The sequence below is a fragment of the Perissodus microlepis genome, chromosome 13 (assembly GCF_051167445.1).
Source record: "Perissodus microlepis isolate ML-2025 ecotype Zambia chromosome 13, ASM5116744v1, whole genome shotgun sequence".
NCBI lineage: Eukaryota > Metazoa > Chordata > Actinopteri > Cichliformes > Cichlidae > Perissodus > Perissodus microlepis.
This window is the reverse complement of record NC_140473.1, coordinates 26,400,870-26,545,048: the sequence shown is the minus strand read 5'-3', so window position 1 is coordinate 26,545,048 and position 144,179 is coordinate 26,400,870. Positions and strand designations below refer to the sequence as shown.

At 38.8% G+C, this 144,179-nt stretch overlaps 1 protein-coding gene across 1 annotated transcript; it reads left to right on the top strand.

Moving 5' to 3' along the window:
- Window positions 1–44,699: 44,699 nt before the first annotated feature.
- On the top strand, window positions 44,700–133,645 carry cdh11 (cadherin 11, type 2, OB-cadherin (osteoblast)). The gene is made up of 16 exons (XM_084947822.1): window positions 44,700–45,203; window positions 83,329–83,386; window positions 101,001–101,415; window positions 103,330–103,469; window positions 104,132–104,426; window positions 107,913–108,032; window positions 109,516–109,683; window positions 115,315–115,502; window positions 122,719–122,832; window positions 122,952–123,091; window positions 123,511–123,647; window positions 125,469–125,590; window positions 125,732–125,849; window positions 128,890–129,141; window positions 130,603–130,754; window positions 131,061–133,645. Exons 3-16 carry the CDS (start codon window positions 101,265–101,267, stop codon window positions 131,424–131,426), a joined length of 2,463 nt encoding a protein of 820 aa, XP_084803948.1. The 5' UTR covers window positions 44,700–45,203; window positions 83,329–83,386; window positions 101,001–101,264; the 3' UTR covers window positions 131,427–133,645.
- Window positions 133,646–144,179: the final 10,534 nt, after the last annotated feature.

Sequence of the window (144,179 nt, the reverse complement as noted above, 5' to 3'; positions counted from 1 at the left end):
GAGGATCTCTCAGAAAATGTGCAAGAGTAGCAGAAGATCTCAACACAGAAGACAGAAATCTTCTTTCTTCTATGTTACTTTTAAAATTGGCTTATAAAGAAATGGTATTTCATACAAAGTGAGTTATTTCAAAAATCGACAACAATAATCCCATCAGTGGTAAAAAATACAGCAATCCCCTGACTTACCTTGTTTTCACTGATCAACACTGAAAGAGCACATTTTAAGTTGGTGATTTGGGGCAGCGACTCATTCCAAGCCTAGAGAAGGCAATCCACAGTTTCAGTAAGAGTACATTGGCCTTAGAAAGAGATGCTCTGATTCTCATCCTGGTCACAGATCAGCTGCACATAGGACTGAATCTGGCTGGACTGGATCAGAGTTTCTCTGTTTGTTTCTTTTGTTTTACCTTTTTTTCTTTTCACATAATGAAATCATGGAGCAGCCATGCTCACCAATACTTGTATTGCCTTACATTCTGCTGTTGTTGCTTTACTGTGTATGTAAGCAGATTATATTCCAAAAATGCCAACGGTATACAGATGAGGCAGATTTTGTCAAAGTGAAGTAATGGGAGTGAAAGAGAGATACCTACTGGCTTGGTTGATAGATGCAAAGCTGAAATATTTTTTACAACCAAGAAATAGAGAGGCGGAGAGACAGAGACGAATGGGAAACCTAAGTTAAGTTGCTGTTGGAGAGCAAATGCAGCAGGCAGCTGATCAATGGGAGATGACTAATAAAGACTCTGATCGCACATACTAGATCAGTGTGTGTTTGAGTGCTTCTGTCTGTTTGTGTTAACACTGAACATGATGCTGTCCAGCCTGCCAGGGAGCATACAGCAGTGAATTTTCACAGAGTACATTTATGCCAGCTTGTATGTGTGTTTGGGTGTGTGTGTGTGTGTGTGTGTGTGTGTGTGTGTGTGTGTGTGTGTGTGTGTGTGTGTGTGTGTGTGTGTAATGTAACCTTTTGCTTGCAGTTCTAAAAGAATGACTAGTTCCAAATAAGTGGAGAGGATAAAATGAGTGAGGAAAAACATCCACGCCTACATACAATGACAAGCCAGCTGCCTGCATTTGTCAGTCCCCCCTTCGCTTGGGCATGTACAAAGGTCCTCAGGAGATCCCGTGGTGTGTAGCACTTTGATGTAAGTAGGAGATTCTTTGCTTCAGTCTTCTTGTTCTTGTAGCACATCCTGTGAGCGCTACATCAGATTGGGTTTCAGAGGCTGGGTTTCTCAAGCTGTTTCTTAGCAGCATTGACACTGCAGCAAAGGTGGCAGTGAGAGGGCGGGTGGGGGGTCATGCTGGTTTGCAACAATGTTCAGGTGGGTGGCACATTGTGGCTGATCAGCGAATCAGCTCCACATGCTCTCTATCTCTCCCCCACTCTGTCTCTCTCTCACACACACACACACACACACACACACACACACACACACACACACACACACTTGAGAAAGAAGTGCTCCAGTTGTCCTTCCACTTTAGAGTCACTTAAATAATTCAACACAATTAATGCTAAGGCTAAGGCCCCATCTCTCTCTTGCTCGTTCTCTTTTCAATTTTCTCTGTGTCTTTTCCCTTTTTTTTTTTTTTCAATCATTCTCCACTACAGCTACCCTTGTCTCCTCTTTGTTAAGGGCAAGGATTTCATGCATTGAAAAGCAAAAGCAACCACACTAATCCAGATTGTGTATTGATGTTAAACATGCTAATACTTGATTGTGTGATTCTAAAAACATACAATAATGAGTGACCTTTTTGTTGATAAAATTCAGGTGCCATACTTTACATTTCTAGTAGCAACAACTGCACTTTAACCTAAAAACAGAGTACACGAAGTTTTTCAGAGCTGTGAATCTCAGAAATATTCAAAATATCTTGATGCATGCTCAATCATCCAGGTAAGTAAATCTCCAAAAGTTGATTCTGTTCATCTGGACGTAGCGTTTTGTGGGAGAAACTCATCCAAGTGACTTCTTCAGTCGAGACTGCAGACTTTTTCATCTGTAATGATGATTATGTTGTTTTTGTCATTAGGCTTTGGTAAGAATTGCCTTGAGCTTCATCACCGTCAGTCTTCAGGAGAAACATCACACTCATAAATGACATCTTTTCGATGTCTGAGTGGTTTGATTGATGCCAAAGTGTATTTTTGGAAATATTCTTCAATGGCTTGTCTTGGTTCAGGGGTCATGAATTGCATTTTGTGCAGGTGAGAGTATAGAGGCCAGGTGTCAGACTAAAATCCCAAATTGAAGATACAACTGCACTGTGGCTATCACTGGCATTGGGTTTGTGTTTATTCGTTGTGACTCACCTTTGTCTCAGCCTCCTCTCCCGCTGTCTCTGTATCTACTGTAGCCCTGAAAGGTCGAACTTTGCCAGACTGTAGCGGCTGGCTTGCTGCTTGAAGCGTAATCAAGCATGCCAGACTATTTCCCCAAACTCACACAAACACACACTTACACAGGTCCAGCTAAGCTATTTCCTGGTGTTGACACTTTGTCATTTGTTACACAGACATCTCTTCTCGTTCACCTGCTCAGCAGGGCCATGGCCAAAGTTGATGTTGTTTTGTGTGTGTGTGTGTGTGTGTGTGTGTGTGTGTGTGTGTGTGTGTGTGTGTGTGTGTGTGTGTGTGTGTGTGTCTGCTAGCTAAATAGCAAAAGAGACGCAGAAAAGGAGAAAGAGCAAGAGGGAGCGAGAAGGGGGGAAAAAGATGTGGGGGTGGGAAAGGAAGCTGGAGACCACGTAATAAACAAAAATGTGTTTTTGTGTTTTAAATTCTCACTTTTATGATCACAAAGCCAAAAAGTGAAGAATGCAAAATTTTTTCATTTTTTTCATTTTATTTTTGGATAAACTGCAGTTATCTTTAAAAGTGGCTAAGACAACTCTAAAAAAAAACAAAAAACTTTACTATTCAGAGACCTTCATGTTAATCCTGACATGTAATGAGAAATGTCTAGCCTTTCACAGTTTGGAAATTAAATAAATGTATCCCACAAATATATTTATAGAAGCTTTGGTTGTATGACCCTGCATCCATTCTTGTGTGCTCTAGTATCAAAGTAAGCATGGATGTCATCTGGCAGCTTGTAATGTTTATACACGGGGTGATTTGCCCTAAAGCAGACAAAAACAAAAGGAAAAAGCTCAGTTTAGCTGAGATTCTGGGTGGAAAGGCAAGAGGAGCGTTGCATCTACAGTAGGATTTGGGTGAGTCAGCTTTGTAAAACAAAGTTAAATTGAGGTAAAGCTGTATGACTGTGATGTGATACCCGCTTGTCTAGAGTGTTTTGCTTTTCGACATCTATATTCCCAGAACCAAAGTGTTTTATTTAAAAAGATAAATTTGTGCTTTCGTTTTATTATACTTATTATCAACAAGATCCAAAATCCTTTGTAACTTGTCATAAGCGGTACTTAACAGCTCAGTCTTGCCCAGAGTGGTTACAGGAAACACTGTTTATGGGGAACAAAGCTTGATTTTTTTTTTTATTCTGATGACAGTTCTGAATTGCATGATTTTGTTGGCAAAATGTATTCTCCCAGCCAGTGTTTTGGATTTTAACGAATTCAAAATATTGCCAAATCTATGAAATTCCCACAGATACTGACTGTTTCAGTTCTTTTATTAAATTTGTTAATTTTTGAAAATTAAATGCATGAGTGGTGAGGCAGTTATGACAGCTTTTTGGTGGTTTTTTTAACTTTTGCAAACAAAGTTAAGAGTGACTATAATACTACTACTAATAATAACAATAACAACAATAATAATAATAGGGTTCAGAGTCACTCGAATCGCCTTCCTTCCCATATCTGACTTTTCAACAGGTCGCCTTGAACATGTCTGCTTGCCTAAATACATTGGATTGCTGCCATGTGATTGGCTGATACTCGAATTACTGAACAGTTGTGAGTGTATATGGTAAATAAAAGCAACGATTGGCTGATGGGCAGTGGCTTACCGTCATTCCAGCTCTGGCTATTTTCAACAAAAAGAGGAGACAAATTAAGCTAAGATGGGTGAAAAGGAGATAAAATGGATTTTAGGAAAGGAAGGAAGGAAAAAGAGAGAGATATGTGTGGGCAAGTGATGCATGGAGAGAGTACTGAACAGCCATGGATGAGGGACAGAAAAGAGGGATGGATGAAGTGAGGGGTGCATGAACTAAATGAGGGAGGGATAAGATAGAAGACTGTATGGCAGAGAGACACAGTCCATCATGCACCCTGTCTTCCAGTGAAAAGAGGAAGGACAAAGTTTAACCAGGATTTATCGCCTGTGTCTAGTCACAGGAATAAGGCTTGGGATATAGATCATTATGGAGGACACAAATAGACTTGCATGCACCTGAGCTGGGGTCAGTTCACTTTCTTTTCAGTCAGTATAGAGCATCCTCAATGTGTAACTGAGAGGGCAGTTAGTAGATATATTGCCACCTAATGTCAACCATGTCTTGCTTAAGAAAATTAAAAAACAGGTGCACTATCCTTTTGCATTTTCTGTTTTGAATAAATAAAACAATAGATTCATAAACTGCATGTATGTGGCCAGGAGGTGGGAAGGGTGGATGGTAGGTCCTGTAGTATGCTACAAATAGTTCTACTATAAGTACTGTATCTACAGTATAGCGGTACAGAGGAATTCCCATGCAAAGGACATCATATTAAGGTTAGCATGTGTCTCCATTTAAATTTGTGTTACAATTATGATTTACCAAACTTTCCATTATTTTAAAAAACAATTGAGTTCCAAACAGCAATGGAGAAAGCAGCAAACACATAGCGTTTCAGACTTTTCTGCTCATTTATTTCATCATCATCATCATCATCCTATTGATACAGTTTTTTTCTTACAGCCCTACCTTTGGGGTTTTTCTGTTGTGGTTTTTATTAATATTTGCCGTGTAGTCAATAACACAGTCTTGCCAGGTAACAACTAATTTGGGTGTGGCAACACAGCAATTTTTTTTTTTTAAGAAAAGACAGTATATCCTGTGTTTTAACTATATTCTTCTTAAAATAGGAGGGTTTTTTTCTGGTTTTAGTCTAAATAAGCTTCATCTGAAATCATGATGTTTTCAAGAAGTAGGGCTCTGAATTTCTATCAGATGTAGAGATCTCAATTGTCAATGGTTTCCTGTAATATTGCTTTTTATCCTCGACTTTTCTAAAATTAAAGAGGAATAAATCAGCAAGAGCACACACCAATTTAAAAAAAAGTATTTAAAGACAACGCAATGCTTCTCATTTTATTGTTTCTGTGTCTAAAGCCAACACAGGTGCACAGCAAGTGTTTTCCAAACTGACAAAATACATTTTTCAGAAATTTGGGCGACAGCCTCATCAGTTCCCCCAAGGTCAGCAAACTCAGAAAGATTTACAGGAGAAACTTGAATAACAACTCTGTATAGTATTCATGAAAACATGGGGGTGGTAAAATATTCTAAATGTGTTTGGCAGTGTAATTATATTGAATGGGCAGTAATTTATCAGAATTTTGGCTTCTGCTGTTTTAATCCTCCCCCAATAACACTGTTCATTTCAGACATAAAAGCAAACCAATCTCTTAAGATTCAAATTAGTCCATAGGTTGCAAAAATTAAAAAAAGAAGTGTTTTTACAGCATACCACGATGCACAAAATCAGACCAAGGGAGGATTTCAACTTTTACTTTAAAGACAAAATTTTATATACACTAACAAATACAGCTGGCATTTAGAAATGTGATAGCCACCTCACTCCTGGTTAAAAGAAAAAAAAAAAAACAGCTCAAAAATCTGTTATTACTACCTAAAAGCAATTTTAATATATTTACATGTGTCAGGACTCAGGAACAACAACTAAAGTACACACAGCAAAAATGAGAGGTGAAAGATGTTGGCCACCCTATACTTTTGGTGTGAAATTTCTTTTTCAGCAAAATAGAATCTGGGACCTGGTCGAGCAGGATCACAGCAGGTTTGCAGCTAGTTTGCAGAGACTGAACACGTTTTGAGTTGGATGAGGACCAGGGAATTAAGTAAGTGTAAGCCACTGTCAGTGAATTCAGTATGTTAATACATCAAACTCCATTTTGATTATGGTGATTCAAAACAGATGGCCCTAAAGAAAGAGGGGAAGGGAGACGGAAGTGAAATATGCACAGTAAACTACAAAGTATGGATGTTAAACAGAAAGGAAGACAGCTGGAAATGGAGGTAAGGGACAAGAGGATGTCGAGACTACAGAGTCTGCGTGTAGCTCTGTGGGAGGGTTACTTATTGTGTTGGCTGCAATAAGGTTACTGGTCTAATTAGTAGAAAACCTGCAAAGTCAGGCACCATTACTGTAAAAAAAAGGGAGAAAAAGACAGAAAAGAAAGAAAGAAAACACTTTAGATGAAGTCAACAAGGTTAAAAAGTCTGTGTCTGACTTTAACTGCACTAAGTCTGGTTCTCTTTATATTTCATATGTTTTTTTGTGTGGATATGACTGGATGTATATAGCAAGCCAGCAATTTGCCCTAAAGTGTAGGGCAAATTGCTTTATCTTACTTCAAGAATGTTTATATGAATCTTAGTTTTCATTTGAACGTCTATGTGAATACCTTAATAAAAGACTCTGCAAATAAAGTGACTAAGGTTAAGAAGTTCTGCGTCATACTTGTTATTATATCTCATTAGCTCACACTGTTTGACTCTCACTGACTGTCTCTACTCAATAATGTTAAAAAGACATATATGTATATGTATATACATATATGTATATACATAAGTATATGTATTTATATATATATGGTTATTGGATCTACATATGGAATCAAAACCGGATGCAGTGATCTCTCTCTTGTGAGACACCCAATTTGACTATGAAAGTTCAGTATTAAATCATTCCACTACCCTTAATGACTCTTCACAAATCAGTAAACAATTAAATAATAAATGTGCTGCTTAAAATGTGAGCACATATGAAGTTAAGACCAAACTTCAAGTTGGTTGAATGCATTTCAGTGATCTTCATGTTGAGTTCTTGATGTTTTATATGTTACACGTTTCTTTTCTGTCTTTGGATTCCTGTCTAAGACGGGAGTTATCAACAACTGAACCCCCCCCCAAACATTTACTGTTAGATTGCCTCTTGAATGGCAACACATTAGGCAAAACTGATTCTTTCTGGAAGTACCATAAGAAGGTTTTTTTTAAACTGTGATAATTAGTTAACTGATGATTGCTTTCTCTGATTAGTTACCCTGAAAAGAAAAAACAGTAAAAAAGAGTGCTATGTATGAATTTAAAATGAAGGAATTCTTCGTATAATGTTTCCCCCATATTTTTTAACAACTGGTTTTATATTTTACCATTTAAATTTTTTAATTTTACCACTTACAAAAATGTTTTCATTTAAGTTTCTTGAAGATATTTCACCTCTCATCTGAGAAGCTTCTTCAGCTCAGTTTTACAGTTTTAATTTTACAGTTTTTTCTACTTTTTTACAGTGTATTTTTCAAGCTGTTGTCATCTTTATTCTATCCATTTATTTTAATTTTGCTTGTACAGGTTTCTCTGGAAGCTTCTCCTGCCATCAAAAAACATGCCAGGAAAACACTGCTTTAGACTACAAGTTAGATTCACATTCTGACTTGTAGTCATAAGTAGGACTACAAAAGCTGCACATAAATGCAAGTACAATAGGGTACATTACATAATCTCAAGTGTTTCACTTCCTTTAGATAAGGTTTTAAAACAATAATAATAAACGTTGACAGTTGCAATCAGTGAAATCATTACAAAGACAAACTTTCACACATTTACATGACTAGAAAATATTCTGCCAGTTTTCTTCATTGCTTAGCATAGTTTTCACAGAGAGCTACAAGCACATGATTACGTATTCACTTTTGGCAACTCTCTTCATGGCAGGGGAGTCAAGGTAGGCTTTAAAAAATAAATAAGGCAAATGACTAAACCCAAAGAGACTGCTGCTAGGTTGGCAACGCCAACAGTCACCAACAGCAATGAACAAAAGCTGCAAAGTATCCATCACTGAGAGTCTGCTGTATAACACTGCAGCAATGATGATCCCTACAGGATCACGATGCCAAAAGACAGTTTATGAACGGAAATCTCCACTGAAAGCAAACCTAGTCTCCGAGCTTATATCTCATTCCTGTATTTTCTCTCCTCCACTTTCATTCTTCATTTCTGGCTCTGACCCAGTAACCTCACCAATCAATCTGAGATTTTTTCTGACATCCCTTTCAACAAAATCACAGACTTTCAGTGCAGACAGAGAGGAGGAAGCAATTCCTGCCAAATGAGACAGCCACAGCTGCACGCCTGTGGCCTGATTTCCCTTCTGTACAGGTGAACTAAATTTTGACCGAGGTTATGACCGGTGATGGTAATCATACATCAGTTGGTGGATATCGAGTGCTTTCAGGAAAGCTTGAACAGGGTCATGAGGCCACTGCAGAGAGCTTTAATGAATGCCAAATTATCCTCTCTGTCACTTCTGCCCTCAGGGAGGCTAACGGTGCCCAGAGTTAACAAAAAGGCACACACAACCTACTCTCATGCTAAGACACAAATGATAACTGTGTCTGCTCCTCATTGTCCTCTACGCTCTTTGCCCTATGGGTACAAACGCAGTACATATGGCAGTGTTCATGTTGTGTTTCCAGTTAGGAAGGCTTTGTTTGGATGTGCGTATGGTTCTAGTTAGAAATAATCCCTTGAGGGAAGAGACAGGGCAGATACAGGGGCTTATCTGCATCATGAGCTAATAAAAGAAGTGAAGAAAGTCAGAAAAAAACATAGAATATTTTGATGTAAAATATGACAGCGGAGGGATGAGTATGGCTCAGAATGCATGACAAAAATAAGTGTTTTTATTCTATACAGCCTTAGGAAAAAATTTTTATTTTAACATAGATTTATTGCTCCCATAAGCCACCATATAAAATCTAATCAGAACTACGTTTCTTTTAAACAAAGTTACTGTTTAATTGTCATTTAATTATGAATACAATCGATTAACTCCATTGTTCTTTGGACTTAACATGATCTGATCAAATGCAAAGATTTATTGATAATACAGTTGGAATATGATATGGATGAGGTGCCCATGCCTGTGCAATGGGAGCACATGTCATTATTCAATTCCATATTTACTGTTTTATGGTTTTGCAGATTTTAACATTAGAAGAACACTAAATCTTTCCTCTCTCAACAGAAGGCTATTTCACTATTGCCATTTCTCCTCTGTGCCAGGAGACGGAGGAGATAGAAGGATGCAATCCTTACATGTCATTCTGAGTATGCAGTTTTGGCTGGTATTTCCAATACCTTCTTAGAGTAGTTGTTTGATTATTTATTATCTCTATCTGTTGGATGGATGGATAGTGAAAATTCACACACTCCAAAGAACAAAATGGGACCTGGCTGGGTTCACACCCAGGATCCTGTTACTATGGCAACAGGCAAAACCCCAAACAAACAAACAAAAAAACAACTGCAAAGAAAAAAAAATCCGATAAATTATAATTTAAAATTACATTAAGTCATATTGTATTTTCTTCACAGAGAATATGATTAGTAAGCCACTTCCTTTAGTACAGAAAAACAAACAACACTACACGGCATAGCAAAATCCTTTATTACAAGTCACTACACTTTAAAGTTTCATCTTGTTAGTGAGGCATTATGGGCTATTTCCATTCAGAACACTTTATATTCAGGTTCAGCTGTAACAAATCCCTAAACTGTATTTTAAAGTTTCTACAGGCTATTAGCAAAGCCCTCACAGTAAGACAGGTAATTAGATAAGCAGGCTTTGCAAGAACAGTGTGAACAGATGCTGCTGTGTCCTGGACTCAGATGTAAGCATTTAAATATCATCTGTGAGATCATCTGTGTTCATGCTGTGTGCCTCTCATTTTAGGACATCGCAACAGTACAAATACATTCTAGTACCTGTGGGGGGTTAACTTAAGGGTTTCAGTACTACATTTCTAATTACAAAAAAGTTACATTTCCATGCTTGAGCTATCAAGAAATGCCACTGACTGCAAGAAAATCTGAAGTAAATGTAAACTGAGCATCTGTGAATATGTGATCATAAAATATCCATCCATACATCCTCTGCCACTTATCTGGAGCTTGTTTATGGAAGCAGCACCCTAAGCAGAGAATCCCAGAGATCGGAACCACCCCACTCTGTAGAGCACCACATTCCCCTCTGGAGTCACCTGACAGTTTGTCAAATTCACTTTGAGGCTGACCAAAAGTCTTGTTCCATGGAATCAACAAACTCCTCCCACATCCATGTTTTTGATTCAGCTGCTGTCAAAGTCACACTCTACTTGACCTTGCCACCAGGTGCTCTCACTCTAACCTTCCATGCCTGGCTCCAGGTTGGGGCCCAGGTAACTCCCTGGTAGAGTAAATCTGGCCTCTATCTGGACCTGTGTGCCTTGAAACCCTAAAAGCCCCCAATAGCAGAGCCCCTGGGATACACAAACTCCTTGGCCATGGTAAGGTAACCATTTACAGAGAGAAATGACTATAAATGATGATATATTAATTGTAAATCTGTATTTTTAATTAATTTATGTCTTATTATTTAGAACATTAATTCCTAAATTGCACTGTGAGATAAGCCTCATAGTACTTAAAGATTGGCTGTATCCAATTTTAATAATGTTACCCTTATTACTACCTCAGTCATTGCTGAGAGGCTGTTTGCCAGCTATTAATTTATGGATGTTAAAAATAGTCATTAAACTATTTTCTCAAACGAATTAATTTTGGAAAAACACCTTTTTAAAAAAAATGAAAAAAAAATAAATTATTCATCACAACATGACAATGTTTACGGTTTACAGGTACACAGCTCTCATAGTAAAAACGAATTACTAAAATATTTATTTCTAATTAGTGAAGTAAAAGCAGTCTAAACATTTCCACTTGCTTGTTTGTAAGTTTAAGCACTGTCATAAATTTTGCTGAACTGACCCAATAGGCATGGTGGCTTGAGCTTAACTCTGAATGAAACTGTCAGTCTCTTACCTCTTAGCCCTTCACCTGTTAAGTCGACTGAAATATTGAACAGCATTGCAGGACATCGTTAAAATACCTCTTACTCTATATTTGGTATCCAGCTTAATATTCCACACTGTGCTGAATATAATTTTAGTACTTTTAGTTGGATGCTGGATTTACATCAGTGGAAAGAGCTGAAGGCTATGGTTTAAATGTTCCAATATCCCCCGTCCTACATGTCACTGATATCAGCTGGGGTTGGTTGGGGGAACAGATACTGTATTTAAAATGAATGTCAAAATGTAATGGATTACAGTTGAACTTGGTTGTTAGAGAGACATCCAGCAATCTACCAACAGGCTGCAGCGAGGGATGATTTTTTCTGTTTTTTCACTCTAATGACCCTCAGTAGCTGCAGCTGCAAAATAGCTGTTTCATTTAACAAAGTTGTCATGCTGCCAGTTTAATCATCATGAAAGAAGAGAAGCATGTAATGTGTTCAAAAGCTAACAGCTGAAGCATGAAAGGTAATGATGTAACATGTTACATACACTAGAGTCTGTTTTGGGAGAGTTACAAGCCACTCAGCCTAAAGCTACAGCTCAGCTAAGAGACCAAAGGCACAAAGGCTGGACAACAGAGGCTGTGATAAAGTGAGACTCAACTTTCCAATATTAAATGCTTTGAAAGATTTTTATTTAGTGACACTTAAGTTGTTTGTCTACCAGTAGAATTGCAAAGTAATGTAGTCATATAAAAATAAAAAACTATACTGTAAGCCTGCAATCTGTTTAGTGTGTACACAAATTCTTATCCAGAGCCTGTAATGACACACCTACAAAATGAGTCCAAAATTACTGGGTTTGTATAAGAAAAATAAGAACCACAAAGAAGAAGTGGTGACAAAATAATAATGATAATAAACACTCCAAACTTTCCACATTTTTAGCCTGTAAACAAGTGAAAATTGTAGGTGGTCATATGTAGCAAAAGTGTTTAACAAATCCTTTGTTTTAATTTCACTTTTGCAAAGTAAATGAAAGAATGAAAAGCAGTGGAGCAGACCAAACCATACCATGTATTTAGTTAGCATTGGTGCTTTGAATGCATATTAATATACAGTTTAGAATTTTATAAGGTTAGTATATTTACAATGATGCACTGAGGAAGACAACCATGTGTTGTTCCCAGAAAAAATGGACCAGGACTTTCTGGTCAATCAAGCTGGCAGTCACAAGTCTGCCCCACAGCAGAACAGAACTAGAAAAATAGCTACCTTCTGGTAAAGGAGTGACTTGGCGATTTTGTGTTTTTCACTTGGAGTGTGGGATTCACATGGTACAGAGTGTGACCCACTTGTTGCACAAATTACACTGTGCCAACTATTTCTTGTTAATGGTTTTAGCCAAACAACAAAATCTTACTGAATACAGAATTGCTTGAAATGCCAGTTTTAGTGCATATAACTGTCAGTGGTTTCACTATCCCATACTGTTTTACAGTTATATTGTTAGATTGGATCATCTCCAAACATCTATGTTCTTTTTTATGTTTTATCTTTCCTTTTATAATTTGGATCCAAAAAAAAGGGAAATGAGCCCAGATTTTTAAAAAATCCCTAAGTTGTCAATTAAGATTAAGATATATGTTGCTATTTATAGACATGATCTTGACAGTGCTATTTGACAATCCAATTGATCTACAGGGACCACCACCCCCACCCAAAACATTCAAGGATACAAATCCATGCAGAAGGAATGGCTGTCTTTTTCAATCTCTTCTCCTCCCCAGCCACGATGTCACTTTGTGTCATATTTCTGTGCGTTTTCAATGAGAACAGGCAGCTTGGTAGCAAACAGTGGCTCGGCCTGAACATACCTGCTGTTGCTACTAGCTATTCAACATGACAGCAGGCCACAAATAAGTAAAGGTCTCTGTATGCATTTACTACACATGTGCCTGGAAAGCTAGGAATAGATGTTGCCGCCTTCAAAAAAGAAGCATGGGAGATAAAAGCATAAGACAAAATGACTCGTGTGTGAAAAGAATAAAATATTCATGTCTGTGAGATTATGGTGAGGTGTCTGGATGGGATTTTGGTTGCAACCATCTTGAAGCAATGTGCCGTACATTCAGCTAACTCTTTGTATTGCACATATCATTAAAGTCTCTGTGTGTGTTTGAGGTCTTCAAAGCAGCTTGATTTTCCAGTTAATGACTATTCACTTCAAAAAGATCACACAAACTGTCCCCATCTGTGTTGCATCTCTTTTTCTTTTAAAACACTGTGTGTGTTTGAGCATGCATGTGTGTCATGTTTGTGTGTGTGTGTTTATGTTTGCATGCGTATGGAAAAAAGTACATGTGTTTGTATGTGTTTGAGAGCAAGCATCAGAGGAAGACAGCTGCAGATGTTGCAGGACTGCTGAATACACACACACACACACTTAGGGTACAAGAACAATAAGTCATTCAAAGGGATAAAGCAGATGTATGGGTGTGAGTAGCTGGTGTGTGTTTGTGTTTCTGTGTGTTTGGGAGATTATTGTGAGCTCCTTTCCAAAGTTTAAACTGTCAACATACTGATGACCAAATTCTCACTGCTAAATATAGTAAATGTACACATGTTGACCGCAATTGTTGCCTAATGTGGAAAAAGGAGGGGAAGATTAAAGACAAGCAAACAAAACAGCATTGGCCACATCGTTTTCTCATCCTTTTTAGAATTTCAGCTTTCTAACTCATAGCCTGAGGGCCAGAGTGCTTTCTGTCTCTCACACACAAATGCTCACATACATACACAACACACTTACTCATTAAAACACACACACGTTCTGACAGACTGGCACTTCCCCTCATTGTCGTGCCATGAATTATTAACTAATTGTCCTGGTTATGAGTGGTAGATGATAGCATCTGTAGCAGCAGCATATGTTGGGCTTTTTGTCTAGCTAATGTTAATGCTTCGAAGCAGTCTTAAGATCCAATACTAAGCACAAGCTCACTTTGTAGCTACACAGTTTAGGAATATCAGTCTTCATTCAAAGGATGCTTTTGTGTGACACAGCTTTATGTTGCAAAACAATAAGTGCATATAACAGATAGTGCAAACTTACATTAGACAAGCTAGGTGCCATGTTTAGGACTATGTAAACTGCTTTGTGAGACTTGGGGAAAAAAGGCTTTGGTTTTGTTAAATCCTCCTAATTACAAGACATATCTACATGTTACTGAATATGATTACATAGTTCTCTACCAAAATGGTTATAGCAGTTATATTTCAGTTATGTATATATAACACAGCCTACTTACAACTAGAGTTTTATTTACTACCAAAATACAATCAAGGCATGCTGGTTTTACAGTCGGGTTCCACTTTCTACCTTAGTGGTTTGTATCACTGGAATGGTGGCTCTGGGACAGGAGACTGTCATCTTGCGGGCTTCAGTGTAGCATAAATTTTATAAGCTGCATCCATGACTGCTTAACTCAATAGACAACTTGCACTGCATAAGATGGCATACAAATCTTACTGGGTGAAGCAAAACTTGTACTGGATCTCGCAGATCATTCAAAACAACCTCTTCCATAGTTGATGCTTTTCATTCAGCTAATTATGCCACTTCTTGTCCTCGTTCCTGCAGCCCGAGACTTAATCACTGAGGATTTTACAGGCATGTAAATATGTTTCATAAGACAAGGGGTGAGGACTGGTCAAGTGGAGCTAGAATGTGTAGGCTGAAGTTTTTGTTTCAACTGACTGACAATTGGCCAGCTTAATCTGTAAAAAGAAGTATACTGCAGTTGCAGAAACTAGCAATACTGTTATAAAATAATTCAATGATTGGATTACTAGATATTGGGCCAACTACTTAGAAACTGGAATAACATTTAACATTCACTGGAATTTAATAATTTAACATAATAAGCATTTAAAATTATTTATGTTTATTTGTAATTTATCAACCTTCAGAAGTTTGTGAACCAGGAAGAATCAAAGGTTACAGATGCTGGTTTTTCTTTAATAGCCAAAAAGATTTTCTTGTCTTCTTCTCGTGGTATTTTCAGATCAAATTCAGGAAATGTCAGTCCAGATATATATCTATACATAGTCCCATTGGTGTCAAGGTGTCTGTTAGGCTTTACCTGAGCTAATTTAAGTCAGTGAACTGGACTTCTGATGTGGGTTAGTTTTGGAACATTTAACTTGCTCTTTGGTTACTGTACTAAGCATGTCTGAAAAGATTGGTTTGACTGACATATTTTACAAGGTTGTACTGCCTTCGGTCTTCAGAACTTCTTTAATTCTTCATGGCATAGATTCAAGAAGATGCTGGAAACATTCCTCAGAGATCTTTATCACTATTGACATGATAGCATTAAACAGTTGCGCTGCAGATCTGTTCATGCAGTCTTACACAATATCACCTCCATTTGGAGGAGTCAAAACAGTCATATTGGTAGTGAACATTGTTTCTTTTGCTGCTTTCATTAATAAAACTGCAAAGTGCTTTGTACAGTTAACAAAACAAGACGTGAGTGTGGGAACCATGTTCCCTCGCCTCTCCAAAATTACTGATTATTATTGGCTTCCATTTCTGTATCTGAGCGCCCATTTTTGTTAAAGCTTCATCTGTTGCATCTTCCGGTACCAGAGATAGTTTAGAAAGTAAACTGCCAAATACTTAACCAAATGCCAGGTCAGGTCTTAGAGTGCTACTAATGAGCTTCATATCACATGTCTACTCTATAATAATCCCTTTGGGCATCATGTGAATCTACGAAGCCAATTTGATACTTAATGTTTTGGGCTCTAAAATGATGTCAGTACAGAATACAGGGACAAACCAAAGATTTTATTAGACTTAATAAAATATCAGACATAATGTCTTCATCTATATGTGAATTTAAAACTATTAGTTTTACCAAGTTACATATTAATGTTGAATGAACTAAGTTAGAATTATTCTTCATTTTAATCATAACTTGATGAAATAAATTATATTAACAACCAAGAATATGGTCCGTTCATACGCACCTTAGCTCTGCTGCAGAAGCCCCGATCTCTTTAGGCTCTATTTGGACTCAGAAAGTGATTCAAAATGCCAATGACACTGAATCACTGGGATATTTGCAGGCCTGCCCAGCCAATCTGCATCCTGCTGGAGTACACCAGTGAAGAGCATGAGGACAAGTATTATGTTTGAGACCTTTCTCGGTCTACTCTACTTGCTGGATGGAGACAGGAAGACACGCAGAGCAATGCTATCATAAGATACATTACTCGTGTAGGCATAATAGACTAAGAAGTCACAAAGGATGAAAGGATTTGAGTGAACATCATGATGAAACAGGCATTGAACTTAAATATCGATTAAAATTGCTTGGTATTTTTTTTTTTTTTTTTTTGAGTACTGAAAGGGACTAAAAAGAGAGAGCATATTTCTTGCATATCAGCTTCTCTTCATTGGCAAAGGTTAAATCCAAAATTGAACTTAAACACAGACCCCATTTTATCTTTAAGACCTCATCACCCCAATAGAGCACTTTGGTCTAAGACTGCTGGTTCCCTGTAGTTATAGGGTATTACAAAGTAGAATGGGAGGCAGAGCATTCGGGTTTCAAGCCCCCCCTTGGACTGATCTGGTCAGTGGACTGATTCCTATATAACACTTTTCTACTCTCCTGGAGCACTCAAAGTACTTTATACAACATGCCTTATACACCCATTCACACTTAATCACACAGGCACTTTTTCTATGTTTAAGTGCTTCAAGAACATTCACATTCTGATGGATTCATTGCAGAGAAACTTGGGGTTAGTATCTGTAATGTCCCCAGTCCTCAAACCCGGCACCGCAGACACACACTACGATGTCTGCTAGTTGTGTTTGTTTTATTTACAGTGCAGTTTCTGTACAGAGCAGCTTTCCAGTCACTCCCTGTTGTCTCCGTGCCGGTCACTGCGGCACTGCTCCAGACTCCTCTCCCTCCCCCAGGTCCTGGTGTCCTACTGAAATAAGGGGAATTGTGATTAGATGACTGCTGTCAGCTGCGACAGCCAACCTTCCCCCAGCACCACACCCTGAACCCTTTGCTCCACCCCTCCACTTTTAATATTATACTTAAAACTTTCCTTTTTGATGAAGCAAATAGTGAGGGGTTGGATCAGGTGACCCTGAACCCTCCCTTAGTTATGCTGCAATAGGCCTTGGCTGCTAGTGGCTTTCTTCTTAACTCACCTTGTCTTTACTCATAATGCATGTCTATGCCACTTTATATTTAGTGATTAGTTATTATTAATCTCTGGCTTCCTTCCCCAGTGTTTTTTTATCCTGTCTCCCTCCTCTCAACCGGTCGTGGCAGATGGATGCACAACCTGAGTATGTTTTTTTTTAGTGGGTTGATTCTGTTTTCTTCTTGCCATCGCCAAGTGCTCATAAGTGTGCATTGAGTGTTGGGATTTTCTCTGTATTATTGTACGGTCTTTACTTCACAATACAAAGGAACTCTGATTTGGCATTATATAAATATGAAGAAATTGAGTTTAATTGAACCACTCTGTTTACACATTTGCTGGCTTTTAAACATTAATTAAATTAGACATGTTTAAACAATGTAAACAAAACAAAAACCATTACAGAATTTTATCCTGCATGAATCTTACTTTTCCTGCTCCATACTTTCCAGTCTCCCTTTTAAATGCTTTGGCCTGTAAATGTGTTAGCACAAAGTCTGCCTCCACATCTCCCGTGTCATAATTTCTGTCCATTTATCTCATGTGGTTTCTTCCCATCAGCACAACTAAACGATCCAGCCGGCTTCTGGATTACTTTATATTAATTCCATCAATTCATTCTGTTCTGCTTATCCAGTTCTTGGTTGCAGCGGGCTGAAGCCTGTCTCTCTGGAATAGGGCAAGAGGCAGGGTAACCCCTGGACAGGTCACCAGTCACAGGGCTAACACAGAGAGACAGACAACCATGTGCACTCAGCTTTACTCCTACAGCCAATTGGGAACCACCATTTAGTCTAACCCAACTAACTGTGGGAGGATGCTGCAGTAACTGGAGAAAACCCTCACAGACACTGAGAGAAAATTCAAACTCCCCATCTTTAAGTGGGGACCAGCAGGACCTTACTGCTGTGAGGCAACTGTGCTAACCACTTTGCCACTATGCTGCCCCACATTAAATTTCAACAGTATATAAAAGTAAAACATTTAGGTCTATCCAACCCTAATCAGGTTTTTGGCCTGCATCTGAGGAGACCTGAGATTAGCCTGATGAAAACTTTGCACACATGTGCATCTGCAGCCAACCAATAATATTCACAGGACACCAAATGAAATCTATAGATATGCATCAGTTAAAACATACCAAAAGAGAAGCAGTCTGTCTCCATAGAGCTCAAACAACATCCATAAATTAAATTATTACCATCTTTTCCCTGCAGTTGGAGAGTTGCAGTTACTACCATCTACTGATAGCTAGCTTTGCTACAAGCTATTGGAAAATACTAGTATAGTTCTAGCTTTTTTCACAAGCTTGTCTATGTCCCTTCAACTAATACTGTCACTGGAAAAGCCACTTTTTTTTTTTTTTTTTTGATGTGTGTATGCATGTGTATTAAATCAGTGGTCTTTCACTACAGAGACCAACATAGTAGACAAGCCACTCCTTAGCTTGCATGGCTCTGAAATCAGTTACAATAAACATGGCTTTCTCTACATGTGTGGAAACAGAGGAAGCACTAGCGAGTAAACAACAAATTATGCTGTGATTTAAAGCTAGGTCAATAACTGTTTGGACAGTAGAACGGTTTTAAATTATTACATTTTGTCTACTTACAAAACCAAAGTGGGTTTTTTAAATCAAACAATCAACACGTGACTGAAGTGGAATCTTCTAGCTGTAATTCAAGTGGTTTATCACATGTGTTGTATTTGTGTTTCGGGAATTCCAGCCATTTTTATACACAGTCCCCAAAAATCCCCACACAACAGTTACATGACAAACATATGACACATTTCCAGATTAATGTTGATTCAACTGTTTTCTCTGCTTGGCTTGCTTTTCTTTTGAACCGGCTACACAAATGGTTCATACTATAGTTCATTCAAGGAAAAGAAGAACCAAGTCTTTATGCATTGAAATATCAATCAATCAGATGGCATAAGTTAGAAAACTTATGTAAATGTAAATATTGAGTTTAAAGAGTGACACGTAACTGAAAACACAGAGCTTTCTCACCTTCACTTGCTCTATTTATTTCTATCCATTTAGAAACTCATTTTATCACATTTCTTTGTGCTGTGTCATAAACTGTCTAATGTCATCTTTACAAACACTTTTTAGCAGCCATTAATAGAAACTAGGTTTTTTTCGGGGGTGGGGGGGGTGTCCTTGAATGCAGTGTTCCTTTCTATCCAATTGATTATTTCTATGAACTAATAGCATAGAAAGCACTGCTACTGGTTCTCTCCTCTACACCCCTCTGTTCTTTCCACATTCCCTTCTCTGTCTGCCAGACTTTTCATGCATAACAATGAGAGGACCACGTTTCTGTTCCCACCACTAACCCCTTTCTAAAATGTATGCAGACTTTCTTCCCCCTTTTCTTTGCTTCTCATTCACCAAATCCCCACACTGTATGGGTATTAAAATATTCGTCGCAAGAAGGAAAGAAAGCAAGAGAGAGACGGTGAATGAGGGAAAGAGGAATGACACAAGAATGTGTGCATGCTTATGACTGTGTGCAAGAGACAGGGATGTTGAAGAGTGAAAAGAAAGAGGAAAGGGAGATGGAACGCGCTTGAGACGGCCTGTTGGAGACAGCATGTTCGAGTTGAGGAGGCAGAGGGGGAGACGTAGACAGCAGGCTCAAACCGAGCTCAGTCCTCCCTTGCTAGCTTGTTAATCTCCCTAGACTTGACATTTGAAAACCTCCACCCCTCTCTCCGCCCTCTTCTCCTCTTCATCGCCCCTTATGTCCCCACACCCCCCATACTCCCAGCGCACTGATGTGTGTAAATCCAGCTCTACCACTGAATAGACTAAACCTCTCCTTGGCTCTAAATCCCTTTTGAAACCTGGTAGGACATCTATTTCTCAGTGGTAAAATTCACCTTGAACAAATGACTCTGGCTTTACATAGAGACTGTGATATTGTAATTGGACAAATTATAGGCAATGGCATACAGGTCATTTATGGACATGAGTAGCGTTGCCTCCAGCCCAGTGTCCCTAGGACACATTCATACTGCAAATTCTGCATGATGCAGTGTGCTATTTATATAGCAAGACTGAAAATAAGGATGTAGAGGGTGGGATAGTTGTTGGGAACGCGTCACCCTTAGCGTTCATGCTAAAGATCAGAGTTTTCATCAACCAATAAACCAAACCAATGAACGACTTTGTTCATCTTTTTAATTATTTTTTGTGCATAGATTTGTATATTTTTCTAAAATCTAAAGCCTTTTCTAAAACAACATTTAACACATCCGAACGTGCCGGCTCCTTTACTGTACACTTTCAGGAAGGTCGTCAACATTAAAGTTTATTTTGATGGACAGTAATGGATGATGTTTACAATCTAATAGGAAAAATCAATTATTGAAAACTAGTTTTAATTGTGCTTTATATATTCTGTTGTCTAGTGCCAACAGAAGCACATCCACAGTATGTTAACTCTCTACGTAGTAGAATAGCAGCTGTTACAACCAGAAATTCTATATTAAAAATGGATGTAGACACTATAACATTGTTTGTTCATTTATTTACTACCTATCTAAAGCTCGCAGTACAGGATTTTGGCTCTTGACATATTGGGTGTGTTTGCTTTAGAAGGTGGAGCTTATGAGCTAGCACTGTCACAGTGAGCAAGATGCTTTATTAACTGTGATCTTAATTAGGATTTGGCAAGTATTGGACACTGAACAAAAGATGCATGTGCCTTGTTTTTTGGATGCTCCCTTTAGGGATCGCCACTGTAGACCATCTCACACTATCCCTAACACCCTCCCACCAATCCTCTCCTCCTTTACTACATCCATTAATGTTCTCTGTCATCTTTCTTTGCACTTCTCTAACTTTGTCTCTACTCCAATCAACCCTCTGACCACTCATTTCTTGTCCCACCTGGTCATTCCCAGAAAAAAATCTTAGCATCTTCAACTCTGCCATCTCCACCTCCTGTGTTTTCGTCACTACAACTGTCTACAAACCATACTTGTCCCACTACCATCCTGTTAACCTTCCTTTTCACTGCTGCTATCCTTCTGTCACAAATCACCCCTGACATTCACTCCACCCTGGCTGGACTCCTTTGTATACTGTTACTTTCTTTGGATACTTGACCTCAAGTGTTTAAATTCATCCATCTTCACAACGTCAACCCAAATATATTCTTTCTAAGCACGTATGTGTCTATTTGACTCTGAATGGGACCAAAACACAGTAAAGACACAATAAAACTCACTTTTTATTAAAACAAAAGTATTACGTTTCAAGACTATAAACTTACAGGTTTATAATGTTCAATTTGAATTAATGCAGGAATAAAAAACTTTTACTGTGGCTTTACTTTTCACATCTGAAGGCTACGTAACAATCCTATATATTGTCTATAACCAAAAACAAGTAAAAACAAATTTATGCTGAAAGCATTTAGACACATAGATTGTGAAAAGCTCAGTGATAGGCAGGAGGATTTGGCCAATTGAAAAGTATGATAAAGAAGATCCCTAATACAGTCGCATATAGCCAGTACATTCTTCCAAATGCCCAGTGCTGGTCCACAGAGACCTAAAGCACAGAAATACCATTTGTCTTTTTACTCAGCACCATCTCTATTGAAAATATCTTTCTATCATTTCACATCATTAACACTATGTGACCAGTGAATTCTGGTATTACTTTGCATTGATCAACTAAATCCAGACATTATATAGAACAGAGGGTGGATGCACACAGAAAGGAATATAATAGAAAAAAGTGAACCTCAGTACTTTAAATATGGATGTAGTCTATCATCAAAGATGATACTCCCTCTTCATGCACATTTCCTTTTAACTATGACAGAGATTCTGTAACAGACACGGTCTGATCCCTGCAGTCAAGGACAAATTACAGTCACCCTTTTAAAGTTTCACTTCATTACTGTTTGGTGTCACTGACATTTCACTTTTTTAAAATGCCGGCTGTCTAATTTGAAATTAAAAGCTGTCATGTGTTGTCAGAATATTTCTCATTACTCTTGAATTAATTTACAAAACCAATTGCTGTTAGTGTGTTGGCACAGCTAAATTACAGACTCTGAACAACAGAAGAATTTTAAAAATGCTTTGCACGGTGCATACAAGTTTGGGAAGTGTTTAAATGTAAAACAAATAAAACAAATAAAATTGATAAAGGATCTGCAGGAGGTTATCAATGTGCAACTTAAACAAAATAAATCGATTGTTTAGGATTTTCTAACAATATAACAAATATAATTAATTTAATAACATTTTCTGGCTTAGTTTGGCCTTGAGACATAACAATGTTGGATTTCTGTGCCAATACAAACCCAATATTCCTATCCCGAATTGAGAACGTGAACTTTGTGCACTACCCTGCTGACATGTAATACATTTTCTTTATGCCATAAGTCATCTGCGCAGGAAAAGCATGAATGGTTTGTGTGAGTAGAATTTAAAGAAGTCGTGATCAGAGTCCTGCTATAGATTCAATCAGCTCAGTGCTGTGGTGTGATATAAGAAGTGGCATTCAGATTGAAATGGTCCCATAGATTTTATCTGTGTGTGTGTGTGTGTGTGTGTGTGTGTGTGTGTGTGTGTGTGTGTGTGTGTGTGTGTGTGTGTGTGTGTGTGTGTGTTTCATCTTCAGCGTACAATGACCTGATTACATAATCATATGTAACTGAGCTAGCAGAGACTGATGCATGAATGTTCACTACAAAATGAATCCAATCATGTGACAACACATACACACATGCTTGCATACACAGCTGTAAGGCACAACTCCAGTTAGATCACTGAAAAATTCCAGATGGTATTTAGGAATCAAGTGTATAGTTTTACACTGTATCACAAGCAAAAATAGGTGAGAATAAAAATAATAGTAACATTAGCTATATTGGCACTACAGTTTCTGAAAAATGTTACAGATTGAATCACAAACTCAGTGTTCTGCTGTAAATTGAATCTCCCCAAACTGGCCTATGTTTTCTTTTTTTCTTTTTCTAAACATAAGCCAAGCCAGTAAAGTTAGCTTATATCCCTTCACTGTATATTCTGATAGGTACATATTGCTAGTACTGTCTTAAAGCCCCTTTTGCCTTCACAGCTGCTTTACTTCTCTGTGGCATAGATTCAACGAGGTGCTAAAAACATTTCTCTGAGATTATGCTCCATATTGACATGGTAGCATCACACAGTTGCTCTAGATTTTTTAGCTGTACATCCATGATGTGAATCTCCCATTCTGCCACAGTCATCCCAAAGGTATTCACGATCAAGAAACTAGTTTGAGTTGATTTGAGCTATGTGACATTGCTCGTTAGCCTGCTGAAAGCGACCTTCAGAAGATGTTATGAAAATGCTCAGCAGCAATATAGAGAAAGGCTTTGGCATTTAAACAAGCTCCACAGCATTATACAGCAGAAACTACTCTGAACTTTCAATAAGGGTGGATCCCAGTTTTCATGTTATTTCTGACCCTACAATCTGAATTTGGCGTCAGATATCAAGCCTCATCAGGACAGGCACCATCTTCCTGAAGTTCTTTTGTTGAATTTGGGGAGCCCATATTCCATTACTTAGTTAACAGAAGTGACATTCAGTATGGTCATTTGATGCTGCAGTAGATGCACCAGTATGCAGAAGATCAGAGATGCTGTTCTACCTACCACGTTTGTAACGAGTGGTTATTTGAGTTGCTGTTGCCTTCCTGTCAGATCAAAGCAGTCTGGACATTACCTTTGACATGAACAGGGCATGTTCACCCAGAGAACAGACATGGTACTGGATATTTTCTTTTTTTTTCTGTAAACCCTAAATACTCACACCAGCCTGCCTGGCACGAACACCATTGCCACACTCAAAGTAATTTCTTAAATGACCATTTTCCCATCTTCACAATAGGTAACATAGGTGAAGTTTATACAGTAAAGAAATGCAAGAATGTATGTTTAAATATATATGTTATAAACTACAAAGTTTCAGCATGATGACCCTGAAATACCTGATGTGTTTCACTCTAGGTGAACAGCAACAGTAAGTGCAAGAGAGCTGCACTGTTCAATAGTGTGGTGTACATCAAACACTCTACATGCCTGGCTGCAGCCACTGATTCCATTTTTTTTTTTTTTTTTGCTGTCAGAATAGACAGTAAATAAAAGGACTGAAAAATAATTTCTGCTGAACTTCCCTTAATTTTTCTGAAACCAGAGTATTATGTTTTCCCAACTTGCAAGTACTGATAGCATTAACACATACATTATTGGTTGCACCAGTAGGTGACGGTACACACGGTCCTCACCCTCCAGATTTAACACCATTACTGCTACATTGAGCACTAAGATTGCACTCAGTGCATCTTTCTGTCTCTTGCAGTCTATGTATGTTTTTTTATCTCAGGCAGTTGGATGCCAGCTGTCATTCACTTAGATAACTGGCCTGACCACAAGCACACAGACAAACACAGGACCACCCAGGGCCAATCTTTTAATGTGTGTGTCTGCATGTGTGTGTGCCGGTGTCAGTGTGAGTGAGAGAGAGACAAGCCAGTTGTTTTCCATCCAGCTGAAGTCACTGGCCCTCACCCTGAGCCATCCATCACTAGACAGATAAAGATAGAGATCTAGCCAAACATAGAAAGAGACATAAAGAGAGTCAAGGGCTACTAAATGCTTGGACAGAAGGAGACAGTAAAGGAGGCAGAGGAGTGAGCCAGAATATAAGACAGAAACACAAAACCACCGAGTGAGAGTGAAGTTACTCAACAGTTTAGCAAAGAAGACAATAAAAGGGGAGATAGCAAGACACATACCAAGAGAAAACTGTTTGTTTACACAACCCTTCTTCAATTTGGGGGCCATGCAACTGAGCATCAAAATGTTTGTTTTATAATTAAGAAGTCAAATGCCAAGAATTCTTTCGAGGCCAAGCTGTAAAATGTCTCTCATTTGTGTGTTATGTTCCAGCTGGGGACTGCAAAAACAAAATCCACTGTTGTAAGGAAAAAAGAAAGAAAGAAAGAACCGTCTACAGTATGTGACTGTATTACAGTTTATTTTCTTTATATTTGTTTGTATTGATTAGTTCTGAGCACTAACAGTGTTATTAGTTACATGAGAAATTAAATTCTAAGGAAAAGAGAGAAAAATCTTTCAATGTGTGAATATGAGAGTGGTGATGATGTCAATCATTTCAGGATTTGAAAAGGTGATCCAAAAAGACAAACATCAGATTCAGTGTGACTGCTGACATTCTTTTAAGCAGTCATTGTACCCAGAATACGTCCCCACCTCAGTCCAACCAAAAATATTCCTCTCCTGATAAGCCAAGGATAGTCTGGGAAAGTGCTTTTACTTTTATATATCTTGTTTCACTGCATATATTTTTGACCACAATCTACATTGATCTCACTCACTAAATTTGACTCGTTATCACATCCATCCATTCTACTTTTAAAGTAGACATAGGTCCTGGGCATAGAATAGGACTTCAAGGATGCAATCAAATATTACCAGCTACACTGAAAAGTTTCAGGTGTGCAGAAGAAGATAACCTTGTAAGGGACACTTGCCAAATCTAAATTAAGTGACCTTTGTGATTTTTACCATCCAAGTTCAGGAATTTTATAATCACCCTGTACTTTTACTGAAAACTACACTGGTCTGCACTTTGCTGTTTGTGCCCTCTCAGAGACCACTAATTGTAGCACCAAAGCCCCGGTGCAGATATGTTACTTACAAACAACTGTGATATAATTTACTACTACAGACGAGGAGCACTTACCAAAAAATATAATACTTTTCCCTGAAAAATAAGGTTAGAAAACGTGTGTGTGTGTGTGTGTGTGTGTGTGGGGGGGGGGGGGGGGGGGGGGGGGGGGGGGGGGATCTTTATATGAGGAATAGACAATTACATTCTTACAACCTACAGAGAGTGCTGAATTATGTATTGTAGCCTTTTTGTTGCTAGGCAAACGAGTGCTTTCAAGTCCATTTACAGTGAGCCTTTCATAGTTAGTCAGCAATAGAAACATTTCATTAGCCTAGTTGAACCTCCAGGAGTTTCTGAAGGTCTAAAACAGGGTTTTTTTTGTTTTGTTTTTTTTCCTGGAAATCAGTTCATGGTGAATGCAAATGTCTTCTGTCATCTTTCCTACAGAAAAGAAAAAGGGGTGAAATCAGTGAAACACACGAGAATTGCAGTTGTCACCTATGATGATCAGGAGGCAGTGCTGATACAAAAAAAATCTAATTTACAAAAAAATGTATTTCTCAAAAGTCATAAAATTGTCTTACAGACAGAAATCAAATGGTTCAATCTTTTTTCATTGTATATTATACAATGTTGTTTGTTTGTTTGTTTTTTGTGTGTTTTTTTTTTTTTTTTTATCTTGGACACTTAATAAAATAACTAAAATATCTGTTAATAGAATATGTTTGCCACAAGAAATTTTCTTGTTTTGTATCAAGTCCTAACATGTTTGATTAGGAAGCTTATCCAGAATAGGGGCATTTATCTCCTCGTTGCTATCAGCGGTGAACTGAAAAGATATATCACAGTGCACAGCTTTATTTTAATGACCGGGTATTTCGATGGTCTGCAATCAGCCCTACATTGGTTAGTAGTGAAAAACCCCTTTCTGTGCCCAAGATATTACATGCTAACAGCATGTTCTGAAATGTTTTTTTAATTATAGATTTTAATGAATAAAGAATAGCCTCAAAGGCCCTTTACTCCTGAAGTTATATTTTAAATGCATCACTAACTTTGGCAGAGTAAGTGATGCAACTTTTCTGGGGCATTTTCTTCACTCATCTGTTGCTGGCTATACTGTTCTTGAGAAGCAGACAGCTATGGTTAAAGAAACATGTTTGAAAGTGGTTGCTGAAGAGACACAAAGCTGTCTGACAGAAACACTTCAGGTAAATGGGAGACATGCACATTGCTGCTTCTATCACACCTCGTGGCACTTGAAAACAATATCAACTTCCGATTCGATTTTCCAATTGACACCCATGCAATTCTGGCATTTTTCCTTTAGCAGTGGCTGTCTGACATTTTCTCACAGTCACTGGGTGCAGCGAGAGGGATGAATGCTAATCATTTCAACACTGCACTGGGATAGTCTGCGTCTTACACAAAATGTCGACACAAAGATGAATTTTAATGGATAAAAATGAATAAAAATGGCTGATTTGCTCCTACAGCCCACGTTCTTTTTCCTTTTTTTACACTTAAAGCTTTCTTGAGGGTCTGAGCTTTTGCACAGAGGCGTGCTCTAATGATTTCACATTGTCCTGTCATCTGATCAGTGGCCTGTGGCAGGCTCATGTACCCAACATGCCACTTTTATTTATATACTTATTTGTGGATATGTGTGTGTCAGACAGGGAGAGAGAGAGAGGTTGTGACTTCTTATGAGGTTCTACACGGCAGCTTCATAACTCAACCAATTCCAGTGGGTGGCTGTGTTATGCTATTGTGTTACAAACATGACAAATCGCTAACGCACTGCTCACTAATTGTCCCTCGAGCCTGGAATACAAGCGCTTGTTGTGAGCTAATTGTCACCCAAAGGGAATGCACAAATCCGCTGAAGTGAGTTGAAACAATAAGCACATGGCTAAAACACTGTCATTAAAGGCAAATCTATAATAGATTTTTTAAAGCTCTTAATGTAATGCAGCTGGTTTGATTGTACTGACCCTCAAAAATTAATTGAAGTTAAGTTCAGCTGAACAGTTTCATCTAATTTGCACTCTCATTCTAGTCATCTAAAGTGGCAATTAAGTGCTGCCCATTGGGAGATGCCTCATTGGAAGTAGGAACGGTTGACTTCAATACTTTGTTCAAACAAAAGCATCTTATCTTTAACATAACCCCTAATACGCAGATAATAAATCTATCTGCGGCATCATTTGGGGGGTATTCAATATAAATGGCATGTTTCTGAGGAATACCAACCAGTTATAATTCTTCAAGATCAAGATGGGTTATTGTGCAACTAATCTTTTAAATGTGACCTTTCAGACTTATTCTTTGTTCCCTTGAAGATTTGTATATTCACTTATTACATTTTAATTGTATAATCTTTCCCCTGGGTGCATCAGTAAGCAGCTATTACATGTCCCTTCTTCTCTGGACAAATCCCACACAAGCACAAATGCATTAAAACACAGATAAAAAAAATGCTTACAGAGTATAACATAAGACAACTTAATATAAAAAAAAAATTTTCTGTTACTTCTTCATTCCTCACTGTTTTAAAGTCAGTCTTTCTCACACTAATGTGGTCCTCTCTTCTTCTTCTTTGTGTAAATGTTAGTTTTAACCCAGAGATGTCTACATCTTGCAGTTCTTAATAAGTGTGATTGTTTATGCATGTGTGAGTATTTGAGTGTGCTTGTACAGTTTGGTGGTGTCTTGCTGTTAGTTGCTCTAGATGTGAGCTTCAGAAGGTTCATGTTATACAACACTTCATTAATTATTCTTTGCTACAGCATCTCCCACAGATGTCTGCCGTGATAAAAGTGTAATTCTCAAATTAAAGAATAAAAGAAAACCACAGGATTAGATTCAGAAGATTTCTGTATGTTTATATGCCGAGGTTGCAGACAAAGCTTTCAGCGCATATTCATGTTGACATGTGAGTCATCACTCAATCACTTTATATAGGGAGAACATTTTTTTAGTATAAAATCAATGCCATTTTATATTTCAGACACAAGACCTGAAAAACTTTGTCACATGGTCCCACATAACCCTGACTACTGAGGCTCTGTTTCCACAGGTGGTGCCAGAATCATCAAATCTGCGTTTTAGCTCATACGGTTAGGTCCATAATTCGATCGATAAAGACAGAATATTTTAAATCAAACAAACAAATCAATGAATTAAATCAAAGTGCAGACTTCCAGTTTTAATTCAAGGACTTCTGCAAAAAAAAAAAAAAAATAGCATTAACTGTTTAGGAATTATAGAAATTGTGCCATATAGCCTCTCATTTTCAGAGCCTCAAATTTAATTGAATAAGTTAACATAATTTTAAATATAGGAACTGATATAAATATACTTGGATGACAATCCTTCATAGTCAGTGACTGCCTGAATTCAAATCCCATGGACACCACCAAATGCTACGTTTCTTCCCTAGAGATTTTGTTCTGCAGCCACCCCTAGCTGCTGCTTGTTTCTGGATCTTGCACTGGAAAGCATGCCCTACTGGGCTAAAATCAAATGACTTTATTGGCCACTGAAGAGTATTCATTTTTTTGCCTAAAGAAATTCTTAGGTTACTTTTGGAGTACGCTGTTTTTCCTTAACCATGTAAACAATTCTGTCATCACATACTTTTGGTGTAACTAAGCAGAAGTATATTGATTTGGACAAGTTAATTTTTTTCAGCCTGATGGCAACTGCTCAACAATCTAACTTCAAATATTGTGCCTGCTTAAATTATCATCTTACTTGGCCATGAAACTGCTTTCCAGTCAGTCAGTTATTTGGCAAAGTAGTTAAAAGTTCAAATTGTTCATTCTGAGCTTCTGAAAACAGAGGTTTAAAAGGTTTAAAGCAGAGGTTTAAAAATTACTGTAAATCCTTAACACGCAATTTTTTTAAAAAAAAACCCTGCATTAAAATCTGCAGTTCAATCACATCTTGACTGTTTGATTTAAAATCCACTGTGGTCCTGTACACAAGCAAAACTGCAACACTGTTTCTTTAGTCAATAAATCAACAGTATTATTTTCCACTGAGGCATGTTTAAGATATGAGTTTTCTAGAGCTCATGCATAAATTGTATGATTCAATGGGGCAGCATCTGTAGCTTCAAAGTGATATTTACCTACAGAGATGAAATAACAGTCAGATGTTTTAGTTGGAGCAGTGGTCTGTGGCCAACAACACAGACCTGAACTCTTTTTAGGAGTTTCTTTATTTGTCTTTTAGCGGTAGGAGCTGTTTAAAGAATTCTGCTTGACCACAGGTATTAGAAGTGTCTGTCTGGGAAAAATGTGGGTGGGGAAAGTGAACAATTAACATCTAAGTGCATCTGAGCAAGGCAACACACCAGTGCAGTTGCTTAGAGGCCAGTAGGAGTGGGCGGTAGTTACACTGAGCAGTCCAAGGGGCAGTGATTTGCAACTTTACTCTTTGCCAGGAAAATAAACTGTGTTGTTGAGAAGAAAGGGCATAAATGTGCTATAAACTAAGTGTTCATGAAGCGAACTAGCCAGACAAACAGAGAAGCAGACAGTTTAAAGGAGGAGGTGTAGCAGCTCTGATGGATATTAGGAAGAGGGATCAAGGTGCCTGTGTTTACTCATTCATTCCTTTTTTTATCAGCTTCTCTCGCACATATGCAGGCATGCTCCACTCAGCCATCAGTGAGGGATAAGATAATGACAGGAGATGGACGAAGAGAGGAGTCATGCTGTGAGAGGAGATGCAAGAAAAACACAGGAGTGTCTGTGTGAGTGTGTGTCCTGTTTGGCCTGTGCTCAGCAGGGGGCTACATCTAAAGAAAACAGAAGTGTTTTTCACACATTAGCCAGTAACATACAACACACACACACAAGGAAGCACAAGGCACTCTCACACATTAACTAGCCTAGTGGAAAATCAGATCTAAAGGAAGTTTTCTTTTTTTGCTAGTTTGATGGTTATATTTCCGATTAACCTCCAAGTTTAATCAAAGTTAGTACTCAAATTCACTTTGCTGCTTTTAAAATAATCTAAACTCACAACCTGGTGAAAATCCAAACACACCTTTCACATCATCAAACTGAGTGGCTGATCATGTGATAAAATGTGGGCATTGTGACAGCTTAAAGGTGGGCGTTCTGTTTTTCAAAGCTAGCTCAACAGTGTTGGCAAACACTGAAGAGTTTGATTTTAGCTGCTTGTTATTTATTGATGAAGGCAAAGAAAATCTCCCCTGAAGGGAAGAGTGTCCAGGTCTTAGCATGAACCTTTTTGTCTCCAGGCTATTTGTGATGGTGAGATTCATAAATACTGACTTGCACTTATGTGTAGTGATTTACAGTGTCAGCTGAATGCCTGAAAAGCAAATTTGCTTACCATCAGCTTAAGTGCAATGCAGTCTTTGTAAGCAAAGCCTTGACTTGAGCAGTAAACTGCACTTGTGCCCTAAAAGTGGTAGATTGCAACAGATCCAACAAAAGTTAATGTAGCTCTTAACAGCACTTTATTATTATTTCTAACCACATAAAATGTTTTAATTATTTTATCTAACTGTGAACCAAATACCCTGTGGTGTTTTTATCACCTCCAATTTTCTCAAAGACCTCATCACAACAGGCTTAGACAAGAGCAATGTCTGTTGTATGTCACATATGCAGCACACACACAAATCCCTCATTATTTATGCTAAAGTGAGAAATAAGTTGGTATTCATGTTGACATTAAGCCACTGGCAAAAGTTTGTTTTTCAAGGTTATGCAGAGTATCAGCAGGAATGAGCACTTCCACAGGAATTAGGAGTTGGCGACTGTGGCTCGATCAATTTTGGAAAACATTTACATCTAGTTTGTTTTTGGATCCCCATTGACTTCCACCAGAAAAATGCCAGCCACCTGCTGAAAGCTGGTATCTTTTAAATAAGTTAACCTTTGTTGAAGAAATGGAACAACTGAAGAGAAACCAAACAGTGTAAATGAAACAGCTTGCATGTGGCTTTGAGAGCGAAACACTTTGGTTTCCTATTGACAGTGACTACCAAATGCAAATTGACCACTGCTGCCAACTTCTCAAGCACAACAGCATGAAAATATTTTACATGTCTGGAAGAAAAGTGTGGTTTTAGTGAGGGGGGGGGGTCATCATAGTAGGAATCTTTTCCTACCATGATGATGGGGGTATGTGGACTTCTAAACATACCCCCAACCCGTTGCATAACTCCAGTGAGTATCAGCAGCAAGGCCCAGTCAATATTTTCTAATTGGGATGAATTGAGGTAGAAAATGGTAAAGGTCATGCTGTGTTTTGTAAATGTGAGAGGAGCGAAGGGGGAGAAAAAGTCAAAAGGGAGATAGATAGAGAGAATGATAGAGCAAGACAAGGAGAGAAGGGGGGAGAGGCTGGATTAAGGAGAAGGGAAAGAGAGTTGCTATGCAGAGAATGATACTTAAACTGTGAAATCCAATTGTCAATATTTTGTCAGAAGCCTAATCTCCCATGTCTGGTGAACATATGAGAATCTCTTTTTTTGTACGTTGTGGTGTGTTTCGTTTGGTTGTGTGTGTTTGAATGTGTGTTAAAGGAGTTTGTTTATTATGTCCCTGTTTCTTCTCTCCCTCTAGGATTTTAGTTTTATCTTGTAAGAAAGCCAGTTCTTGTTCTAACCCCTTGGATGGGTGAAACCTTGTAAGAAGTGTTGTTTTTATAAATATTATACTGTGTTGTTTTTTTAACGATTCACATTAAAAGTGTGAGGTGAAGACTCAACACCACATGTATTTGTGCAAATGTGTTAGAATATATAAGTACACCATAGTGTTGTTTGCCGCTTTCTGCTTTAGAAAGCGCTGGCCTAATTCTCACACCACTGTCTAACCAGCCATTACGATAAGAAGACAAGAACAGAAAGAAACAGACAGACGAAGAAACAAGTGCACCCACTGACCGTCCGGAGCACAGATTGTTGTGCAGAACCAAGCAAGTTTTACTAGAAGAAAGAATAATTTAGTCTAAAAGTTAGGCACAAAAACTAAAGCTGAAATAAAGCATATGTGAAAGCACCTGAAATGCATTGCTGGAAAAAGCTGACAACTTAATTGCACTGCTTAAAACAAACTATAAAACTTGCTGAGGTGCATGAGTTAAAGAATGCTCTCCAGAGGGTTGAATAAAAGCTGAAATGCATGGAAACTGTTCGAGTTTCTAAGCAGTTGGATTGTAAATAAATGGATCTGGCTAAATCACATTCTCAGCAATAAGGTCTGAGCGACCTTGACCTTTGACCTCCAATATCATGACAATTCATGCTCGAGTCCAAGTGAACATGTCTGCCTTTTTTGAAGAAAATTGTCCAAGGTGTTCAAGAGAGGGGTCTCCGTACCTCTATAAGGGCTTAAATATTTTACTGTTGTCACGAAAACAGGCTGGAATTTAGAGTGGGTGACTTAAGCTGCGTAATGTGTGTTAAAACAGCTTTAAAGATTAGCTAGACTTATTGTATAGCGCTTAGCAGTTGAAGAGACAGATATTTCTGTTAAAAGCTGGTGGAGACCAAAAACAGAGCTAAAAATAGTAACACTGAGCTGGCCAAAAATGGATTGCATTTTAAAATCATTCACTCTAAAATCTCACTCACTCAACTTTGTCTATTTTAAGTGTCCTCTTTTCTCCAAGGTGAAGATCTGCCTTCATTTCCAAAAGCTGCTCCTTCTTCTATGTGTTGTACTGAATGCTATCCTTTAAATGCATCATTTAACAGTTTTAATCTGTATTATGTATTAAATTTATTTGTTTCACACCATAAACCGTATTTAGAATTTGTGTTTAAGTCTACCCACTATTGTAACCATTTATTTATTCTTACTTCACATCAGGTTAACCCCTTATTCAACTGGTAGACATGTTTAGTAAAGAAGAGCAACACGTCAAAAGCCTCTTTCCTCTCTGTCTGTTCCTTTCACTCTCTTTTTTTAAAAATACATCTCTTTAAAGCCCACTTCTCCCCTGCCCTTTCCATGAGGAAAAAGAGAAGACTTACACATAGTTAAAGTTCTTATTAAATGAGCTGAGAGTGTAGGAGGAGAGCTAATGTTTAGCGTTGTCTGTCTGATTAAAGCATAGCGAACAAGTGATTGCTATGCAGCTCTGCTCCTCACTGCTAACTCACACACAAGGCTTCTCTCTGTTCTCTCTCTCTCCACATCTCTCCATCTCTTCGTCTCTGTCTTTAATTCTCTGTGTTTGCCCCTCTGCCTGACTGATTCCCTTTGTCACTCTGATTTGCTATCCCTAAAAAGAAAGCTTCATTTCCATCTCTCCATCCCTGTTTGCTTTTTCTGTTGTTGTTTTTTTTGGGTGGGTTGGGGGGTTGTAGTCTTTATATACTTCATTACAATTTTTTTTTTAAATACACATAATATGAAGATATGAATCTTTTCCCCCCCTCTCTATTACTACTTCCTGGCTTCATGATCAATTCTTATGTGTCTTCCTTCTTTGTCTAGCTCCAAATGAAACTCCATCTCTCTCCATTGCTCTGTCCACTGACAGTCCCAGCTCCCTCAATTTCCTAAGCTCAGTTACCGTGCCGGCAGCCCAAATTCAATTACTGCAAACTGTGTGATAATCCCAGGCTACTGATTGGTCACTGCAGGCCTCCATTAAGTTAACACAGAAGGGAGGACAGAGGGGGATAGAGGGTTAAGTGAAAGAAATTGTAAGTAAAATGTGAAATTTGACAAAGAGGGAAGTAAGAAAGGACAGAAGAAGGGAAGGGGTAAGTTAAGGCATAGGTTAAAGGAATAAAACAAGATTTATGTTCCACTCTTTTGTTTTTATCTCCTAATCCTGGTATCCTTCAGGCCCAAGCTTAAACAAACAAGCTTGCCCTTAAAAGCCTCGTTCATAATCCTTGTGTAATCATTTAGGCAGCCTCACCATATGTAACCAAAACATAAGACTAAAAACAGAGAAATACATATGTGTTTTTGTTTAGAATGAACTGGCTGGATTCAACATTAAAGGCAGAAAAGCTGAAACATTATATCATCTTGAACATTGGTTAATTTGAAAGATATAGTTTGTTTTGAATGCAGCATTTGAAAAATATCAAAAAAGGGGGTAAAAAAGGAGGAAAAGGCTATTAAAACTACAAGTTGTAGGGAAAAAATCTGAAAGCTTCCATCTTATAGACCAACTGGGAGCACACCATTACTTTCCCCCGCAATGCGGTCACCTGTATTAAGAGAAAGCTCAGTCTTTTTTTAGAAACATGTCTAAATGACGTCTGTTTAGGTATCTGGAGAATAGTAGGAGAACATATTTTTTCTTCTTATATGGAAATATAAGCAAAGAGGTGGTGAAAAGGGTTAAAGACCACAATGGCAACATAATGCAAAGATGTTAACTTAGCAACAGATTGGTACACTAGTGCATGTGGGTTTTTAAAATGAATTTTATATAGCTATGGTTTCATTCATCAGACCATTTTCTTTTTAAGAATCTGTCAAAAGCAAACCTTTTAGGTTTGAAAGGTCCGGTAATGCCTTTTGCAACAAATATTATTCTTTTGTAAGATTTATGTCCCATTTTAAGCACTTTGTGTCTAACAAACATATAAACTATAGTAAACTCAGATTGCATAAAAAATAGACCTTTTAGGAAACCACTCAGCACTATATTGACTGAGCTTTTATTCAAATAAACTAAAGCCACATAAATAGTTTCAAATGTAATTTCAGCCCAAGACAAAAACAAAACAATGGGAAACTCGAGCTAGTATCTGCAGTCTTTTGATCAACTATTCTGTTCCACAGGTTAAGGTGTTCAGGCACAAAAAGGTGAACATTTTAAAGTGCAACTTTAGACTTCACACAAAAATTTTGAGATTTGGAGCTAATTTTATTGCATAATATGTCTTCTTTTAGACCAGCCACATTTGGCTGCTCACTTGTCACAGGGGATCTCCACAGTGGGTCACTCCATGTGTTTGATTTGACAGAGTTTTCTGCCGGACGCCCTTCCCGACACAACTCATATTGTTTAAAAGTACTGAGCCATCCCCCATTCCCTCATACTTCCATCGTAGGGAGCATGTGATCAATTCAGTTTGTTTGTTTGCATGCTTGTTGGCAGTCTATCATCCAGAGTTTTCAACATGTCATTTTCAAATGTTTTACGATGGCACATACCAAAAACAGTTCAAGATGGTTTAATTTCGGAGGAAATCGGGTCAAGAACAAAGACAGCGAACAGTAAAACCTTTATATTACCCACATTTTTTATGGATCATATTCAAACTTCACAAGAATATACAAGGCCATGGAGGATACATGTACCTAGGTTGACCTTCACTGTTACCGTCCAAGGTCAAAGTTGATCATGAAAAAAAATTAAAGAAACCATATCAAGTAATACAAAACATGTTTTTATTTTTTCAGTACAACACTGTACAGTGTCACGATGACACCATAACAGGCTGATGTCATCATATTGTAAACAAAACAAAACAAAAAAATACAACAACAGGCTGACGTCACCATGCTGTAATAAAAACATCAAAGTTTTGGTATTGCCCCTGACCTCCAGAGAGAGATGCGCTCTTTGAGTGCTCTTGTTAATTTATATTTTTCTTTCAAGGAGTATACTTACTTAATGTTTTTTTGTTCTTGTTGATCTCCTTAACACTTATTTCTCAATAACTGAATTATGATTTCAAAGATGAAGTAGCAGGCAAAAGAAAAAAAAACAATAAGATATGTGGTCTTATGGAGTGATAAATCCAAATATTAGTCTAAGGAGCTTGGAAAGAAAGCTCCTTGGACTACGATGACCTGGATGACTGAGAACCTTCACAGACAAATCCAAATATTACTTTCTTTTTTTTTTTTTTAACTCATCAGTACAGAGGAGGTCAAAACAGAGCAATCTACGAAACACAGTGGAGGTTCTGTTATTGTTTAAGATTGCATTTCAGTCAGTAGTGTTGGGAATCTTGTACAAATTGGTGGAACTGTGATTGCAGAAAAGGACCATCAATTTGTTTCCCACCATGTAAGAGCATCTGGGAAATGTCTGATTGTCATGTAAAAAGTGGTAGCCAATCATTTCTAACACAATTCCAGCACAATGAAAGCATACTTGGACAGAAAAAAGGGGGAAAAAACACAGATTGGAACATCATTACTGAAGCAGTGTGGAATCAGAACAAAAGGAAGCCCACATTCAAAGAAGATCTTTTGAATGAAAAAAAAATCTGGAGATCTATTCCTGAAGATTACTTAAAGAAATTACAATAAGGGATGTTTAAGTGAGTTCAGGATGTGTTGAAGAATTAAGGTGGTCATACCAAATACTAGCTTTCAGGTTCGAATGCACCCATTCCCTATTTTCCCAGTAAAATACAAAGAAATAAAAGGTGACTCGTGACTTTTGCACAGTGTATGATTGTTTTCAGAGTTGGCAAATGTACAGACATTCTGTACTTAAGCAAAAGTATAATTACTACTGTTTAAAAATACTCCAGTAAAAGTTGAAGTACTGATTCAACTTGTTTACTCAAGTAAAAGTGAAAAGTAGCTCTTTGAGCAACAAAAACACCGGCCCACTTTAACCCCTGACTTTGGCACATGTAATCAGCATCCTCTGGTGACTAATACACGAACAGGACTGCCACTCTTATGTTACCATTTAGGATCAAATCGGTTTGATGTTTGAAGGCAGGTCAACGTGACAAAATAACTACCCTGAAATGTGTTAAAGCAAAAGTAATGAGCCTGTTCTGAAAATCTAAGGAGCAGAAAGTACAGATGTTTGTTTAAAAATGTAGACAGTAAAAGTAGACAGAAAAAAAACTATTCAAGTAAAGTACAGATACCTGTTCTTAAGTACAGTAACAAAGTATTTGCACTTTGTTGCTTCCCACCTCTGATTGTTTTCATTCCAGCTGTAAAGGGATTTCAGTAGTCATTCTCTGCAGCAGATCAATTAAAACTCACCTGTGCTTGCACCGTACAATGATCCATAAGTAAATGGCACATTTGTTTTAAACTTTGTCCAAAAGACTAGCAAGATGGTATTAGTGAATCTGAGGCTTAAATATACGAACATGACAGGATTAGTTTCACATAAACATACAAACATATCACTGTTTATTACTTAATACCCCCTTTTTAAAATATATAATGAGTAAAATAAAATAAAATCCACATAGCTGCAGCCAAACACCCAAGCATACAAGCATTTACTGGCTCTTTTGATTGATCCATGGGTAACAAATTTAAATAAAATTCAGCATAAAGTGATGGGCCAATATGTGCTGCAAGACTGCTTCAGTGCATCTTTTACTCATCTGTGAAAGTCTACTAGAAGAATGACGCCTTAGTTTTCTTTTTGTGGTCCCTCATTTGAAATGAGGGACCACAGCAGTTCACAGCAGTCCAAAATGTACTATAAGTGTTCAGCTGGTTGATATCAGGGGCCTGTATCGAGTTCAGCATAACCGGGGCATGCAGAACACATTTCCTTACTAGGCTTCACTTACCCAAACATCACCGAACAGGTGAAGCTGTCACATAATGAATGCTATCACCTTGTCAAGTCAATCAGGGTTTCATAATCTAGCTACGAGGGAATTCCCCTGAAAGGAAGATCTTTTTTTTTTCTTTTACTGATGACATCAAGAGAGAGGAAAAAAGCAACTTCAGACTCTATTACTATCACTGTCCATATCCCATCTTCCAGGAACAGTGACAATGTTTTTCCAGAGAAAAGATATTTTACCTGCTGATCTTTTATTTCAAACACAACCTGCTTTGGAGCAGGTTATGTTCTGGAGCAGGCTAGGTCTGTGGCATTAGTTACCATGATGATGAACCCCAGTAAGAAGTAGCCCACTGTCATAACACCTAAGGTTAAGCATGAAGTTAGTCACCTTCCTAAATCCTAAGCCTGATTCATCATACAGGGCTCTTGTGACTGCAAAGGCCATATGATATATTTTACTTCATTTTCATAGTCATTAAACCTCTCATGCCCTTTGAATTGGGGAATTTTCATCCTTGAAAAGGCCATTGCCATCAAGATAGAAATGGTCCATAATAGGATAAAGGTGATAACTCAAAACAACTTTGTATTGATTTGCAGTGACCCATTTGTAAGGAAACTAATGAACCCAAACCATGGCAGCAAAAGACCCCAAAAGCCCAAAGTATTGCCTTACTGTAGGGTCAAACACTCATGTTTTTCCATTTAACTTACCGGGCTGTAGCTTAGCGTGTCACCCTTTCACATCCTCTGTATTTATTTTGCCTGCTCTTGCACTATTTCCTTATGTCTATATTGATTTTTATCTTGTGTTTCTGTTATTTTCAGTAAGTCCTAGTGTCTGTTTATTTATATGCATCTTTGTATGCTTGTGTGTGTGTGTGTGTATCCTGTGGGTGGCCCAGCTCACGGTGAATAATCCCTTACTGTTTGGGGTTTGTGGGTCAGCATGTACAACAACACACATCTTTCGTCTCCAGACCTCTCAGAAGTGCTGCCTCAGCTGAATGCTTACAACACAAGACTGCAGGCTCTCATTGTGGCCACTGCATATAGCATTACTGTTCTTATGAGCAATATGCTCACAGTTTTTAATTATGTTCCTCTTCATCACATACATTTAGCATAAGCACCATGTCTCCTTAGAGTCAGTTATCACGTAAAGAATTAACAAAAAAAGCTTGGCGTCAATAGGTGGTATTGAATTTTCAGGGAGGATTGAAATACTATTTCATCTTTTAGCCATTAGTCTGTTTGTTTGTTTGTTTTTTATTGAAAAGATGCTGATTAGAAAATCAGTTCTATCAGCAGTTCTATTATTTTATAAAAATGCTTGCCATTGTCCATCACTCGATTATGAAAATCAGGTAAGCAGAGGCTCTAGAAAATCAAGCTCAAAGCCATTCATAGCAATTTGTTCCACACAATGACACTCTAATAAGTCAGGTTTCTATTTAATTTTGGTTTACCCCTGACACAGCAACCCTCACTATATATGGCATTATGTTACTCTGGGGTGCATGTTGATAGACACCAACAAGAAAACAAGTATGTCAGTGTCACACTGAATGTGGCATAAAACCTGAATGAAAAACAGTTTTACATGCATGTGTCATGATAGGGTGCAAGTGAGGGATGAAAATTGATGATGAGATTGTTTTTTATTAGAATCAGTAGTTTTGATGGATATGTTTCAGAAAAGGAAATACAGGCCTACCTTCTGAAAGAACTTTTCTAAAATATTATAGAAAACATATATCCATAGTCTACAATAGGATACGGGAGGGATGGCGATGGTACAAAAATGCATACATACATACTGACAGGAATTTGTGTCTCATTTGGAACCATATTTAACTTTTTTATGTCATTTGCTCTTTTGTGTTCCCTTTTCTTTCCTTTCATATCGATTAATTAAAATGTATTTATATAGCAGTTTTCAAAGATTAAAAATCACAAAGAGCTTCATGATAAAACGAGAAATATAAATAAAGTAATAATAGTTGAAAAGAAGTTGAAAGTTGAAAACATAAAACAACACATTACTTTAAGCTTGATCAACAGCAACCCACAAAACTATTTAGTAGAGGATAAGGAAAACATGTTCTATCCGTCAATTTTTTCCCCATTATTCCAGTTCAGGTTTGCAGCAGGGGCTGGAGACTTTCCCAACTGTCACTCACTTTGTCAAGACAAAATTCTGACTTCTTCTAACCCCACTACATCCATATTGCACACTTTAAAAAACAGAGCATCCAATATTGCTGCAGTCAGGGCATAAAAGCTCAGATTTCAAAAGAAAATGTGTTTTCATTATTGTAACGGTAACGGCTTCTGACAGAACGGCAATATTTGACACACCAGGATGAGAATGTGTTAGTTAAAATGTACCGTTTTACATAGTTAAGCGTATGTTACAAAGTTTGTTTTCTGTTTCCAGAGTGACAAGTGCCTCCTCATCACACATTCTACAGTGACTTTTTCATGTGGTCACTGGAGGTCACTTGCCTTACATCTTCTATCATTTTCTTCAGCAAAAAGCACCTCACTGTAAATTTCTAATATGATCTTATCTCAGGGCATAGGATGATGAAGTCTCAGCAGATGTCACCTGCATCTCTCTGCTATGAGCAAGTTGTCCATTGGCATTTGTGCCTGGACACACCAGCCACAGACATATTGGCTGCTGAGAGATAATTGCCCTGCTTTAGAAACCTACAAAGTTCACATAGCTAGACTGGAGGAGTGGTGCTGGCATAACTCACAGGTGGGAAAGGTCCCGGGTTTTTCGGCCAGGATAATGGCTTGCGCCCAGCTTGAGCCTATATATGTTGCACTTGGTTTCTCTTTATTCCACTGTGTGTTTAGTCTTATTTTCACTGTCTTTTTACTTACCGTCGTTGGTCTTTGGGCCTTCCCGATTGGGGCTTTAGCCATCCATTTTGATCACCAGCTGTTTCAGTAGCAGCAATTGTAGCAGCTGATGGTTGCCAGTGCATCACCAACCAGTCTTCTAGGTTAAGCCCGTTTTCCATTGTTACCTTCTCAGCTCGACTGCCCACGGCTCACCACAACTCGACTTGGATCAACTGGTTTTCCATTACGGTCAAGTACCACCTAATGTATGTGGTCGATCGTTATAGCAAAATGACAAAGTGTGCCATAACATCATTTGTATGCAACACAAACCCTACAACAAAGGTGGATGTTGAGGTGATGATACACCTGCTGCTCGGTCTGTGGCTTTTTGTCTGCCTCGGGGAACATGATGTTATCTTTTGTAGACACTTCCCTCGTTGCCGGAATTCAAAAATGGTGGTTTTGATTTTCTTGAATGAGATGCTCTCATGACGCCACTGACCAGCCAATCAGTGGCATGCAGTCTGACGATGTCACATTTTAGAACCTACTTGGATCACTTGTTCCCCATTTCATTTGGCATGGTTTTCAGGATTTTCCATTAGGTCATTATACCTGGTACCTGGTACTTTGGTTTCCAAGCGATCCGAGCAGGTACTAAAATGTGACGTTGCCAGACTGCATGAGACCAATTGGCTGATCAGTAGCATCACTCGATGAGTCATGAGAGCGTCTTGAAAATCAAAACCGCCATTTTTGAAACTCGGCAATGAGGGAAATGGCTACAAAAAACAACGCTGTGCTCCCCTGAGTCTGACAAAAAAAACACAGACCGAGCAGCAGGTATACATTTGCTTCGACATCCACCTTTGTTGTAGCAATTGTCTCCCATATTAATTACATCGCGGAACACGCAGACGACAAGCATGCAAACAAGGTACTACTGGGTTGTAATGGAAAACCAGTTGATCCGAGCTGAGCCCTGTCAGTCCCTGGAGAGTCGATCCGAGTAGGTACTAATAGAAACGGGGCTTTGGAACCTTGGCCAAGCAGGTACTATTTTACTACCTGGTAACAGGTACTATGACCCAATGGAAAACCCTGAAAACTGTGATGAACCATGGTGAGTCGATCCGAGTAGGTACTAATGGAAAAGGGGCTTAGCCTAGAAGACTGGTTGGCGACACATTTCCAACCATCAGCTGCTACAGTATCAGATATGCCACAAGAAAGAGAATAGCCTGATATTTCTGTCTTTAGCTCACTAACCTTCTCCCTCTACAGACTCATGAACTACCAAGCTTACATCAAACAAACTGCCTTTTTTTCAAAAATAAAGATTTGCCAGATTATAACATGAGATTTTCACAGCCGTGGGGAACCTTCAGAATAACCATACAGGAAAGCAGATAACCCTTGAGTTACGGTTGGTTTACAAATCCTTCTCTACATCGAGCTGCTAAGTTAAGAATAGAAAGAAAAATATATGGAAGGATTAAGATGAACTGTAAGGTTTGATTCCATGTTTTATGTTTAATGTTAAACAAACAAAGGGTTTGTATATTTTTTATTTTATTTGAAACAGTATCTTATATGAAGAAAAATTCAGCTACAAGCTTTACCTTGAAAAAAATATATATCAAAATTTAAAAATGTAAAACCAATGAATTATGGCCTCAATGTTTGCTGTGCTGAAAATTTCCAAAACCATTTTATCCTCACTCAGCAGCAGTGAGAAAGGCGAGTGTGCATATAACTCCCCAAAAAACATGAAACTTCTCTGTCTTTGAAGAAGAGAGAAAAGTCCATTTCTTTTGTAGCATCACCTCGCTGTCCCTTGCAGGCTGTTGGCATGGAAAAGACTGGGTTTTGAACCAGAAGTCAGTGTGCATTAAGAATTTCAAATACATTCAAAGGCTGACTTTTTTTATTGAAACGAACTGTAATATGTCAGAGCACCAGACTCTATGAAATGAAAAATTGTGTGCAAAAGGCTGCAGTTGTTTACATTTTCACTCATTATGGCCAGAAATACCCTGTAATTACATCTGACAACCTGCCCTTTATCTTAATCTAATTATGTCATTTTGCATCCAAAGTAATAAAGGCCTGCTGAATGCTATAATGAAAATATGCATTATCATCTACTGCTCCCCACTGAATGAGAACCCCTGCAAGTGACCCATGCTTGTGAGCCTTTTTTTACCCCTGCCATTAGCATCCAAAATACATACAGAAATTTACGGATGGGGTGAGCAACTGGCAGCTGATACAGGCATTTATGAATGGCTCGATGTGGCACTTATGTGTCATCCCTTCTGAAAGCTGTGGTTAAGATTTTGTTAGGACTGGCCAAATAAACAACTTGAGTAGGCTGAAAAGTCATGATGGGATTCAGGTAAAATGAATCTTCTGAGAAAGATAAAACTCTTGGAAATGTATTGGTTTAAAGGCTTTAAATTATTGTTTTATAGGTTCTTGTGTGTGTCTATCTTGTGTGAAATCGCTTCATTTAAGCAGACTTTGAATGTTTCAAAATATCAAAACATTAATATCAAAAGTAACAATCATTGGGTTAGTGTAATTGATACACACACTATCTATTTTTAGCTGAGACTAAGTGATCCATAATAGCAGATGTTTACAAGTCGAGCGTTGCTTTACGAAATACTCCTTCAAACCATTCATAATTTAGTTTTCCAGGTGTGGGTTTTTTCAGCTTTTTTTTTCATGGCCAATTATATCGTTTACACTGGACTTTTGTAGGCGACACTCTCTGTGTATAGCAGGCCTGCCGTCCTCTCCTTTCATTGGCTCTCTGTGCAATTCTAAATCTCTGCTGGTAGCGGTTGGAAGCTCCTCTTAGCCAATGAGGAAATAGCAACTGTTGCATTCAGTTACCCTCCTGCAGGGCTTCTTCTGCTGTAACCTCTCAGGGTGGATTTTGATGTGGGAAGGGTGTACAGTGTTACAATACAGATAAAGCTATAATGTGGCCTAAACCTCATTAAACAACGTATCCGTCTCAGCGCAAATGCTTTTTGCAACCACGGTCAAAAATAACTAAACAAATTATATTTCTACTGTAATAAAATCTGAAAATGTTAATGTGTATTGAGAGGTTTGCCCCACTTGAGTTTGTCATTTGAGGTGCCACTTATTTAATTCCGACGAATAACACAATTACTACCGATACAGGAGAAAGTAAGAGGAGAGAGAGGATTACCAGTTTCCTACGCCCTCCAACGGCAGCGACACCTCTCTCTCTCTCTCTCCCTCCCTCTCTCTCTCTCTTCTCTCGCTGCTGCTGCTGCGCGCCGTTCAGTTTCCCTCACATCGCTTCCGATGCTCCAGGAGGGAGGACGGATAAACGGCGCTGACGGTACCGGATTTGTTACCCGAAGGAGGGAGGGATGCTACGGTGATTTCCTCTCTTTTTCTCTTCCAACACCCACCTCCTCACCATCCCCTCCACTCCTCTCCATCACTTCAATCTCGGACCTCATCAAGACGCATGACTGCTCTTTCATTTTTGTCCTCTCTTTTCAGTTTATCTTTAAATTCGCTTGACTGGTTTGTTTTTTTTATCTTTTTTATTTTTTGCCACTGAGCTCCAGCGGGAAACCCACTTGGCTCTGCTTTAATTTCTACCCTCTCATCTCCAAGCGCACGTAAACATAGAAAAACTGGGCTTTTAATCAGTGGATGTGTTGGACATCTGGTAAAAGAAGCAATACTACTTAAGTCAAGTGGCCGATCTCTACTGGCTTGTATGTATTGAGGACACTTGGGTGAACGAGCTGCGCACGGAGTCTCACTTCCAAGGTAAGACCACTGGAGTTTAAGGACTGGGATTTTGCCGTAGTTACATCAACACAGTTCCATCGTATGTCTCTCTTCTCACTATCCGCGCATCTCTTCTGCAGAGGCTTTCCTGAGCGCAAAACACACGAGAGCCAGCGAAGTTAAAGGTTTAGGTTCCCGGGATGCTGGGGAGATTCTGGTTAGACTCTTGACTAAACCAAACTGTCGCACAAACACTTCTTATACATTATAGGAAGATTACTCGGAGATGATATCGGACTTGATTGTGTTTGATTAACTATGGAAAAGCTCACAAAACCCAAAGATCCTTTGCGGATTAAAGACAGCACTTGGTTTTATTTGTTGTGCTGCTGCCAGTAACAGTGCAGACTTTATTCGTTCCTCCGGGCCACTGGATGACGGTTGGATCTGTGTGGTTTTCGCATAACAGAGCGTGGATTCACTAAAGTTTCTCTTGCAGTGTTTCTGCATATTTTTACTTATTTGGTGCGAGTGCATCCAACTGCGTTTGCGTATTTGTGAGTCTGCCCACGTAGCCTATAGTAGCTAATCTAGGAGTAAGCTCCCTTTCGCTGTCTCCGTGTCTCCCGGCGGCTCCGCGTAACTGCGACGCAGAACTTTTCCTTGGATCACCATCAACAGAGTCTGGATGTGTGAGGGGGGGTTGCGGTCACATAATTCGGTAAACAGATGAATTCACTGCGTCCCTTTAGCCCACTCCAGGAAAGAAATATTTGTTAGTGTTACAGTTAATCTGCATTTATTTAACATATTTCTTCCTGTTTCTTCCAGAAAGCGTTTTCCCCAACTTATCCTCCTCCTGTAAAATCAAAACAGCATATTTAAAATTCTCAATCCCCAATATTTTCCCCTTTTTCGCCATTTCCCCTTCTTTCATTCTTTCTCGTTTTCTGGTTTTTGCGGGGTCATTACTGATTTGGGAGCTAATTGATTTTGTGATTTTGAAATGTGAATCCCTGAAGACTCCACGCAGCTTAGTATTCAGTCCGTTTGAATACTTGAAGCGGAGCGGCGTTCTTGCCCTTTTGGTGTGCGCCAGCGCTGGTGAAACTGCATAAAAAATGCATACAAATCACTTGCCCATAGGCTCATTCAGGCTCGTTCTGCACTCAGTTAGGTCCGTGCGTTTGGCTTAGCATCCCTGTAGGGCCACATTAGATCATTTTGTAAATTGTTGCATAGACATCCAGTGAAATCTGCTCAGTAGAGTAGATTTGTCCGTACTGGTTGGGTCTGTGCGCATGCTGGTCTGATATGAATAATTACAGATGGATTTGGAACTGGGCTGCTGCTCAGCCGCTTTCAGCAGAGAGTAAAAGAGATATCGGTGTGTAGTTTTGGGCATCTGCAATTCCGCTGCGTTTTCAATGGGGGAGCAAAGAGAGCGAGAGAGGTGTGTGTGTGTGTGTGTGTGTTGGGGGGGGGGGGCTTAACTCCAGGGCTGTATCTTTGGTATTCATGGCACAACTCAAGATTGCTGCTCTCAAGCAGGCAATAATCTCTCTCTCCCTCTCCCCCTTCTGTCTCCCACACTGTTGCTGTATAAAATGTCTCCCCTCTCTCCCGTACCTTTGCTCTCCCCTTTGCATTTCAACCCCCTCCAACTCACCATTCTCTCGCCCTCCTCTTCCTCTCTCCTCAGTTCTCTACACTGCAATCTCTCCGACTCTGTCTGTGCGCTTCAGTCTTGTGGGAGCCATTGAGAAAATCATTTGCTGCTGTTGTATTTATTCGACAGGGGGTTCCTAGCAGCCAGGCTTGGCTGGTTTGCAGAGATGTTTTCTTGTGTTGCCTTGAAAAAAGTCTGCAGTCTACAATGGAGCAGGAAAGATGCAGAGAAATGGATCCATTAGATGCTCTAACTGCAGTTTAGTAAATAAGGGGGGAAAGGGTTTGGAACTTATTGTGTTATATTTTCGACAGGCTTTTTTTTTTTCATTTTTTAATTCCCTTCTTACAAGTGTTGTAACTGTGCAGTTATGGTTCCCCCACACTTCCTTATTATGTGGTTACTTTTCAGAGAGTGTTTCCCTGTTTATTTAATGTTTGCCAATTAGCCTACAGACCAGTCACTGCAGCGAAGAACAGCAGAATTCCCCTTTTTTTATATTTAGTTCTGAGACACTGTGGCTCACTGGCCACTTAAAAGACACATTACACACAAAGAAGGTCCCTAATTTTGTAGTTTTGAATTGCTGCTTCTTATGTTCACTTAATGACAGAGCTCAACATCACAGCTGTCGCTCTCTGGCTCCACAAAGGGTTTTTGTAAGTAGCACAACAGTATCACTCAAGTTGTGCTTTTGGATGTTTTCTTAATTCACCAATTAATTCTTCAAGCTCCCAATATTTCACTCAAACAATAATACAGTGTGGGCAGAGTAAAAGAGAGGAAAAGATCAAGAGGCAAAAAAAGAGGTGCAGGAAAGGAAATGAGGGGATGTGGTCTGCAGAGGAGATGAGGTGCAGGGCAGAGAGAAACAACGGGGCAGACAGTCGGAGGAGCAGCAGCTGAGCAGAAAAGAGCATGACTCCTATCAGGATGTGAAGAAAAGGACGAGGTGGTGGACAAGAGAGGAGGGCAGCGTGACGTCTATCAGTAGAGTAGGCAGTCTCATTCCTTTTTGAGAGTCACTGCCGTATGAGCTGAAATGAGACCTGCGAGTAGAAACTGCCTGTCTGCAGTTAGCCATTGCAGGAATGAACAGTTCCTGCAAAAATGTGGTTTTATGTCTGCAGAAGTGATTGTATACCTTAAAAGCAGGGCAGACACACATAATTCCCTTGTACCAGTACATCTTTGTGCTATTTAGGGTGAGCAGCATACAGAAACCTGGCTTGGATGACAGATGAAAGCGGGGTGGGAGAGGTATCAGATTTTTTCCCTGATGTTCAGCCAAGAAATTGCACAGAAACTGACACAGAAATGTCGTCAGATTTGTTGGTTTTTACTGAAGTGGTTTCAGAACCTGGCACTGGAAATACTGTGCATCATAGCTGTGCTAGTTATAGTTAGTAAAGATAGAATTAAGCTTAACGAGCTTTAGCATTTCTTCTGGAATGTGTGATAGGACATGAGAAGGCCAGAAGATATTTAGGTTAAGTTCAAACTCTCTAACTCAGAATTCAATCTGTGGGAACTTTCTCATGACTTATCTTAGACACTATGTTTACCTATTATGTATCTATAGACTCAGTCCAAGTGTGTAGCAATAATTCCTGTTGATGTTATTTGAAGTTCTTCAGGGTTTCACAAAAGAAGGAAAAAGAAACAGCATTTGAAAATGTTCTTTAAATTAATGGAAAATGCAGAAAAATCAGACAATATAAAATTTGCTTAACTGGTGTTTTTTTACTTATAAGTATTAATTTTGATCAGCTTTGAGTGATTTTTAAAGATTTGATGGGACTAATTATGTTGATCTTTCCACATCCATGAAATGAGTAAGACAGAATCTTAAAAAGAGAATGAAAAGAAAACAACCTTGCTTTCTGGATTGAGTTTAAAGGCATCTGCCTGCAAGCAGTGCTGATGTAGCACCCTAGGGAGGAAACAAAATAGAGGGATTAATTTATTACACTGTAATCATTATATTTATTTTTAATTAGGCACCAACTGCTCATCCTCGTAAGTTATGTGATCGTAAAGTAGTTTTTTTTAAATAATGAAAGAGAGGCTTAAAAGATAGAATAAAGTTGTGATCCTGCAGATAAAGAAACAGGACTCAAAAAGAAGACAGTAAAGGGGAAAATGAATGGAAGAGCTACTGGACCATTTCTAGGTGACGACAGAGGGAGCTATTGGGCTTTGCTGCAGTATTGGCTCCACTGCTCCTTTTCCTTCTTTCTGCTCTTTATTTCTAATTCTTTTTCCAATCTCTCTCCTTTCTCCTGCTCTGTCTGTCTCTCTCAGGGGGCCAGTCAGAGAGATGGAGAGGTAGTTAGGCTCCCCAGGGATACAGGATTCAATATGAACGCCCCTAACAGACAGACTCGCACGCGCACGCACGCACAAATCTTGTCTGTCTGGATAAGCCTGTCCACTGTGACTGGTTTCTCTTACCTTCACATTCACGTTACCTCCCAGTGAGAACGGGGCGGGGGAACATTGGTGGAGAATTGAGTTCTGCCTTCTGCTTCTGGATTTTTTTTTTTAAATTTTGTTTTCTTCCAGCCTCTTGCTCCATGGGCTCAATAGAAAGCAGAGTCAGCACACACAACTGGTTAAACGTCAGCCTTTTTTCTCTCTTTCCCTTAGATCGATCTTCATCTATTTAAAACAGCAGAATGTGAGGCCAGATAGATGTTAGGCTGATATATAATTTCCTATGGCAGTGGAATGGGATTATAACTCTAATCTTTCATCTCAACCGGACTAAATGGCAGTCAGTAATTAGTGTCTTTGACCTCTAATCCCCATACTTGTTCTCTGGGGGGGGGGGAAGGAAAAAAAAAAAGCAAGTTCATTTGTCTGCGTTTGATGATTTCCTGGGTATTGGTGCACGTGGGGAAGAGTGAGACAACACAGGTGGCTTAGTAGTGTTGACATAGTTCCCATGCAGCATAACATACTGGGTTTAGTTTCTTTGGCCTTAAGCATGGCGTTTGTATGTTTTTTTTTCTTTCTTGAGCTCATGTGGTTTCAATTATTCCTCAATTGGTCTACATGCCAGCGACTTTAAATTACAGTGCACCCGTTCCAGTTCATGCACTTTAGTCTGACTACTCTCTACTTTTTGGCCCGTTTCCCTTCCTTCAACGTAGCGCATACTGTGTTTTGATTCCGTTCTCTGTATCCCTAAAAAGGAAAAGAAAACCAATAACTTAAATATCAAGTGAAAAATCACTAAATTGGAAAATGTTTTCAATTTTGTTGACCGAAACAAACTAACAAGCAGCGTGATTCATGAATGTGTCCCGTGCTCTCATTATTTGATAAGCAAAGTCACATTGAAGTAATTTAGGCAGCACAGACTAAAGCTGGATGGGATGCATGCAAGTACTCAGAGATGGGAAACTGCACCACAAGTAATACCACAAAGCAACAAGGACACCAGTTAGAGCAAATAAACAAAAACATGTGGCAGCACAGAGAGACTACAGCATCAATTAGGTGTTCACTTTTAATTGCCCTCGCATCCTGCGCACCTAAAACCACATGCTGCAGCTGCAGCTGTGTTGGTTTCCAGTATTAAAGCTTTGTTAGCTGAATAGTGATCCTCGGCATGGTCGACCTTCTCACTCCTGCATAAAAGAGCTGAGCACTGGCAGAAAATGCTGCGTGGATTTACTGCTAGGCGATGAGGCTGCAGTTTAATTGCAAAAACAGTGGAGTCTGGATCAATGTTAATTCAGGATTAATGAGTGATTTCATCGATTTTACCATTGATGATCAGAATACAGGGTTGACGCTGATATTGATTGTATTGCAATGGAAATTGATTATTCGAGACAGCGATTTATATTGATCAGAACACCTTGTATGGGCACGTGTATAGGCACCTGAACTTTTCATCCAGACTATTCATTTGTGAAATCTAATTGATTGCAAATTTGATTATTTTAAAATGGTTTTGTGAATATATATATATAGATATATATATATAGATATATAGATATATGCTTTAGATATATTGTATAGATGTAGGTGTATGCACGAGTGTGACAGAGTGAGCCTGAAAAATAAGTGTAGTTTGTTTTCTGTGACAGTCCTTGGGTCCAGTCAGGTGCTCTGATGTCTCATGGACACCAATCACATTAAGGAAAAAGAAAACCACGTTTGTTATTTTTTTAAACAGTCAAATGTAACTATATTTCTGCTTTGGCAGACAGCATGTCACAGGCAGAGACACTGAAAAAGAGTGAGGGAGCGAGAAAGAAACGAAATAAGGGATGAAGGTCGAGAACAAAGTTCATCTCAATTATGAATTTCAGGAGATTTTCTTTACATTTTGCGGTCGCTCTGGTACAAAAGTACTCGGGATTGGGGTCAAAGAGAAATTTGGGCTCTTTCTTTAATGCCAATTAATAATTCACAGCTGAAAAGGCGTCTGGTTTGACAAGTTTTGTATGAGGTACTGTAGACTCAGTGAGAAAGAAAGAATGTGAGGAACAGTGGCTAGTTTCTGCGTGCGGGTCAAGGAGAGATTTAATGAGTCATTTGCTTCTCATTATTCAGGATAATAATTAACTCTGTGTGTGTGTGTGCCTGTACTTGTCCAGCTATCATAGTGAGCACCAGCTTGAGTTTTAGAGCATTGGCATGAGGACATTTTGGAAAGCAGAGGACCTTTTGGGTTGTTACCACATTGTGATAGTTGTTGAAAAGCATGTTTGATATTGACGACTTTAGGCTTTATGTTTATGTTAGTATAAGAAAACGCATTAAATCTATGTCTAAGAATATCCTCAGCAAGATAGCCATTAAGTATTGTCATAAAGTCATTCATAGTGGGCTTGTCCACCTTTTTCCCTCAAACTGATTATGTTTTATAAGTTACTACACTTGTCATCAATTAATATGTTGTGATACTACATGCAACAAGTCATGGAAAAAACTTCCGTAGCCTAAAGCAGTGTCTTCTAATTACTTTTAGGTATTTTGGTTTAACAAATAACTTAAACAGTTAATTGACTTTTATACTTTATTTTATTTTAAATCATCTGTCAAACTCAAGCTATCAGTCTCACTCCCCATCTTTCTTTCTTTGTCCGTACCATCATTTTTTCACTCCCTCTATCATTTATCTCCACTAAACTTGTCAAACACACACATGCGTGCACAGGTTTGAGCATGTACCTGCAGTGGGTGTGTTGTTGATTACCATAATTAACACGGTTATGTTAATTGTAGCAAGTTAATTTTGCTGATGGAACACATTTATAAAGGTGAACTTTATGGACAGTTAGCTATGGTTTCAAGGTACAGTGTGTGTGTCCATGCTTTTCTGTTTGCATCCTGTTTGCATCATACTTTATATATGTGAGGATATGTGCATTCTTTTGTGCACATTAGTGGCTGACAAATCAGTTTAAATCAGGTTTAAATTGTGGAAAATTATTTATTTTGCAGGACACGTGCTGACAAAGACACAGCAAGTGGTGTCGAAACCAGAAGCTGAACGTACACACAAACACACAAAGTGTCAGTGGCCGGCCAGAAAAGCAAATGCTGCATATAGCTTATCTGATTATAAGCAGGGTTAGATAGAGGACTCTGCATTAGAGGGAGTGTTGAAGAGACATGCAGATCTGACTGATAAATAGTTTAACTAAAATGTGGCATTTCAGTAGCTCCGTATCTGGCCAAGAACATTCATCATTTGTCCCTTCCTGCATGTATTTCTGTTGTTTTTCTACTGTTTAAGAAAATATGAACGTGAGAACTGAAACTGGATGACACAATTCATATGCGGCATAATGAGCTTTCCGAAGATGTAGCTCGAAGGCGGATTACACAAAAAAGTAGTTAAGTTTGCAGTCTTATGTCATCGAGAGAGGAAGGGCTCTGGCACCTATTTGCCGAAACAGGCTCTGTGAACATAAGTAGCGTAATAATCCTGTTGCATACATTCCCTTATTTCTTATCTTTTTATTTATGTCACATTGTATGCCTTCATATTTGGCTTATTTATCAGTAAAATTGCTTTCAAGGTTGAATTATTTTAAAACAGTTTAAACAAACACGGTAATGGAAACCAGTTTTTCATGCAACAAATTGGCTCTTTGTCCTGTCTGCTGGCATATGGGGCTATTTATGACGGAATTGTTTTTCTTGTATTGTGATGTGAATGATGTGGGTGTTCAGTAATGGGATTTTAAACCACGATTTACCTGTCTTTAAGGCACATTAAAGTCATTAGATGGAGACAATCAGAATGCATGTAACTGTTAACGGTTGGACAGCTACAAGACAATTAGATCTGACCATAGGTAGTTAAAATGTTTATCACTTTATGACGCATTAATCTCAATATGTAAATCCCTATGAAGTGGATAAATATGAGGAGAAGCTTCTTAGCCACACATATTCTAATATTTCAAAGTGTTTCTAGCATTAACCAGTCAGTATGCTGGCAAGGCCTGCATTTGATGTCAAAGTAATGCTTTGATCACACTGGGACTTATCTACAGCTTCTCATCCAGTTCTGTCTCATCCTCTCTTGTCCTCTCCTTCCTTCTTTCCTCAGTCCTCATCTTCCTCCCCTTCCTTTCCCTCTTTACTTATCTCCCTTCTCCTGTCCTCCACATTTCATTCTCCTCCTGTCCCCTTCAGTATACCTCAGCCCCCTCACCCCCACCTGTATTTATTCCCACTGTGCTTCAAATGAACACAAGTGTTACTCTCTGAAAAATTTCCAAAAATAAACCCGGCCTGGAGAAATGTATTACATAGAGTTTTTTTCTCCCTTATATACAACATATAGCAGCTTTCTGTGTAATTTAACATGATTGCTAAATTATGCACCATATTAGAATGCATGAATGATGCTTTTTTCCTCGCTGCATAATTTGTGAGTTCACTAAATGAGCCAATCTCGCAGAACCCTGAATTTCTTCGGAATCATTGCAGAGATACTGCGATCTGAGAGGCGAAGGTGTGTCTGTTTTCTGTGCACATCCACTCACACCGGTGCCACAGAAGAATCCATGAGATTAGATTAACTAGGTAAAATCTACATTTCACCAGCTTTGGTTTGACGGTGTCACGCCAGATGATGGCTCACTGACACGCACATAAAAAGACATGGGGGAAAAAAAAAAGATAACAGTGTACATGTGATGCTGACACATATTGTTGTACTAAGCCTATAGAGAAAAACCCCGTTTTCTTTTCTACAAGACAGCATTACTGCAAGCTTGACCTCTTTAGCATAATAACCTCTCTTCATTTTCCTCCCTCTGTCACTTTCTGTTTTGCTTCTGTTTCATTATTTTGTTTTATTTGGCGTTCTTTCTCTGTGTCATTACTTTTGGCTAAAACCCTGCATTCCTTCTTTGCATTTTTACTCTTTTTTTTTCTGTCCCTCTCCTTCTTTCTTAATGTCTTCCACCCCTTTGCTATACTTTCTCTCCTTTTTCTTCTCCCTTTCCCTAGCCATGCTTCATTGACCGTGACACGTATAATAGTGTAATATGATTGAATATGACTGCAGCTTCTTCATTGGACACTATTAATTTCACTTTTTTCCATTCGACTGGTTTGACTTCAGTATATTCCCTCCCCGCTCCATGCCTTAATCCCTGACCATGGGTCAGTTTTATAGAGCAACATCATTTTTTTTTCCTGTCATCTCTCCTTGTAAGTTTTCATTTTTATTCCTCTCTTCTTTTACCTGTCTCCCCTCATCTAAATAGTTTACATTCCTCATCCGCTGACTTTCGTTAGCTCTCTCTTATACTTTCTGTTTAGTTGTGCTGTGACTGCCTTGACCTTTTCAGTGAAAAGAGAAGCGGTGAGCAAAATGTATTGCCACTTCTAGGACTGACTAATTGTTATTGCGCTATAGAAGGCCATAGCTATATATAGGGAAAGGTACAAGGACTGATATGAGGCAGATCCTCTTCTATTCAGTCACTGACACTTTTTCTTCACACTTCCACTAATCCCTGTGTGAAAAATACTGCATAGGAGGATAATGAAAACAAGGTTCTATGGGTTCTTTAAACACGAAGAGAATTTAAGCGAATGTTTAATTTCTCTTAACTTTAACATAAGCCAAAGCAGTGCTGACAATAAAGTAGGATTAATGTGTCACTGTAGAATAATGCACTATCACAGATTGTTTGTACAGGTTGGAGATTTTTACATTTAACCCAATATTTACACCTCTAAATATTTAACATTTGTTATTAGATGTTTAATATTCCTTGTATTTTTAAATGACCTTGCAAAATGGCAGTGGTCGTCATTACCACTACACCCAGTTGAGGTTATTTTTAAATCCAGTGAAGTAGCAGTTCCTCGGGGCCATTATCAACTATTGCGTTTTCAGTGTTTATGTGGAATGACATCACATTTGTCACAGCCATGTTTATTTTTATTGTGATATCGTGAAAGCAAATGTCATCAACATTGTTTAGATTCTAGTGACCACATTGAACAAACAAGGTCACCATGTATGTGTGAGCGTTAGTCCAATGTGTCCATGCATGTGAGTTTTTTTTCAGATATTATTGCTAAAGCTGACCACACAAGGTCACACACCCTCTGCACGTTTGTGTGCCCATGCCCTTGCACCTGAGTATCACCATCAGCAACAAATAAAAGTCATTTCAGGCAGTCTGTCTGCATGAGCCCATGTCATCTGAAGGTGCAAGGTCACTCAGTGCTCAAACGTCATATGCGAAGCTTAGTGTGGGTGTAAGTCTAAGCAAGCATCTCACTTTACTCTTATCTTTACAGGAACCAGATGACTCCAAAAGCACAGAAAGACTTAAAAAATTCCAGACAAGGTTGAAGCTTTGAACAAAGTCTTCTGAGATTGTTGAAGTAATGTAGCATTAGGTTGAGTGGTGAAGGATACTGTGTGGATTAGGAGTCAAAGTGGATGTAGTCTGCATAAAAGTCCCTGCAAATATACTGTACTAACAGTATATTTGCGAGTGTGTGTGTGTGTCTGTGCTTGTGCTGAAGGGCAGGCATACAGCGGTACAGATCACTCAATGTATAAACAGATGTTTTGACCTTTGTATATAAGGAAATACTACCAATGTTTTATTCACTGAGCATGTTTATATTTTACTCAACCAGACGATGCACCAATCTTTAAGCTCTGTTTAGCGCAAAAAGAGCTGAATGTCATCTGGTTTCATTCTCAAGATGAAAAGAAGTATATCAAAGGAAATATCTTGCTGTGACATTTTGAAGTGAAAAATAACCTTCTTATTTATTAGGATTTCCATTTTCGCTCGCTTTTTTTTTTCATATTTCAGGTGTAACTTTAACACCTTCATTCAAAACAATTTACATTAGCAGGTTCAGGTACTTAAGGACACTTTTTGAGTTTCATAAAGGGGTTTTACAGTCCTCAAGGATACAATGGAATTTCAAATATAATGTAGAATGAATAAGAATGAATTGCTGTAGTTGTTTCCACAGAATTTATACAGTGATTTTGTTATGTATATGCAAATGCATGTCTTACTTTATCTCTTTGCCTCTCTGGGAATGTTTGACTGTCAGTATAAATTTCAAAAAGATCAGCTACACCAACAAACATCAGTTTGGGAGAAATTTAGCAAAAGGGACCGCTCTTGAGGAGTCGTCCAGATTGCTGGGATACGTATGGGTGTCTTTGCCTTGAGGGAACTTTGAGAACCAACAGTGTAGACTTATTGAGGTATGTTGTTCTGAGCTGTTGTTCAGTTCGGAACAACAAAGGGCTCTCTGTGTTAACCTGAAGAAATAAGGGAGGGGACTTGGCTTCACCAACCATGTGGGAATGAAAAACAAAAAAGGGGTGGGGGTTACTATCAAGTATTCAGCTTGTCCATGTGTTGGTCTGGAAAACAGAGACCAGGGAGGGAGATGAGAATAGAGGCAGAGAAAAGAGGGGATCTTTTAGCATGGGAGGATGTTTTGGCACAATGACCCTTGTGTCTTCCAGTCTGTCACCGAGTCAAGTGGTTTGTGGGTAATGGGTGGGATATATGAAATAGAGTGGTAATAAGGGTCATTACACATGCATGGTAGATGTAATGGTCCGCAACACTGCTGATCAATTTCTACAGCTTACCTCCACCCTCAGTTTCTGTCTACTCGTTCATCTTTATAGAGTCGATTCCAAATTAAGTCATCATTTGAAAAATATGGGTATAGATGGTATATATGCTCAAGCCAAGCAACTAGACTCTACTAATATGGTATGACTGATTGATGTCATGTTCAAATGAAGCCTTAAGGCCAAATCGATCAGGAAGCGAACTATACTGCAAAATATACTCAGGCTTATTGTTCTAGAAATTATACATGTTTCTAATTTCTAATTTTATTCCATGTTAAGCGCAACCGACACTGAGCAACTGACATGAGAGAATAACTGGCTATTAAATATTAATGAAGATTGTGGCTATCTCGAGGCCTTCACGAGTTTAATGATGCACATGCATCTTTGAAAATAAATCCATCTTCACACATTATCATTATGAATAAAAACGGCTTCAAAGATCTAAAGTCACTAATGACTTCTAGGTGAACAGATCATGACCTGCCTTTGAGGCAAAGTTTTCAGCCTGTAAGGTCTCCATGGGCTAATTTGAATGTAAACAGTGTGCGTCAGTCACTGGATAAATACGATGGGGGGAGTATATCCAAGGCTGAAGGGTGGTCTTTAAAGGCTTAGTGATATCCACTAAGACCTTATGTTCTGCCCCTTGCCTCCTCAATAGTGCAAAGCTAATCTGGGGCTGCTTAGGGCTGCTTTTTTCGTCTGTTGGGGTGACCATCTCCCTCCCTCCCTCTCCCTCGCTTTTCCATTTCAACCTAAGAGACTCAGCGTCTCGCTCAAGGACACTCCCGACTGGGCACATGCTTGCTGATGCACATGTATTGCAGTGAAAGAAGTGTTCACCTTTGAGCCAGGAATTCATCTGTCAAACCACTTGGCAAAAGCCTGCTGTTAGTGCACAGAGGTCTGTTTATTCTGTCTTCCTCTCTGTGCACACTGTGGAATACAGGTAATGTCTCCCAATTACTACACACTGAATCTTTTTAAATCACTGAGTCAGAGAGTACCAAGGCACTACAACAATACTCTTTCATTTGATTTGAGAATGATCCAAGAATATGTTATTCCAATGAAAATATTCCTTCTTATCCCCCCTCACTGGTTCATCGGGGTCACGGTGTCAGATGTTGGACAATAGGACAGCTGTATCCAGATCAGCTAAAGAGCCACAAACCCCTGGGGGTGGGATTAAGCCAATTAGTAGCTGTCAATCACTATGGTGTATCATGGACAGCTAAATCAATACTTGGATGAATGGGGAGAAGGAGGGTGTGGGAGAAGGTGGGATAGACACATGCATAGAGGCTGACGGTGAGAGATGCTGGGTGTGTGGATAAACTAAGCAGCAAATGTGGTAGGATGGAGGTATAAAAAGGTGGAGAAAGAAAAGTGAGAGGGATAATAGAGATTGGAAGCATTTGTGGACTGAAAAAGGATGGATATAGTATTGGGAAGGACACAACTCTGGAACACTAGTGTTCTTTTTTTTGAACTGATTTACAATGCAGAAAATTAAAGAAACTCAGGGACCGTGTAAGATATTGTTACTTGTGAAATCACTGGGATAAAACACTGGGAATGATTGCTGCAGTACAGATAAATGTATATATGAAACAAAAAGATGGATCCACGAAAGAAAACTGCAAAAACGATTGTTGTGGAAATGAAAGGGGCTAATGCAGAGAATATCCAGAGAGATAAATAAAGACATGCGCTACAATAAAGCTTAGTCTCCACTCAAAACCCCAAGAGATGCAAAAAAAAAAAAAGAAAAGAAAGAAAAAAGAATAGGTGTGCAAATCAGTACCGCCTCCCGTTTTCCATCTTTTCTGATCATCACTCTCTGTGTCCCATCTGTTTTGATTTCACCTATTTGTGGGTGTGTGCTCTGTATTCCAAAGAGGTTTGCAGGAGACACACAATTTGTTTATCATGGCTGGGGACATCAGAAGATCCCATCTCCTTCTGACAGCTGAAAGACGGGGGAAAAGGCCCCAGCAGAGAATCAATAGACCTCAGAGAAAGAATGACAGGCAGAGAGAGAGGAGGTGGAGGATGTAATGGGAATACGGGAGAAGGGGTGGGGGGTGGGGGGCAAGAAATGATGCAAAAAATGAGAGGAAATGAGAAAAGCGAGGAAATGGAGATGCAGATGGTTAATAAAAAAAAACATGCCATGATATTCAAGCAAGGTTTGGGAATGATGTGAAGGATGCATCTACGCAGTCTAAAGCCTGTTCAGTCAATTAAGTCAAGAGAGACGAAAGAATCAAGAAAATAATGATAGACTAGCATGAAGGACGAGACATGAAGAGGAGTGGAAAAGGAAGGATGACGATATTAATAAAAACCTTTTTTTTTCTTTTTGCACATCTGTCAGATCCAGAATATAATGAAATAATTGTGAATGGGTATGCTTTCACTAGTAAAAAGCTGCTGTTCCTTTTTACATTTTCAGCTGATTGAGCGAAAAGTGAATGGACTGTAGAGTTAGACTATAGGGCTGCATTGATAGAAAAGGGATGGGGCGGAAGAGGAGAGGAACTGAAGAGGAGATGGATAGGGAAGGGGAAGAGAGGCAGAATAAAGGGAAGGATGAGAAGATGGTTTACAAACAACCAAACAAATTGAAGATGAGGGAGCAAGAGAGGGGTAAGAATGGAGCATGCCAGAGATACAATGATAACAAAAACACAAATGGAACAAAAATGAAGAAAATGGAGTGAAGAGGAGGCTTTTAAAAGCAATAACGATGAATACAAGGATGGGAAAGGAAAACTGCAAGATTAGGAGAGGGGTTAGAGGGGGTTCTATAAAAGAAAACAAATGAATAAAAGGCCAGATGAGTGAGAAAGGGGGAAGGGGAAACGAGAAGATGAGATAAAGGAAACATGGAAGCAAAACAATAAGAAGAGGATGTTGTTGCATGAATATGGAGCTCGGAACATCTGGTGTGACTTTCAAAAAGTTCTACGGCCTTTTGAATGTGTGTGTGTGTGTGTGAGACAGAAGTATATTAGGTGGGGGGGTTGTTAGTCTAAAGCAGCCATGCACATAGAGGCACACCAAGCAAGCCTGCCATACTCACTCATATACGCCTGGATGGATACAGAAAGAGAGATCAAAGCATTAAGAAAGGAGAAGGCTGGCTAGGAGACAAAAGAGATGCTAGATGGGAAGAGAGATGGATGGAAAGAAGGGACAAAAATAGGGAGGAGAAGGACAGATGGAGGGGAGGAGTGGGAGAGAGATGGGGAGGGAAGGGGTTTTGGTAGAGAATTTATTTTTTTATTTTTTTTGATTGATTTACCTTAGTCTCCAAGGCCACCGAGTCATGTAATCATCGGAAGTATTTTTGATCGTTTGTCTTTATGGAAGAGATGTGTCATTTCATCATTTCATTCATGTGTCTGCTTAGAGGTGACACACAGGCTGTATTTTCCTTCTCTGACATTTAAAAAAATAGTACTCATCACAACTCTCAGATCTTCATAGAAATACTCTCTTTTTATAATAAAGTCGAAACATTTTAAACAATTTAATGCTCTCTGGTCTTAATTTTCCCATTTGTGGTTGTTGTTGTTGTTTAGTTTTTTTAATAACCCTTGAGAGTTGGCATTACGTGTTCTTTTCGTCATTTATTTTGTCCTTTAGTAAATTATATATTTTATTATCTTGAATTCAAAAACTTCACAAGTGATATTTTCTGCCTGTTTTCACTCTTATGGAAGCACTGAATAATTCATGTAGCATATTGTTCTAACTTTTGAAGGACAAAATACTCATCGTTTGTTGCTTTCATTTTCAAACCTTGTCCATCTGTTGTATATCTTAAAACCAAAAAACTATCTTTGATAAAAACCAAAACATTTTTTAAAACAGATTTCTTAGTTTTTGAAAATTTCTACCCTTTGTTTTTTTAACCCTTCTTCAAAAGTGTATTCTTCCTGGTCCTTGACATCTTAACAAGCATATTTTCCGCCTGTTTTAACCCTTAAGGAGGCGCTGAATAATTCATTGGGTACTGCTCTCCAGTCACAAAGCCATACATTTGTAAATGAGGGTAATCTACCTCTATGACGCTGTGTGCATGTGTATGTGTGAGTGTTGTGTGTTTAGACGGGTCAGGCTTTAAGACAAGGAACGTTTTGTCCGATAAGAATTGTGTGTGTGTATGGGGGGGGGGGTGTAAGTGTGTGTTAGCTGTTGAGTGCTGAGGGCTGCCGGGATTTGTAGCTATGCTACCACAATGCCCCTTTCATCCGAAGAACCATCTGATTGTGTGTGTACGCGCTCGTGCGTGTGTACATGTGTGAGGGAGTGATTTTTGTAGGCCTCTTTTCTGTGTGATCTCTTTATTTGTCCAGAACAATAAAAGATGGAAGCCTGAAGGCACAGACACTAATAGAGAAAGGAAAGACACAGACACACAGCAGGAGGAGAGGCAGACAGACAGAAGCATGACTTAGATATACTGAGGTGTAATTCAGGTCACTGGTATGGCCTAAACACACATAATTTTAATCGCAATATGTCAATACATAATATCTGCTTCCTTATCTCACCTGAAACTCAGCTGTCTTTAAATGAAAGTGTTACATTGTGTGAAAGATCTAATATCAAAGCTTTTCTATTCATCAGAGGAACTACACAATCTCTGAGAATGCTCCGGGGAAAAAACAAAAAATCGTGTCCAGAGTGTGTGTTTTACACGGAACTGACACTCACAGCAATAACAAAATATTGTAAAATTCATAGATTACAAACATCAGCAGCATTGAGTACTGAGAAGTGTAGTGAGTCAGAGCCACAGGAGGGAAATGAGAGCAACGCAGTGAAGTAGAAAAGCTTTTAGCTGCAAGATAAGAGCATATTAGGGCAAATACAGGTGGGAAAAGACGGGGCTGAAACGCTTTATTAGTTCTTGATGAGGCGGGTTTTCAACCAACAAGAATGAGTGACGAATGAAATGAATGACTGGAGATGTGACTGGAAAGGTTATTTCTACATCCGTGAAGCTAAAGAAAGATTTGACTTAAACCGCATCTACTCAAAATTATCTATGGCTTTTTTAATAGCTACTAATCAGAATTTTCCATATAATTTTGGAACAGGAATGGAAGAAATATACGTAAGGGGAAGAGGAGGAGAGAGAAACAAAAATACATAAAATGAGGAAGGAAAGGGTGGACTACAGAAATGGAAAAGAGAAGAGACAAAGAATAGAATGATGCAAAAAGGGAACAAAGTGCAGGCGTTGCTTGATCACTGGCCATCTAAGTGTGGTGTGTGTGTTTTAAGTTTCCAAGTTACCAACACCTCTGTTGAGGCAAACCAAGCCTGACAGCAATCACACACTCATAGTACCTGCTTTGAGCTTTGAGGGGATGCCATTTTGACTTTTTTTCTCTTTCCTTTTCTTTTTTTCTTGCAGACGTGTTTTTTTTGGCCCTCTCAGACTCTAATTTGATGAGTTTTCCATGGCCGGGGCCTCCAGTTCTTCAACTTGCATGAGCGTGTGTGTGGTTTTGGATAACGATCAAGCTATTTTTGGCATTCCTGATTGGTTGGACATGCTAAGCAAAGTCTGGGTTTATTCACCACCACTGTTTCTCATATTTCATACAGTCTCTTGATTTCTTGAAATCTTACCTCTCCACTTACCTACTTTTAGACTCAAAATATAACCATACACAGTGCGGTGAAAGAAGTGGCATTTTCTTTTAAAAATGATCGATGGAACCGATTTGAAGCACATACAATATGAGTATGAAAAAAAAATACTTTTAGACCTTAATTAATACCTTAAAGATAACGGAGCACTGTCCTCATCTGCATTCAGTCACTGCTGTGCAAAGTGCATCATGTGCACCATCACTCAAATGTGAACAGAAGTCCAGAATCTTCAAGATTTCAGCGATACAGAGGCAAACTTCAAACTGATGAATAGAGTCAGGGAAAGCCTTTATGAGAAGTTTTCAAATGCCAACTCTAATGTCACCTAATTAGATTTTTGCTCTCAGCAGATCATTTGCCTTTTCAACATGCCTTAAAGAAACAATGAAGGTTTGTGCATGACTGACCTATTGGTCACCTTGGTTGCTACACAATAAGAACAATATAATCGATGCTCCTCCAGAGTTCACAATAGCAGTACAACAAAACACATAGAAATTAGAATGTAACTAAACTTTAGAAAAACAAAAACCTTTGAGTTCACCTGGCCAAAGAGCTGGAACTTAATGGACACTGAAATTTATTATGTCAGTAATAACAGGAGAGTGTGGGTGGTCTTGCAGGAGGCGGGCTATCGTTATGGAAACAGTGGTTGGTTAAGACTTCCTACCAATTCATATTAGTGAAGGGTTGCTATTAAAGACAAAGCTGTAAAGTAGGAAAGAGCTTGGTGTGTGAGAGATGTCACTCATTTACATAACACTACTGCAGTCAAAGGGACACTTATTTTAATAGTACGTCTGTGTGTGTGGGTGGGTGTGTGGGTGTGTGTGTGCCAGACCCGCAGGGAGACACAGTAGGAGGTTAGAGAATACAACACACACAAATAGTAAATGGGTAACAAATGAGTTGACTGTGATGTAAATGGTTGTCCTTTTCATGGCCTTTTTTATGTCTGTTTGTTCCTGTTGAACAGTCAGGAGCAGCTCACCCTGTTCCCCCTGTCATTCAACCTTTTCCCTCCACAGTGACAGAGAAGACGCCAGACTGTCTGCATTACAAAGCATGTGAATGTGTGTCTAAATATGAACAGTCTTTTCTATTTGAATTCTTTGTTTGGTCACCTAGTGTATTGCAACATATCAGAAAAGGGAACTTCGTGTTGTATCGCAATACAGTGGGATGCGCATTTGAACAGAGGTTGACTGTTTGGAGAAAGCCCTACTGCCCTGCACCTGTACAACCAAATTCTGAGTAAAAGATTAGCCATAGATGTGACAAGTCTAGAAAACTGATGCTTTCATTGCTGTGTTGGCGAATTATTTGAGAACTGGAGCTGCTCTTGTAGAATTATGCTGAAGTTTGGGCTTTTTAATGAAACGGCAAATCACTTTATAGAATTATAAACTATGTTTTTAATGCAATGGGATCAGCTACTGGCTCGTTTTAAGGTAGGGTTTGCAGCATATTGTACATCAGTTTTTGGTAGGAGATTAGGCAGAGATGTGAATAGATAGGTATTGCATATGGATGTCATCATACCTACTTGCGCTCACAGGTAATGATGCTTCTCCCCTTATCTTTGTCTTTGTGTGTGTCAGAAAAGTACGACACAGGAAGACAAAGTAGCCTTGTTCTACACATATAAAACATTTCAAAACCGTTTGTACACTCACCACAAAGGGACCAGAGAAAACAGTAAGGTGTGAGTGTGTGTGTATGTGGGAGTGTGGAGGTGTATGAGTAGCACAGACAGAGAGCTGAAGTTTTGAGTCACATTAAAAAGCCAGCGTTTGTAATTATGGTGTCCTTGGAGGAGCTATTGGATGGCTCTGCTGCTTTTTCCTTTAATCGTTTCACTTTTCCTATACTTGCGTCACATCTACTTCACACACACACACACACACGCACACACAGCAAGTTAACTGTGAGGCCATGTTATTCATCATCACAAGGCCAGAAAAATGGCAACTAAAAATAACTGCCAGTTATTGCTGTGATGTTCTGCAACCACTTTGATTGACTCTTCCTTGGGTGGTTACATCATTCTGATCTGCAGTTCAGCAACTTTAATCCAAAAAGAGTGCATAACCTGGGTGTTTGAGCACATCAGTATGGATACAATGCTATTAGGCAGTTTTTTATTTCACTTTGTGCATGTTTCAGTCTCTGTTTTTAATACAACTAACACTGTCTCAGCTCTTGGCATGTCCTCCAGGTGTTGGCTATTATCATGGCTACAAGTCCACTGGCTGGATTGATTAGAAGACGACTGACCTGGGCTTTTGTTTTAAGACTACAGTGGAGCAAGAACAGCTTTGGGATTTAAAATACCTCAAGCTCTAAAATAGCTCCAAAACAATCGGCAGGTCCCCAGAAAATTACGTGGGTTTCCAAAATATGGAGTGAATTTCCTTTAATTCTCTATTACTAGAGGCTGAAAACTCTTCATGCTCTAACACATTGTAAAAGAAAACTTTTCTCCAAATTAATTTCATTTATTAAATGTTTTACAGCATTTTTCACCTGCCTAGATGAGGATTTTTCAGTCATCTATTGTGAAGCAATTTCTTTCCTAAGCGAACATTATTCTAACTACATTTCACTTGCCTAAAGCAGCCATATCAAATAAAATATTGGCTACCTTACTATTAGAGATTACACTCTAATGAGCTATATAGGTCTATGTAAAACCACTGAGGTAGAGCACGGAGAAAATTAGTTTCTTTGTGTGTCTTGGTGACTCCTCATCTGAATTCAGTGTCACTTCCTAACTGACACAGATAAATAACAGCCTTAATATCAGTATCTTCCTTGAAAATGCTTGGACATGTAGGAGTGCGAACCCACTGTGAACCTCCCTTAGATCGGTTTGATCTCTGGTCCTGTCCCTCCATAATCAACCTCTAATACTTCAAGCTCAATCAGTTCCTGAAAGGGCTTCATTTCAAAAGGTTGTAGATCAGCACAAGCTATCAGGGATCCTAGAGGCCACCGCTAACTCGCTAATAATCTCACCGTTGTCTCTTAGCAAAGGTATAGATCCAAACATGCGCAATTATTTTGTAAGAAGGAAACTGGCATGTTAATCATGCACTTTTTTATGATACCAGGCTGCCAGCTAATGTCACAATTACCCTTAAGATCTGGTCTAATGGCCCACTAAAAATAGATAGTTTTGCTTGGAAACGTAGGAGTGGGAGGAACAGGTGTTTACCCTCCTAGTGTGTTTTGTCCTGATTTTCATTTCCATAGCACAACCTCTCTGTGCTTATCTACGGCCCAGGACACACCCAGGATCTCTGCTCTCTCTCCCCCCTCTTTATCTTTCACTCTCTCCCTGGATCCCCTGAGGCTGTTTAGAAGGGATCTGTGACAGATTCTACTGTGTGTGTGCGCGTGTAGCACTAGTAGCTCTAGTAGTAATGACAAGCAGATGGGGTTATTCATCACCAGCCAAGTCTCTGCAAGCAAAGCAACCATCCCTCTCTCTCTCTCTTACTCTCTATCCATCTATTTATCTAACTGATGTGTCTGAATAATGACAGATAAAAGAAAATCCTCTTTACTTTACTCCTAAGCTATTTATATTCTTTGTTCATCTTACACGACCTTCTGCGGTCGCAGGAGTATTCTCAGTCCACTGCAGTTCTTAACATTACTTTTTTTGTGTGCTGTTTAAAATCAATTATAAACTCAGTCAATTCCACAGTCACGTGGTTGTAAACTGTAAATTAAGTTTATTATATGCAAAATCCATATGGGACAACTTAAGAAATAATTGTGAAACATATTTTGTATGTGTGTACATCCAAATCATAGCTCGCACACCTTCTCACGCTGTCCATCTCAAACACACATTTGCACAACTGTCCTTGCAAATAGGTCAACTGCTTTTGTTGACCACAACCATTTATTGCATCACGGCTGTAAAACTACAAAATTGCACATTTTCTCACACAAATGCACGCACATACACACACTCAGTTACGCACATTCATAAGTTTAAAAAAACCTCCCACACATAGCAATGTACACTTACATGCTTCAGGGCTGCCACAGCTCCATTATTTTTCTGAAGTGCTTTTCAATTCCATGGCTGGTGCTTGAGGGAGTGTGTGTATGTTTGTATGTGTGTGAGATTGTATGATACTGTGATGGGTGCTGGGTGTGTGCGTTGCTTGACAAAGATTGTGACATAAACCATTTATAGTGCTGCCCTAGTGTTTGAGTGCCGGCAGTGTGTGTGTGATTGCTATTGACATTAAATCCTGTGTTCAGGTTAGTTTGGCACAGGGCACATGGAATGATGAGATTATTTTTTAATGGGAGAGGAGATGAGAGAAACTATGATTAGAGTTGGGCAGAGGGCGTTAGGACAGAAAACAATTTCCTGTATTTTGCTTTGAAGTGAGAAAAAAAAGAATGACGTTCCCCACGTGCAAACTATGCATTTGCAAAAAACTTCCTACTTGCCACGGTGCATTTAAAAGAGACGATGAAACATATTTACTTGTTTAAGCAAAGGTATGCTCACACCTGCTGCATCACCATGTGTAGATAGCTTCAGGTTCCCATTAACATTACAGATGGATAACTGGCAGTTAAACTTCCAGACAGAAGAGAAACATGACAAAGTGTTGACGTGAGGCAGTATAATAGCAGCCAATTAAGTGGAAAAATATTTGACACTTGCAGGGTGTTTGGACTTGGCCTGTAGCCTTTTGATCAGGCAAATAAGAAAGAAAAAAAAGAATTAAAAGCAGTGCAGGATAAAGCTGAAGGACACACGCAAACTGAAAGCAAATCTACCTCGTACACAAAGTCTTGATTTGGGCTGCATGGTGCAGCAAAATGAGTCTTTGACTTCAAATTGCCCTGCTGTTATCTGTTTTATTCCAACAGAAAACACGTCAGCTGGATATTTGGGAGCAATGAAAGTTGGGGCCTAAAATTTAAAAATTGAAGAGGGTCTTTTATAGCTTTTCTATATATAGCTACAATACTCAGTGTCCATATTAAACACGGCCAAAGTTGTAACCACAACTCATCTGCTGTTTAAATGTTTTTATTTCTGAAGAGGGGCAGTCGTATCAGAAGAAATTTGGCTTAAAGGAAAAATGGCCCTAAAGAATGAAGAGCTGAAATGGCTTGTTTCAGATGATGAATTGAGATATCCCAAGTTCTCACTCGATACAATAAACTATTCATTGTATGTGAATACGTGTGGGCATAACTCATTGATATCTCAGTGGTTTAAATGTAATTTTATTCGGGAGATCTCTTTATATTTAAGCAGCATTTTCAAAATGAAAAAAAATTTCATATGTGGCCGGAGATGCTCCAGTAGCTGATGTTTTATCATTCCAGCAGCAGTTAAGGTTCTAATTGATTACGACGACCCCTATTTTCTAACTGCAGTCTCTTCATTGATCCAGTTACTGCTGCTGCTCAGCTCTCTACGAGTGATTCTCCGAGTCATTACTGCCAAGAAGACGACAGCTTCAGTGTGGCTCCAAAACCGACTTTAATGCAAAACCACAATCAAGTCCTCAGCAATTCTTAGGTGGAGTAAAACAGGTTGATCAAAACCCAAAGACCTGTTGATGGTTCATCAAATTAAACACATTCAATTAATTAAAGCTATTTCTTTTAATAATGCCTATAATGTGCAAAATAATTCATTGAGGATGAAAACATTTTCCTCTTTTGTCATACATCAAGTAGCCAAAGTTTATCAATTAGTTTGCAGGGAGAAATGTGTAGATAACACGAATTGCATTAATGATTTTCTAGGGCAGATTATATGTGCAGTTTATATAATAATTGGAGAATAGAATACAAAGGTGTGCGATCGCAGTCACATATTCCCCCGGCATTAGCATTATGTTCTCATGTTCTGATACTTTACCTTGAAATCAATTTCATGTTCAGTTACAGTGTGTGTGTGTCCTCTAACAGAGGTCATAACCTCTACCTGCTGACTGCATCTCCTTTCCTAAATTAAAAGACTGCATCATATTACATGCAGATCCCCAACACACATACGCAAGTTGAAAACTAAGTGCATACACCACATCGTATTACCTGTATAAGGACAGCGCAAAGAAACTCAATAGGCTTTTAACAATCATTCAGCCTGGACGGGAGGGCTTACTATAGGTATACCAACTAGATCTGATAGCACATACAGAATGAGAGAGGCAAGAGAGATGGATCACAACTGACTTCATGGTTCAGCCTTCTGACAGGAGCTTATAGAGAATGGGGATGGGAAAGGGAAAAGAAAAAGGGTGGCCGATGAAGGAAAAATGACTAAAAATGTATCAATATGCTAAAAAAAGAGAGATACCTGAGAAGCAATGTTGTGTTGGGGTGTAGATCTACTCAATGCATACTCAAAAAGCCAATAAAAGTAACAGCAAACAGCCTGACGAAGTAGATTTGTTTCCAGATTTACTGCACTGGAACACAGTAAACTGTCCTGTTTCAGGCTTTGATGCCTGCAGTGTGGGCAGACTAGCCAGCTTTTCTCACAGCCTCTCTAGTATCTCTCAGTGCATCCTCGCCTACAATGGGTGAACATGATTTCTGTGTTCATCATTGTGTTTTTGAATTTGTCTGATTCTAATATGCTGATTTCTGTCTTTGATGAACTGGCTAGTCGTGTTATAGCTCTCACTGCAACTTCCAAGTTGCTTCAGTGGCACAGACATCATTATAGGAAAAGATCTGGAGGCGTAATGAAAATACTGGCATTTGCTTCCAGCACTATATTCGACAGCAGTTTGAGAACATGCCAAATTCAATTTAGTTAGGAGTTTACTGCCTGCCTCAGGTTAGAAGAAAGAGAGGGAGACAGAGGAGAAGTATTGCCAGAGATGCAGAGAAAAGCAGGTAAAGTAAAGAGAAGATTGAAAGTAATCAGGAGAGATAAATGAACATCTATAAACGCCGTCCAACTCAGCTGTGCTGCAGTGAGCAGCTGAATTATAGAACAAACATCTATGCATCTAATGGTCCTTTCTCATTTCTACTACTTCTCTAGATTAGGACCAAACATAACTCAAAAATAGTGTGGGTGTGTGTATGTGTCTCTTTGAATGTATATTAGTGTCTACGTGTAGCGTTAGATATCAGTTCCACTTTACATCAGCTCGTTTTCATGTGTATGAGAGAAGAGGAGATTAAAAATAGGGGGTAGGGGTGGATGGTGGTGAATAGTATGAACTGTGTGTGCGTGCACACTGTGTTGAAGCATAGTATAATATGAAGTGTAAATATGTATGTTTAGGACATCGAGCTCAACATTCAGCATGATTGATGACATAAGAATAAAGTTTTTGTTTATATGATAGAAACTGACAGGAAACAATAAAAGCTCTGATGCCACCACAATACTCTGTAAACATTCAAGATAACACAATTTGTCACAGTGCAACTCATGACTTTCCAGTTTCACCTTTCTCAGAATATTATGGCCGGGATAGTTCAATTATACGTTTTGTTGCACATTTAAAATTGGCACACACCCAGTTATACACCTACATCTGCAACCTCTGTTTCTTTACATGCTAGACTATTACACTTTTTACAGATGCCTGCAAAATGAAAATTACCAATGAAAACAGGATTATGCAAGCAGGCCATCTGGTTCTGCTTGACATTATGATCAGCAGCTATTTTGAGAAATGACTGACAAAGTTTTCCCTTTCAACAGTCACAAATATTAACACAGGGTGCGACGAGTAAGAGAGAGAAAAAAACAGATGTCATAAAAATACTTATACGTATCTTTGGTGGTAAATTAAACATGACTAAAATGACCTTAAGAAAGGAATAAACAACCGAAAACAGCACTGCTGCAAAATGAGTGAGGACTTATTTATGGCATCAAAATGACAAAAGATACAAAAGGCACAAATTCCTTCTTGCATTGATAAGCATTAATGCTGCTCATGGTTGCTCAGCTTAGCTTTCCATTACTCGGGCACGGGGTGGATATTTTTGCTGATTTATCAATGCCACAGGCTTTCAGCGGATCTTAAAATAAATGGCTAAGACGCTGTGAGCCTGGAAAATCACCAGATGTACACTAACTTTCATATCAAGCTACTTATTAAGTCTGCATGTTTTCCATGGTCTCAGCTTAGAACAGAAATCCATAAAACGTTTTGCAGCAGCTCTTTTTTCCCCCTTTCGTTCCCTTGCTCTCCTTCTCTCTCCTCTCCCCAGATGCCTTTTAGAGTTGTCATTGGAGAGTGACCTGTATTATCTATCTCTGACTCTCTCTCCCCAGCTCTGTCTCTTTCTCAGTCTGAATGGAGATTTAGATAAGAGAGTCTGAGTTGCAAGAGAGTGGTCGCTGCATACCAAGAGACAGACCAAAAGAACAAGAGAGAGGCCAGAGTGGAGAGCCAGTGAGAGCCAGATTTACTGAGCCATTTGCACCTTGTTTCAAACTCAACCTGTGGCTAGAAAGCTTCATGCTTCCGCATCTTGCCTTAGTGGGGAAATGTCATTGTTGTTTGTGTGTCTGTTGGCAAGCCTATACAAAAACTACCAAGCTGAATTTCATAAAATTTGGGTAAAAGGTGAAGCATGGGCAAAGGAATAACCTACATAATCAGATCAAAATCTAAAGCTTCAAAAATTGCAAACAAGGGATCGCATCGGAGGAGGATGCAATCTCCCATCGCTCTCAAAGTGCTGTTTGACTATCATCTGCAGATCACATTCCTTGTCATGAGTTAGATGCACCTTTATCTTTCATTTGCATGCATGGAAAAATTTTGCAAACAACAGCAGAATATATGATCAGAGTGATTGTGCATTCAGCTGCATGTACAAAGTTTCAGCCACTTTGCAATGTGTGGAAGTTTCTCCACATCGTAAGAGGAGTAGGTGTGAATAGGTATAAAAAAATTAAGACAAATCTGTGGCACATACACATCAGGGTCACGGTAGCAATCTCAAATTTCCACATCTTCTTTGCACCCATATCTGTCACAATGCGTGCGTGTGTTTAGTAGGGGCACACTTCTTAAACAGTCTGATTCTGCATATCACACACACACACAAAGACGCACACACGGGCCACAATTTAAAATGTCCCCTAGGTGATCGATGAGGTAGTGATGGAAATGTCATCTGGTGCTAATACATTTATCATCGCTCATCCAGGCTCATGAATTTCTCCTTTTGGTATTCAATCATTTTTGCTCTTTTACCATGAGACTATTTGAATGCAGTGATTCACGGGGCTGTCTGCGGTTTTCCCTGAGGAGGCAGAATGCGCGTGCAGGCATCCAGCACTCTGACTGGACTCATTAATTAGTGGGCAGGACAATGATAGCCTGTGTTTACATGAACCCATGTGATGGAGCGGTAAATAAAAAGCTGGGTTAGGGCTGAGTATATCAGACCAGCAATCATCATAAAGAAAACAAATACCTACATGATCAAGTTAATTATGTATTTGCACACTACACAATTTCTGTGAGAAACATTTGAGGGAACAAAAAACACAGTGATTGAATAACATATTACGTTCAAGTGTTTGCTACTTTTGCTTACTTTAAAAGTTAGTGAGGCATAAATACTTACGGGTTTGAAACTGATGGAAAAGCTGACAGGCTTCTGTTGCTGTTCTGGGAGCAGAGCAATGTTCTTACTCTTCAGGGCACTGTATTGGCCACCAGAATATTTGGCACATGACCCACAGAATCTCACATATTCTTATTTATGTTATTTACTAGTTGATTAAGTCAAAATATACTGAATGTTACACCTATAACCACCAAAGTAGGCTGACTACTAAACTATGCAGCCTTTCTTGGATGCACTTATGAGTGGCTACTGAAGGATTCTTGATGCTTGCCATTTTCAAGGCACACTGTATCTTTGTCCTGTCTTCCTCCACTTACCCCATGGGGTGGGGCAAGGCACATGGTCTCCCTTCCTTGAGCCTGGTTCTGTTAGAGGTTTCTTCCTGTTAAAAGGGAGTTTTTCCGTCCCACTGTTGCCAGATATCTGTGGATGTCATGTTGCCATATGTTTACACGTGTGATGCTGTGTCAGCCGAAGCTATATGATTGCGGACTTTCATTTTTAAGTCAGATTTGAGGTTGGCTGATCGTTTTATATGCCACAAACAGACTTTAACGAGTAACTGCACACTGCCAAGCTGGTTTTGTGAGAGATTATCATATATTCATGCGAGTACATATTTGTGTGTGAACTTGTGCCTGAACTGCTATATGAGTAAGAGAGCGTGTCATACAATAACAAACTATCTAAATGAAAATCATTGACAAGTGAGGCAAGTCATAACTGGGTGTGCACATACATACATAAGTGGTCCAGCCATGCAGAACTGAATATGGAAAAAGCATTTTTTCCCCTCCTGGGTTCTTCTCCTCTTCTCTCTTGAGTTCTCTTTATCCACCACCTCTCTCTTCCTTTGCTCTTCATCCCTCCTTCTCAGCCTGTCAGTTAAATGACTGTTGCTCATTTCTCTCTGTCTCTCTAAGTCAGCAAGTCACCTGCAATGCATCTCTCCCTTCACTCATATTGTCACTATTACACATCTTCATTAATTGCTTGTGTAAGTACTCGCTGCATGTAGATTGCAGTCTTTGCACATAGATGCAGAGTAAAATTAGAGTGTAACTTTTGAACGTCACTGCATTGGTACCAGTAATGGAACCAATAATGATGTGACCACATGGTTGGTCATTTGTTCCACCTACTGAGTCTGTATCTGTTACTAGAGAGTGTCACTAACACATAAGATGAATCTGAGAAACTTGTGTGTGTGGTTAAAATTAAAAAGAAGGCCAACTTGAAGGTGAGCGTTGTCAGCTCTGTGAGAACTGAGTAGCTGTGTAAGAATGATCTGAAAGCCTCACAAGGATACTTTAGTATGCATGTATTATTTTATTAAACTGCCAAAAACGACAGCACAAAATAAACCAAAAAATATGTGAATTAATTACTTACTGACTAATTTTATTAATTTTTACTTTAATCCTTATCAATGTTTTACAGACATCTTACTATAATATAAAAAAATCTTTGTCTGTGTTTGAGCTTCTTTGTCTGCCAACTTTTCCTACACGATCAAGAGTTGAGAAACCAAACTTGGCACACATACACATCTTGATCTTGATGATGACAGCATGTTGCCAAGCAAACTGTTAGTAATGGGCTAAAATAACCTTAACCTTTTTATAAAAGCAGCAACACTATAACACCTTATAAAAATAACATATTTATATCATAGATAATAACTTCTCATTTATATCCACAAAACCTCAATTATGCAAACCTCTAGCCATCAAGGAGCCTGGCAACCACCTAGCAACAGACCACAATGACTTGTTTTCTGCCTTCATGCAACTAGAACATGTAATGAAAGCCTTGTATTGTCTTAGTGTTATATTGTTGCTCAGGAATTAGCAATGTGCAAATATTATTTTTAAAAAATCACATAATTTCAGATATTTGGTGGCCTAAAAATCCAATATATCGGCAATTTATTTCTCTCCGACACTTGAAACAAACAGATTTTCTTGATATTTGTTATGTGTAGTTATTTTTTACGTTTTTCCTAAAGCAATATGGCAAGAAAGGTTAAAGATATTCTTGTTTTAATGCTACATGTCTCTGCTTAGATCAGTTGCTTTTAGTTTTTGTCGTGTTCCAAACACGTTGCCCTCTTCCATTGATAAAACTATTATTATCAAGCATGTTTCCCTTGTCTCTACTTTACCTTTTCTGATTTTCATTTGTTGGCTGTTATAAATGCCAAAACCAACATATCAGCAAATAGCTAGCCAATAAACCAGTTACACTGACATACTGGTCAGGCTATAGTAATAATATATTCTAGTAGTACAATACAAAATTAGAATACAGAAAAAAAACTAGAGGTCTAAAACTTTGTTCGAACTGCTTGGTGTCCCACTTTCATATATCCTCCACTCCACATTTACACATAATTATCTTTGAATAGTAAAATGAGAGTTATACCTTCCTTATTGTATTTAATCTGTGATATAAATGGAAAGGAGGAAATACTAATCCAATGAAACCTGCAGAAACAACAGATATACACAGAGCAAAAACCATTTTGTCCAAATACGAATGTGCAGTTGCTAATTAAGGCTCTGTACATTAATGAAAATGAAGAAGCATTGAAATGCTGAGTGTGAGGAACACAATGACTTTAAAATAGGTTTTTGTACTTTCTCCCAGGTACAAAATCAAATAGGAGGGCAGAATCAATGTAGCATCTCCGAAGACAATACTGATAGCTCAGGTTTCAGCCAAATTGCCCATCTACAGTATGTTGCCATCAAATTGCCAGTGCTCCATGGACTTGAAATGTAATTACAAAGTCTAGGCAATAAAATCAGCTCACAGGACAAGTGTCCTTGTAGACTTTCCATGTCACGTAACGAACCTGCAGTGTCATTACGACACAGTGACAATTTGCTTGTGCAGCCTGGTAGAGCAGCACATTTTTACAGACAGGGATGAGCAGTTTGCCCACTTTGGTGGAAAACTAATGCATTTTGTGAACTTGTAATTGCGCATGCAATGTGTGGTGTTTGAGGAAAAAGTTGTTACAGGTGTTGTACTTGGTCCTAATGGTTTTTCAGAGTATTACTGAAGAAAAGATTTGCTACATATTTTAAGAATGTAAAAATAAATCAATTAGAGGCTCTGAAGGGAAAAAAAATCAATACTCTTGAAACTACACAGTTTTCCAACTTGTCATGACTGTTAAGATCAAACTCTCCTTTTAAAAGCAGACGGTATCAACATGTCTAACAGTGACCTTACACCTGCGCCTGCTGTTCACACCTTCTGCAGATTTAGTGTTAGCACTGAGTTAAGTTTTCCAGTGATTTTAGCCTTGTTCAGCAGCTGAATTTTAAATATGCATTTAATTGTATGCACTCTAACATGTACTTGTATTGTGTGATAAATGGAATTTAAAGCTCTGATATTCTGCAGCATGGCATATAAATTAGTGCTAACAACTACAGTCAAAAGATTGATTTGCTGTGCATTAGCTCAGTATAACTTCAAGCCAGTGAAAATCTAAATTCTGAACATAGGACATGTTCTTGCTGTTGGACATGGAGAAAATATGACTAAAGCCTTTCTGGCTTATCTAACCACAGAGATAATTCAGAGTAGCTGACAAAGAAACAAGTGTTTTCAGAGAAGTGGAAAATGCACGACTGTCTAGAGCAAGTGTTGTGGGAGTAGCACTAAAGTAGGAGCAGGCCGTCTGAGCTCAAAGATAAAAAATAGACCTATAGTTACCAACCAATCCCCTGCAAAATGACTGCCGCCACTTGCACCTGCATCTCCTGTGCGTTTTATTTTAGACTCAGTAATGAGTCAGAGTGGAGGTGTGAGGAAGTGGAGGAGGTAGAGGAGAGCTGGAGGAGGATACCTGCCTGAAGATAAAATTTATTAAAAGGAACTGTGCACCAAAAATAAGTTGAAAGAGTGTATATAAAGAAGGGCAATATAGTTTAAACAAAAGCATGTATTTATTTTACAACAGGATGCCAGATATGGACAGGCATCTAGCCTGTCTGACCCTTTGCTTCAGCAAATGAGCATGCATGTATGTTTAGGTGTGCGCTGACCACTACAGGGAGTGCAGAATTATTAGGCAAATGAGTATTTTGTCCACATCATCCTCTTCATGCATGTTGTCTTACTCCAAGCTGTATAGGCTCGAAAGCCTACTACCAATTAAGCATATTAGGTGATGTGCATCTCTGTAATGAGAAGGGGTGTGGTCTAATGACATCAACACCCTATATCAGGTGTGCATAATTATTAGGCAACGTCCTTTCCTTTGGCAAAATGGGTCAAAAGAAGGACTTGACAGGCTCAGAAAAGTCAAAAATAGTGAGATATCTTGCAGAGGGATGCAGCAGTCTCAAAATTGCAAAGCTTCTGAAGCGTGATCATCGAACAATCAAGCGTTTCATTCAAAATAGTCAACAGGGTCGCAAGAAGCGTGTGGAAAAACCAAGGCGCAAAATAACTGCCCATGAACTGACAAAAGTCAAGCGTGCAGCTGCCAAGATGCCACTTGCCACCAGTTTGGCCATATTTCAGAGCTGCAACATCACTGGAGTGCCCAAAAGCACAAGGTGTGCAATACTCAGAGACATGGCCAAGGTAAGAAAGGCTGAAAGACGACCACCACTGAACAAGACACACAAGCTGAAACGTCAAGACTGGGCCAAGAAATATCTCAAGACTGATTTGTCTAAGGTTTTATGGACTGATGAAATGAGAGTGAGTCTTGATGGGCCAGATGGATGGGCCCGTGGCTGGATTGGTAAAGGGCAGAGAGCTCCAGTCCGACTCAGACGCCAGCAAGGTGGAGGTGGAGTACTGGTTTGGGCTGGTATCATCAAAGATGAGCTTGTGGGGCCTTTTCGGGTTGAGGATGGAGTCAAGCTCAACTCCCAGTCCTACTGCCAGTTTCTGGAAGACACCTTCTTCAAGCAGTGGTACAGGAAGAAGTCTGCATCCTTCAAGAAAAACATGATTTTCATGCAGGACAATGCTCCATCACACGCGTCCAAGTACTCCACAGCGTGGCTGGCAAGAAAGGGTATAAAAGAAGAAAAACCAATGACATGGCCTCCTTGTTCACCTGATCTGAACCCCATTGAGAACCTGTGGTCCATCATCAAATGTGAGATTTACAAGGAGGGAAAACAGTACACCTCTCTGAACAGTGTCTGGGAGGCTGTGGTTGCTGCTGCACGCAATGTTGATGGTGAACAGATCAAAGCACTGACAGAATCCATGGATGGCAGGCTTTTGAGTGTCCTTGCAAAGAAAGGTGGCTATATTGGTCGCTGATTTGTTTTTGTTTTGTTTTTGAATGTCAGAAATGTATATTTGTTAATGTGGAGATGTTATATTGGTTTCACTGGTAAAAATAAATAATTGAAATGGGTATATATTTGTTTTTTGTTAAGTTGCCTAATAATTATGCACAGTAATAGTCGCCTGCACACACAGATATCCCCCTAAAATAGCTAAAACTAAAAACAAACTAAAAACTACTTCCAAAAACATTCAGCTTTGATATTAATGAGTTTTTTGGGTTCATTGAGAACATGGTTGTTGTTCAATAATAAAATTATTCCTCAAAAATACAACTTGCCTAATAATTCTGCACTCCCTGTATATGATAATGCATCATCAACTTTTATGCACTCATACAGTGTCATGAGTTTATGTGGGCCTGCCTGTGTCCGCATGCACCTGTGAATGCACACTGGTGCATGTATAATACTGACACAGCTGGGATCCACCAGTCCTTGCCAATGTGTGTGGGTATATATGTGTGTGTGTGCATGGTGACCAGCTGCGTCCACTGTGCTGATCCTCAAAGCCGCTATCACATTCTGCTTGCATCATTTCACTGCAGTCATCCTGACAGCATCAAACTTGTGAACACATGCAGTTACAAGGCCGTGTTCACTCACATTCATGCATATCACTGTCTCACACAAACCCATTTGCTGACATGAGATATGATTATTACATTTCATTGGTGTTTTAAGCGGTTTTAATGAGTGCCAGAGGGGGGGAAGGTTTGTATTTCAGGCAGTTTGAAATGACAACCCCTTCTCAATACATCCATTACTGTCAAAATGCTTCTTAAACTTTGAGTCAGGAATGTCTTCAGGCTCCTCAGCTGTAGCAGAGTTTCCCCATGTAAAGGTCATCTGTTACACTGCCCTATAAAGCCAGAGAGCAATAGCTATGTGAAGAGTCAGACAGAAAAAAATAGTACCTTCAAAGTGTATCTCCTGGCCAGACAAAATATCAAAAATTGTTGGTTGCTTTTATACGACTACATAAAATCGGTCTTTCCTCCACTTTTGTAATGCTAAGATTCCAGTTGGCTGCTATCATGGAATAAATCCTAACATCTTTATTTAGAAACCACATGAAACACCAGATTTTAATCTGGGGGAGTATAATGTGTTTGGATAGAGCTCAGCTAGAGGACTATAATCAGAATAATTATTCTGGTTTCACTCCAGCTTGAGGCCTTTTAGCTAATGACAGACACAACACCGATGACTCGATTTTAAGCTGTCTGCATTTGTACATGACACGTGTGTGTGCAAATATTGTTTGTGTCTATTTGAGCAGTTTGACAGGGCTACAGCATTTGCAGACCAGTTAAAAAAAAAAACACATTAAAATACACTTGTGGTTATTTTCTGCAGTAATGGGGAACTGAGAAATGTCTTTATCCTTAAATAATGTCTCTCCTGCTGACAGCTGCAGTCCACGCTGTTTCATGTCTATGTTTTTTTTTCTGTTTTAACTAAAGAGAACAGGAATCATACGGCAACATATCACAACCACATTCCTAAAAATGTGTTCGGAGCAAACAAGTAGCTTAGATCCTCATAGAGGCACTGAACGGTCCTAACAGGAAGCATGCAGACCATGTAGTTTGCATTAATTAAGATCAAAATACACAATCTGTACATCAAAGAAGATGTTGGAGTGTAGTCGTCATCATATCATCTTTCAAAGTTTTTTTTTCTCTTGGGTATTATTTATTGCCGATCCCTTCTTAGATCCCCCTTGTGTTTATCTTCAGAAAAATCACTTTTCAGAAATGAATGCAATTCATCAAAATAAATCAATACAAACTATTATCACATTCTAGAGGTTGTGTGCATGCAGTCAAACATGTACACAACAGAGTTGCTGGCAGTGGCCTACCAATCAATAGGCCGTTATTCAAGCATTTCACATTTCACACAAGAACCAATTCAAAATGTGACAGTATTGATAGTATTGTCTCAGGGTCCCTAGCAATACCACAACATGGTAAAATCCATTTTCCCTCACATAACGAGCTGTCATTTTACGGTTGGACTGAGCTCAATCGTCTCTGCATATAAAGCAGGCAGATTTAGCTGGAGAATGATAACAATAGCACAATTGCCATTGGTATAAATTTCCACCGTGACATCACACAATAGTGATTAGTGCAAAGCTTCAGAAAGCATGCCTCATTTTAAAGGTACCCCTGGTGTTATTAACAATGTAGTCCATTGTTGCTTATAAGTACATGTGCAGTGTCAGCACATGTTGCTCATAATACTCTGACAAAAATCCATTTTTCTTTAACAAGGTGAAAGGAGCCGGTTCTGTGCATACAAAGCAGGTCGATCAACTTTAAGATTCTAATGATATCACTATAATGATTTATGCAGGAGGAATATTACCAACACTGAATAATGATGATTTGTTATGTTCTGCCGATGATGGTGTTTGTGGCATGTCAGTTATGCTGTGATGCTGAGGGTGTTGATGGTGCTGTAACTTTTGATAGTGCCGCTGCTGTCACTTTCACGTAAAGCAAACAAGAAAATCCGATGTTTAGCGACAAATGATTGACATATGAGCAGCGGTGTTATGTTATTAAAGTATTTTTGAATTTTGAAGTGTTTGAGCGACTTATTCAACAGCCTTGAACAAACAAGAATAAAATTTGCCCCCAAACAGAATTTTCCATTATGTAATTATTGTGATCGAACCACATTAAGCACACCATTGTGCATTACTGGTCCCCGAAGGATAAAGTGATATCCTTTATGGTTTTACGGGTCATTGTGTAAGCTCAAACCACCGGTACCTTTCAAGGCACCAACATTTTATCCGTGTGTCTAATTTACAAAAAAAATGTTAAGCTGAAAACATCATTAAACAGGTGCACTACATTTCTTGTACACATTTTCTTCCTAAGCTACATGTACTGATCTTTTGTTCCTGTGAAAAAAATATGAAGGAGCAGTTAATTATTGCAGTGTCTCGGTCCTTAGAGCTGTGTGATCTCTCACTGCACATTTATTAAGATGTGGATAAAAGAATTGTGGCACTGAAGATAAAGGCAGTTTTGGCCTTTTGATATTTAGCTATTACGTTATAAAATATCTCCCTCGCAGTATTTTTCTTCATCTCTTAACCCATGTGCCATCACACCCACATAATTACTAGATGGAAAGGAACAAATTTAATGTTGCTGGACTGCTTTCTACTGGCTTTCACCCTTATTCACCCATGAAGGCTTGCACAAATCACCAATTTTCATTTTCAGCAACACTCTGCTTCACACTCATGCTGGGGAATTGCACTGTACAGCCACTCAGCACCAGCACAGGCCCGGAGCAGCTCCACTGGGACCGACCAGGGTTAAGTAGTTTGCTCAAGGGCTTCTCAGTGCTGGTTACTGACAGAGGCAAGAGCACCTCCCATTCAATTCCCTGCTCGGATAACATTTCAGGTGATGTGGGAATGCAATGGATGCATAAAGGCATTTCCTTAAAACCATTCATTACCAGTTCTGATCTTCAACCTTGCTACCTTTTGGCCCAAAACTCAAAGAGACATCGCATATTGTGACTTGCTGCCCTACACTCACTTCATGACTTTTTGTATACAAATATTAGAGCAGCTGTGGCTCAGCAGGTAGAGCAGGTCATCTATTGATTAGGAGGTTGGTTTCATCCTGAGCTCCTCTTGTCTGCATGTCAAAGTATCCTTGGGCAGAAGTTGCCCCTGATGCTTCCATTGGAGTGCGTCTGCATTAAAACATAACATAAAAGAAATAAGGGATAGAAAAAAGCGGGGGAGGAACAGTAGCGGGTTGTTAGAACTGTTACTTTACAGCAAGAAGGTTCTGGGTTTGAATCCACTGGCCGGCTGAGGCTCATGGGTTCTCTCTCAGCCTGTGTGGGGATTTTTTCATGCCATGCATGTTAGATCAATTGGTGATTTTAAATTAGGCATAGGTGTGAATGTGAGCGTGAATTGTTGTCCGTTTCTCTGTGTTAGCTATATAGATTAATTGCCAAGCTGTCCAGGGTGTGCCCCACCTCCTGTCCAGTGATAGCTGGGATAAGGTCACGTCCAACTATGAACATGAATTGGATACGTGGAAGAGGACTGATGCACAAATGGATGGAAGCTACAATGATGATGTTTTCACATCATCATAGCAGCATTATAGCAATCAATATGTCAAACACTTATCGGTTAATGTTCTGAGGAGGGAAACTGTTAGAGAAACAGGCCCATAATAAAAGGGCTTAGTTGCCTGTAGCAACAAGACTGAGCAACAACCAGGCTAAACGAGCTTATGGCTAAACAACTAAGACTTATAAGTACATTTATAATAAAGTCATTACTAGTTTGGGTTTTTTTTTCAGTTAGTGCATCATAGCAATTTTATTTGTTTATTTTAAAAAGCAAATCAAAGTGAACCTTTACCATAAACACAAATGAACTAAATTTGTCCAGCCCATGGGCTTGGAGACCTCTATTCTGGTTATACAGTAACAAAGACACCCCCCTATCTCAATGTGTTTTCATCCCAGGGTGTCAAATATTGCTGCCGTGTAAGAAGCTGCGAGAGTCACAAAGATTCGGTGTCGGTGCTTTGGATTCGGCAATACTGAATGCAGGGAGCTAACAGTGTTGTTTGAAAGCGCAACAAATTCTGCATAAAAGGGCAGGGCAGTTGGCAGTGGCATAAATCACTAGTTTGTCACATTTAGAAGCTTAGTGCTTTGCATTGTGTTTCTCGTTGTTTTCACTTGCTGTGGTCTGGTTTAAATGAACAGTCTTTACAAAATGATCCATGTAGCTGGAAAAATTACCTGAAAGCAGTGCATTTAAATGTCACAGGTCTTGAACAAAAACCCATATGTAACAAACTGGGAATGGGACCAGGCTCACCATTTGCCGCAGGGGATGTTTAATGGCACAACAGCAAAGGACACCTCACAAGCTTCCATGTTTTGTTTTGGAGGGTTTTTTGGGGGGTGGAGGTTTCTGTTGTTTTTTTGTTTTGTTTTTTTACAGTATTTGATGACCTTAAAGTGAGATTGGGCTGTCCAACCATGTTTCGGGGGTCCCCCCCTTTTTTTCCCCTTGGCATATAAACTGCAATAATTCACGAACACAACTGTAAAACCTGAACTGAGTGATCTTGGTTACTCGTTTGTAATGTTAGGCAAGTGCAGTGTGTCTGCTCTGTGCTCATACATCACACTTTATGGTCAAAGTTTTAGGAATACTAACCCTAACGCATAAACCAGCTGCAGGCTGGTGCACTGTACATACAGGCAATGGTTTAGAACAGAAGTGGTTAAGTCAGCAACTGAATTGCATGTTTAATTTACGCTTACTCGTTCCATCCATGTGTAGCCACAAGTTGCAGTATATTTCAGTATATATTAAGGGCAACAGCAATAAACTCTCAGCATGTAAAGATTATGAGAAGTTTGTCTGTGGAGCGCTTAAATTAATAACGGCTATTTTGGGTTATGCTTCATCAAAAGGCACATTTTAAATGTACAAGTTCAACTTCTTACTTCTGTATTTCTTCTCTGCCTCTTTTCTCATCAGTATTCTGATGTGCATCCTCTTTTTCTTTCTCCTGAGCTATACGTTGATGCACAATGTGATGAAATATGCAGCACAGCTAATGAAAACATATCTAATTACATCATGGCAATATAATAAGTAATGTCTTTCAGCTCCTTTCTCTCCAGTAAATGGCGGGTCTTACATCTTAATAATGTAAATTTTCTCTCTCTCTTCTTTGGCAGATCTCTGTCACTTAACGGGAAACAAAGCCTTTGTGTTCAACACAGTGATGAGCTAAAGGTGCGTCCTGACATTTATTTCTCTATTGTGTATGTCTGTGTGTTTGTGTGTTAAAACAAAAGGCCTGTAGAGTGCCATTAAGACATCAGCCCCACTAGCCTGTTTAGCATTACATTTAACTGGCGCTCTTCCATTAATTTTCCACCCATCCCATCTTCTTTTCTTTCTTTCATTTAGACATTTTGCAGTTTTGCCTCCATCTCTCTCAGTAATGATCCCCATCCTTCATGATTAGTAGAAAATTATTCAAAAATGTTTAGCTTGTATTTGCCTTCAGCAGCTTGTTAAGGAGGACTTGTAAAAATTCATATTTAATGTGATCTCATGCCTGAAAATGTAGCTTACAATGCATTTGCCCTTTGGGCACATGTTCTGAAAGTCACTGTATCGCACACCTCACATCTTCCATACTAAGCATTTTTCTATTTGCCTGGAAAAAGTTGAATAGATTAAAGGCAGATCTAATCGATCGTGAATGTGCTTATCTGTGGCTAGCAGGCTGACAAGCCGATTCCAGAATGGCACAGTCTAATCATTCAATTGCAGGCTGCAGACGGGAAAAAGAGAAATATGCAGAAGGACCCAAAAACAATAAAAACAAATGCTTGAATTATTTGATGAAGCCTAAAAGAACTGAGATGCCGTGGATGATGAAGGGCAAGCAATTTGAGAAGCCCGATGGCTTAAAAACATTTACATATTCAGGGTGAAAAAGGCCTATTTGGAGTGTTTTTAAGGAAAACGATAAATTTCAAAAGTTGAATTTGACAAACCAATTGTTCTGTTATTACTGGACCACAGGGTCTGTATGGGTTTTAAAACTGGACATAAAGTTTTTCCTTCATCTCAATCTGCTTAAATTTGCTTTGTGGCTTCCAATGAACGGTGTCTCCAGTCACAACTATTGATTATGCTCGTAACTCATTATGAGCCTTGGTTTCAAAAGGTTTTAGCTATGCTGTGCGCTGATTGGATGTTTAACCTTTTTGACCTCTAAATCAGCATCTGAGCACACTTCCTATAATAGAAGACACATATCCAGATGACCTCTTCTGTCACTATGACAATTTATTGACAGGGTTCTCACAATGAGTGCAATTTCAGCATTATAAAATAAAAAAAACTGAAATTGCACTAAAACGTGTATCTGAAAGATTCTCAGGTCACACTCAGGTCTCTTTTACTCGCTCGCTCTCTCTCTCTCGGTCTATTCCTTCTAAAAGAAAAAAACAAATTTATTCTGTTTTTATATGGCTATATGTCCACGCATGTGGCTGCCCTGGGCTATTTTTTTCAGTTGCTTTTTTTTTTTTCTCATTCCATACCAGTTTCACACAGCAGGACATTAGGACTAGCATTCATTTTCCCTCTTCACTCATTTTGCTTTTTTATGATACGGGGAGATAGTTTCTAAATTACACTCTATTTCAGCTTACCGCCAGTGCAGCCACAGAGCTTTGCCTCATCCAAAGGCTTGAGGCTTGGGAGAATTAATCTTGTCAGGCAGCAGAGCTGCAAACTTCTGCTGCACAATCGCCAGCACAACTGTTTTAGGTTCAATGAGACACGTTGTAGTTTCAAGTATTAGTTGGGATTTCTCATGAGAGTCTCTGCTGTTGATGTATACTTTGGCTTTGTTTACACGAAGCGCATTCTTTGACTCAAATGCATATTTTTCAAGCAGAAACTAACAAACTATAATGCTTACAACAGCATCATTGCAGATGCAGTGACAGTGTAACAATCCCAAAATGAAATATTGAAGTGGGAATTCCTTCAAAACAATAGTGTAATTTTGCCAAACATCTACATCGCAATGTATTTATAAACTTTTCTGATCAAGTAATGATCTGATTTGCTGTTTACAATACACAAAGTGCACCAGTGGGCTCATGATTGCACCTCTCAGCATTTTTGCTATACGAGTTGTGCATTTGGGTATAATAGACATTTTATCTGGAGGATCTTAAAAGCCATGAACTCATGATAATTCAAAGAGAATTATGTCACCCAACAAATACAAGGCTCTACCACCCAAAAACAACCAGAAGCTGTACATCTGACATCTGATTAATTCAATTATTATTATGTATTATTTCCCCTTTTCCTCAAATGTGTGACTGAAGGAAAGTCTTAACATATTGCTTTTAAAAGAAGCCATACAAATTAGACAAATTGTGCTCTTAACAGAGAAAAATATAAATGTTAACACAGTGAGCATAGAGTCAGCGGTAGGTGTAACCCAGTACTGATAAGCCATTCCCGGGAGTGTAAAGTAGAGCTGCAAAATGCTGTTAAAACTCATTAACTATCAGGCTCATATATCTTTAAAATGTGACACTGATGGGGGTCTGGGAGGACAGATAAGAAGCAGGAATTCGGGACGAGAAGATTTCTTTCCACGGATTTACACAAACACACACACGCTGAGTTTTAATGTCCTCTACCAGTATTGATTATCCAGCTGTCTGACTGATTGAGAACCAGATATAGAAAAGCACACATCAATAAAATACTAAACCTGAAGAGTTTAAAGGCACACCCCTATTCCAGCCTGCAAAAAAACACAAACAGCTAGCGTGCAAATAAATTATTCCCGAGATCTACTGAGCTGCAACAGTGACAGTTTGAGATGTGAGTAAGTAGTGAGTAAACACCTGAAATCTACTTTTGACTGGTACTAAGAACTAAAAGTTCAAAATCAAATATCCATATTTAAGCTGCTCCATATTGCACACTAAAATAGTAAAATACTGAAGGTTTGAGTTGAGTAATGGTAGTGGATTTGTTTGGTTTGAGTTTTATGGAAACTGTTGGTGAGTGTTCTGAATAACACTATCAGCTTAATTGCTGAAAACAAACTTGATGAAGATGTATCAGAAGTCCTGGAGACAGACTTTCTCAGCTTTAGAACAGAGTGAGAGGGCTTTTTATCCCCTTTAGATGACACTAAGTGACAAATGATGAAACGAGTGTGTGAATTGATTTATTCAGCAAATGGCATAATTGCTCATTTCATTTTTTGACATTTTTTTTCCCAGTGACACAGCAGACTTGTTATGTGATTTCTGCAGTTTCAGCCACTAAGCATTTTCAGCGATAAAGAAAAATAAGCTTAAATGTTCCTTAAAATATGAATCCTGCTTGTCTATAATTTTGTGAAATAATAATGGCTGTGTGAGAGCTTGCTGAGACACAAAAACAGAAAGAGCTTTGTTGCAGTGTGATTTTGTGAGAAAAATCAGACAACTGATGATTGCTTATAAAATAGTGACACAGGTGATGATGCAATCATCAAAGCTTTGGGAACACTGCATCAGGTAACAATGTTTAATTTTGAAGCTTAAGGGATCTAATATCAGGAGAAAATGGCATTTCGGAAGAGAGGGAAATTGCTTTTAGGTGCTCAAAGGATGCAAGAAATGGAGTTATCCTTCAATATGAGATTACAGGCTCGGCTTGATCAACCAAGCCTTCCATCACAAAGCCACCTGCACTGGATTGTTGCGAGAACGAGAGAAAAAAACAATACCGTATGACCCAAATGTCGTGTTTTTTTATTTTTTTTATTGCTTTTAAAACATAGATCGCCCATTATGTGTGGCTCAAATGGGATGGGCAGACGGACAGAGGCATAGTTTTATGATTTAGATTTTAAATGACAGATAAATAGATTTTTCCCGATCCCTTACATACAGACCTTAGATGGCTTTTCATTTTAATTCCGGTCTACTTCGCTTTGGCATTTATCTGTGTTATTGTGTCCTGAATTTGTATTCACTGCTCTGTTACAACTGTTTCAACTTGCACAGCTCTTCATTGAGCTGTTCAGCTCTGCATTTCATTGCTCGGTTTCTTTCTCTTGTTCTGTCACTACATTTCACTGCACACCATGCAGAGATCGAATGTAAATATCCTATAAGCATCATCCCACATCTCAAAACACAACTGAGCAAAAAAAAAAAAAGAAAAAGAAAAAAAAAGAGTGAGAAGAAACAGAAAGAATGAACAGATAAATGTGTGCAAAACCGTGCATCATAAACCCATAAATCCTGGACGGAATCGGAGAGATGGAGGGGAAGAGAGAAGGATGAGAGAGAGAAAGACAGGGATCCAGGGAAATGGGGAATTCAACAACAGAAGAATATGGAAGATTGGAAGAAGAGATGCAAATATGGATGATTGTTAACAGAGACAGAGCTGAGAACTACAAGCAGAGAATGAGATTGAGGCAAAGTGAAAATCAGGAGGGAGCAAAGAAAATGTCAGGAGGCAGAGATACAGAAATACAGAGAGATAGAGAGGGAAAAAAACAAATGTAAGCCCCGAGGATTAACTCTCTCATTTCTCTTTGGGGAAGAATGGAAAAAAAGAGGATTTCCACCTTCTATCCTCTCAGGCTCCCTTTGATATCTCTCTCTTTCTGTCTCATATTCTAATATCTTTAGTCTCTATTCATCATGCTGGAACACTCGTTGAGCTTGCCAAAGCACTAGCACACATGGCTAACCTAGCTGGACACAAATCCCTCTCAGTTGCTCTGTTTCTTCCTCTTTTTTTCCCTCCCTACTGCTTGGCAATTTCACTTGATCTCTTCATTTCTCTCTCTTACCATTATGCATTATTTGTTTCCTCATAATGCTACTTGATTCTCGTGGACTTGGAGCCGGTATTAGTTCTTTTCACCTGCCTCTTTGTTCTCCATTTGCGACTGTTTGGCAGCTGTGTAACTGTTGCACGGGGCCAATAACACACAACAGCACTCAGTGCTGTGGTCGCTTTAACGAGCATTGTTAATAAGATAAATTGGCTTCCTGCTGATCCGTTAATGGCGGCTTCGGTAGTCCTCTGCAGTGTACCGATTTACAGCTTCAGCTGTATACATATAAAATTAAGGTTGAGTTATAATGCAGTACCACTAAAAACACAGATTCAAAAAATGATAAAGTTTTACCAGTTGAACTCATTGATTGTGTTATTCATGATTAATGATTATCCAAACTACTAAAAAGCAGATTGTCCTTACTTAGTGAAGTATTTTTAAGCCCGATACCAGTATTTGTTTCTTTCAACATACAAAACATAAACGTTTTTCCCTAAAATTATTATGTGCATTAATTTATTTAGTTAGTTATGATCTGGCCAGCTCTGCTCGGATCAGCCGATGGCTGTGTTTGTGTCATTCCAAGCATGTATCAACAGCAAAGAGTGCCCTCTAGTGGACGAAATAAACTCACTGCATGGTTGAATGGTGTTTCTCCTGTCTCCTCTTTTATTTATTTTTTAATTTGATTTATTACCTGTTATAAATACCAATCTAAAGAGGTCATCAAATAGCTAAAGTCGGATAAATTGATCAAGTGTTACTGACGATTGCTTACTGAAAAATTCAAAAGAAATATAGGAACAGAAACTATGAAATCATGCATTATAGCTACTCAAAGTAATATTGCAGAGTAGTTATTGCAAAGACGTGCGCACAGTTATCTTTAAGATTACCTTAAATTTCATCATTATTGTTTATTATTTTCAATTGCGCATTGTCACCTGTTCAGCTCGGTTTGTATCCTCCTGTCACAAAACAAACCTCAGCATGTGTGTGGATCACAGAAGCTGTCACAGTCAAGAGCTGGATGCTTACACACTGCTGTTGAAATTGGATAGAAAATAAACAGTTTTACAGCTGTAGTGTGAAATGGGTTTTAAAGTGAATCTCAAGGCACTGCAGCAATGTCTCAGGTTACTCGCAGTCTCTCCCATTCAACCTTCACCCTCACTCCCTTCACACAAGTTATATACCGTGTCCTAAACATGTGTGTGCATATAAAATATTTCCTCTACTGTTTCCTTAATATCAGAAGCAATTTTACCCTTTAATGTTTCTTTCTCAGCTGCGGGAGTCTGTGACAGAACCTAGGACATACCCATTCTTTTCGACTCACTCGCACTCTATCACTACCACCAACTTGTCAAAGTTGGAGATTTGTTGAAGAAGTCACTTGGAAGAGTGACAAACGTTTCTTTCACTGAACAGAATCAACTTTTTGGGAGACATGAGTGTAAATCACAGTTCTCCAAATGTCTTGTATAACTCGTTGTGTTGTTGTGCTTTAAAGACACAACACAAGTTTTTCTTCCACTATACTTATGGTGAGCTCAGAGATCTTTTGCAGTGGTCTAAATCCTTTATGCTAGCTTTGTATCCCCTTATTTTATGTTGGGTTTCTTTTTAAACTTGTGGTTATGTGGCCTCTTCTCTCTCTCCTACCTTTCTTCATTTCTTTGCGGTCATCTGTCCCTGCTCCTCAAGCCTTTAAGAATCCAAAGTATTTTATTTTTCCTTTAGCCTCAAATCGATTCCAGACGCCACCGTTTCCTGCCCTGTCTCTCTTTCTCCTCCTCATTTAGTGGGGGGGAGAAAAGAAACCACACACACACAAAGAAACCGAGTCAGATAGAGCGAGAGGCACAGAGTTTCAGTTTTGCTTGCTTTTTTTTTAATGCATTCCTCAAAGTTTACTCCCTTTTCCATTTCTATTCCAGCAGCTGTGTCATTTTGTATTTCTATTCTTACAATGAGTAGAATCTTTTCTTGACTAGTCCCTTTTTCTTTCTGTGTTAGTCTTGACATGACCCCACCCCCACCCCACCATCACACTCATCTGTCTTATCTTTGCCTAGCTGTCTGATTAAAGGATACAGTGACAGTGTCATGAATCTCTTGTGATGTAGATTGTGTCTGACTGTGAACTCTAAACCTCTACAGATGTCCTTAATGACTTGTTTTTGAAGTACTTCAATCCCTTAAACCATATGTGAACGTGTACATAGCAAACAATAATGGGGCTGTTTGATAGCCATGTGAGAGAAATATCTGGCTGCATCTGAGGAGCCATTTTCCCGAGTGAGAGATAAAAGAAAAAACTGGATAAACAAAAATGAAAATGAAGCAAACCTGTGAGGCTCTGCTCATGTTTTGTGGCTGAGTACATTTTTAAGTCTACTGCAGTAATTGCAGTGTCATTCTGGAGCTGTATTGCAAAGCTATATTTTGCTACAATGGATCCTACTGGACTGTGGCAGAAAACTGAAATGGGAAAGGAATAAAAGGGACAGATGTAGTGAGCCGAAGCAGAGGAAAATATAGAAAGAAAAACAATAAGAAACAATGGCAGAGTGAAAGAAGGACAGGGCGAGATAGAGAGGAAGAATTTGATTGTTGTTTAATTAAAGATTAATTTCTCAACCACATTCATAAGGATTTATGTTTAAGTGATTACCGAGACAATTGGAACACAGTTGTCACTGCAAGGTATTTACAGACAGTCCCAATGTCAGAAATAAAGGGACTCGGACACAAAGTTAAAGCCTGAAGAGGGCATTCCCATGCAAACCAATAGCCAATAAACGGTGGTCAGCAGGCTAATTGGAACTGCATTGTCTTGCCTCGAGCTTAACTGCATCTCATCTCGCCCGTTGTTTTACTGTCTATTCTGGTTGCTCATTTGGAAGAGCAGAGAGAGTTGATTGGTTGAGTCATTAACTTCTTTTCACCCTGAAGGATTTCCTTATGAAATTAAAGGCCAAATCAGGAACAACAGAGTGATGCACCCTGCTGAAACATTCACTCCATTATCGCCTTTGTTTATGTTGCCATTATGATTTTTTCTTATATAAATTTGTTGTCTTGTTTTATAAAAGCAAGATGTCGACAGCAGCAGCAGCAGCTGTTGTTACACTGTGCCCAAAAACTATGGATTCAGTATTTAATGTACAAGAATGTTTCTAACTAAATAAAAAAATAGAATTGTATTGGTACCAAAATCAGCTCTTTGGGAGAGAAATTCTCGTTGTATGTTGCAATCAGTTTATCTCTTGATGAACACAGGTTATGAAACTACAAGGCAGCTGTCGTGATAGGGATGAATCAAGTGATTTAAAGCAGCAGAGAACAGAGTATGTTTAAATGCACAGAACATGACGTCGAAGCGATGTAAAACGCAACCTTCCGCTCATCACAGAAAACATGTTGTGATTGCACATGATTTATAATCATTTTCAAATTAACACGATAAGGAGTAAACGAGGATGCTAATCAAAACAAAAATGTTTTCATGTAAACTGAGTGTTATCTTTATGAACTAAAATTCTTTTGACAGAATAAATTAGCTGTGGATGTGAATCAGACTTAATTAGATGCTAGCTAGCTGAATGCAAAAATAAAAAAATATATATATATAAATGTCAGAGGTGTCAGCACATTGTTTTTCTTCTTCATTTTCAGCTTTGTTCATTTCATTCTTGAAATTAACACACGCTACCATGACTTTGTTGTAGCTTCCAATGTATTCCTCTAAGTTCAGTTAATTGTATTAATTAAATGAACATAACTGTGCTACTGCTAACTGTCAAAACACAGAGTATGCCAACAAAGTAAGTGGATCCATGTCTTTCTATATTCCGAGTATTACGAGCTCTCTACAGCTTTAAAGCTAAACCGACACAGACAGGATGAAACAACAACAACCTACCGTTCAGAAGTCTGCACATCGAAAATATGTTTCTCTATAATTGGTCTAAACTAAGATATGACTCAGCTGTACCCCTATAAACCTGTTACTGACATCCGGTGCAGAAGTGTTATTGGGAGCCATAAAGCAATGATTGGAGACTTTGGCTGCTGTATCTTCAAATGATGATGAAGATTGGTAACAGGTTTCTCTCTGCCTGTGGCTGACTTTATGGTCCTGCTCTGGTGTCGTTTGCATGGCTTTCTGGCTACGCAGACACAAGGATCGTGGGAAGAGTTCACAAAAAAATAAAGATCAAGTCAAAGCACAGCTGATAAGAACAAGAAATGGCAGAAGTGGAAAGTTTACAAGGCTTTTTAATCACTCTGGTACAAAGAAGTGATTGCATATTCTAACTTCTTGCTCCCTGGAGCAATACCAGAGCAAACAAGAACAAGAAAAACGCATATTACTAATCTTTTCCTCAGATCATTGACCTTTTCTTACAAGCTGCTCCCCAAGAGCCACACTGTTTAATTCCTTCAAAGCAAAATGAGCCCATATTCATTCACAGTGACTCAGCTCTTTCCCAACGATGGCATCAGTGTCCTTGCGGAAGATGTTTTTGTCTTCCAAGAGGAAACAGATCTGCTTCACTGTGGAAATTGAACCTCTGCAGACTGTTCTCTCCATCAAAAACCTATCAAAGCTCCATGACAAGAAGCACATTAGCTTCAGAGAGATGGATACCAGGTGACAGGATTTGGTTGAGACTAATGTTTATCCTTACCAAATCTACTAGCGATGCATTGATGCTTGTTTTTCCGCTGTGTCACGCACCTCTAACTGTGGAATTATCAGCGTCAGGGATTGTGGTCTGTGCAGCATTCCATGCATCTTACGCTCGGTCTTTGTGTTCTGTGCCACTCGCTCGTTAAAAGCCACACAAGATCAAATCCAAATTGTTGCTCTTTGATTGATGTCTTTCATTCTCTTCCCAGACTTTTCTGTTAAAGCTAAATGTCTCATGAAGCAGAAGCATTAAGAAAGCATCACATAAACTGCACCATAACACCATTACATAATGATTCAATTAGCTAATGCATATAATTTAGAAATCCACGTTGTGGATCTCATAGGGCCGGGACAGTCATTACTTCATTCTTTTCCAAGTAATTTGATATTAATGATGTTGAAATGTGGTTGATTAAAGATTTTAAAGATCTGTACATAAAGCAAGTGTGTGCGTGTGCACATGTGTGAAAATGGCAAACGTGGGCTCTTGTGGGTGGTAATTAGCACTTGAATCTCACTAAAGGCTTAATAGAAATCAGCAGCCTCTACACATACACATGCACAGACACACACTCAAAGTGAAGACTGCGTCCTTTGTGTGTGTGTGTGAGAGAGAGAGAGAGTTGTTAGCCTCTCATTAATACCTATTTTCGTGAATGCTGAGAAAGCTTTGGAGCTCTTTCTTTGTAATTGCCTCACCACACACATACACACACATGCACACCTATTAGTTCCTCTAATTGAAAGGCAATTAAGCCTCAGGTTTCGTGGTGTGAGCTAAACGCTGGGTGTCTGTTTTCAGCACCGTTCTGTTTTTAAGCTTTTAACAGACCACAAAGACCCGGTAACCGAAATAAGATCCCCAAAGTGAACTTTAATACACTGACTCTCTGTCTTTGTACCTTTTAGCTTTCTGTGCATTCACCTTTTTGGCTCTCACTCAGTAATCTGCAGTTTCCATATAATCACACTTTGTAGTCTAAGTAATGTATTGCACATTTTGGGGGAAAATAATAATAACAGGGTTAAATATTTGCAGCATCTCAAAAGTTTGTGTAAAATTCAAACGACAGTTGGACTCAAACACAAACCCTGTTTATTTCTGTTAGCTGTTTTTCTCTCTCCGTCTCCCTCCTTCCTCCTGCTCTGTCCCGTTTCATCTCATCTCTACTTTGTCTTATCAAATCTCTCCTTGTTGAATATGTCACTTCAAGGAGCCAGAGTTTACAACAAAAAAAATAAAGAAGAAGGAAAAAAAACTTTACAGTCCAAAGCTTTATGTCTGCCACAGCACAGTGAAGGGATTGATTTGTATGGGAGAGTAGGAGTGGATTTTTACAGTAAGAGAAAATCTCTTTTTAAACCTCCCTTGACCCCCTTTCACATCCCAGCATATATGTGGAAAAAAATGTATCACATCTGGCTCGAATAGCGTGCAGGGTTACAGAGGGGTCCAGTGGTTATAGTTTGGTTTTGGCAACAGTCAACTGTTGTATTTTTGTGGTGTCCTTGAGTGGACCTCCTCAGGCAAGACCTTAATTTACATGGTGCAATGATGACACATGGGGGTGAAGTTGCATTGTTCGTCATATCTATAACACAGATGTCACAGTTAACTATCCAATCAAGCGGGGCAAAAACTGTGTGAACCTAAAATGATTCAAATGTAAAACAATTAAGAGATGTTGCTTTGACTTCGTTTAAAGCAATGAGGTGACAGTTTTCTGCTGTGACGCCACCTTGTTTTCTGTCAGGAGGCTAAACACCATGGCGAATGACACCAACAAGGCAAGAACTAACAATGACACAGTATCTGTGAGAACACAAAAGGGACAAATGTCGCCTTCGGGCTGTGATGTGGGTGCAAGCAGCACATTCTGCATCCACTTCTGTTTCATGCCGGCTACTTAGCTAATTCAGACATAATCCTTTAGTGTCATAGCTCGGGGATGGCCGCTGTTGACCGAGGTCAGTCCAAAACAGCAACTTTACGAATGCGTGTCTGCATCTGGATTACATAGAAGTTGCACAAGTCATTGCAGCTAAAATGTGCTAAAACTTCAAACATCATGCCAACAGAGTTTGTCACAGTCAACATCCATTGTCTTTACATGCAAAGATAATAATTAAAAAATGCCTGACTGTGCGTCTTCTCTTTTTTCTTTCTTCGATGATTCAGACGGCTTTTGATTTACAAAACCACGCTGAAAGGCTTTGCCCAATGTGAAAAGGGAAGCTGCCGCAAAGGGGAAAAAATACAGCACATATAAACCTATCTCATTCCTTCTCTTTCATTCCTCATGTATGTCTTATTCCTTTTGTTCACGTTTTTCACACGAGGAACAGTGAGACCATTGTTTGCCTACACCTACCCAGCACAGGCAATATGTGGAGACATGGAGGAAAAGGCGAGAAAAGACCCACACTGTCAGCTACATGCACAATCACAAACCGTGCACTACGCTAGAGAGAGGTGTATATACACACCTTCATACACGAATGAATCACCTTTATTGTCACTGACTCTTAGAGAGAAAAGCAGTGAGGGAAAGTTTGAGAAGACAGAGGAGAAAAAAAGTGGGGTCAAGACTATATTTTCCCCTCCCCTATACTTCACAGACGTTTTCCAATGTTCTTTTAATGGCTGCTGTCGACGTTTGGCTTACAAAGGAGGGAAAGCATTGGAAGAACAGTGCAGAGAAACAATGACACAGGGAGTGTGAGGAGAAAGGAAGAGGCAGTGACAGAGAGAAAAAGAAGTACATACTCGGGTTTTATTTAATGGTGACATTACAAAGACAAGTCTCCTGTGTCTAACACAGCAATACAATGATTAATTACAGCGGCTGAGAGGTTTCTTTTGGGGAAATGTTTAATGAAATTGTGTATTTGTCCCGGTTTATGTTTCCATTTTTACTTATCAATGTCCAACAAAGGAGTAAAGCTTTCCAATGACTCGATAAAGTAATGAGCTTTCATTTATTTAATTACTTAGTTACTAAAGATTTCAGCATTGACTGCTTAAAGTACTGCTTTACATTTATTACTGTGGAGTAATTGTCTCCTTTCAGCTGTTTACTTGGTGGAAATCTCTTTTGTGCCTCGCTTCAGTTCTGGAGGTACTAGCTGTGATTCCACTAGGGTAGGTAGTAGAGCTACTCTGACTAAAGAGACACAGCATGAGAAACAACCTGTGAGCACGGCAATAGAGAGCGAGAGGGAAAAAACACTTTTTATTCAACATCTACTTCTACAAAAGACCCAAAATCTCAGTCTTAAAGAATTTGACTCCTAATCGTCACACAGTGTGTTCCATATTATAATGAGTTCTGTTTAAAAGTAAGGAAATATAAATATTAATGAACCAAGTCAAATTTCAAAAAGTCAATATCAGAAGAGCAAAATCTAAGCAGACCGCTGAACTTTCTGTTTGTCTCGGCGCTCACTTTAGTCACTAAGAAAAGAAATGGTAAACACACTTTGGGGTTTTCAGTCATAACAGCCCACATGAATAAGATTGTATAATCACAGACAGTCATATACACAGATGCACATTCACAGCACACCATTAGATATAAATACAAACATCTTTAGAGACATATTCAGACTCTTAAACAGGCAAATATTTCTTCCCCCCCCCCCTGTTGAGTGAGGACATGTCACATTGATTTATTTTAACCCTATGCTCTGACCTCTGTGTGACACATTCAACACACTCACACAAACACACACACAGACACACACAGTGTGTGGAGCTACGCTCTCATGTTAGCCAATGAATCACAGTAGCCTACTCAAACACTTGACTCATGGATTAACAGCATCTCTACAAACCCCAAGGGAACAGTGCATATGCGTTCACACACACATATACAAACACACACAAACTCAAGTATGCTGTTCACTATTCTAACGTGACTCTTGAGTCATGTATTCTAGACATAGGAAACGGTCTGGCCAAAAGGCATGCTTGCCCTGGGGAGTCATTATCACTGTCTGTTTCAGCGCTGCGTTTTCTGCTTCTCTCGCTTTCTCTCTGTGTCTCGCACCGTCAGACATTTGAGATATCGGAAAACTTAAGAAAACAGCAAACGAATATGAGTCATAGAAGGTACGGCCATGCAGTATTATATAAATTCAATAAATTGTGAAGTTGATCTAATTTTTAAATAGACTGGCGCTCCAAATCTTCAAGAACGGTTTGGGTTTTATTTTAAGAAATAGTATTATTTTAAACAGAAAAAATTATTCCCAATAAAAAAAATGACTAAAAATCAATAGTGAGAGAATTTTGTTTTCAGGAAAATGTGTGAGAGTAACAGTTTGGTACACTTTTGAGTGCAACTCTACAGGATTGTTTCACATCTGTTCCTGGTGAAGGTGGTTAGCATATGGAGCAGCTTTTGTAAACACTGTTCAGAGGATTTCTGTGTCCAGACTTTCCTGCAAACAATGTGGATTTAAAATCCTGAACAAGTAAGCAAGGAGCGTGTTCTTTTCTGATGCATTTCTCGTCTGTTTTGTACTGTTTCTACCAATGTGTGGCCTTATAACCATGTAACATATTTTCAGTACCAGCTCATCCTTCCAACTGCTTCAGCTTCTTTAACACTGAGCTGATTTTCCCTATGCTGTCTGTCCCTGATAGCTGGGCTTCATTGGTTAAATACTACTACTACTAATTATAACTTTATTTATAAAGCACTTCTTTTCAAGAACAAAGTGCTTCACATTTCAACAAAAGCACGCATTTAAAATAAAATGTTTTCAGCTGTCATTTAAAGCAAACCACACATTTAGCCGACCTACAAGTCTAAGAGGTTGTTCCAAAGTTTAGGTGCTGCAACCTCAAACACGGAAGAACTTCTGGTTTTAAAATAAGATCATGGAACAATTAAAAGACCTTGATGAGCTCTTCTGGGAGGTCAACTGCTGTTATAAGGTTTCAGTAGCCCTGATTCGTATCCCAGACCTATCCACATAGGGCTTTATATGTTATGAATACAACTTTACAGAAAGCCATTAAAGCACACCAGGAAGAGGTGTAATATGTGCACACTGGCGAATTTTTGTTAGCAGTCTGTCCATTCTGGACTAACTGAAAGTGGTCAAGGGATGACTGAAAAATACATTAAAATAACCAAAGTTGCAAAGTTTCTTAAAAGAAAGAAACAATACTTGATGAGGTCAAAGGAGCTTGCAAAGAAAAGCGTCTGGACTTCTTTAAGTTACTTGAAGACGTTTCACCTCTCATCCGAGAAGCTTCTTCAGTTCTAAGGTCAAATGGTGGAGAGTCCCAGATATAAACCTAGTGGGAGTATCCCCCCCCCACTAGGTTTATGACACTTTGACTACGATGACCTGGATGACTGAGAACCTTCACAGACAATACTTGATGAGTTTTTAAATTTCAGGTTCAAATTTCAAATATCGGCCAAGACACATAGGGTCTTAGCCGATGACTTCCAAGGCACGTGAGGGGGTAAAAGTACTGACTGACCTCCTTAGAAACTGTCTGGGTCAAAGGAAGAGCTTCAGGTTTGCCAGAATTACAATGAAGGGCAATTAAAGATGTCCAGTTAGTAATGGCAGAGAGCACATTCATTAAGGTAGGGAAGGCTGTTGATGTTATTAGGCTCAACTGAAAATTACAGCAGTGTATCATTAGCATAGCAATAACATGCCTTTGAAAGTATCAAGCAGGTGGCTCAGGGATAACTTATATAGTGAGAACAGAACTGGTCCAAGGATAGATCCCTGGGGGACTCCACATACAAGGGGTGCAGAGGAGGACATACATGGGTTTATGTGAATTTTTAAGTGTCTGTAAGATAAGTATGATGACAGCAATATGAGACCAGTGCCATTCGTAATTTAATAATGCTGTTTCAGTGCAGACTGGAATTTGTCAGATATATTGTTTCTTTCTACCACTAGCTAATGGCTAAGAAGGAGAGTAACAATCAGATCTCAACATATCTGAATAGATGTAAGGTAAGAACCTACTTTATGAAGCTCCAAAGCTTTGCAAGATATCAATATGATTTTTCAGTTAATTTGAAGGGGTGCTCCAACAATCTCATCTGAACTCACTATATAAATAAAAACTAAATAAACAGAGAGAAAAGTTGCAAAAAATATGTATTTTAAAAGGTGCTTTGTTTGAATTTGATAGTGGGTCACTTATTTGTCACCAAGCAAACCACACAATATCATGCTTGCATACACACTGATCATTCCTGAGCTGTCACTCTGTCTGCTGCTATCAATCTAGTCTGTTATTTTTTTCTTCTGTTTGACCTGACACGCATCTGACAGAAATATAACAGCGGACTTGTAGCAGGGAACCGGGATACTGGGGAAAGCAATTTATTTTGGACTTGATTTATTTTTACTTGTTAAATAAAGCTGACACTTAATTTGACACATCAATGACAGTTTGAGGTCCTGTTAATAGATTCTGCATAGCAGGTGTCAGCTCGTTGCACAACAAGTGCAAATGAGAGTTCATTATTTACGGGGGTTTTGTTGTTGTTTTAACTTATTCTCTTTTAAATAGAAGATTTCAACAACCATTATTTATTTCAATTTTACAGCTATTTATTACTATAACTGTACAATTAAGAATTTTTTTCAGGCAATTATCAGGCAATTTTTCAGCTTAAAGAATTTTTCGAAAAATTATTCCTTATTTTCACAGGTTTAGTCGCAGATATGTTTTTATCAAGGCACCATTTTTTGCAGCTGTGAAAGAAAAACAGCTCCGAGGCTTTTACAAATAAATGAAAGACAGGCACAAACACACATGCATACACACCCACACACAGATATGTGCATCAATCAGAGGACTCGAGGATAATTAGCCAGATGATGAGCGGGCAGGGATTAACTGTCAACACTTCCTGGTTGGCTGGTCATGTGGTCAGCATGAGCCAATGAGCCCTGGGGGAATTTTCTCATCTACTGATCTATTGAATATTAAACACCCACACACAAACACATTCACATGTGCATATACAAATTTTGCTCAATTGGTCCATGCCAAGAAAAATAAGAAGCACAGTACGGAATTTACAGTTAGAATTAAAAGATTACTAGCACCTCTAGTTCAGTCACTCTAACTGGTACTGGTACTACACTGGTACAGTAGTAGGCCTACGTGCATCACTGCACGGACGATGTGCAATTGCATCACAAATCACCTCTCAAGTGTGCCAGGTGACTTACTCATGTTGGTGCAAATGGCGCATCAATATATAACCACTGGCTGGGAAAATAGCGGTTTTAGTGTGGTTCAGTGATATTATTTTCTTAAGTGAAGAATAATTAGACACACTTGTTTGCACATTTGCACTTGAGTAAACTTTGTTGTCTTTTGTTTGACCTTTTTTTTCCTCAATGTTTTACCTTCAAAGACTGCCTTCTCTCTTCTGTCATGAACAGAACATCATAAACCAAACTGAAGACAACAGATAAAAAGCTGCTTTATTTATCGTCTGTGCTAATTGGTTGCTTAAAATGACATTTGCCTTTTGCATTCTAGTGGCTCCAGCTTTTCTTGTAATGGCATAGCAGCACAAGTAAAAGTAGAGTGGTTCGGTTCTTTTTTTAACAAACACTTTCACTTATCTTTGCAGATAAAATCTACCTGTCTGTTGTAGGGCTATATATAATGAATGGAGTTGAGTTGAATCCATCACATATTAGTTCAACTTTTGGTTTGCTGGTGTAATAAAGTGATAGACAAACTATGTTTTCATATATTATGGTTAAATCAGATATTAAGAAATGCAGCAGAGCAAAACCTATGATGCTTCACTGCAGATCCAGTCCTCTCTAGTCTCTCTCTAGGTGAAGGTTGAATACATTTTTTCATTGCTCTTATTAAATCTGCTTTGCAACATTCTCATATCCACAGATTTCTTTTTAAAACTACAGTCAGTGCTTTCTGCTGACATTCATCGAGTCTTTTCTTGTAATGACCAAGCAGTTTGCTTTACAGCTCACCACTACAGATGGACAAATCAAAAAATGTATCACTCCTACTGGCATAGTTGAGTCATCACCTATGTGCTTTTTAATAGATTTGATCTATTAAATGGCATGATGCTTTCAGTGTATCCAAAAGAGCTGTAAATAGTGACCAGGTTTTACCTGAGCATTTAGTCTGATTGAAATGTATCCGTTTGGGAATCATGAATTTTAATAAACCATCAAACCATATTTGCCTGCAAATATTTTGTTTGTTTGTTTGTTTTGACTATTTTTGTGTCACTGACCAAACCTGCTTTCCTTTCACTCTCTTTCAGGCTGTTTGGCAAGAAGAATAAGACAACACAAACTGTGAGAGGAGAAAAAGAAGGCAGAAAAGCTAAACGAAGAAAGGCAGTGACATGGCAAGCTGGTGATGAGTATCTACAACAGGCCCCATTTCAGCTAATGAACTAGGAAGCTCATCAACAACATTTTGGTTAAAAAAAGCAAGATACCACCTCAGTGGGAGCAGAGCTCCACTGAGAGGAATCAGAAAGTAGGGGGCGGAGCAAAGTGCACAGTTTCAAAGGTTTGCCAAGATGGCAATGCTGATGATGAAGCGGCAGGGCCTCGGGCTACTGAGGGTCTTCCTGGTGTTGCTGGGAGTTTCTGCACTTTGTAGCGTTGCATTAGGAACTCGGAAAGGAAATGCTTCCTTGGATCAAAGGGGACACAGACACAGACATCCAGGTATGACAAAGCAATGCTTCAACGTAATCTTGCAGCATAAATTCATAACCGTGAACATCCGAAAAACAACATTTTGCTCATCTTTTCAGAGGTTGTGTTAGTTTCATATTTTAAAATGATCAATTAGATCTGTCAGATTTTTACCTTTTGTGAATTTCTTCATGCGGCATTGCAAAGTCTTGGCAGTCTTGGTACAGCAATTGATACAGAAATAATTACTTTTTATAAATGTAACTGTTATAATCACATGAGGGATTTGAGAACTCACTACATTTAAAGTTTGCACTGAGCATCTTCCTAAATATTTTGTATAACCGGGTCATCCAGCGAGATGATCCTCAGTAGATTCATAGATATGTGATCTATCAAGTTATGCCTTGTAGTTAATGTATCATTAAATATCATATTAAACCCATTTCATCAACCTAATATATAACACATTACCCCCAAAACATTTTGTGTTCTAGCTCAGAATACAAACCAATTATATACAAAGGTATATACAAGTAAGTATATACCTTATTTCAGCCTTATTCCAAATTAACAGTTTCACAGTCTGTAGCTTTAAATGCAAATTTAGTACTGCTGTCCCTTCCACAACAAGGCAGGACCACATGGCAGCTGATGTAGACATGAAAGAGTGTCTGAGGAGAAGAAAAAAAGAAAAAAGAAAGACATTCTGACGCTTCTAACATTCAATCTGAGTAACTTATTTTACATGTAAGTTCCTCCTAAATCAAAGCACACAGTAGTTATTGTCTTAAACTGATGTGCCTGGTGAATCTGTCAAATGACAAGGTTGTTATAAAATCAGCATTCTAGCAGTGCAGAACAGCAGCTTGGAAATAGCTTAGGTATAATGGGGTGCATTTCAGTCACTATTTCATACTTGCTCTGTTATCTGTCAACAGAATCTGAAAAATATGCAAATAGGATCAGGTTTATTTGAATTCAGCTGTATTAAATATGAGTAAAGGTAAGCAGAGAAAGTTAGAAGAGAATAAAAATGTAAGGCCTATAAAGTCAGTTGAGTTTCATTATCTAAAAACTTGCAATTCTGACTCAACTTTACAATAATCAGAAGGCCCTGGCCTTGAGCGCAACCATAAAGCTAACGGTCAGATTATCCACACTAACCAAAACAAAGAGTATTATGCTATTGTTTTGGATATATATCACCATCTCAGGTGCTGGAAGTGTGTGCAGATGAGCATTGCAGACAACAGCTGAAGACTCCAAGGAAACTCACAAGAGCCTGAAAAAAATTAAAAGTTCTTTTGGACACATTCTTTATTTTTCCGTCTCTAGACACACTGCCAACATGCAATTATGTTCAAAAACAATCTTTTTTTTCTTCATTATTTTCCCTTTAATATTTAAATATTAATGGTAATTCTTCCACATGTTCAAACATTGCTACTGCTCAGTGCAACCACAGACTGCTCCTTCTAGCCACTGTGGAGTTTCACTACAACAAAAAGAGGTTAAGTGACTTGCGAAGATTCCACATAAAAATCGACCCATTAAAGCATGTGTTCTTCATACAGTCCACCCACATTTTTCAGCTGGGATTTGAACCAATGATCCACACTTCTAAAACAGGCCACTCTGTTTACTCCCTCTCACACACTTTTGAGCTTACTAAAAAATACTGGAAAATCAACAAAAACAAAACAAACAAAATATCCAAAATATAACATAACAGCTGTTGTGGTGATAATTCATTCAACATAACATACAGAATGTGGCCTTCTATTTAAGGTTTACCATGAAATTACAATTCATAATAAACATGTTGTGGACTATAATTAAATTAACTAAAAGGTTTTGGTTATAACTGGATAAATATAGATGTGGTTTATATATATATATATATATATAAATATATGTATACTGGTGTTTTTGTATTTGTAGGTCACTTGTCGCTACACAGACACAAACAAAAGGTTGGAAAGGAAGGCCAAGTACTCCACAGGTCCAAACGAGGATGGGTCTGGAATCAGTTCTTTGTCATTGAGGAGTACACTGGACCTGACCCAGTGCTGGTGGGCAGGGTAAGTATAACAGTGCAATTTAAAAAGAGAATCCTTCTTCAAACAAAATTAGCCTCTGAATAACTGTTTAATCAAAAGCCACGTTGCCCTCCAGTGGCAGTCATGGTGTGCAAGCTGACAGCAGGATTTAAATGTGGTTTTAGCATTTATCAAAGAGAGAGTGGGAGAAAGACAGAAAAATGAAAGAGGTCATGTTCTCATTCAAGGGTGAAGATGATTGGTGGTACTCCTCCAGAACAACACCATCGCTCAAACTGAGCAGCGGCTCTCATAACAAACAACAAATGATGTTTACAGAGCACCATATTTCAAAGTCTAGGAGCTATAAAGGAAGAACAAGAGTTTAATTGAATGTTGAACATTCTTCATTTTTATAATAATATTTTAAGTCAGTAATTTATTAGTGTGTGCCCATCTAACATGCAGCATTTCCAGCCTGTCTATCCCAGTCACTCGCTCCCTTTAGTTTGTAGACTTGGGAAATTGCAACTTCACTGGCATCTGCCAGGCAGCCAAGCTAGTCTGTGTCTTCCAAATTTGCCTTTTGACCAGACTTTCTGCCTTTATGTGGAACTCTCTCTCTCTTTCTCTTCAAGTTTCACGTATATTGAAATATGTGCGTGTAATTCAAGCTAAACTCAGTTTTGTCTCCATTTTTTCAGCTCCACTCAGATGTAGACTCAGGCGATGGAAATATCAAGTACATCCTGTCCGGTGAAGGTGCAGGAACAATCTTTGTCATTGATGACAAGACAGGCAACATCCACGCCACAAAAACTCTGGACCGTGAGGAGCAGGCCCAATACACGTTAACAGCCCAGGCTGTGGCAAGAGACACTAATAAGCCTCTGGAGCCGCCATCAGAGTTCATAGTGAAAGTTCAGGACATCAACGATAACCCTCCTGAGTTTCCACATGGGCCGTACTATGCCAGGGTGCCTGAGATGTCCAATGTTGGTAAGTAGCAAAAGAAACATTAAGAGAAATGTGGGGGAAGCAAGGTTTTGTACTGAGACAAAGTCAAAGAAAACAGGGAAGGGATACATTAAAGAATGCTTAAAAGTGTAAGAAATCTACAGCTGGTAAGAAGAAAGTTATATTAGACACAAAAGCTTCAGAAAAGTTTGGTACAGCTGGCAAACATACTATTTGGGGGACTTTAAATCGTATTAACGCAATATTGGGAAAATATTTGTAGCATCATCAAGGAGTGAGGGATGGTGACAAAGAAAGATAATGGATAAACATAAAGAAACACAATTAGTCCCAATTGGCCACCTTTTACTTTACCTGTTCTTTAGCAGGTTTGGAGGTCTTTTTCCTCCATATCATTGTAAATCTATGAAGCCTGACTATCTATACAAAGTCCCCAGACTGGAGACTTTCTCTAAAAATATGACTTTTTCAACATTTTGTTGGTTTATCTGTAAGCCTATCAAAAGGCATTGTCCCTATTTCAAGCCACGTCTTCTTCCTTGTGCTAATATAGCACATTTAAACAAAACCAGAGATGACCCAAACTACTGTTCAGTTGAGGCAAACATATCATAGTCTTCACTATAAAAAAACAAAAACAAACAAACCCCACAAAAACAACCACAAATGAATTTTGACATAAATTAAATACAAAGTGATAAATAAATATAATATAGAATTTCACTGTCATTGTTTTCATGTATTAATGTTGAATGAGAACTGGGCTACAGAAATATGTTCTTGTCTGAGAATAGCTAATTAATAACAACCTTAATGCATAACTATTAAACAAATGTAATCCTGGTTTTGACATTGATTACCAGAGCAATGGTTTCAAATCCTACGTCAAAAATGTCAACCTTGCCTTTTAACAGGTATTTTCTCAGAAGAGGCAAAAGTCCTCTTACTAAACTAAAGTTTAGTTGTAATTAGCAGTAGTTTTGGTAGTTGAACTGAAAATTTGTCTGCATATTATTTTTCTGCTAAACAACACCATTTCTATATAATCACTGAATGCAAACGCAGGAAATGTGACAGAGAAGTGCATATCAGGTCAACTCCTGAAAAATCCTCTTTTTTTCTTATAAGATGGGCTAAACTACAAGCAGAATTGTGGAATTATTTAGTACCATATTGGCACAGGCAAGAGTTTCTACCACCCCCTTAAGAGTCTCCCTATTTAGAACTTCTGATCTTGGAAGATTTTCTTTCCAAAAATTGTGTGGTATTGGAGTGTTCAGCCTCTAGATACTGACCTGAAATGAACCACACTGGCAGCGGTAAAGCCTGAAACAGTGGAAGCATAAGAAATCCCTTCCCTGAATGGACTGGACTTCCAAAGAAAGAAGTCTGAAAGAGTTCTGTTTAGGCTATTTTTCACCCATCCGCTACATAATCTGAAACCTGAATGCAGAAGTCTGGCAAAGAGAGATCACCAGTTGCCATGAGCCACAACCACAGAAGTGGAACAGAAATAAAAGCTGTAATTTGACTAACTAGGCCTATGTAGCCTCATGGATATCAGACTTAGAATGGATAGAAAAGCCAATTTCTTTCAAATTATCATTCTTGGTTATTTATCACGGTGTACTTATAACCACATTCAAAGCCATGCTGAATAAAATTTCATTGCAGTTTTCTGTTATGCAGAACCTGGTTCATTTTGCATGGAGCACAATGGTGGTGCTCACATGGCTGCAGCTGGAAAGGTAAATATTAAAATAGAAGATGTAGTGGAAAAAAGGCTGTAAAGAAGCCAAATGAACAATTCAATAACACATGATTAATGTGAAGCACCCATTATTCCAGCCAAATTCATGCTGTTGCAAGAACTTAGTAACAGCCATTTTGAGCTTTTAGTCCCTGAAAGAAACAGTTTCTACATTTACTAGGGTTGCTTGGTTATGGGGAAAAACAAATGAAACAAAAAAACATTTCACCTATGTAACCTTTTGCAACTTTCACTTTTTCTCGATTGACCTTGCTAACCAAAAGCTTTTACTTCTGTCCTCTGGGCTCAAGATGAACTGTGTGAGTTTGAGCTTTAGTTGGTTTTGAGGGGTTTTTTATCTTTCAAGACTAGAAATAATACAAAGCTCTTAAACATATTTGAGTCCTTGTGTGGGCCCTCATGGTTACTTCATGCAAAATAAAGGAGGTTGTAATCAGATTCATCATGGATATTGAAGCTCATGAAAGAAATGACTGATTTATCACAGGAGCAGATTACGGTTGGAGTTTGATGCCTAGGCTCTGAGTTTATCACTACCCACAAATAGAACGTAGAAATTGGAGAGGGATGATTGAACATCCCCCCCGGGGCCTACAGGTGGATGCTGGGGTGGTGGAGGGGTTGAAACAGCAGGGGCTAATGAAGGGAAGTATTGGCACTGAAATGCCAGAGGGAAAGATGAAACGAGTTTGAATACAGCACCAAATTGGGAAGTTGTGCTTGGTTTGTGACAAGTGTGGTGTATTGGGTGTACGTGCAGTGCAGCTCCAGTTGCTTGACTAATCTCACAGGCTACACTCCATCGAAGAAGGACAGAAAGAGAAAAAGATGTAAAAATGAACTAAAACTAAAACCAACAAAAGTAAAAGTAATAAGTTAGACTCAGCTCTGTATTTTCCTGATTTAATAGTGTGGAAAAAAAGTTTAAAATAATATAACTTTATAGTGACAAGCTAAGAAAATTTGGACTTGGGTGGCGAAAAAAAACAAACATGTTATTTGCCTGTTTTTATTTTTATTTATTCATTTATTTTAATCAGAGCTGGTAATGATACAGGTCTGAAGCACTTTTAATACTACGTTTCTTTAGCGAGTAGCACAGGTCTAGCGAAAAGAAACACCTTTCTGAGTCACATCGGAAAAGCAAAACTTCAACAATAACGCAAAGTTAATAGAATGTATTTCACACTTCTGCAAATTTAATTTACTTGGTCTATTTGCTCAGCATATCTGTGTCAGCTGAGTTAACAGGGATTTACTGGATGCAGATGCTTTGGGTGAAAACATATCTCTGAAATGTCCATTTTTTTTGTGGGGGACTAAGATAAACTGTCATGTTTCGGGCTCAACAACTATGCATTTTCAGATTATCCAAAGAGTTTTGAAAGGTTTGCATAAATCCATGGGGTTGTTGAACTCTGTCAGAGCACGGAGGAAATGCTGTTTTATTTAAAACGTGAAAATCACCAAAATTGGAGACTGGATGTTTCCACCAGACAATGATGAAATGTAGAGAAATAATAGTGGAGACCAGCCCCACAGGAGCCCGTTCAGCCGCAGTGTCTGAGAGACAGGAGAGTGTTTTTCATTCCCTTTCCCATCCGGCTGGTGCAGGCAGGTGAATCGGTGCACATTTTTGTGACAAGCTTGTTTGTCAAACCATTCCTGAACCAAATCACTAAGGTAGAGCTATCTCCTCCTGACTTTTTTGTCATGGCTGTATTTCTGTCCTGTAGGTACGTCAGTGTTGCAGGTGACAGCTACAGATGCTGATGACCCCACCTACGGCAACAGTGCCAGACTGGTGTACAGCATACTGCAAGGACAACCCTATTTTTCTGTGGAGCCTCAGACAGGTAAGGCTGCAAACAAAACCCTGAACTAGGCTTATAATTGTCTGCAACACAACAAAACACAATTGCTCAAAGGCCTTGATGTTACAGTGATGTAGTATGCACACAGGTCTACGATCAACTACAAAAACAGCTTGTCATGGACGATACGACAATGCGTTTTCCTTTTATTTCTCTGCACGGTGTTTTTGTATCACCTGGAGTTAGGATGTGGGGGGCACAATTGCCAAATCAATAGGAATTAAGACCGCTACAAACGGTGAACAAATTTTAACAGTCACAAATTTTTTAATTGAATATAATTAATTAGGAAAAATAATCAATGCAATTGACTTTAAACTCTAATATTGTAGTGCCATCTGCCAGGCATCTCATCAAAACTGCTGCAAAAACCAAACTCAAAACTTTTTTTTTTATTCTTTCACATTTCCATCTTCTACTGCTCTTAATGTAAAAAAGCCCAGAACTGTGCTAGAGGGATCGTGTAACAAGGCATCCTTTCCAATGAAATTGGTGAGGAAAAGAAGGCAAGCTGTAGAAAGAGGTCCCCAGCGGACATTCAGCTTTGGTCCCTGCAGAGCTGAGGCCTAATATTTGGGTTTGCATTAAAAGAGGAAATTGGATGTAAGGAAAGAGGTTAGGGCAAACACTGAGCTATGCTAGGTCAGAGAGAGTGAAGAAGAACTGAAAGTGAGAGGTTATGGTAGAGAAGGAGAGAGAAATTGGTTTACAGAGAGATAGTTCATGGAAAGAGAGTGGTTAGGGCACAGAGAGGCAGAGAGATTTGGGCAGAGTAAATCTGGCTAATCAAACCAGTGTTGGGTATTTGACTGGCTCAAATCCATAGCTCACATTTCTAATTGGTTTGGAGATTATCAGCTTTCCATGCTGTCACAGACATACGCACACACTTTTGGCATAATATGACAGCAGAAAGCCTCTCTGACACTGCAGCTAGACATGTGCAGAAAGAAAGAGAGAGATGGAAAGAGAGTAGTGGGTGATGAATTAAACAGAGAAAAATCACTGGGGCTTGAAATAGATAAAAATAAGACTTCACAAATGTTCTACTAGAGTTCTTATTTATTTAAATGATGAGTGATGATGCGTTCTCTTACAAAATGAAGAATCTTGGAATAAATTCGTTGTAAATTGGTAGTTTTTACTTAGCGATGATAGTGTTTTCAAAGTGGGATTTGTTTAACATTTTCATTTATTAATTTCAACAGGTATACAATTCCTTATTGTAATTCTTAATAATTTGTAATGACATCACGTAAAATGCACATGATGTACATGGTGTACAAAACACGAGTACAGTAGCATATACAACACAAGAGTAGATATGCAGGCATCTGCTGTTTTTTTCATCATTCAAAAATCCATAAAACCTCACCCACAAGCTTCCAGTGGTTTTGTTTTCCAGAATGGCTAAAAGAAGGCCTTATTTTAGCATTAATGTCATGTTACCACTCTGTCTGCTCAGGTATAATTCGTACTGCCTTGCCAAACATGGACCGTGAGGCCCGCCAGGAGTACGATGTCGTCATCCAGGCCAAAGACATGGGTGGTCACATGGGAGGGCTGTCAGGGACCACAGAAGTTAAAATCACCCTCACAGATGTTAACGACAACCCTCCAAAATTTCCACAGAGTGAGTAAACGCCTACGTTTTCTAGTTATCCATCGATAATATGTACTGTATTGTGTAGCTGTACGTCATTTTCCTTGGGTTAGGCATTTCCATTAGAGGTGTGAAAGTGTCAGACCTTTTACCAAATGACAGCAGAGCTATTACACTTTATCTGAACTTCCAGTCTGCATCTTCCTAGCCTTTTCTGCACCATGCAATAATCACCAAAGGTCAGTGCAAGGGCATTCAATACACATCAAGTGCATGGTGTCATTAGTTTGCAACTTACAAAGTAGTGAAGTAACGTTAGGCAAAAAAAAAAAAAAAAGTCTTTATTGGGATCCTGGAGTATCCCGCGACATGTATGACTGTCTTTGGATACTAGCTAGAAATTCCCTACAGCATTGGTTGAATTACATATTAGCAGCGCAATGAAAAAAGCAGATCTCTGGATTTGTGAAGAACGATAGATTTGATGCGAGGAAGGAGACAGAGGCACAAAATTTGAATATTTTTTAAATTCTTTTTTTTAAACATTTTTTTATGAGAAGTTTATATTTTTATCTGAATCTATTTCTCTGTATGACAGATGATACAGAACTGCCAATGATTCTATTAACTGATAAAAATTGTTTTATTTTATTTGCTTTTCTTTTCTTTTCGAATCCTCGGTGACAAAATACACAACCAGTACAATGATAGTGAGTTCTCTAGTTCCATTTAATACTGTACAAAGTCAAAAAATGCCCATCTGCTGTAAATCCATTCTATATGATTTGGAAGTTTTGGAAATGGACTTCTAAAACTCATCAACCTTACCTCGTTTGGATAATGATGATCTCCCATTCAAGTTTTGCGAAAGTCTGTACCATTTCCAGCACGGTTGCCATGTCCTGTCAGGTTACCTTTTGCTTGTGCCTCTGAGTATCCTGTTGGATCCTCCAATGTGATTTAAATCTCCAGAAGTGGATGAAATCATGGCAAGGTAAATATGGAGAGCAGGGGCAAGCGGTGAGCAAATATTGTGTGGCAAGTCCAAAGAACTCCTGCATTTTCAATGTGCTCTGTGCTGGCACATAATGGCACACTGACATGCACGACAGTTCAGACCATTTCCTCTGAATGTTTCCCCCAAATGCCTCAGGACAATACAGTAAAACTCTGTGTTGACAGTCTCACCCCGAGGAACCAATTATTGGTGCATAACTCTGTGAATGCTGAAAAAATGATAACCATTCTCTGGGTCTTGTTCCACACCCAACGTGCTTCCTTCAGGCTTGGGAACTCAAGACTTTTTCACTGAATCCCTTCGGAAATCCAGCTCTCATCAGCAGCAATGATCTTCCATAAAAATTCAGATCAGTTTGGAAACAAAAGATAATGTTTGCTATCTGTGTAAGTTTGGGATCTACACTGCAACAGCAGAGTGCACAGTGTTGTCAAAACGGAACCTAGAAAGTGCAATTTATATTTAAAAATGGCAGCCATGCTGGAAGTTTTCTTTGATGCCTGAGAAGAAGTTGAAAGAGAGATTGGCAAAATTTATGTCAGGTAAGGTTTTTTGAACTTTCTGATCACATCTCATGCACGGCCAAATAGCAAATATTCATAGAACGATTTAACCTCTCTGGTTCTCCTCAAAGAGAAACATCCTAAACCTCAGCAAGGATTCACACCAATGCATTTTTTTCTTTGCAACCACTTCCCAGCGGACCTTCATGTCCACCTTCCCATCTTATATCCAACTTCTTTGCCATTCTGTGCTATGGCTCTTTTTTCCTTCATCATTCTGTCCTTCCCTCCTATAGCGCTGAGGAGAAGGGCTCCTTGCAGAGATTTTGCAGAATAGCTTCAGGAATGTATGGAGAGAAGAAATGGGGAGAAAACAAGAGATGATGGATCAGGATTTAGCCTGTGGAGAAGCTGAATAGGCAAGAAAAGGGAGAGACATGAGCAGAAGCAGTGAGGGAGATAATGTAAAAGACAGGGAGATGCAGAGAGAGAGAGAAAGTCAAAACCACCACTCCAGTTCCTGTATATTATAACAAGCTGACAGCTGTGTTGCAATGCAAAGCTGAAATGTGATGCTGTAGACCACAACAAAAGGACATTTGAGGGAGTTTAGATGGAGAGTTTTATGAGCAGTGAAAAACTGCTCAAAAGGCAAGACTTCATCTCCAGCACGAGAAGCATATATAGAAGTTTCCATACTGGCATACGCATGTTTCTTTAATAATGCCACATGTTCTTACATAGTGACAGATGGTGTAAAAAATGAAGGGAGAGCCTAAAACCTTAAATGGCTGATTTACTAACGCAAATTTTGTAGAAAACTCTAAACAAAAGACTAGTAACTGACCTAAAAAAAAAAAAAAGTAACCCACTTCATAATCTCCTATATGTGCATTACCAACCGTGGAACGCTTTGCAATCCAGTTTTCTTCATGAGCCAGGTGAAAAATATTCGAGAGATAGGATCAAGTCACACACATAGGCCACATTATGTCTAAATAACCACATTACTTGTCTGTGCATCACTGGCAGTTTTACATCTGCAATGCAAGACAACGTACCAAATAACAATATGTTGTGGAACTCGGTACCCTTGTCAAAAAATAAATAAATAAAAAGTAAAAGCAGGACAACCACCTGCAAGAAAATTATCCCAGATGGTGTGAATGAGGACAGTGATTACTTATTTAGTAGTTGGGCAGAGTGAGAGAGAGGAGAGAACGAAAAAAAAATGGAAAATGAGATAAGAGTCACGAAAAACGGAGTCTGAGAGACAGCAAAAATAAAACAGATACAAAGATGGAATAAAAATAAAACAGATAAAAACACACCGAAAAATAATGCATATATATGGCACAGCTAGACTTCCTCTTGTTGTCTAGCAGCTTTTCAGCTTCCATTCAAGCTGCTGTATTTTTTTCCTTTCGCTCTAAGGCTTGATGTCTCTTTCTCTCAGAGACTTTCTGTCCCTGCAATTCTCTCTCTTTTCACCTCATTATCAAGCGTCATTCGTTTGCAGCCTCGAAAAATCCATCACAGCACAGACAGGAGTAGGAGCAGAAAAACAAAGGCAAATAGCAATTGATTGTTCTTTAACTCTCTCTGACTTCAGTCTTTATTAGGCTGACATGACAGAGATGGTTTTGTTAAATACTGTTAATATATGTCAGCTGCAGCGCTTCTCTCTCATTCTTGTTTGAACAGGAACAATGGAGAACAAAGCAGATAATAAAAAGGCATTTGAAGTGGTGAAAGATCTTTTGGGCGATATCTATTTGCACATCATTTACCTTCAGTGACTTCTATTACAGAACTGTCTATTCTCATAAATCTTGGAAAAATTAAACTCACCTTAGAACTTTAGTTTTAGCTCTTCTCTCAGATTTAAGTAGAATAGAATGCATAACTTTTTTTTAACTGTTTTTCCAATGTGGGCTTTCAGGGGGCTGAAGCCTATGTCAGCTAAGACGAGCACAAGTGTGCAGAACACTTTAAACACGAATGCTATGAAGACTTTGAGCGAGTTTAGTCAGGAAACAGCTGCATTGCATCACACAGCAATAGTGATGTGCCCCACTCTCATCGTGTCCTATCCAAATGTGGTGGCCTGTTTAAGCTGCAGAGTTTCCCTTCTCTCCCTCTGCCATGTCAGCACCATTGATGCCCATTATTAAACCCCTCCACAGTCCCAGCAGCCACCTGTAGACTCCAGGGGATAATATTGTGTTGTCAATCCCCAATCCCAAACGCTAACTGTATTCTGCTGCTCTAATAAATCAGTAATTTCAAATGCAAGTTGTTTAAATGAAATAAAGGGCCCAAACACTAATAAAAATATCAGGAGTGACAATATTTTGAGTAGAAATCTCTTCAAACGTGTGCATAGGTGGAATTACTGTTGATAGTTTAAACAAATATGCTGTTATGCAATTTGGTTAATCTTTACAAACCCAGGCTTTATGTGCTCTTAAAGAGCACAGACTATTTAATTGCAAACTCAGTCCACACCCACCACGATATAATTAACCACACCACAGGCATATTAATTTTTCAGACATCAAATTTGCTTCTGAGTTTAAATTCCATATATCACAACACATCAAAATCACAAGTCTGACTAGGAAATTACTGAGTAATAAAAGACATCATTGTTCTAAAGTCAGTCATCAGATAAAATTCCCAACCCAAGAGATTGTGGTCATTACACAAATTACATTTATTAGATGTTTCATTAGTGTTTATATCTGAACATGGCTGGTTTATGAGCTTGTAGTCTGTGGGAGTAATGACAGTAGCCGAAATCTCTCTCACTCTCTCTGGTATGGGAGACTAACCTGTGCCTGACTTTTTGCAGTAATGAACTCAGTGAATTCCTATTTGCTTCAACTGTCATCTTTAAATGTAAATGTACATTTCCTGTATGTGATGTGCTTCATTTTAGCCTGCAGCCAGGTATGCCAAGCTGCCTGTGTGTTCTGTCATACAATGTTTAACTCAGCCGCCAGAAGCCATTGATGTTAAGCTACTTAGCAAAAGCAAGAATAGAATGACAGGAGAAGAGAGAGGAAAGGGGCAAAGTGGGGGGATAGGGATGAAATGAGCTTTTAGCCAAAATGGTACATAAAAAGAGGAGGAGAAGAGGACAGACAGGGATGCGAGAAATGGAACGATGAGGGAGGAGAGGTGAGGATGAATGACGAGATTTGGGAGGATGGAAAAGGGAGAAGCACAGGAGAGATAAAGAGGGCAAAGATCTTAGCAAATAGAGTCAAACAGCACAGAGCAGTTTAAAAAGCAGGGACAGAGATGAAGATGAAAGATGGAGAAGAGGGATTTGGTGAAGATCGATGGAGATGTGAGGAGAAAGTAACAGGCCTGAGGGTGGCAGGAGGGATTTAGGCTGAATGGATCAAGTCCTGTGAATCGCTCAGAAGCCACATGACAGACTGAATTTCATGATTCACAGGTTTGCCACACCTGGATGAGCAGGATAAACACGCTAACAGTGTACAGCCCATAAATGTAGAGTTTACTTTGTGTTCAATGCCCAAATCTTGGTGTAGGAAGGGGCAAAGAAGAGGCGAGGAGGAATTGAGAAAAAACAAACAAGAATAGTAAAACGTGGAAAAGATAGAGGAAGAAACATTTGGGAAAAGAAAATAAATAAGATAATAGCGCTGAGAGGAGAGCGGGGGGGGGGGGGGGGGAGGTATGAAAAAATAAGCAGAGGCTAAAGAAAAATTAGATGAAATGGGGATGAGTGGTTCAGGTTGAACTGAGGGGAGAGATAATAAGAGCACAAGAAAAGGGAAAGGGAAAAAAAAACAGGGGAGCGAGTAGACATATGGTCATACTGTTCTCATTCTTGAAACCAGGTGTCTGCTTCTTCACATACCCACACACACACAAACACACACACACCTGACACTACAGGGGATATTAATATCCTTTGGGCCATATGAGACAGATGGTATAGTTCATGTTAATCCCTCACTGCCCTCCAAAACTGACCCTGCCTCAGATAGTAAACACAGTGGCAACCAGCCAAGGATTGAACAGTGTTGAATACAAAAGCAAGCTGTGACCAAAAGTCATCACTATCATCACCAAGAAGCTGACACACATATTTTTATATTCCAGGTGTGTACTCGATGTCTGTGTCAGAGGATAAAGTCGCAGGAGAGGAGGTGGGCCGTCTTAAAGCTAAAGACCCCGACCTTGGAGACAACGGGCTGGTGAATTACCGCTTAATAGATGGAGATGGAATCAACATGTTTGAACTGACCACAGACTCCGAAACCAGAGAAGCTGTGATTAAACTGAAGAAGGTAAGAAAAGAAAGAAAGAAACTTAGCAACTTAAAACTGCATTTTCTCCCTTGGGTTTGGTCCATCAGATGGAAGTTACTCGCTTATCTTAACTATTTTGCCATCTCTTTAGACCCCAACTAATTCTTAAAATATTTAGCCCTTTAGCTATGCTAACTGTATTTGCTGATTATGACAGTTTAGAGTGGGTTTTTAGTAGTTTTTCAAAGGAGTAACGCATTGGTCTGGAAAACCAAACAATAGGGTGAAACTCATTTTTAAGCTCAGTGGATTCTCAAATGATTCCCATGGGTTTATGAGTAAGCTCCTTTTACTTTATTAGATTGTTTTAATTTTATCACTTGATAAACCACAGAGTTGGGGCAAAGCAATAGACATGATCAGCAACAATTCTCGAGTAGGGTGTGTCATTTAAGCTATAATTAGTTGGTACTAACAGGCAAATGTGTGAGGAAATAATTCCCCCACATCGCCATCTTACATCACCATCACCAGTCTGAGCCAGTTAATACAAGGCAGGATGCTTTCATGTTGCCTATGCCAAATTCTGTCACTACCTTGGTTATGACAAATCTTTTTTGGACTGCTTTACCCAGTCTGGCCATTCTCCTGTGACTTCTCGCATCAACAAGCATCTTAACCCAGAAACTGACGCACACTGGATATTTTCTGCTTTTTCGACTATTATCTATAAACCCCAGAGATGGTTGTGTGGGAAAATCCCAGTAGATCAGCAGTTTCTCAAGTACTCAGACCAGCCTGTCTGACATCATCAGCCATGCAACATTCAAAGTCACTTAAATCAACTTTCTTCCCTCTATTGTGAATTTTAGTTTGAACTTTAGCTGGTTGTCTTGACAACCTGCTGTAGTTGCTCTCATGTAACTAGCCAGTTTGCTTTTACATGCAGCTGAAAAGGTATACCAAATAAAAAAATGGCTGATGAATGTTTATTTGATGTAAGCAGTGAATTGCAATGCATCTTATCAGTATGTTCAGTTTGATACTGTTGTGCTAAAAAAAAAAAAAAGGAAATTTCCTGTGAAATACATCATCTTTTGGTCCTCTAAAGCCTTTTTAATTAGACAGTAATAATGGTGCCTTCACAGGAGGGCTGTAGTTAACCAAAGAAAATAAAAAATTGACTGAACTCATTCACAGATGTTCTAGGGGAGGAGTGGGAAAACTGGAGTCAGCATAGTTTTGACATTTTTACTTCCATCTTACCGGCTGTTGAACTATGTTATGCAAACTACTGCAGAATTTACACAAGTAAATGTACATGCGAAAAAGTTAGACTAAGCACTTTCTGTTTGGGTAGTTGGTAGTAGGTTAGCCTTTTGGTATGTCCTTCCTTCAGTACAGAGATACCCATGTGTACTAATAAAGTAATCCAGATCTATCACCGGTGCTGGGTTTAGAAATGGGTGCAGATAACAAGCCCCAAAATCCCTGCCCTTGTGCTCCTCCATGATCTCCAAAAACACTTTCAACTTTTATTTTTACAGTTAGATAGTTTCTCACTTCACCCGAGTTCATCTTCAATGTCCTTCAAGATATAGGAGCAGCTTTTCTGGACATTATTTATAAACTGTTTCTTTGCATGGTTGAGTTGAGTTTTAACTTACATTTGTGGATGTAACATTAAACTGTTTGCTGACAGTGAAATTCTGAAGAGTTCCTGAGCCCATGCAGTGATTTCCATTACTGAGCAGTGCCTGTTTTTAATGCAGTGCCACCCAAGGGTCCGTAGATTATGGCCATTCGTTATTGGTTTTTGACGTTATCTTTTCCTACAGAGATTTGTCTTGATTCTTTGAATCCTTTAATGATATTATATAGTTTAGATGATGAAATCCCTAAACTTGCTGCTATTGGTAGATTATTACATGTTCATCTGGAACTATTTACCCATGCAGTCTTTTACATAGATTTTAAGCATTTTTAAGCAATGAACATTTTGGAAAAAGAGAATGCCATTTCTCCTTTTCAACATTATTTGTTTTATTCCAATTAAATATAAATGTCTAACGGATTAGAAAGTTATTTAACTCTGTTTTGCTTGCCTTTTACACTGCAGGTTATAGTTATATGACTTTCTGGTAATGAACATTTTGTCAAAGGTCTGTTATTTGACAGTGGCTGCTTCAACAGCTAGCTCCTATGGAAACTATGCGTGCGTCATTGCACACTTTTCAATTTGCCAGCAGAGAAATGTAGTTGAGGCAGCACTTTTTCTATAGAAAAAGCAGTTTAATGTTAGCCTCAGCCAAGCCAGACTTAAACCACTGTCCATATTTGTGTGTTGAAGTACTGCATTAGGAAATAAGTGAAGCCAAGTAAAGGGAAAAAAAGAAATAAAAATATCAAGCAAAGGGTTGAAGCAGCTCAAAAATGTTGTTCTATTCCCTTCCCTGAACCTTCACAGTTTCATATTGTTTGATATGACCACCAAAGTCCATGGTTGTGTCTGTGAGAGTGAGAGTGCATTAACTTTCATGCTTCCCTAGGCCACAGAGCTCATCTTCTGCACTGTTACTGTAACCCACACATGCACACACATACACACAGTACAACTGTGGCTTTCAGTGATCCAGCTCAGCACACACAATTACTTTTTCTCAGTCTCTCTGTCTTTCTAATGCCTGCACACAACCAGTCCCTTATTCTCTCAACTGTACCCCGTCGATCCGGCCATCACAAATGCACACAATGCTCTGTCAGACACGCAGAATTTCACTCATTTCTTCTTTTTCTCTCTCTCTTTGACGAACAACACACACACACACACACAAATATACACACACAGAAGCATTGTTGTATATGTAGCTTCAGGTCAGGATTATGAGCTGAATCTTCCACTGAGCTGTACTAGTCTGCTTCTCCCTCCCAGGACATCCGACCCCTGAATCTCTCAGTTAAAAAAAAAAAAAAAGCCTTTATGGTCATATTGTTAATGTGTCAGGAAAAATACTAATGAAATGTACACTCAAATCTCTCTTTGTTCAGAATGGGACAGAAAGACTTTTTTCTTCCTAAATTCCAAACCAAGTCCAATTTAGTAAAAGACTTGATATTGAAATATGTAATTATATGCTTGGATGATTTACGATGCCATTTGTGGTAAGTTGCATTCCCTATCCAGACAGCAATGACGTTACTTAAACGAACAGCCACCCTTAACCCACAGTTCGCTTTTACTGATGCTGTGGGAAAATCTCTGTGTGAATAAATCGATACAAGTCAGTTCCATGTTTTTTTTTTTCCTCCCTCACAATCGTCTGCATGAGTGAATCCTTTCCAAGTCAGAACTCTAGGATGGCATTAAGACTGCCAGGGTTAGGAGTACTCTTCCCACTGGTGTCACTAAGACTAAGCATAGAAATGAGTGAGTGATAATTCTGTTCTCCTGTCTTGATAGCTACCATTCGTGTTCCCTGAAGCAAGGCAGCTAACTCACAATTTAGGCATAACCTAAAAGTATACAAGTATGGTTATGACTGAAAGCTCTCAGGAGAGCATTATTAGATTTGAAGAGAATCTGAAATACAGACTGGAACAGTCAAAATACTGACACTTTTATCCATGATTCCCCCAAAGAAGTTGTTAGAAACCCTTGGCTGGGTGGACAGATTAAGAAAAAAGCAAGGGATTCCAATCAAAGAAATGAGATCAACTGATTACACTAAAGTGGTGCACTATGTTTGTGTGGGTGCAGTTGTGTGTGCACGTGTTTGGCTTTATCCAACAGCAAGCGCAAAGAACCCTCTCTGCTTGTGAAATGCTAAAAGCGTGGTAAACATCTTACTCAACACAGCTGAAAGTATAGACAAGTGACCTCATTGTAACAGCAGTGCTAGACACATATGCAGATGTGCATACATGTGTGCAAGAACAGAAAAAGACACAGACATTCCGAATTTAATCTTTGTGACACAAAAATTAGACTCATTTAAATACATGAATTTGTTTAAACAATGACTGAATTTAAATAAGTTGAAACATTTGAAGGCTTTGCTCATATTTCCATCCATCACTTATCCAAAATAGGTCTACAGTACCTGCGTGCTAGGCACAATGTCTTTCTACCCAGCAGCACTTTTTAGTTACTCCAATGAGATAAGATATATAATCTCTACAGCTGCTCTGTCATTGTGTTTGACAGACAGATCCTCCCTTTGCTCATCATGCTGAAACACCAGGATAGCAAACAACAAAAATGCTCAGCTTGAGAGTTCACAATGGGACTTCGCTAACCAGTGGGTGATGTCATGGTGACTGTCTTTTATCTACAATCTGTGGTTAAAATGTCCAACTAAACTAAAAGCAGATTTTAAAGCCTGGTGCTAAAATAATGTTGGCCTCCATGGATACTTTTCCCCTTTATAACAACCGCACAGACACATATGGTTTTAACTGTGAAACTTTGATTGACAGGTGTGAAGACATAGGTAGCTATCATCAATGGCTGACAAGGTCTTGTCAATGCTAATGCCAGTAACTGCCGTATTTGTATAATTTGTGGAATTATCCCACAAATAACAAGGTGCAGACCATGTAACCAGTTTATGTTTATGTTTTGGTGACTGAAAGTCTTGTACTTTATTTTGTTACTTAGCACTAATTAGTGGTTGCATGTGTCTGTGAGTTCGACCCACACAGTTTATGAAGCTAGCTTAACACCCAACCCTGTGATCAAAATTTGGTCACTTCTGGTTCCAACAGCCAATGCAGTGGCAGCCAGACTGCTAATGTTGAGACTTTAACATTAGCAGTCTGGAGTCACTGTAGCTGTGCCAATCTCTTATATGCAGTTTATGGCCTTGAGCTAATCACAGTTCCATGTCCATTTAAATGCTGTTTGTGTGCAAGGCCACTGACTGACATAAGCATCCTTTGTCACAGTTCCCTGTGTCTCTTGGAATAACAGCTTAATAGCCTGATGGTGATTTAAACTGAGCATTAGGACAAATGAGAGGTGCTCTCACCTTGCTAGCCTCACTTACACTCCTCTCAATCTGATGATGGCATCTCAGCTCAGGGTTTGTGTAGTAATTTTGTGTACGTGCACGTGCACATTTGAGATTATTGGGTCTTGATGCCTCTCGGGGGAAATCAATGCCTTTTGCCCCCCGAAGGCAGTGCCACGCAAAATTAAAGGCACTCATTTGCACACACAAGAGCACGTGTGCAGACTCACACATCAAGAGTAGCCTTCGCTAATCTCTATTCTCTCACTTTCTTCACAGACACACACACACACACACACACACACACACAGGGATGAGCTTTAATCAGCTATTCTCTTTCAACTGTGTCCTGACGAAACCAGTCCACAGAATATTAAGAAGCTGTGTGTTTGCTTGTGTTTTCAAGAAGGCAATAGGAAGGGGGGACAGTATAGTGAAAATTACTATTATTATTATCATCTCACACTGATTACAAAAGTAGGAATGAAAATACTGGATGTGGGGTAAAAAAAAAGAGAGTGCACAAACGAGACTGTGAGAGTGTGACGCAAAAGGGAAAATGAAAGAACTGGGTCACATCTATTCTACTACTATTGTACCTATCATCACACTAAACACCTTCACTGACAACAGCAGTGGAATAGTACTGCAACTGAATGAGTGTGGAAGAATCCACTGAGAGAAGGTATTATCTACCTGCCTCCATGTTGGATCACAGACCGCACTTTGGATTTTATTCCTTCAGTGCGATATTAGATTCGGCAATGTACCCGTGATAAGTTGGACTGCCTGCCTTCAACACACAGCAAAGGATAATCATTTCGATCAGCAGCTTAAATCCGTAATATTTACTTTCGGTAGACTTGTTTAGCATCCAGTTTGTCAACCTCATAAATCTCTAGTAGCTTCTCTCTGCTTTTAACGGTTCACACTGTGCTTATGAGCCCTCTCTCCCACTGGGATTTCATTAAGTGTTGGTAGCCTGAAAATGAAAAGATCAAGCTTGCTCCTGGGACTTTGCCAGTTTAACGTCCCTATACCAGCTGGAAAAATAGTAGCGAGGGAAAGTGGTTATTATCTGGGTTTATAATACAGCAATGATACCCAGAAGAGTGTTACTACTATGATTATGGCTACGACGGGGCTGCAGATGAAGTCACAGCCAAGTGCTGTTGGCAACACACGAGTCCTCGTAATAATAGCAGCGAAAACCTCTTGGGTATCACAGCTTTTATACAATGCTTGCCAACACATTTGTTGACTCCAAAGTTTCCCCTGCAGTAGCATATAGCCTGTACATCAGAAGAGGAGTCAGTAGGATGGAGAGGAAAATTCATTAGATGCATACCATGAGGCTGACTGTTTGGATGAGGGTCATGGCTTTATAATTGATGTGCTAATTATTTAATGACTGAATGGAAATGTGATGAGAGGAAAATGTACGCTTTTGACATTGAGCATAATACCTCAAAGCACACACTCAAATCAATTCAAAATCGAAGCTATTAAAAGTGAGTGGGTTTTCTACCAATACTCAGTAAGTGAGCTGAAGCTGAGTTCAATAAGAGCGTATTAAATCTAAGGGTTTTACATCGGCTTGCCAGTGGTATTGTAAATCAATGACAGTGACTTTAAATGGTAAAGTAAGGCTTAATTTACCTCTCTCTATCTGAAGGACGGATATTTAGATGATATTATTATAGATAAAATAATCTAACTGTCACCTGCCTGCTGTTATTTGGTCTTAGATTAAAGCTTCATCTCCTGCTTTCCATTCCCTTTATCATGTGGTGTCCCAAAATCCCAAACCTAATCCCAGCTCATTAAAGGCAGACAGGTATTGTTTTCATCTGGTGATAAAAATAAAAAAAAGCCAGGAAAGAAACAACCCAGTGATTCATTCTGGTCCCAAAATAATCATATCATATGCTATATCATGGAGTACAAACCATCTGGAAATTAAAGTTGGTATTTGGATTACTTTTACTTTTGTTGGTCTGTGATAGTTGTAGTACTGCAACTAACAATGTGTCTGCTGTTATTCGTGCAGCAACAGCTCCCCCTATCACAAGGCCTTAAAAGTGCACAGTGCGCACATAGGCTTCACAAAGAAAATTATGTAATGTGTGTTTTCCTGCAGATAAAACTAATTAAAAGACAAAAAAAGAAAAGAAGGTTTCAAGTGTTTACAGTTAAAAACAGGAAGGGACTGTTTTAATACCTTCTATTTCCTTTCCTTTTCTCAGATGGTGGACTTTGAGACAAAAAGGTCATACACTCTGAAGGTGGAAGGATCCAACCCTCACATTGACCCCCAGTTCCTTGCCTGGGGCCCTTACAAAGATGAAGCCACAATAAAGGTACAGATAAAAACAACAAATATATAACACGAGTTTGAGACTTAAAAAATAAATAAATAAGAGAAATATCAGAGAAACTCCCTTACAGGTTGTTGCTTATTGTGTGTTTATGCTCGTAGATATCAGTGGAGGATGCAGATGAGCCTCCTGTCTTTATAGCTCCAAGTTACACTTTTGAGGTCGAGGAGAATGCCCCTCCAGGCACTCCGGTGGGGCGAGTTCATGCTAAGGACACTGATGTTGCCAACAATCCTGTCAGGTAACAGATGTTCACGCTATAAAAACACACAAACACGTTAATTAAGACAGGCTTGTAGCAGTGAAAGAAACTGCCTTTTCACTGTGGAACATCACAAAAACAAAACAAAAACTTTCAGCCTTCATTCAGCCACACTGAGCAAACAATATGACTCAGAGATGTTAGGCTGCAGAATATTTTATTTAATATTATCTATTAAAGATGTTTTCAACAGAGCAAGGATGCAAAATAAGACAACAAAGGCATAACAAGACTCATTTTGTAAAAATGGATTTAGACTATTAGACTCTCAAAATAGTACAAAACGAAAACACTGCATGCTATATGTATTGCATATTGTAGTATATATGTATTTTTTTTTAATCTATTAGTTCGTATGTGTAATGCCGATAACTCATGAGTCCTAACTTTCTGTGTAGGTACATGATCCCTCGGTACACAGATGTAGAGCAGTTCTTCAGTATAAACGCAGAAGATGGCATGATAACCACAACAAAACCACTGGACAGAGAAACACAGCCCTGGCATAATATATCTGTGTCAGCTACAGAGATTGGTATGTATGCACTCTGAAATACAAGACAACTGGGACTGATTCTGATGTGCGGTAAATGAGTCCCTATAGATCTGTTAAATATTGCCTACACAGACACACTTCTAATTATCATTATATGCATAGCAAAAGTTAATATATATACAGTTTGGACTCAGACACCCTTATGATACAATTGAATGTGAAGTGAAACAACACCTAAGTGCAAATTTTATTTTATTTTCAGCCATTCTGGGAGTTAATGAGCTTCTCCCTGTGTTTGAACTTAGCCTTTGTGTCATTTCTGTTACTGAAACCACACACGCTGATGTAGTATGAGAAGAAAAAGTCAAACAAGAACAAACAGATGGAAAATTCCCAGATAGCCACCAGGCTGTACATTTGCTGGCATCCGAAGCCCGGGCTGTCGTCCTGCGGTGCTGGATACACTCCATGACATCTTATGTACAGACTTTAAGTGGATTCAAGCTGCGGGCTGTAATTTTTTTCTCCTCTTGGTGGGACTAAAGTTAACCCTTTTGCTATGTTTGTCAGCAGCAAAAAGCCTAAATCTTGATGAACTAATTACATGTCTGGAATCAGAGGGGGTGAACTGACTTCACGCTTTACAGCTGAGACTTAGTGGTATCATTCTGATAAGTGTACCCATCTATAACTCAGTGGAATGTGTCTAATGTTAGTGTATGCAACTAGCCAGAAATGAAAACTAAGATCTGCTACACTGAGCTGGCTTTTGATAAATGTTAAATGTATAAGGGGGCAAAGAACAAGTAGAGAAAAAAGGCAACAACAAGACTTTAACTATTATTATACCTAAACTGTTGTCCTTAATTTTAATTGTTTTTTTTAAATGAGCTTATTTTTTAGTTTACTTTATATGAAAGTGAAAACTCCACAGCAATGAAAAGAGAAGTAAATACAGTTAAAGCACCGCTATAACTTTTAATTATGAGCTCCACCCTAACAGTCTACTGTAGTGCATACGTGGGGAAGAAACAGGGGAGATGCCAGTCAACCCACAGGCCCTCCGGAGCTTTCCCTCCCTGGCTTTAGCCCCAACAACCCTCGCTCAAGCCACAGAGGCCCCACCCTGGTATTCTGTGGTTGGGGCTCAAACTAGCAGAGTGCTGCGTGGTTTCCCTGTGGTGTGCTAGACGCCAGACGGACAGATGGAAACGGACTTGCCGCCCACAATGCTAGGACCATTGCAGGCTATGCTAACCACATACAGACCCTGGGAAGCTAAATAAATGCCTAGTAATGACAGGGTAGTGGAAAATCACACTGGCTAGAATTGCAAATATGCAAGGCAGTACAGCACTGAAATGGATGGTTTTTCTTTTTTAAAGATGAAAAGCAAGAAAAGTGCACTCCATCTCTCGGAGTTAATATTCTGGATGTTGTATTTTTTGTGTCTATTTTGGCTGTTTAGACATCATTCTGTCTGCATCACATTTTTTTTCTTCATTTAATCTTCAGCAGGCATAACTTGACATTTCTGGGAGCTGCAACTAAATGAGTGCCATTCTGTTTGACTGTATTTTTTTTGATGTCTCAGAAACTCGTCTATAATTTTTGCAAATCAAAATAATAAATAGCTGGCTGAGTGGCTGACTGATTGACAGGCAATTTAGATGAAAAATATTCACAGTCTTTCCATTCACTCAATGCCAAATGCGGATTACAATACAGACACACAGACAATCACAAATAATTCACATAAAAATGACATTGTGGCTTTAATAACTTTAACACTGCTTTGAATTTTTATATGGAGCAGAATAGTGATGATTTTGCACTGTACTGTGTGTACTATACATGCAGGGGGCCATCACCAAGACACCAAAGTGCGGGTTAACATCAAAGTGAAAGATGTTAATGACAACCCTCCAGAGTTCGCGACCAACAATGAGGTCCTCATGTGTGAAACTGTCGCACCGGGAAAGGTGAGGCTTTCTGTGTGAGATGATAATTTTTTTTAAAAAATGCACATGTTTGGTGGGATGATGGTGAAGCTAAATGTATCCAGAAACAGTAGTTACATTCATTTGTTTCCTTCCAATTGCGTTTTAATTTGTTTGTATTAGGTTATCGAAACATTGAGCGCAGTGGACAAGGATGAGATGGCTTACAGACAACACTTCACATTCAACCTTGCTCCAGAAGTTGCTCATAACCATAACTTTTCCCTCAAAGACAACAGAGGTAGATGACCTTTAAAATATTTTCTCCATCCCTTCCAATTCTTTGCTTTTTTCCCCCTGCTTTTTGATAGTTTCCCCTTTCTCTTTCCATTCTTTTCTTTAGCCGGTCTTACTATTTCTTCATCTGCTGTCTCCTTCTCTCTCTCTCTCCCCCTTTCACTCAGATTAGATCAAAGCATAACCAGATGGAGGCTTACAGTACCTTGTAGAAATCAGCAGGTGCTCTGAATTTCACACGCACATGAATGCACACATGTCCTGCGGGCTGTATTAATTGCAGTGGGGTCTCTGTCCGTCTGTACATACATCTTCGGGGGCCAGCTGATTGAATTAAGTTTTGTTAGTTCTGGGAGCAAGATGAAAAAAAAGGAAAAGAGAATGAGGTAATCCGGAGAACACTACTATAGATTTAAGCCACATGATACTGAAAAAAAGGTTGTTTCAATACACTGTAATATGGAAAATACAGGTATTTTAAGTGGATGAGTAAAATTACATTTTAAGAATAAATCACTCCAAAATAATTGGAGAGACTATAGTATATATGTAAAGACCTTTATTTAATCCCATAACAACCTTTATTACATTAAACACTGGAGAAGTTCCAGTGTTTGTTCAGTTCAATTCAATTCATAAAGCACCAAATCACAACAGCAGCCACTGGAGGTGCTTTATAGAGTAAGGTAGGAGACCCTAGAATAATACAGAAAACTCCAACCATCACATGGCCCCCTGTGAGCAAGCACTTGACGACAGTGGGAAGGAAAAACTCCCTTTTAACAGGAAGAACAACATGCAGAACCAGGCTCAGAGAGGAGCAGCCATCTACTGCGACATGTTGAGGGTCATGGAAGGAAGACAGGTCAAAAAGAAAAACACGCTGTGAAAGAGACTGATAATAACTATTAATTTAATGCAGAGTGGTGTATAAACACATAATTAGTGAAAAGGGTGAGTGGACAAGAAACACTGAGTGCAACTAAGAGAGAATTCAGAGTCACCTGATCCAGCCTTAACTATATACTTTATCAAAAAGAAAAGTTTTAACACTAATCTTGAAAGTAGAGTCTCCCAAATCCAGACTGCGAGCTGATTCCACAGAAGCGGAACCTGAAAGATGAAGGATCTGCCTCCCATTCTACTTTGAAATATCTCAGGAACCACAAGTAAACCAGAAGTTTATTTTTCATTTGATGTATCCGTCTCATTTCCTCAGGAAAGGGGCTGTTTCTTCCATCAACACTCCTCTATGTAGTAGTACATAGAATTCCACTGTAAGGTGGAGGCTCACCGCAGATCTGCAATGTGTAGCCTTTAATCAGCCTCCTCACTGATAGAGTAGGAGTGGGATGCACAAACGGACCCACTCTGAATGGCTGTGGGAAAGCAGAAAGAGCGGAGAAGACAGAGGACAGGCGAAATGCACCCCGTGCATTTCTTGCATTCTCAAACTAACCGAGCCCGAGTCCAATCTAAACTCACCTCACAGACCCATACATTTCTTTTCAACTAAATGTTCCTTTTCTGTGATTTTCTCCTGTTCTTCACTCATTTCGCCAGCTGCACAGAGAAATCAAAAGTCGTAGCATGCGTTTTAGTTTTCCTTCCTTTTCACTGCTGAAATTACATATTGACCAGCCCTATTATTTATAGAAGAAGCTGTGAAATACTGAAGTACAAAACAATAACAAGTGGAAATGTGATATGTGTTGAACTAAGATTTATATTATCAGAAGTCTAGGTGTGTTCTTAAAATGAGCAGCTTGAAATGTGTGCGATTTCTATCATTGAAGAACACAAAGGGGTGACCTTTTCAGTAGGTAACAGAGGTAACAGACACGCAGACAGACAGAAAAGAGTCCAGAGCCTCTCAGAGGACTGAGAAGCACGCACCTGCACACTGCATCACACATACAACTTTCAGACAGTAACTGTGTTGGCAGGAGGTAACAAATGACAGTAGCATCAGTAACAGAAAGATATTTCTATCGGAGAGTGGACTTTGGAGTAACTTTCATAGCTTTTGGCTAGAAGTTATGAACCTTCTGAGTTTTTTTTTTTAATCTTCCTTTTCTTTTTCCTGTAATGTACTGGAAGTGACATGTAACATATTTTTTTGCATGACTCAAAGATTTTATATTGTAAATCTACAGTAAAGCTTACAGTGAGTTACCATTTGACTTCTCTGTAAACTCTCTGGAAATGTTAAGAGATTTCACGGAAGTATAATTGTTAGATTGTCGTTAGCCCTGATCACACGTAAAGGACAACTGGGGAGCATGAAAAGAGAAAAAAAAGAATGATGAATTCAGGAACAATCAGCATAACCTGAAGGTTTTTAGGAAACACAAAGCAAGATGGAAAAATAAAGGTGGGTTATTAAAAATGACATGCAGTGATTACAAAAAATAGAACAGAGCTTAAAAAAAAATTGCTGTATGTCCTAAAATTTGTAGGTTTTAGGGTTAAATTCATACTAAATTTAGCCTCCAAGAGGAGATCTGTCTGCATTTATACCTTATTATTATACAACAGTAGTTTGTACATTTTTAACCTGTATGGCTTTGTTATGTATTTTTAATATACAAGTTAGACACTGTTTTTCCTGCGATATAGCCTCTGAAATGCCTCATATAGTGTAATCCTCTGTTGATAATAAAATATACATGCGAAAGAATGGCATGGGAGGGATGGAAAAAAGGCAGACAAAAGAGGGTAGTACAAAGGCAGAGCCAGCAAGTTGGTGTCGTAACAGCAATAACTGGTCTCTGATTACTTTTGAACTGATGAATGGACCCACTTTTAAATATAAATCTAATGTCATCAAAGTCACACCTCATTGGCTGCTGTGTTAAGGCAGCAATGGTTGTGTGTGTGGACAATGCTAAAGAAGAAAAATGTGTGCAAAGGTGGATTATGTGAGTTTTTGCACATAAAAGCCAAAACATTCAGCAGCATGTGTTTTTTATAGTCCTTTGGAAGTTGAACAACCTTCCATCATTTCATCACATTCACCACCTTATTTCTCTCTCCATCTACAGACAGCACAGCCAGTATTTATGTGCTCCGTAAGGGATTCAGTCGTCTCACCCAGGATGTTTACTACCTTCCCATCGAGATAAACGACAACGGTATTCCTGCTATGAGCAGCACCAACACCCTGACCATCAGAGTCTGCTCCTGTGACAGCAAAGACACAATTCTGTCTTGTAATGTGGAGCCCTACGTCCTTCCTGCTGGTCTTAGCACTGGAGCCCTGATAGCTATACTGGCTTGTATTGTCATTCTGCTTGGTAAGGAACAAAATTCTTAATTGTTAGTTGGGGGGGGGGGGGATTACTAAAATATATGACATTTATTCATTCCTGGATCAAATTTTAGGGAGGCCACTCTAAAATTGCATAGGGTGTGTTTATAGACTGAGCCATTTAACTGCAAACCTTTCTAGTAATACCAAAAAGGTTGACATTTACTTTACACTGAGGTGAAACATCAGCAATTGACTCAGGCCGCCTCCTATTTTTGACTCCTCATTCAAACTGTGCTGCATCGTTTGATCTTCTTAAGAGTACAGGTCAAGGAATCACTTATGTATAAGCACTTACAGAATCACTCTCATACCCCATCCATGCATAATCACTTAGTGTGGGTTCACATATTGTACTTGGAAATGTTGCAATAGCAGGGCTTGACATTTACTTTCATCTCCAAGGACCACAGGTGCCCCACACTGAAAAATTTGGGAGTACATGAAAAACTCTAGTGGTGCAGTAAAAAATAAAAATGTATCCATTAAAGTAAGATCAATTATTCACAGCCAAATTATTAAATTAATTTGAACTATTTTTAATATGTAACTATTTATATAAAAAGAAACAGTACAAAAAATATTAACATTTGACTTTTAATGTTTTTTAGCCTTTTCCAGAGGTTTCTGGAGAGTTCAGGAGGCAAAGCCACAGGGATGCGTTTGTAGGGTTTTTTCATAGTCAGGGTGTACCTATTAGGTGGATGGAAGACCTTGAAAGTACCACTTTTGTCAGTGTTTAAGCCTGCTGAAAAGGTAGTTTGGTAAAGGCTTTTTTTAGCCGCTAAGGTTTTGATTGTGCTTACAAGTAACAAGCGCAGCTGTCAACTAAAAAAAAAAAAAAAAAACAGTATCTTTCACTTCAATTGGTCTCCATTGCCGCCTCTTTGCTGCCTACTGTGTGTGTCAGACGGAAAAGCTGCAGCTCAATCATAAGAGAGCAGTAATAGTCGCTGTTGTATTGTTATCCTTTATGTGCAGGAAATATATATATAACATACACACACTGTCTGCTTGGGTTGAAATTTTTTTTATTACAACACACATGCACACAAGACAGTTCTTTAGAGTACACACACACACACACAGAAACACATCTATTTTTAGCCTTATATCTCATCATAAATATGCTTTCAAAACAGAAAATCTTTCACAAGCCATTAGCTGATTCTTCAACCTTAATTTACTCTGCATTTTACACAGAGTACAACACATTTGAAAACGTTTGACGAGTTTGACATGTTGATGACAATTTAGAATTAAAATGGCATGCGTGTATAACATAATATAATAATGATATGAATTAAAATGTCCAAGGTGCAACCTCCCACAGTGCACACTAATTATCCACGATTAACTTGTCTACTACCTGTAATCATGAAGGTTTTTGTAAAATGTTTATTAAATGGAAATATAAACCCTTGCATTTTTGTTTTCTATTTGGCAGCAATAGTAGTGTTGTTTGTTGCACTAAGGCGTCAGAAGAAAGAGCCGCTGATAGTTTTCGAGGAGGAAGACATCCGGGAGAATATTATCACTTATGACGACGAGGGAGGCGGTGAGGAGGACACAGAGGCTTTCGACATTGCCACACTGCAGGTAAGGGTGAGAGGACGAGTGGCAATAACCATCTTGGTATTAAAGATAAAAGTCTATGGGGAAAAGGGGAAATTGAGGGTCTGCTGCTTCAGCCTCAGGCAGGTCAAAAGCAATCTGTGACTGTCAGTTTCTGCTTATGCATATAAACATTACACTAAAAACCTACAAGTACTTAAATCTGGTTAATATTCCACCTTATCTGCCAGCAGATAAATACAATTCTTAAGTTTGTTCATTCTCTGCAATATACATCTGTAAGCTTATAATTGACGGTAGTGTCCTTTCTCTCTTCCTCTGGCTTTTCAGAACCCAGATGGTGCCAACGGTTTCCTGCCAAGAAAGGATATCAAACCAGAACTTCAGTATCCCATCAGGCCCGGCATTGGCCGTCCTGCAGCCAACAGCGTTGATGTGGATGACTTCATCAAGACTCGAATTGCAGAAGCTGACAGTGACCCGACTGCACCTCCTTACGACTCCATTCAGATCTACGGCTATGAAGGCAGAGGATCATTGGCCGGGTCATTGAGTTCCCTCGAGTCTGTCACAACAGAGTCCGACTTGGATTATGACTATCTGCAGAGTTGGGGGCCGAGGTTTAAGAAGCTGGCAGATTTGTACGGGACCAAAGACTGCTCCATTAATGATGCTGATGATGGTGAAGACTCTTAACAGTGGTCTCACTGAGTGGACGCCTCCCCGATTTCTGATTTCTTGATTCCATGAGGATTTGTTAACTGAGGGTTAACACTCCCCAGTTCCCAACTGTTACCAACTACCAACTGATCAGTTCATGCCAATTAGTCAACAAACGTTAACAGCTCCCCCTTCCATGGCAACGCTCCAGTCCTCCAAGATGATTTGTCAATGGACACATTGTGAACACCTGGACATGAAAAACTCCCGGTTTTCCCAAATCTTCCTTGTCCTTTCTGTGTCTCTTTCCCACCTTCTATTTCTACAGACTTGAACATTGCAGGGCTGGGAGATTTGCTATGTCAGCAATTTGTCTGTTTGGGAGTAATTTGATGGAAAAAACGTTGCTGTATGGTCAAAATGACTTGCTTTTAGCAAAATGTTTAGTTTATTAGAGGTTCTATATACTTTTGTGGACTGGATTCACATTCTTCTTTTATGGTTATTGAGGGAAATTTTATTCCCTTGAAAGGTTTCGGCGTGGAGTACATCCCCTTTGTTGATCTCTCAAAGACAAAGAGGAAGGGAGAGAAATAAATTAATTAAAGGAAGAGCTTGTTTGGATTCCAGCAACTGCCTGATGTTATTAAATAGAAATAAAATGTACAGATGTGTTAGTAGGGTCAAAAATCAAATGGAATGATTTTGCCGACGTGTCGTGTGTGTGCCGAATTCAGCAGGTACTGTCGTTTTGATGGCATGACCGACTCTGGGTTGTTGATACTGTGAAGATGCTCACAGCATCTTCACAGTATGGTGGCCTTATAATAAATAAACAACAACTCCAGGGGTAAAAACATAACAAGAGTAAGGAGTAAGAGAATGCTACCTTCAGTAGCTACACAAAGACAAAGGAACACACAAGGACTGAAAATGCTACACAGATACAATTTTTCTACTCTCAAAAAGAGACAGACTCAACAAGGATTCAATTTTCAAACTGTGGATGATTCTTTGTTTTCATTCTTCACTGCAGAGAAGACCTGAAAAGAAAAAGCTGCCCTTCTCCATGCCCTCGCCCTGTGTCCCCATTCCTCACAACAACAATCACTCCCCATACCGAGTCTACCAACGAATGATCACTTCCTCATTTGGAGTCCACTGATGATGATCAGTCACAATGAGTACAAACCTGTGAGCTCTAAAAATCGCCTTAAACTTAATAGACACTCTTGCAACGCAGTGCATTCTCTTTTTTTTTCTCCTTTTGTTTCTTTTTGTAACTTGAGACGTATATTCAGAAAGCAAACTATTCTCCATGTTAGGTGTGTACAGAGCAACGTGCTGACGTGATATATCACTTTGAGGATCCAACCTGCGCCCCGCACAGTCTTTAGATGGGATGTACTGAGTCTGCCAGCACAGTAAATGTAGATTGGTAAAATGTGCATTGTGTCTTTTTCCAGTACCGTGCACGGCATGTTGGCGGCAACATCTGTTGTATCAACATGTGTTGCTATTTAGAGATAACAACACTGGAAAATAACATAAGTATGTTTTCAGAACCACATTTGCTGAGGCTGAAACCAAAACATCCTTTTTAAATGTGTAGGTTCTTGGTCAATCTCTTTTTTTAATGTTATTATATTATTATGATTATTATTGTTGTTTTCTATTATTATTGTTATCATTATTATAACTGTTCTTTTACTGGCTGCAGCTACATGGGAAGAAATTTTGGTTTAACTCTTTGCAGCTCAGATTTACTATCTGTACAGTTGCCTAAACGTGGAGAGACTACACGGTATTCTAGTCTCATTTTCAGGCGGCTGTAAGAAATTTACTGCTTAAAGTTAAACAGACTTGGTTTATGCCTGTGTCAATACAACCTTTCATTTCTTTCATTTTTGTTTCTCTTTTCATTGTCTGGCATTTCTTTGTTCTTTCTCCCTGTTCAAGAGGAAAACTAGCAATCTGTGTTTGTTGCAGTGAGAGAACGCCTCGTTTTTATTCTCTGTCAAGTTTTATGGTACCAATTTGTACAATTTTAAAAGTTCTTATTTTAGTATACATGCAGAATATTCCAGTATTACAACAAAAACGTGTTAAGAAGATAAAGATTAAAAAAAAAATGTTACAGCATCACACTTATATTTTCTGAACATTGTACTGTTGCTTTACTATGTGCTTCAATCTCCGAAGCGAAAAAAAAGAAAAAAAACCTTTGAAATAAATGCTCTTTTTATAAAATGATACTGGACTGTGTTTGCGAGTCAACTTTGTGTTCACTTTGGAAACTGCAGTCCTTTCTTTTTTTAACATTAGGAACATGTAGTCTTCTAAATATGTATATATAAAAAGAAAATCACATTTCATGTGTGGACCCACTCAGTTTGAGTCAAATGCACAAAACTCATTATTTCTATGCTTAAAAGAAAATAAATGAAGTCATAATTGTAAGCTACTCATCATATTAAAAACATATCTTCAGACCAACTTCAGTTCTATTTCAGTAAAATCCTAATAAAGACATACGTAAAGCTGGCTCAACTGTTGCTACTGACCTACAAACAGATGTAGTTGATGCTAAACCACAGATATGAAAAACACACTGCCACAAACATAAGTTCTTCTGTTATTTTAACTTTATGACTTGAGAGTAATAACATGGTAACAACTCTCTAACAATGCACTTAAGCACAATGGTGCTTGGAGCCCAACACTTGGACCTCATTCATTATTATCAGGAATTGATTAGTATCACCCATTGGTTACTGAACCCCATCCCAAAACTTAAAGCAGTGCATTCTAGCCTTTGCCAGATTAAGGTCAGATTTACTAAACAGATTAGCATGAAGTCCCAAACGCACTAATGGGAATGTAAAGTCCTGTCATGGGACCTACTAACAATGCACTAATTTATAAACACAGACATGGCCAGCTCATTTCAAAAACGACTATTGTAGACAGCCGAGAGCACCCCTGATTAGCGGGTCAAAAATGACCTGACCAAGGAACGAGCAATCTGCTTATCAAAACAACATAGTACAAGTATAGATTTTGCATGCATGGCAATACATATCAATGTGACACCACTGAAGGGAACAGATAAAAGCCAAAGTCTTCAATTGGACAATGAGGGATACTGTCTGTGGCCTTGGACCATGGGGTGCTACTCTCTGTATAACTCTGACAGCTCCGTATTTTTCCAAAGAAAGGTAAACATTTAAGGTCTTATCATGACCAGTGTTCAATGTAATGAAGTTAATGCTATCATCCTACATTCACACTGTGCACATTGTTCTTCCTTTTTTTGTTTTTCTCCTACAGCAGTTTACGCGCACAGATACTCACTTAAGTCAACGAGAAGAATTTGACTCGCAGCCATTTTAATGGGGAACTATTCTCCCTCACCCAGCAACACTCCACATAAACTTTTGTTCTTTTATGACACTGAGGACTAGAAATATGCAAGGCACAGCTCTAATCATTTAGGCTTAGGACTCAGTAAAGAACTACAGGACAAAGACAAAGTTATGGCACCACACTAAGAGCTCCGAGCCATCCACCCACTGCAATTATGTGCTCATTCTGATAACGTCTTGCTCCAGGAATTATCACAGCTACAGCAGGCACAAAATAACATGCTTTAGCATACACTGTGTAATAAAGTGTTACCAAAAAAAAAAAAAAAAAATCAGTTTCATTTAAAAACTCACCTTCATAACAAACACATGTGCATTCTTCTCAGCAAAGATGACTGTGACCAAACCTTTCAGTTCAAGTTTAGTGTGCACACAGACAGCAAATCTGGCCCTTGGTCTTTTAAAACTGCATGTGATATGTGCAGGACAGATCGGAGCATGGAACAGAGTTCATACAATAGTGAATAGTCGCTTGCCCTGAGAGACGCTTGCCCTCACATATGAACTTGTTTTATCTACCTTTTTTACTCTAATAGGAAACATAAATTACAAGATGAACTTTATTTTAAATCAAACACAACCTTTGGAAAGATAGTACTGTATTTATTCACAATCAAAAACAAATGGCAAGCACACATGTAAACACATACACTCAAAATATACAGACAAACATAGAGAGAATTCACTCACCAGCTCCAAAGAGAGCACCACTGGGAAAGGTCAGGCAGCACTTTGTATGAGCAACAATGGAGAGGGCATACTGTGAAAACAGAGAGAGGCACAAGGATGACACAAAGGAAGATGAGAATTAAAAGCAAGGAAATAGATCAGGGAATGACAAGGGTGGAACGGAAAGGTCTGGTGCAGAAATGTTATACCTTAGTTGTTGCAGATGCAGTTTTGTTATCGATAGCTGTTTAGACTAGACGAAGAGAAAGCATTTACATTTAGAAAACCAATAAGAGATGTTTTCATATTTTGCAGAAAAATACTAAAAATATTGATTTGTTATAACTGATGGAAACTGAGCTGAGGGCACATAGGGAGCTCCATGTATGAAGGCAACTGCTTCAAAATTTTTTCCAGAAAAGAGACAAACTCAAAGATAAGGACTATCAAGTTTAGCTGGTTAAAGCAAGAAAGAACAGCAAACGAGCTAAATGTGCCCTTTGTCAAGCATACTGTCAGGGTCCTGGGACTGGGCGACCCAGGACCCCTGGGCAGTCATGGACCTGTTATATTATTATGTATTTTTGGTGTTGCTCCCCCTTCTTCTCTATGCTTGTACATATGTGTGTGTGTGGGTGGCTGTGTGTCTGAGCACTCGTTTATAGGCGCCATCAGGCCTGGTGGGTGTGGCCCTGCTAGGGGACTGGCCACACCCGAAGCCACACACCTGCTGCTGATCAGGCCTCGTCGGGGGAGCTACTTAAGAGAGTCTTGGAGCTCCCACCGGCACGGGATCATTGCTTGAGACTCCACGTTAGTCATCCAGTTTAGGTTTTGTCGTTAAGTGCATGCCTGCCATTGTTTAGTGTCCTGACAGCTGCCGCTATTGTTTCCCGCAGGAGGAGCATGGAAGGCCTGAAGAGCAGCGAGCACCGGGAGTGCAGACACGGGAGCAGAGAGCACTAGGAGGTCATGACACGGGAGTCTGGGGAAAACACGGGGATTTATTGTTGTTTTGTACCACACACTGTAAATAAACGCACTGTTCGCACACAGAGCACCGCGCCTGGGTCCTCCTTCCCTACACCCCCCATGGTCTGCCATGCCAAACCGTGACATGTAATCAGATATGTTAGAAGTTTAAACAACCATAAGAAGAAAAGCATATCATTGCACTATGTAGCTTCATACACAAATACATTTAGTAGTATGTGTGCAGTATGATGATGATTAAGAGTACTGACCTTGACTTTGAGGTTGAGGTTACTAAGATTCAAACTCCTTTTTTTTTTTTTTGGTACCCTACCTGTTGTATTTATCTTTTTTTTTCCCTTTTTTTTTTGTTGTTGTTCTGTTTTGTTGTTACCCCCTACCCCCCTGTATAGTGTTTAAAGAAAAATAATAAAAAGAAAGTAAAAAAAAAAAGATTCAAACTCAGAGATTTTTAGTGGATGCACAAATAATTAGAGATGGCACGATACCACTTTTTTATGTCTGATACAGCAGTAATTTGCCTTTATCTGTGAAGTCCTATACTGTGAAAACTAAATATGCTGACATTAGTCGGTACCCCTTGTTTCCACCATGCTGATACACTAAGGAATGGTCAATGGACATTGAAGCTCTGCTAGCAGAATTGCAGAGCCACACACTTTGGGCAAAAGACAGAAGCAGCAGTCAAAGCAGAGTGATTGATTGCAGTTAAATAAGTTATATTTATGATATAAAGATTGGTAATATCCTCCTAGGCTCTGCCCTGCGTTTTTGTAGACTGTCCAGCCACCTGTATACATTATTGAATATGAGTCTCTTCCTGTAAAAATGTTGGCGCATATATATATATATATATATATATATATATATATATATATATATATATATATATATATATATATATACACATATATATATATATTTTGTTGTTCTGCTTTGGTCTCAGTTTCGCCGTGTTTGTGTGCATGTTCCACTGCAGTGGGAAGCAGAGCAGAGATCTGAATCCAAGATAGTGTTGCACAAGCTGACAAAATGTTGCATCCATTTCACGCATTTTATAACCCTAGAATTAGCTCATTTCTTGCAGCATGTTTTTTCCTTTTTTCTGCCTTTTAAATATTTATTTATTTAATGGCGATTATCTATGCAACCTGGTTAAGTTGTAAATGGAACATGAAAGACAGGAAAGGAGAAGGTGTGGCCAATTCTGAAATGCTGCTACTTCAGTACTATTTCATGGTTTTAAATCACCACATTTTGTTACTCCAAGTTCTTTACATGTACAGGACTAAATGTGATATGTATCAGACTTGTACATTATGTTACTTCTCACAAAAAAATGCATGCTAAAGATGTCATAATATCTATAAAATAGGCAAATTCATTAAACTCCAAATACATATGGATAAAATGCAAAGTGGTGCTGTAGACAAAAACAAAACTGAACGTAATTGGTTTGGTAAATCATCTGACTCACAATCTATCACAATTCACAGGTTAATATAATGTGAAGTACAAAAGAAATCAATGTTTTCTTATCATGAATTGGCTGAATTGCACAAACAAATGAAGATTAAAATCAGTGAGAAAGACAAATGTGACCTTCAGCACATTTTGGTTGAAGGTAATTATTGTGTGTAAGTTTAATTACATTTTGATCAATACTATAGTACAAGTCGCAATTCTTGTATATTGCAAACATACAGATATCAGCTGCCTTTCAATGGCATTAGCTCATTGGTCCAATGCCTGGATGAGCTAAAGATTACAGTTATTTAGAATTTCAGACTGTGTGCATTATTGACTCGACTGACACGCTTTGCTTTTAAATACTAGCATTAGTGTTATGGTAAATACACAGTTATTGTGACACCCCTAGAAATAAAAACAAATGACAAAGGGATGAGTAACTTGTGCAAAAAATAATTCTAATTTTGATTTCAAGTGGTTATCCTTGTCGTTTAGTTTGTCTCCACACAGCAGGCCTTGTGCTGTAATACCCTGGTCATTTGAACACTGTGGGAATAAAAAAAAGGATGATTCAGCAGCTTCAGTGAGAGAAGAGTGGAAAAATAACTGCAAATCACTGAATGTGGTAGTCCTAGTTCACAGGCTTTCAAATAATCTTTTCCCTTTCATCCCATTTACCATTAAACTTCTTAGATGAGCTTTTGACCTACGTGTGTAATTTTAAAAAATATCTGATGGAAACATGTTTGAGCTGAGTTTCAGTCTGCAGCTTAACCAAACATAAAGTTGCAATCTTGCACAAGATTAACACAGTGTGGCTAAACGCTGGAGCTAAGGTGAGAAGATATGCGTTATCACGATAATTAACTGCTTTTAATTTTAGGCGTTGCACACTTTTACTCTTCTCCCCTCTGCTTACCTCCCTTTATCTTGCTTTTAAGAACTTCTGGCATCTGACACAACCCCTGCTTTATCTCAGTTTCTTTATTATTTTGGCTCAGACCACTCACCTTCTCCTCACAGTTACGTTTTTATCCTCTTCTTTATTCTCTTTTATCCCCCTTCTCTTTCTATTCATGTCTCCCTGCCGCTCGCTTCTTACTCCACAGTTAAGATAATTACAGTTCATTCTGTGTCAGTGTGTAGGGGGATCCCAGCCTGGCTGAAGCCTGATTAGTTTTTAATCATGAAGTGGCACTTGAGTAAACAGGGAAATATTCTTCCCGTCACTCCAGAGAGGAGAGATGTCTGTGAGTGAAATAGTTTGTGTACAAGCTGGATGGATGTCCTTGGGTACACTACAAACAGACAGACAGTAAGTTAATTAACCAGTCACACAGCCAGTCAGTAATGTAGTTATTCATTCAGTTTGCCAGGGCGTCTGTAAGTTGGTTAGGTGCATGGGGAGTGTTTTCTATCAGCTGGATGTCCTTGAATGCACTGAAAACAAGCACACAGTAAGCAACCATTCACATGTAAAATTAACCCATCAGCCAGTCAGTAAGGTAATAAGTGAAATGCTAATTTAGTTAGTTATTTAGGGAGGCCACCAGTTCCTTGATAATTAAGAGAGCTTCTGCATATTCAGTTAAATTGTTTGAATAGTCGTTCAGCATGAACTTTCATTCATGCTGAAAAACTGTTCCAAAAACCAAACCTTACCCCCCTCATTAACAAAAAAAAACAAAAAAACAACAACAACAACAACAACAACAACATAACTTTACCATGGTGAACGGGATTTTCTAGGAACTATGTTGACAATTTTCTTCTGGTACTGCAGGGTTACCTATGCCCAACTGGTCCTGAGTGAGGAAAGCTTATGGGCCAACAACAGGTCACACTTCCTGCACGATCTGATATCGTCGTGTTGGTGTTGTTCCCAGATCATCATACTAAATGTTGTTCCAGGATCAACATTGCAAGTGACCAATCAGACTGTTGTGACGTCATACTTTTGCGACTTCGGGAAAAACCGCCGTAAAACAAAAAACTGTACTTAAGCTGCGAGAAACTGCCTCTGTCCGCCGCTCAACGGACCCTGACCCTGACCCTAACCCTTTAATAAACGGTAAGCAGAATTGATATTGTCCTGGCAACATTAGAATTTCATAAATGCACGAATGGCTTGGCGCGCAAAAGAATAACGTCACAACAATGTGATTGGTCACTTGCAATGTTGAACCTGGAACAACATTTTCATGATGATCTGGGAACAACACCAACACGACGATATCAGATCATCCCACACTTCCTAGCCTTTTTGTCCTAGCTTGGGAATTTCATTGCCTACGTGTTGTTCTATTGTTGGACTGCACCATTCACAGATTGTGCACAAAAGACCATCATTTTCGAGCATAAAACTGTGCATTTGGTACCAGGACACCCTAGACCAGCGGTCCCCAACCTTTTTGCACCACGGACCGGTTTATGCCCGACAATATTTTCACGGACCGGCCTTTAAGGTGTCGCGGATAAATACAACAAAATAAAACTAGTTCCGGTACAAAAAAAAAGAAGATTTATTCATAACACACGTGAAAAGACCCAGGAAAACCGAGTTAACGATAAAAACAATAACAAAATAACGCTGAAAACCGATAAAAACCCTGAAAACCATACATTTCACACCTGAGCCTCAACTCTCGCGGCCCGGTACCAAACAACTCACGGACTGGTACCGGTCCGAGGCCCGGGGGTTGGGGACCGCTGCCCTAGACCATAGGTTGATTTTGTAATTCCATCACCTATGACTCTAGTATTGGACCCTAAGGTGCTGCGCTGTCAACCGATCAACTCCTAATGATGAGATGTATCAAGACGAGGATCACAAAGTGCTTCACAACAAAATAAAAGTGCATAAATAAAGTCCTGATGCAATTTTGCACAACATAACAGACTATAGTCATGTAAAACACAGCAGACCATATGCAAGATCCACTAAGTGATTTAAAGGAATCTTGTATTCTTTTGCAAGTATCCCACTGTGCCAAGCTGAAATTTATGCTGTGAAAATGGCCCTTAGTGCTCCAGCTACCGAAGTGATTTTATGCAAATCTGAAAGGAATTGGTAATAAATAATCATTCAAACGTTATTTCCAGGGGCCCACTGTCACATTAACTGCCATAATCAACAGCAGCTACACAAGCAGTGTTGTAACATCATGACATAAATTCAGACAGAAATAAAAAATTAAAGCACATTTCTGAGTACATTTTAAGCATTGTACTGCTTTTTGTTACGTTTATACTTATATCTACAGGAACTACACATATTAGGAAATCTATTCAGTGTTGCTAACCATAACCCTGGGATCCCAATTTCTCAGCATAGTCTTGATCTTAAAAGATCAAAATAAAAGCCTGTGCTACAGGTAGGAACAATTTACAATAAGCGAACCATAAGTTGACCATTATAGTTGTTCCTAGTTATAACAGTAATATAGCACTTATATCATTTTTTTTTCCAAAAACCTCCAATGTTAGCCATTTATGACAGCTACTAACAAAATAAACATCCTTAAAGCAAGTTCACTCGCTGGGCCCACACCCTCATTTTAGGTTTTATAGTGTTTTTATTACATAAAGGTACGAATGGCTTGGCTTAAACACGAATTGAGCAGCGGTTTGGGCCTAGCAGAACCCCATGTACTAATGAGAAATGTATAAGTGAAAGAACTGAAAATGGGGATTGAGGGTGAGGCACGAAAACGAGAACGAACAGCTTGTAGAACTGGGGGATCAGATATAGATAAGAAGTGGAGGGGGCATGTTTGGAGGCGTGGTCCCGCTCCTGAAATTCAGATACTTTAGCTCCAATATATAGAAATCAACTGTGGTCTGTCCATCCGAGCCTGCCTAGCATCAGCACAATCACCAATATCAGCCAACTAATATCATACTTGAATACTAAGTAACACACCACCTGTTTGTAATTATACTGAGTGTGAGTGAAAGCCTTTGAGGCTGAGCTCAGGGTTAATGAACCCCTGATTTATAGACAACTCTCACACACATTTTGCACATATATGTAGGTCTGTTACAGCAGTAGTGTAGCAAATGTGTAGAAAGACAGCCAGTTAATGATGACTGACTTTGAGCAAAACTTTAAGACTTTTCAGCCATTACTATCTATTCACACATACAGATTTATTTACGCATTTAGAAATCTGATTAAACACACATTCTGAACACACATTTGCAGATTCACAAAGCTCTTTACAGATTTATTCACACATTTAAAATCTGACTTCACAAACAGAGATCACAGTACACACATGGATTAGAATACAGAGAGAGAGATCTGAATACACACTCAGATTGAGAACAACACACACACACACACACACACACACACACACACACAATTCTTCTACAATAACAATTCCATAATCTCCTTAATCCCACTTACACAGATTCTAGGCTATTTGGTCCCTTGGAGTCATAATAAGACTGTTGCATTGTTAGCATTAGATTTATTTCTGGGTGTAGGACCCAGTCAGAATGAAAGATTCTGCTCCTAATTTTTATGGATTGAATTTCAAGGAACAGCCAATGGGTGGGGGTGTGTCATATTAGCAGGTCTAACAGTCCTGAATCAGCTTTTTGCAGATGATGTGGTCCTATTGCCTTTATTAAATTATTTCTTCCCTACAGTCAGTACGAAATTACCAATCAGTTATGCTAATCATTTGTATTTTGTCAGTGTCCAACACTGGTAAACCAAGTTGTTACAATGCCTCTCTCTCTCCACAAGCCAAGGTTATGCATGAGCAATGGAAAAACTACAGTATTTAATAGAAATTAACAGTCTTATGTAGGCTATGTCAACAATAAATTCGCAAATTTGTTACCACGAACAAACATATTCAGGTATGTTTGCAATTCAACATAATTCTTTTATAATAACAAAAATTCAATTGATCATTCAATAAGCAAAACTATGTCTGTGTGGTGTATATGAAAGATTGAGGAAGTCATTTTCTGTCTCAAACTTTGCATGTATGGCCAATCACAATTTCTATCAAAAATATTTTATTAGATTAAAAATAAATACAGTAAACTGCTTATGCCAGTACCGGTGCAAACTCTCATTATGTTGCTTTTTTCTGAAAGTGTTCCTTCTATTTAATGAGTTTGGATTCACACAATCAGACATTTGATGAAGGTGGCAACCGCTTCTTGTTGTGGAGACAACAGTCAGTATTGTTGGCAGTCACGTATTACATGAAAACATGTTGGTGCCATGGACACATGGTTACAATGTTTCTATCTTTTAGGTATTTAGATCTCAAAGGGTGACACCTGTGAGAAATTTCCTGCTGAATATTCTGTACAAACTCCCAGAAATAGAAACTCCTCCAAAAAAAATTGCTGCATGTTTGTCGTGGACATGTAACCTTTGTCTCTCTCCTGAATGTTGCGGAGTTTGCAGTTGGTTTGTTTGAAGAGAAAGGCTGTTAAACCTATAAATAATGTTTTGGAAAACTGGAGGCAGAACAATATTCTGTTATTTTGTTGTTAAGAAAAAAAAACGTAAATGCTTTTTGTTTTAGTTTGTTTGCCTGTGTCAGATCAATATTTGTTTTATTTCTGGGTGTTATGTACACATATTTATGAAATTCTATTGGGTTAGCCCATGGATGAAGAAAAATTTCTTTCTCTTTAGCCATCTGATTTTCCACCATCTTCTCCAACTAGTTAATTAAGTCTAATAAATTTGCTGATGTTACCCTCTTATAGTACTGTTTCACGGATAAAACAACATTTAAATAATGTTTGTGACTGATAAAAAAAAAAAAAAAACTGAATGGTTTATATGCAATGTCATTGTGGAGTGAAAATGAAAGTATCACATATTCTCTGTGAAAAATTTCTAAAGTTACATTTTATTATAACAGACAACAAGCACTTGAAAAATTGCTCGTTAAATCTACTTAATATAAAAGGAGTATCTTTGGCCATTTAAAATTATTTTTTACACTTTGTTAATCTGGCAGTGAGTATGAAAATAAACAAAACAGCAATTACAAAACTATCCGGGTTAACATGTGAGTCTAGCAGTTGAATATTTCAGCTTCTTTAGTGGCAAGCAGTGTTGGTCAAGTTACTTGAAAAAAGTAATCAGTAACTAATTACCGATTACTTCCCAAAAAAGTAATCCCGTTACTTTACTGATTACTTATTTTCAAAAGTAATTAGTTACTTAGTTACTTTTTAAAAAAAAATGATT

Bases quoted from the DNA above. Each gene is read 5' to 3' on its own strand.
- cdh11 (XM_084947822.1), top strand. From the start codon at position 101,265: ATGGCAATGCTGATGATGAAGCGGCAGGGCCTCGGGCTACTGAGGGTC. The intron at 103,470-104,131 runs GTAAGTATAACA...CCATTTTTTCAG, and splicing joins ACCCAGTGCTGGTGGGCAGG to CTCCACTCAGATGTAGACTC. The intron at 125,591-125,731 runs GTGAGGCTTTCT...TGTTTGTATTAG, and splicing joins AAACTGTCGCACCGGGAAAG to GTTATCGAAACATTGAGCGC.